At 33.6% G+C, this 115654-nt stretch overlaps 9 protein-coding genes and 2 long non-coding RNA genes across 15 annotated transcripts; 9 read left to right on the top strand and 2 right to left on the bottom strand.

Moving 5' to 3' along the window:
- The first annotated feature begins 8951 nt into the window (after nt 1-8951).
- Nucleotides 8952-12989, top strand: LOC121263100. The gene is made up of 7 exons (XM_041165892.1): nt 8952-9095; nt 9187-9452; nt 9811-9898; nt 10081-10244; nt 12051-12078; nt 12267-12375; nt 12725-12989. The coding sequence occupies exons 1-7, from the start codon at nt 9089-9091 to the stop codon at nt 12804-12806; spliced, it is 744 nt and encodes a 247-aa protein (XP_041021826.1). The 5' UTR covers nt 8952-9088; the 3' UTR covers nt 12807-12989.
- Nucleotides 10273-11485, top strand: LOC121263241. Its single transcript, XR_005940214.1, has 2 exons — nt 10273-10669; nt 10810-11485. It is a non-coding gene; the product is annotated as an uncharacterized LOC121263241 (long non-coding RNA).
- A 430-nt stretch (nt 12990-13419) lies between the features above and the next one.
- On the bottom strand, nt 13420-28599 carry LOC121262803. 3 transcript variants are annotated; one of them, XM_041165411.1, is made up of 25 exons: nt 28547-28599; nt 28167-28233; nt 27959-28076; nt 25500-25578; nt 24690-25298; nt 23465-23655; nt 23253-23324; nt 22851-22985; nt 21181-21299; nt 20791-21096; nt 20396-20483; nt 20189-20294; nt 19996-20112; nt 19286-19449; nt 19033-19153; nt 18601-18825; nt 18327-18517; nt 16216-16383; nt 15994-16099; nt 15604-15741; nt 14966-15127; nt 14684-14884; nt 14364-14558; nt 14192-14263; nt 13420-13959 (listed from the first exon to the last, which is right to left on the bottom strand). In XM_041165411.1, exons 4-25 carry the CDS (start codon nt 25545-25547, stop codon nt 13807-13809), a joined length of 3687 nt encoding a protein of 1228 aa, XP_041021345.1. In that variant the 5' UTR covers nt 25548-25578; nt 27959-28076; nt 28167-28233; nt 28547-28599; the 3' UTR covers nt 13420-13806. The 3 variants fall into 3 exon arrangements, with proteins under 3 accessions (XP_041021345.1, XP_041021344.1, XP_041021346.1); XM_041165410.1 differs by lacking the exons at nt 27959-28076; nt 28167-28233; nt 28547-28599 and adding exons at nt 25724-25788; nt 25823-25997; XM_041165412.1 differs by lacking the exons at nt 27959-28076; nt 28167-28233; nt 28547-28599 and adding exons at nt 25724-25788; nt 25823-25997 and having other exon boundaries at nt 19996-20109.
- A 670-nt stretch (nt 28600-29269) lies between these two features.
- On the bottom strand, nt 29270-32842 carry LOC121263207 (glucose-6-phosphate isomerase 1, chloroplastic-like). The gene is made up of 8 exons (XM_041166041.1): nt 32636-32842; nt 31967-32007; nt 31864-31903; nt 31711-31784; nt 31575-31623; nt 31331-31438; nt 29654-29687; nt 29270-29544 (listed from the first exon to the last, which is right to left on the bottom strand). The coding sequence occupies exons 4-8, from the start codon at nt 31731-31733 to the stop codon at nt 29528-29530; spliced, it is 231 nt and encodes a 76-aa protein (XP_041021975.1). The 5' UTR covers nt 31734-31784; nt 31864-31903; nt 31967-32007; nt 32636-32842; the 3' UTR covers nt 29270-29527.
- A 5376-nt stretch (nt 32843-38218) lies between these two features.
- On the top strand, nt 38219-41247 carry LOC121263093 (14-3-3-like protein B). The gene is made up of 4 exons (XM_041165885.1): nt 38219-38827; nt 39203-39325; nt 40751-40867; nt 41017-41247. The coding sequence occupies exons 1-4, from the start codon at nt 38330-38332 to the stop codon at nt 41035-41037; spliced, it is 759 nt and encodes a 252-aa protein (XP_041021819.1). The 5' UTR covers nt 38219-38329; the 3' UTR covers nt 41038-41247.
- Nucleotides 41248-48540: 7293 nt separating this feature from the next.
- LOC121263015 (cyclin-D3-1-like) lies at nt 48541-51508 on the top strand. 2 transcript variants are annotated; one of them, XM_041165775.1, is made up of 6 exons: nt 48541-49319; nt 49812-49898; nt 49983-50078; nt 50170-50371; nt 50514-50638; nt 50792-51508. In XM_041165775.1, exons 1-6 carry the CDS (start codon nt 49011-49013, stop codon nt 51026-51028), a joined length of 1056 nt encoding a protein of 351 aa, XP_041021709.1. In that variant the 5' UTR covers nt 48541-49010; the 3' UTR covers nt 51029-51508. The 2 variants fall into 2 exon arrangements, with proteins under 2 accessions (XP_041021709.1, XP_041021708.1); XM_041165774.1 differs by having other exon boundaries at nt 48546-49319; nt 49980-50078.
- A 20713-nt stretch (nt 51509-72221) lies between these two features.
- On the top strand, nt 72222-73539 carry LOC121263226. Its single transcript, XR_005940194.1, has 2 exons — nt 72222-72518; nt 73116-73539. It is a non-coding gene; the product is annotated as an uncharacterized LOC121263226 (long non-coding RNA).
- A 432-nt stretch (nt 73540-73971) lies between these two features.
- On the top strand, nt 73972-75878 carry LOC121263007 (transcription factor bHLH143-like). Its single transcript, XM_041165763.1, has 2 exons — nt 73972-74113; nt 74208-75878. The coding sequence occupies exon 2, from the start codon at nt 74221-74223 to the stop codon at nt 75301-75303; it is 1083 nt and encodes a 360-aa protein (XP_041021697.1). The 5' UTR covers nt 73972-74113; nt 74208-74220; the 3' UTR covers nt 75304-75878.
- Nucleotides 75879-82814: 6936 nt separating this feature from the next.
- LOC121262851 (protein ALTERED SEED GERMINATION 2) lies at nt 82815-99311 on the top strand. 2 transcript variants are annotated; one of them, XM_041165509.1, is made up of 20 exons: nt 82815-83053; nt 84597-84665; nt 85199-85276; nt 86513-86647; nt 86743-86844; nt 87007-87135; nt 88003-88118; nt 88210-88327; nt 92314-92419; nt 93585-93730; nt 93884-94054; nt 94141-94251; nt 94929-95040; nt 96447-96793; nt 96983-97073; nt 97486-97581; nt 97686-97756; nt 97832-97959; nt 98373-98478; nt 98845-99311. In XM_041165509.1, exons 1-19 carry the CDS (start codon nt 82982-82984, stop codon nt 98452-98454), a joined length of 2280 nt encoding a protein of 759 aa, XP_041021443.1. In that variant the 5' UTR covers nt 82815-82981; the 3' UTR covers nt 98455-98478; nt 98845-99311. The 2 variants fall into 2 exon arrangements, with proteins under 2 accessions (XP_041021443.1, XP_041021441.1); XM_041165507.1 differs by having other exon boundaries at nt 82816-83053; nt 98897-99311.
- A 3313-nt stretch (nt 99312-102624) lies between these two features.
- On the top strand, nt 102625-103653 carry LOC121263146. Its single transcript, XM_041165955.1, has 2 exons — nt 102625-102839; nt 102995-103653. The coding sequence occupies exons 1-2, from the start codon at nt 102709-102711 to the stop codon at nt 103419-103421; spliced, it is 558 nt and encodes a 185-aa protein (XP_041021889.1). The 5' UTR covers nt 102625-102708; the 3' UTR covers nt 103422-103653.
- Nucleotides 103654-110657: 7004 nt separating this feature from the next.
- Nucleotides 110658-112589, top strand: LOC121262927 (serine/threonine-protein kinase-like protein At1g28390). The gene has a single exon (XM_041165628.1). It carries the CDS (start codon nt 111002-111004, stop codon nt 112451-112453), a length of 1452 nt encoding a protein of 483 aa, XP_041021562.1. The 5' UTR covers nt 110658-111001; the 3' UTR covers nt 112454-112589.
- Nucleotides 112590-115654: the final 3065 nt, after the last annotated feature.

The following is a 115654-nucleotide window of genomic DNA, read 5'->3' as shown; positions in this document are numbered from 1 at the left end:
CCTTTATGTGATTCATGCTATGATGTCCAGACTACCATACACTATCAACAATTTTGGTACATTCTTCAGATAATGCCCAACTGGCTTCAAACCTAAAAGGCTTATGTTTTTTAGTATGGACAATTTGAAGAGTCAACCTCATCAGTAGAGGACAATGATCTGAACTCCTTGCTGGTAACACATTTACCTCAACATCTATATTAAGCAACATACCAATTCTTATTAGCCATCACTCCATTCAATCTTTCTTTAATGAAATTTCCATCATTTCGATTATTATGTCAAGTATACCTTGATCCTTTATAATCAAGACTACTCAAATCACAAAAACCCAAAACTTGTGGAAAAAAATTTCATTTGTAATGGAGATCTCCATGTTGCCCCATACTTTTCAGATTGACATGATATTTCATTAAAATCACCAAACATAACCAAGGTACTAGATCACATGACTTTAGAGCTTTTAGTAATCTCCCATCATTTCTCTCTTTGCCTAACCTTTGGGTATCCATTGAAGCCAATCAATTTCCAAGTGCTATTAACACCAAAATATACAATTTCAACATTGATATAGTGCAGGGAATAACTTTGGATACTTAAACCAATTCCTTCCTTCCAAAATAAAGCCAAACCTCCTTTACTACCAACAATATCCACAACAAAGATCCCGAACATCCCGAACATGTTGAGGAGTCCCGAGTTCTCGACAGTTTCAACTTAAAATATTCATAATGGTCAGAGGGGCTGGCAACCAACCTCTACTATTTCATCAGAAATGATTTTCTTCCTCAGTTTCCCACTGTTATTTATTTCTTCTTTATATTGGTTTCTATCCCTTACCATGTCCACTATCTTCATTTTCGACTGAGTAACAAACCTTGTATCTGAACTAGAATTAGTGGAGTTTAGGGGAGCCTTTCTCTTCCATGAACGTGTGATAGTTGTCCTTGTTTCCACAGCACCCACATCACTCACATTCAGATCTTCTTTTTCCAAATCCAAACTCACTATCTTACTTCCTTATTCCTTAGAAATATGTCCCAAATAAGAATTTGTACAACAGGATTATCTAACAGTTTTTTTATCAGCCTCATCATATTTGTAGTTCTTAACATTCTTCCCAATTTCCTCCAATTCCTGTTGAATACGTCCCAAAACATCTAACAGTTTCCCCCCAGAACTTTCCCCATGGTCAGTTATTTTTTGAATACAAGGATTCAAATTTTGAATATTTTCATCTAACTGTCCCAAGTTTTTAGTAAACAGTGAACTGCCAATAATTGTAATTGCCCTTAACTGTCATACCATCGGTGGCCAACTGCTCACCACCCACCATCTTCAGTCGAAACATGTCATCCTTCGATTGTATCTCAATCTTAAATGAGTGTATCATAGTAGATTGCACAGCCCTAAGCCAAACTTCATATTGCTTGGAAGAATCTGACTTAGAAGAATGTAGAAGAATTGCAGGAACATAACCAGTTGATCCGTGGAGAATTACGCAACAGGAAAAGTAGGTATGAAAGGTGGAGCCTACTTCTTGATGTGGGACCAACTGAGAAAAAATTATATAAAGTTTTCACGTGGACAAATCAGACAATTTAATTTGTAGAAATCTATAAATGTTATATATTTCTTTTGAAAAATAGTGTGGTCCACCATTAATAAATTAAATTTTTTATGTGATTTTCATTTTTATTCAATTTATTTTGAAAAAAATATACGGCGATTGCGTACTGTATAACTTTAAATACCACTTCTCATTTATAAATAGATATGATATATATAATTCTAAATTGTCGTATGAAATAGATATATGAGAATATTGTGCATTGAATTTCTCGTAGTATTTGATTATCGTTTAAAAATTTATATATTTGAATCTCTGCAACTTGAAATATTTAAGTAGAAAAAACAATTAATTATCTTATAAGTTTTAAAAATATATTATAAATAATAAAATATTTTGAATGTACTCTTAGTTCTTTATAGAAAAATGTTAGATTTACAAACATATATTATAAAAATAAATTTATAAATCGAGGTGATTCTATATGAAGTATTATTATATATATTTACAATAAAATGAAATCTTATAATATGAGGTATTATATTAAGTTAAGTCAATTTATAATTTTTTTTTTACATATATCAATATTTTTTATTTTAATACAATATGAAAAAATGAACAAGAATTCTGATAGTTGTGTGACCATCTTGGGGCTGTGACTATGAGTCTATGATCCACGAGTATCAAATAAAGACTAGTAAAAGTTGTAGAACTAAGAAGGAGGTTGCTAGGCAACTTTAGACCGCAAAATAATTGGTGCCGTTAATTGTGGTAGCCGTGACTCCAACTAACTTTGAAGGTCTTTGTGGGGATTGTGAACTCATTGGTGCTCCTTTTTTATTTTAAAAATATCACATATTACCCATTCATTTAATTTATATTTTATTTCGTTGAGTTAACCTTCAATTTAAAAAAAAGAAAAAAAAAATTCAAAGAATGATATATAATACCAATCAACACAAAAAATATAAGGGAAAAATAAAAGAAACCTACGTGAACATATGAAAAAAGTCCTAGACAATCTCTCTCTCTCTCTCTCTCTCTCTCTCACTCAAAAAGCTTCCAGGTCTGAGTTTCCTCCTTCTCCCTGTCTTTTTCCATCTGTCCACTTTGTTTATTAAGGTAGTTCTTTTTTCTTAGTTTTTTGTTGTTTCCTTCAAGGTCGAAAAAATAAATCTACAATTTTCTGTAAACTCTCGAGAGACACGCACAGCACATGAAGACTTTCAGGCTGGAAATCGTTCAGAGCATAGTGGTGGTTTTGCAACCGTGTGTGGTCCTCACGTCTCGCTCACAACAACGAGTGGTCCTCACGTGCCACTCCTTTCGGCAGCTTTTCTTGCCATACGCATCGAATCACCGGAATCGCCACCATCAGATATTTCAAATTTGACTTTTGTGGCTAAAAAGAGACAAGCGTGGTGCCTTTACGCGCAATCACAGATTCTGCATCTATCCGTTCTTTTTCGTATTTATCTTACTAATTTCCTTATTTTTTTCCTTATTGTTTATTAAAAAAAAAGAGTTAGTCTCTTGGACGTTTGTCTGTAGATGTTGAGTCCTCTCTTTCTATGAAGGGTGAGGTTGACTGATGAGTTTCTGTTTATGCAAAGTGTTGTCTCTTGAATGTTTGTCTGTAGAGAATATCAGCAGTAGTGAAAACCAGACCAGTCACAAAATGAAATAGTATACTGGTGAAGCTCCAAATACATTAATTGATTTATGAGATAATGGTTGATATAGGGATATCCCTATATGTATCGGGTCATGGATGTAAGTTTCTCTGATGAATAAATAATGACGGTTTCCCTTAAAAAAAACACAAAAAATAAAAATAAAAAATAAAAAAGGGAGTGCAACATATAATATAATATAATAGAAAAACTTATCCTAATTTTGCTCCGAGATTACTTATTTTGTATAGGAATTTATTATGCATCGGTCACTATTCACTCTCACATTTCATACCTATAACTTTTTCATAGAGTATGAAGGTATTTTTCATAAAATATAAGGTGATAAATAGTGATTGATAATAAGAATTTTTCTTTATAGTAATGATCTGATTCCTCCTTCAAGAGCAAATTGCGTTACCAATTAATAAAGGTTCCCAACAGGAATTCGTCAAAGGCTATCATCGGTATTTGATTGGTCTTTCAATTTGTAGAATCAATGATCTAAAGAAATAATTAAGTTTTTATGTAGAGTTTTTTCTTTTTTTAAAAAAAATAGATAAATATTTTGCCACAAATGAATTTTATAAAAGTAATCTATAAATTGACTTGACTTTGTGTAGTACGTCTTATTATAAAATTATTTTTATTATAAAATTTATCTAATCTATCATATAAAGATATATCAATTTATAAATTTATTTTTATAAAATTTTTTATGGCGATAGAACTTCTATTTTAAATAAACACGCTTTTAGCTCATTACGACAATAGATCGTGGAATTATCTAATGATCTAACCATAAAACCCATCAAATTCAAAATACAAGGGGCATAAAAGCCCAGGCCATAGATATTTACTTTTGTAAATATATATATATATATATATATATATATACACACACATATATACATAAATATAAATTTGGAAAACTTTTAAGAATAATTAAGGACTGGTTTGGATAGTAAGATAAGATGAAATAAGATAGTTTTAGATAAATTGAATAAAATATTATTTTTTAATATTATTATTATTTTGAAATTTAAAAAAATTGAATTGTTTATTATATTTTGTGTTCAAATTTATAAAAATTATAATTATAAGATGAGATAATTTCCTATCTAAACATTATATTCATAGATAATAATTATGATAATTAACTCACCTTTAATTTATTATTGTTTGACCAATCAAACTATTATAAATACGATTTATACATGATTGGAAAAAAATATCAAATAGTAAATAAATAAGAAAATGGAAATGTTAGATGCAAATGCTTTGGGACCAATAATTCTCAAAGCTACGACCTCAAATCCAAAGCGAGTAATGTTAGATGCACGGTTTTCAACTCTCCGAAACATTTGTCGCTTACTACACCCTTCCTTCTCTATGGGTGCTTAGGTATCCAACGTAAGCCTTTTCTTGTTTGAATCTTACCTTAATTTTTAAGGTTATGCCATTCTCAGGTACTGTTAAATGGAAGGATCTTATCAACGTCCATAAATAATAAATCATAGATCAAACTGCTGAATCAAAAAAATTGAATACTATCATATAGTTTTGTATCGGCTAAGTGTACATTCTATAATTATAAATATTGCACACCCAATATTATAAAGTACATGGACGGTAGAATCTACCACTTAATTTCTTTTAAGTTGTTCAAGTAAGTGATTAATATTACGATCTCTTTAATAAATATAACTGTATATATCTTGATTAGGAATATATATATATATATAACTGTATAAATAGGAAGCTGATAGAGTCTATCAAATATATATATATATATATATTTTTTTTTTTACCGAAATGTGTATTTTTTTTATAGTATTCGTGTTTGATTATTTTTTAACAAGAATTGGACCCGTGCTGTTATAGATTTAGGATCTATTTGAAATTGTGTTAGAAGTTTTAAAAAATGTTTAAATAATCTTAAGAGCACTTTAATGAAAAAACTAGGTTATTTGAATGTTTCATATTAAAGTAATTTTTAATCTCAAATAAATTAAAAAGTACGTTTGAAGAAAAATATCATTTTCTTTATACGTGCTTTAATCTGAAATGTAGTTCAAATTTTAAAAAGACTATCAATAGATGAAAATACTTATATAACTTTTAGATAATTACAACTTTTAATCTTTTAAGGGTATGATCATAATTTTTAAAAAAATCAAATGATCGTCATTTCTAACTCAGAAAATATTTTTTTAATTTGTTTCCAAACAAATGTAACATGTTTAAAAGTACTTTAAATATATGATTACTAAACAATAAATAATTTTTTAATAGCAAAACTTATTATTTAAGCTATAGGTTATAAACTATATTTTTCATTGCAGTCCCAAACATACACTTAATCTATGATAAAAAGTAATATCACTGTTAGGCAAGTTGTAACGTTAATTGTGTGCTTGTAAGTCGTAATAGTTAAAGTAATGCTGGGTATAAATTTTAAATAGATAAGTCTCATGTAAGTTATTTTATAAAAAAAAAAGATTAAAATTAATATTTTTTACAAATTAATTTTAATATGGCATTTAAAGAATAGCACACGCACTCTTCTTGTTGCATTCCTCCCCGATCCATTATGCTACTTAGGCATAGACAGCCTTTTCTCCCATAGGGGGGACGGTAGATTTTACCTCGACAGACTTGGTAAGGCTAGTTGATATGAATCTCATCAATTCGCATTAATTTCCAATAAATGAATCATTTTCAAGTCATGGATGAAAGTGAAGGGAAATTCAACCATCAGTGTGCTCAAGTTGATTTATACCTCCGGCTCCAACCCCAGCCAACGGCCAACGTTTACACTTTTAACATTCCACCCATGCATTTGTGGCTATGGGCAGTATGGCACGTGTGAATGCACACACAAAAAAGCAAGAAGGCCGAGGTTGGAAGTGCAAGCCCATGTCTCCACGAAACTTTTCAAACTTTTTTATACGCCGAGTCTGGGCCCATTAGTGGATACTCTTCCATGCGAGTACTGAGCGCATTCGAGTTAGAGGAAAGCCCATTATCTTGTTGAGATAAAAGGGGACCATCTCATCTAGGCCCATCAATAAAACGGCTCTCTCCTCGGACCTCCGGCAAGAGAGAAGAAGGGTGGTGGGACAGTGTTGCTGGACCGATATTTAATCAAAGAAAGTGTACCAATGATTACAAATCTACTTTTTTTATTTATTTTTCTTTTTTAATATATTTTACAAAATTTTAAATATTTTTTTTTAAAAAAAATAACTAATATTTATTTCCTTAATCATTAAATAAAAAAAATTAAAATTTAAAAATTAAAAATTTAATCGATCACTTTTATCGATTCAACTAGCATTTTCCATTATTCTAAATACCTCTCAAATTATCCTTAAAATACTCAATCCTATAACATGACATCAAAATTGTCACTCAATTTTCTCGATAATTTTTTTTATTGAGATACGAATATTAATATATCTATAAAATAGTATATAATATTGTTCTTTATTTAATATTTACTTTTTTAAAATAAAACAGAAGGACGCTGATCTGTACCAAATTCTTTTCCTTTTTGGAGTGGGTCCACATCTGAGTTGGCCATGTGAGCGTCTAGGCGCTATTTCCTCTCTGAACCTTATAAAAGTAGATAAATGATATTGAGTATATAATTATCCTGTACTTTTTTTAAATGAGATTTACATTAAAAAAAAAATTCTAACAACAAATCTAACTTTAAAAAAAAAAATGATTGTGTGATATTTGTAGAACTCGTAATTTAATCTAACATTACTTTATAAAGTATCTAAACCACCATGAAATCCATTATTCATTTGTGTTAATCATGTGGTCTTTTTTTTTTTTTGATAAATAATCATGTGGTCGAGTTAGAAAATGAGGAAAAGATGATGATTAAAATCTATAACGACGACAATGGATAGAACATAAATCTTGTACAGCTAAGTTCAATAAGACCATTTTCTCGTACATTGTGACATGTATTAATAAGCTAAGGATGAGTTTGGAGTTGCATTAAGAGACTTAAAAAGTATTTAAACAGTCTCAAAAATTGTTTAATAGAAAAATTAAGTTGTTTGGATGCTATATATTAAAATACTTTTTAATTCCAAAAAAGTTAAAAGTATATTTGAGTAAAAATAATATTTTGATGATTTTCTTCAAACGTGCTTTTCTTGATAATGCGGAACGTAATTCAAATTTTAAAAAGACTGTTAATAAATAAAAATATTCATACAACTTTCAGATATTTATATTTTTCAAAAATATGATCATAATTTTTAAAATATAAATAATCATTATTTCTATCTCACAAAGTATTTTTTTTAATAGCTCTGCTACGTACAATCGTCCATGGGAAACTACCGGATAATCTGCTGATATGTCAGCCAATATATTAAAAAAAAAAATACACGAAAAATAATAGAAAAAACGTCTAACCTCTAAGCTTGAAGAAACTTCTTTCATGTGTTAAAGAAAAAGAAAACTATTTTTCACTGACGGATCCAATTTAGTAGAGTTTTTTATTATCCCAAGAAAAAAAAATGGATACAATGTCAATTCCGAAATACTTTTCTTCCACTTTATTGGCAACCAAACAAGACCACCAAATCAGTGCTCCTATATATGGGTGCGACGAGTTCAAGATAAATTCTTTTTTTCCCTAAAACAATAAAAAAGAAATTTACTTTCACAAATCTCAAAAAAAGTTTTATGCAAAGAAGTGATAAGAATCCCATAATTTTCTCAACAATTATGTGTAAAACTGAAGGAACAGACAAAAAGACGATAAATGTACATTAATTTGGCCATGTAGGACGTGGTGTCCCGACAGTTTCCCTGACCGATTGTAAATAGATTTTTTCTTTTTCTTTTTTTAATTTATTTTTAAACAAATGTAGCATATTTAAAAATACTTTAAACATATGGTTACCAAATAGTAAATAACATTTTAATAGTATAACTTATTACTAAGCTATAAGTCATAAAACTATAAGTTATACCAATCGCAATTCCGAACGTATATTTTCTTATAAAAAAGTTAAATTTATCTCAATCTACGTCATACATTTTAATCTAAAAAGTTAAATTCATCTCAATCTTAAAAGGTTAACTTCGTCTCAATGTAACCTATAAAATATTATAATTTATATGTCAACTCAACTCATCTCAACATCTAAACACAACTTTAGCATATTCTCTATCCCAAGGATGATTGATAATATTTGTCAAGCGACGTACAATCTGGTCAAATGAACTAATTCTAATTTTATCACAGCACATTTATTTTTATCAAGTTGTAAATTTTAATGGATGATATACGTATTATTATTTTTGTAACTATGTTTTAAATTAAAAATATTGATGTAAAATGATTTTATTTTATAAAGATATATCTAATTTAAAATAGAATTGTGTAAAAGATTGTAAAAATAGTTAGACGTGCATATTATTTTAAAAATAGTAATATTATTTGAAAGTTTTTATACTACATTTTTAATTTTACATTTAAATTTTAAAATTTATATTTCAAATCATAAAAATAATATATAATATAAAAATCTTTAAATAGAATTATTATTTTAAAAATTGATCTTAATACATTGTAACATTAATCAGTGATTTTGTTTTATTAAAATAATTAACCCGACTCCGTCTGTGTAATAGGAGGCAGATTTCAGTTCACGGCACGGCAAGTCGCAACCTAAAACACACGTTTCTAAAGAAGACAAAGGCAGCACGGATAAAAAAAAAAAAGCACATGTTATAAACCGATAATCTTCCATTCTGCAAACCTCCGAACCCCAATCTCCACGACAAGACTATCGACAGGGTTTCTCCATCCATGGATGGTATGGAACTCATAGTTTACGAAGGAAAAAGGCGTATTTAGGGATAAGATCTGGCTTGACTTCGTGCCCTTTGAATTGTGTCTTATTCTAGGGCCTATGGAGATCGATGTGGCAGGATCGATATCTTCGGCCATCGGCAGAATCCGAAGAGAGGATTCGGCGGAGAAAGATAAGCTCCGCGTGAAGAGAGAGACCTTGCAGGCCGTGCTCGAGCAGTGCCAGAGAGCTCTCGAATTGCTTCATACTACTAGCGGTGCCGACGACGACGATATTGATGACGTTGACGGTGCAAATGTCGATGAGGAGCAACGTGGAGAGATTTCGGGATCGCTGCGGGGTAACCGAGAGGCCGATGAGGTATGAAACTTTCCTTATTCGTGTGCGTGCGTGCGTGCTGTCTGTATTTTAATATGATTAAATTTGTTTTACGAGTTGGGTCATAGTTGTACTAGGCTTAATTTAGTTTATCGTTTTGTCGGAGCATTAATTGGGCTCTGTTTTTCTTTCTAAAAGTGTTTCGAACTCTTTGTATGATTGATCATTTATCAGGCCTTTGAATCTGGACTGAATTTCTTTATCATGACATAGCTTTCTATAGATTCATATTGGATGCCTGCATTGCAAAGCAAAATTTTTATTTTCTAGAATTGGTCAATCTATTAAAGGAATCTGTTGTTCCTTTTTTTAACTCTATATCCATTGCATCATGATGCAGTTGTGCGATCTTCTCAAGTCTAGAGTTGAATGCCCCGACTTCCTCGAAAAGCTAGAGTGTGCAAAGGCTTCAGTTCCACAAAATGCTGGTATGCAAAGATAGACCCCCCTCCTTTTGACTACTTACCAAATATACTGCAAATGATTCATTGTTCAGTTTGAAGTTGAGGCCTCACAAAACTTTTGTTGGACTACAAAAAAAGATAGAAATGATTTTTTCGTCTATTTTCTCTTTATGTGTTGGATGCTAAAAGAATTTATTGTTCTGTAGGAGAAGAAGTCAGCTCCTGGGACATGGTTAGTGAAAATGATCTTTGGGAAGGTGAAGATATTGATTCAGAACAAGGAGAGTATGTTCTTGTCAGGCAAGAGGATATTGTAGAGGGTATTGCATGCTTCATGGCCGCATACTTATTGTCCCTAAAACAGACTAAGGTATGCTACATTTCATAAAAAATTGATGCCTTTTTGGATCCAGTTTTCACCATGTAGGTAAATTTGTGTTTTAATTATTTTTTTAAGTATCCAACTCTTTTGGCTTGTGAAAAGAAGGCTAATTAATCACCAGTGATGTGTAGTTTTTTCAGTCGAGCTGCATCTCATGGTTTAAATTCGTACCTATACGCATTGCTACATTAAAAAGGTTGCTTGAATGAGGGTATCTGGCCATTCCTTGTTTCCAAATGCTTTTTGCACACTTCACTTTGGTGCTCACCCTTTGAGCTCATCTTATATCCTTTCTATTTGCTATTGCTTTTGTTTTGATCTAGAGGAGCACAAACACGCTCAAACGTCTGATTTCATGAGGAAATTAGAGACTTCTTGAGTAATGAGTCATTACCGCCATTAGGTATTGGCAAGTTCGATGATCTCCTATACTATTATTATTCAGCTAATCCATCAAAAAGGCTGTATGCATGCACAAACAAATTGAGACACAAAGACACACATGAAGTCATAGAATTGTGGCAGTTTAATTATTAAATTGATTAACCCCTAGGGGTTGGCTCAAGTGGTAAAGACCTTGGTCTTGGTGGTATGCTTCCTCTAGATCTAAGGTTTGAATCCTCTTGAGTGCAAACAATTTCTAGGGGCCATTGAACTGGAGGAACTTCCTCTTGAATTACCCGACCCTCGCTGGAAACTTCTTACCGAGGGCTTGTGCACACCTGGAATTAGTTGGGACTTTGTTCTTGGACACCCAGCAATAAAAAAAAATAGTAAATTGATTAATGACATTTATTGCAGTCTAGAATTACTTTTTGAAGAGAAAGACAGCAAGTTGTTGCATGCAATCGTTGTGTGTGGAAAAGAGGTATAGATTAAGACTGCTATGCATGTGAATGCTGGATTTTTTATGATTATTTTCTCTCTCTGATATATAAATCTTTTCAAGTTACTGACTTCTGGCATCTTGTTGGATTGCATTGATGGCTCTACTGCAGATATTAATTTAGTGTGCAATGTTGGTGCATTGCTAGTGAGGGCATCGCATTGTGCCTGCATATTAGGGTCTCCTCATCGTGTTTTTAAAGAATATCATACATATGATGCCTTTAGCTGCTTGGAATACTAATTGAGATGGATCCGCTTGTTAGTTATGTATGTGCCCACTTTAACATGTTTTTTACTTCCTAATGGGTTTTCTATTTTACTGCTGGGAACAATTTAAGTAGATAATCTTTTTTTATATAGTTAATTTAAGTAGATAAACTTGGAAGGGAAAAACTTCTATGTAACCTGAAAAATATTATTAATTTGCACTTGGTATCTTCCTATCTTGTCAAAGTTAAGACCCTAAAAATTGAATTGTCACTTAGTGAAATGTCATCTCAGAGAATGAGCCTTAAGAATCCGTTCTTGGTTTCATGCTAAAACATTTGCAGTCCTTTCCAAGTAGTATATTAGCGTAGCTATGCATTTTTGAAGATGCAGCCGCGCAATATTGTAGATTAAAAGTTGTGGCATTGTATTTCACCATGCTATGTGATTATATAAATGACTTCCTCAAGTTCAATATGCTTTAAATAGTATGCATTAAACGGTGTTTTTGTGCATTCGTTGTTTAACCCAGATTAATGTTTGTCTTGCTTTTGTCCAGTCTTAACTATCACAATTTGAATAAAAAGGTCTATGCATGTCCACCATGGATTATACAAGGAAGTTTGAAATAAACAATATTATGTCAGTGCTATGTTTAAAGAAAAGAAATATTTTAATCAATTGGTGTTTATTTTGCAGGATTTGACACCTAACCAACTCCAGGATGGTAAGTTTGATTGCCTTCGTTCTTGAGCTGGAACTTTATCTTTCTTACCAACATCCTGTGGAAATTTGAAGAAAAAAAAGTTACTTTAGTTATCGTTCTTCTGTCACTTCAAATAAGTTGGTTGTAACAATTTTTTGTTGTTGGAAATGTGGGAATGGGGTTCTGACATCCTCTGAATTCTCCTTTAGCGCTTAGCAAGACGTTCTCTGTGAAAAAGAAAAAGGGAAAGCTTCAGAAGGCTTGGGATGGAAGCAAAGTCATTTATAATGTGGCATCTTGGGGTGCAACTGCTATAGGGTAGGTTAGGTTAAATCCCATCTAATCCTTATTTCTATATACCCTGCCTCCATTATTTGATGTGTTTTGATTATGGTTTGGACTACTAGCATGAAAGGGATTATGTGTCTAATTCCTTTCCAAGTTTCGAGAATGTATACTCCCCGCATCTTGGTTTGATTGTCAATAACGTGCTACATGTTCATTTTCTGTTGTTTTGAATTTCCTGTGTACTGAGCAAAAAAGAGAATACCTATCTAGCGATCTTCATCTCTCTCTCTCTCTCTCTCTCTCTCTCTCTCTCTCTTTAAATATGTTGTTCATCATCTTTTTGTTTATTTATTTAGTATTTTGGTTTTTTACTCGACAGGATATACCAGAACCCGGTAATTCTCAGGGTTGCAACTAAAGCCTTCTGGACTTCTTGCCATGTAATATCAAAGCTTATATGATTTGCCTGGGCTACATGGAGGAAAGTTCTGGTGCAAGGATTCTCTGTAGTGTTGGTGGTGTGGTAGCCTGGTGTCCTGCGAGCTGTGTGACATTACTGTAACAAATATCGTGACCACTGATTGATTTTAGTCTTGTAAATATTTTATTCAGGATTTCCAGATTGCAATTCAAATTCATTGGAAGAAAAAAAAAAAAAAAATCCATTGTAATGGCTTTAACAGTAAGGCCTTGTTTGGATTCAAAAAGTATTTTATCTCATCTCATTTTATCATTACAACTTTCTCAAATTTCTATACAAAATATAATAAATAATTCAATTTTTTCAAATCTCAAAATAATAATAATATTAACAAATAATATTTAAACAATATTTTTTTTTTAATTTTTATCTAAAACTATCTCATGGCTGAATCCAAATTAGTCCTAAGAGTGCTGTAAGTTGGGTTGATGTCGTTATCAATGGATTTCCATTTTATAACCACTAGAATATGGAAAGAAACACCCTAAACTATTGAATTTTTGTAATCCTGATTAAGATATGCTTTCAAATGAGTGAAAAACAAAGTTGTACAATTGTCACGTGGAACGTGAATGAGACCATAGTAGCATGTGTAAAACTAAAACATAGTTCATCAATATTAAGGAAGAAGAAACCACTATACCATATATGGAGATTACATGTCAAAAAAGAAGGTTGAGGATTTAATATGGAAAAAGTAATTAGACAAAAAGGGAGCCCTCAAAACAGAGCAGACTGATGATTCTGGAGCAGCCAGGTTGCTTGCTCCCTCAAATTAGCAAACTCAGCAGGTGTGAGACTCTATACATATGCATCTAGATGACAAAAACGACTCATCATCCATGTCGTTTTCTGCGGGCCAATTGGGATTATCTACCCAACATCTTGTATCTCCAAGATTACTTGAGCTGTTGAGCCCCTGTGCTTTTTTAATTGATATGTTTCCCTTCTTTGAGTCAGATTTACATACTAACATGGGATTAATAGTAATATGTGTTGTCCTTGTGATTGGGAACATCCTTGCAAAGAATTGAACGGACTTCCATGATAGATCTAGGCGGCTCCAGGTCTTTCTCTTGAACTGTATTTCCAAGTAGCTGCTGCATTTGTGAGGCAAAGGTATCATCCAAAATCTGCAAGGCATTGAAATGCCAAATATGAGAAGGGAAAGTACAGGAAGAATGTAGAATGGAACAAAAAGAAATGGAAAACCTCTGGCTAACCGTCATGACATCACAAACAAACCGAAACTTTTCGCATTCTAGAACCAACTTTTTAATAAACTAAATTACTAGCAAACTCAAGCAGGGACCAGTACTGATGAAGCTAAAATCATTGGTTTAAAGTTGCTATGCTATTACTTACAGTAACTGCAATCCGTGAACCTTTATACCATGACCTGTTCTCTTTCCTGTTCTCCAAGAAACTTAGAACATCCTGTGACACAGGAAATAGAACATAATATGCAGAGAAGATTAGCTTCGAATCTGAATCTGGAATGTAGTCCGTTACTAAGGTACAGGTGCAATGAATTTACCTGCCCCAGCCGGTCCCAGTAACCGCGACAGAGTGAAATGAAAACATGAGTCTCAAAGATGGTATGAAGGTGATTTATTGTATTTGTCAACTGCTCTTTAAGTGGCTGCATTCTACCCCGTACATCAGATTCCACCACAGTCTCCTTTGAATCTTGAAGAATCTTTTTCAGTTTTGTAGCATTCTGTAACTTTGACTAACACAACAAAAAGAAAGAAGCAAATAACTGTTTCATAAGAAATACATTTCATCTCAATTCTACACCATAGCAAATCGCTTAAAATCCAAACAAAAAATGTGGAATTTCTGGATGATACCCACATTCTCTGCAAGTTTCTCCACAACTGCTTGCAGATAATTTCTGAATTTGGCTCTCAGCATTACTGTTACTTCACTAAGACGCTCTCCAGGAACTGAGTTTCCACCATTAGGGATGCAAGAACCCCATGACTTGAACTGAGCTTCTAACTTTGGGCGCAAGATATCGAGCAACCTCTTCATGGAATTCAGTACAATTCCCAGCTGAAAAGCAACACCAGATTCAAACCAAAAGAAATACACTTGGGAAAAGGAATATTACACATTTGAAAAGTTACAACCGACCTCGTCAGGAACAGTATAGGGGCAAACGGAACGTTTGGCAAGTTTCTGAACGTACTTCAGGCCAAATTTCTTGGGTGCCATATGCTCCTTCAACGGTGATAAGACATCTGCATATTGCTTGTCTAAAGCTTCCACTATAGCCTTTTCAACATCGGCAATAGCCTTATGGGGAAAATAGTCCAAAAAACAAAATCCAATAAGTTCAGTGTCTATAATTTTGAGATTTTATTTTTAACATATTGAACGACAATACAATCATGCTTTCAACTTCTACTTCTAGTTCTACAAAAAGGCAACAGGCAATTGGTACCTATACCCCACGCCCCAAAAAAAAAAAAAAAAATAGAGTGAAAGAGTCTATACATGCCCTTAACCTTGTTTTCTTTATATAAGTTGACAATCAAGAAGCAAGGCTGAAGGCTGGTTACTGGTGTTTAGACAATGGTCAGCAAAATATAATACATAAAATTAAATTGAAGTTATAACTCAACCAGATCTTATAATTTAGAGAAAACATCACATTAGATTATACAAAGAAAACTTACCTATAAAAAAAATTATATAAATAAAATGATGGTGATATCAGATACCAAATAAGAAAATAAAGATTGAGAGATGAGAAAGACAACTGGACATACATTCTCCAAGCCAAAAACATATTCTGGCCATCGGCATATGATGATCTCATAGTCACTTAATGTTTCTCTCAGTCGGTCATACATGTCATCAACAAAAGGAGTAGTAGAATGTTGGGTCCTCACTCCCGACCATTTTACCTGCAAGTACATAATTCTCAGTCAGCCGTTACATGTGGAGATTATAACTTGTCATGTGCAATAACATTTAAGATTGAAGAATTTTCCAAAGAAACAACTCTCAAAATAGGCCTCCAACTGACATATTTCCCCTCCGAAGAAGATATATCAAAATTATTCTAGTTCCACGCAATTTAGCAAAAACACCAAAAAAGATTCGGCAAACATACGAAAATAATAGCCTGTAGTAATACCACTGTTTAATATATGTACCTTATCTAATTTGCATGACTCAAGCAATGATAACCGTTTATCTTGTATCCACACCAAAATATACAAGTGGAACAATTCTTTTGCATCAACTCCACCTTTGACAGGGCTGCGAAAAAGCATATAATTGTGTTAGAGCGATGCAAAGTAAGAATTACTCTGAGAATAGAGGTTTCCCCCTACTCTTTCTGTGCCATAATTATAATGCAGAAGAAATAACAATACCTGATGTTCCAGCTGGCGACATCCCTTTGAAAATCTGCTGTAGCAATAACAAGTTCTGCTACAGGAGGCGAAGGGCCCGTGGGGGGGCAAGCAATGAGGAAAGCACGCAATCTGTTGCAAAGCTCTGTGCTGTAGATGGATGAAGACAGATTTGGAAGGTCTATAAAACTGCACAAAAGAAATTCAAAATATTAGGGTTCTATTTGTTTGACATGAGCTTGGCAGACAAACCACTAAGTAAGAACCACAAGTAGATAAGCAACATGAAAATTAAGAACAAGCATGTAATACTATGAACTTAAGGATGATTCCCCAGCCAAGAGGTGTTCCCAAATCATATTAATCAACATATCCTACCACATTCAAAACTCTCTACGACATAAAAATAAAAGAGAGCTTACAGGTCTACCGTATGTATGTATCATATTTGATAAGTAATCGAAATTTTATCAAGAAACGCAAAAATAGCGTAGTGCAAGTACACAAGTAGTATACGAGGGGCCTATATAATACATTAAATGCAATAAAGTGGATAATGTTTATTTTTAACATCAGAAGGTAAGAAATGAGGACAATTTATATGTCAAGTTGTTTGCCCTCTTCAATGGAGGTTTCATGTTGCTGATGATCTCAAAATGTTCTAGTTAGGATTTTCAGAATTTTTAATTTTTACTTCAAACCAAACATCTTTAAATACCAAAGATTTTTCTATTTCTCACTAAAAAATCATCAATTAATTTGCCTAAATCTCCATAAAAAACCTAAATAATTTTCAACACAAAAACCCCAAAAAACCAACTCATAGAAATCTATTCAAATAACTTTTTAATCCTACCTGCCCACTTCCACAAACCACCATACAAAATACGTCTCAATTTTTTCTTATCTAAACAATTTCTCATCCTACCTAGCCAATTTCACAAAACCTAATACAAAATGCGTCTCAAGATTTTTTCAATAATTCTAAAAAATTAAAGAAATTTTCAGTTACCGAACATCACCCTAAAGACAATAAAGGTCAAACTTTCCAACAACTCTAGACAATGAAATATCCCTTTTATTATATTAGCATATGATTGCAAATTAGAGATGTTTCCTTTCAACCATATGCACTCTTTTATTAGCTTAGGAGACAATGGAGAGGTTAAGATGTGGTGGGTCCCATCTAAAAGAAGGAAGTTTGAGGTCATAATTTTTGTTACGCTTACAGGCACTCCCTTAACTTGGAAAGGTTGTTGGGAGAACACATCTCGTTTGAGGGTGGCCTACAACATTGGAGAAAATCCTTACTATAGATAAGTTGAGAAGGAGGGGAATTTTAGTAATGGATTGGTGTTGAATGTGTACGAAAAGTGGGGGAATAAACTGATCTTTTGTTGCTGCATTGCGTTGCTAGGAATTATGGACCTCAAGACTCCATCATTTTGGTGTTGATTGGGTGATCCCTCTGAGGGTTGTAGAGTTGTTACCTTGTTGGCATGTTGAAGTCGTCAAAATGTTGTTCATTACAGCGAGGAAGCTTCATGTATGGTTCCATTATGCCTCATGGAGTTGTGGTGCGTGTGGAATGAACATAATGCTAGGAGTTTTGAAGCTTGTGAGAGAACGGCAGATGATCTTAGGTCTATTAAGGGTGTGTGTGGATGTTGAAGTGAGTTGAGTTGAGTTAAGTTGTGATGATAAAATATTGTTAGAATATTATTTTTTAATATTATTATTATTTTGAAATTTGAAAAAGTTGAATTGTTTATTATATTTTGTATTGGGATTTGAAAAAGTTATAATGATGAGTTGAGATGAGTTGAGGTGAGTTTGGTAACCAAACGCACCCTAAATCTTTTTGTCTGGATGTAGGCTCAGAATTATCCTGGCCTTTCCAGCTATCCCCTTTTTATACACACCTCTTTGTTTCCTCACTTTGTATTCCTAGTTGGGTGCTTTCTTTTGTATACACCCTTTGACTTGGGTTGCACCCCCCTTTGCACATTTGAATAAAATTGACCTTTTTTTTTGCAAAAAAAAAAAAAAAAGATAGAGAACTATAAATTACTGAGTATTTACTTATCAAAAAAATAAATTACTGAGTATTCAGATGACTGCTTGAAACATACCTAGGAAGTATATCTTGATTATGGATCTCAATATCAGTAAAAATCTCATTCCTAATGTTCATGCACAGTGATATCATCTTCCGGTAAGCAGTAGACATGGTAACACTGTCCATCAAACCACCTTCACCGTTGTTGGCAACATATTCATCTGTTTCAGTCAAAAGCCTTCTTGATCTCTTCTTTGCTGCAACCTGGGGAGAAACTAACTTCGATTAAAACAGATACATGTACAACTCAATCAAGCATCAGAACAAAAAATGTTTCACTCTCAGACCTGGAAATAATGGCATAACATTGTTTGAGCCTCAGGAGATAGGATGTCGTGAAGAAGTGTATATAATTTAACAGCTGGTTCCAGCACAGGTGCTGCAAGCCCAGTTGCAGGCTTGAAAACCTCCATGATACCCGAGGGCAAGGATTCATCAAGTGATTTGTAGTTCTCAAAAACTAATGCGAGTATCTGTTCAATTTGGTCCTTAGTTTCTCCTAAGATTCGATTCTGATGAAACAACCAGAATTTATGCAAATTTGTGTTAGAAGATACCAGAATCCAGCAAAGTACTATAAACAAAAAAATACCAGCATAATACAAAAGCAACTAGAAGAAAGTAAAATGTAACCAACGCAATACAATAACAACAAGAACCATATAAGAACATTACGAAACAATTTTTACATTATTCAAGCTGGAAAGTTAGATTTGCACCTCTTGATGACTCAATGTGTTCTTGCTGTGGCCTTTCATAACAACTGGCATTAACAAGTCATGCACCAATGTGAGACAGTCAGCTGTTGGTGTAGCAACATCCATGACATAAGAAAGATACCTGTGGATATTGCAGATTGAAACATCAACCAACATAAACAGCCTAAGAAGAAAAACAGGTTCGATAGCTTATTATATTAGACAACCTAGTGATTTCAGTAGCAAGAAGCAATTAGCATTAGCATCCAATTACCTCAGCTTGGTGTATACATCAGAAACCCCGTAGTATGAGGCAAACTCTGTTGAGAGCCATTTCCATGGACCGTGCAACAATAGGTTTCTTTGTTGAAAATTCTGAACCTTCATAGCAACCTCTAAAACTAGATCATATGCGACTGTTTCTGCAACAGAGCCACACTGGGACCAAAGGAGAAACATATATTATCATTAAGCTATTCATAAGCCATGACATAAAATGAAAAATCCAGGTTCCCACTTCCTTTTTTTTCTTTTTTCTTTAGTACAGGGGGTGGGCAGTATTTTTAATTAAAAGCAATCTTTGAAGTTCTATTTTTTCCAAAAAAAGAAAAAAAATCAACAACTTTTAGCATAACAATCTGTAATAATCTTATAAGAGGGTAACCCATCAGGTTCTCTAGATAAAGACGCGACAGAAAAATTGAGACCAATACTACAGCCCCTTGCTAACGCCCCGAATTGTTGCAATAATAGATCAAAAGGTCATATCTAACTATATAAGTAGGATGTCTCACATCCTGATCTTTCAATCATCTACTATATTGGGAACACAGCGATGATTATAAATTATATAAAAATCATTTAAGAATTTGGGGTGCATCAGATAAACAAATCTCACTATTATTGAAATATGAAACTACTGCTTATAAGTAACTCTTGATGTGGCTAACACATCTGAAGATAATCCAGTATAGAGTCACTAACCTTTGGATGACTATTATCATCTGAACTAGTTGAGTAGTTTATATACAGCTGTATCTTGCCAACAACTTCATGTTCTGGCTCGCAATAAACAGACCACCAGCGTAGCCTGTCAGCCTGCAGTCAACTTTAATATCAGCATTCTACCAGAACAAAATCTATGCTTAAAGCTAATTGAAGGGCGAAGAAATATTACTGGATCATCAGCAATAGTAGCCACTTGAACAAGGACACGGCCAAACTGCTTCCCCTTGGAATCTTGGATTTCAAGTAGTAGGTCATCTCCTATACTATCTGGAAAGCTGTAGGGTTGTGTGTCATTTTCAAGCAATCTTTTGTTTTGATAAGTATATTCTCAAGTAAATTTAGAAATACATAGAATAAATATGGGAAGAGAACATACAAGACATGGGTATCACCGGATCCAGGTTGCATTCGAATTGCATCATCATCAGGTGAACTTTTCAGCCTTAACAGACAAGAGTATGTTTCTGACGACATTTGCAAGTGAAGAGGAAAAACTTTTAAGCTTACGATTGAGAACAAAAAGAACAGAGAATTGACCAGGTAAAATATTGTGTGGTGCTATGAGTATAAGGTCTGAACATCACAGTCATCGCAGTTCCAATCGCTAATGGCTTGCAGCAATTTGGAGATGCAGAGCAAAATTGTCATTGATCTTGTTTAGTCCAGCCAGATGGGGGAAATCAGAGCATGCAATTTTTTGTATGGTCCTATGTTCTTACATTGTGGTTTCTTAACATTGATATGCCAATATGGTTTGCAACTTTTGCGTACCTTGCACAGCTTCATATGACGAGGGGCTGTTGCGTAGGGTAGTTACACCATTTTTGAGGAGTCCAGACACCTGTTTTATATACCGTGTACTGGCATGCACATATGCCAAGCTCTGACGTGAAAATGAGCCATTTGCAGGAAGACGTGGTGCAACACGAATCTTTCTTACAGCATGCCATCCAGAAGTGATTGTTGACTGCAAACTAGAACAGTGACATTGAAGGGACTCCAGTCTGATTGCTGGTGGCCTAAAAGACGAGATACTACAGCCAGTAGGTGGGTCCAAGGCCATTTTCACTTTACGCACTGCACAATCAGTATGATGTTAGGATAGTCCCCTTCCTAAGCACTTGAACAATGAGACTGCCAGAGCTTAGGTTAAAAACCTACCTTGCACCCTCATCTTGCCAATAATTTTCTTAGGCTTTGGAGCAACCCCCTCACTGACAAGCTCTGAAGTGTGCTTCACTAATAGTTCATCTTCTGATTGTAATAGCACTTTCCGTAATCTGCAAATATATTATGTTATAATAAGCATAAAACGTCCAAAAGAACCAACAAAATGTTGTATGTAAGGAGGTATCCACGCATAAAGTTTTCCCGATCTGCAAAACATCAAGGATCTTTCAATGGGAAGGAAAAAACAAATATAGTACTGATGTGTGAGATGCAACAAATATATTTGTTATTGCTTCACCCAATAACATATTTTATTGGGTGAAGCAGCTAAATATTAGCTTTATTGAATTCCCAAAACCTTGAAGTACAAATGCTAACTTCTGTGAGTTATAGTTCTTAATTTGGAAACCTTATCCACCTATTGGCTATAAAATACACAGATTTCTATGGACTATTCCTACATTAATTTACTTCTAGAGTGACTTAAATTTTTAACCTGCTGCTTATCAGAAATAAATCTCAATTGCCAGATAGTTTTCAAATCTGGCTAAAGCAAGACATTAGCTAATTAGAATAGGACAGCACCTTTTGCCTACTTACTTCAATCCAGTGATTTCAAATACGTACGTTCTGAAGGACAGAGTACTGTCTTATAACATAAGAATAATCTAGACAGGCTTCGTTGCATTTCTGAGGAGTAAATAACAAATTCCCAACTATGTTTAGATAGTTAATGCAAAAATTTTATTCAAAGTGCAGAGAGGTGCAACCTAAGTGCATGGGAAGTATTCAAAAGTAATAACTACTCCAGATTAATCATATCTAGTAATGTTTTTGTACTAATGGAATTATGTAAAACTAAAAAAAGCTGGCCCAAGCAAGTAGGGTTAAGATTTTGAGATACGTTAAATTATATTACTAATCCGCCAATAAGAAAATGCAATTAACTTGGTGCAATTAGATGCAAGAAAAACCATGATGCAGAAGACGGCTGGAGCCAATTAACTTCATGCATAAGAATGAATAGAAATTCCAAATATAGTTCCTTATGTGATGAAACTGCAAAGCAAGATTCTTTTTGTTTGCCAGAAACATATAGGATATGGCTTATCACATATAATTAAGATATAATTTTCCATCTCTTCTCTATCACATAAATTCCTCCAGCATCTATGGGTATGTATGGTTATGAAAAATTGAGAATTTTTTTTAGATACATGTTTTTGGGTTTTGGGAAAGAGAGAAAATTTTGACTAATTTTTCTAAAATAATTTTTGTATTGGAGTTTGTGAAAGTGGATAGGTGGAGTTGAAAAGTTGTTTGAAGATAATTTTTTAAAAGAGTATTTTTGTTTTTGAGTTTGTAAAAGTAATTGCATTGATTTTTGTGTTTGGGTATTGGATGAAAATTTGAAATATATATATATATATATTTTTAGATTTTAAGATGTGGTTTGATTTGAAAAAAGAATGGAAAAATTATGTGTAATCAAACAGGGCCTATGCCTTCTGATTTCACAATCTCTCTGTAATTCCCTAAGCGTTACTTCCACTTCCAAAACCACAAGATAGAACAACAACATTAAACAAAAAAAAAAAAAAAAAAGCAGCATGAATCTATAGCATTATAGATGGACAACAGGAAGAAGAGGTTGAACCCACCCAAAAGCATCACGTAATAGAGCACATTCACTTTCCAAGAACATCGGAGCTTCCATGCACTCCATTGCCCATGCATGAAGACAAAGTCGCACACATGCATCATACGCAATCACAGCATGCCATGGTCCTAGAGCACTGGATTTTGATTTACAAATCAAATAAGAACAATAATGAAACAATTGATTTACCACCAAAAGAGTTTTGCTACTTGCAAGCCTAGTCTGTTAATATACTGCTTGTTACGGGACCCATTATAGTTATAAAAAGGTTAAACACCAATACTTTTTTTTTTTATCATCGTGGGACCCACTTAAGTAGCGTGTTAAGTGTGTGAAAAAGCAGGCTTGCAAATAGTTTTTTCCCACCAAAATTATCTATAATTGCAGTGTTGGATAGACATACCTTGCATGAAATGTTGGGAGGCGAGCTGGATATAAACCTGAAGGTGCACCTTCTTCAGAAGTGGCTGTAGTTCTATTGAAACATAACATAAAAAAATGATTATATTTTCCAAATTTATGACAAAAACTCGAGTGTTCATGTGTTAAACAACAGAGAGTGTAATATGCATATGACTTTTGCCAAAAAAATAACCCTATGAGGATCACACAAACCTTACAAATTTCTCAGGATTCCTATTTCCAGAATTGTTCTCCGGCTTAGCACTGGATGTGGTTTTTAATGTATTTCGATCATTTTTGGTTGATACTGGACTTCTCTCAGTACCTTGATTAATTTCTTGAGCAGAACCACAAATAGGTGGTGCACTGGGGACGTCATCATCATCATCGGAGAACTTTTCATTCTGCAGGTTTCTCGATCAAAGACAATAAATAAGATTCACTTGACAGAAAGAATGCATGCCAAACATGCCAAGAACACATATTAACAAGATATTTTCCAAATGTCATAGTAGTGCTAATAAAGGAAACAATTAAACTTCCGAACTTTCTCATCCCAGTTCATGGGAGTAACATTCCAGCATAAATTTATGTCATAATATAGAAAATCTTGGAAATACACGAGTCATTGATAGGTAAATATGGTACAAATATTAATGTAGTAAAAGAGGGTAAATTGCTTTGTGGTCCACCCCGGCATTGCTTGAAAGAGTCACTAGACCTCACTAGACACACTCAACAATCCACCCCCCCCCCCCCCCTCCGGCGGGTGACCAGCAAATCAAATTGGTAGGCATACAGTACCCTAAATTAATATTGCTTGCATGGAAAATCAGCAGGCGTCATCTGACCATTCAGTCCTGGTTATCTTCACTGGTTTACAATAGTCAAAAGGCACAATCCAGGTACACAAAATGTAAGAAAATCAATTTTAAACAATGTCAGAAAATTATTTTTGATCAATGGCGAAAGAGCTCTAGCTCAAATACCAGTCAAATTCCTTGGCCATCCAAAAAAAAACACCCAATTGTAGTACTAGGTGTTTGGAAAACAAGCAGATCATTCGGTAATTTTGAATATGCCTGAAATTATTGTCTATAAATAGAATACGCCTGAAATTACTGAAATTGCTGCAAGCTTATATCTATTTCTACATTAATATTTGATGCTGACAAAGACAACTTATGGGAGAAAAGGTTCCAATTAACTTTTGCAGTTATAGTTCTCAATCCTGAAGTGAAGTCTTGGGTGCCACGATGCCCAGTGAGAGTGCTCAATGTTTCAACACAGATAGGAATGCATTGGGCTCCTATTCTCAGAATTTAGGCAAAATCCACATGTTAGATATAATCCAACGCAAAAGAAAAATAAAATTGATATGTAATTGAAACCAATCGCAAAAGAAAAGGCTGAAAAGTACACTTGAATTGTTACAAACCTTTCTGGTTGCACTTTCCACATTCACCCGTGATGCCACGCTTGAAGCATATCCCTCAGAAACGTAAGCTCTAGTGTGAGGCACAGCACCGTTGACACTTCCCACTTGGGTAGTTGAAAATTCCGAGCTAGCAGCAGAATCCGATGACTCATCCTCTGTATAGCCATACTTCCCAACCAGGTACCTCCCATTTCCTCTCATTCTCTCCGCCACATGCCCATGTCTCCTTACCACTGTTTCCATTGACGAACTGACATCAGAGTACATATAATCACTAGCATAGTGCGGCGGCCTCTGCTCTGGGTTCCCGTTTCTATGAGCAATAGTACCACTGGGAACCCTTTCGTCTTGTGGCGACGATTCAAGGGAATATCGGCTCTCATAAACCTCCTCCTCTGAACCAGTGCTCATATCATGGTCAGAATTAGACTCGCTCCCGTCTACATCACCCAGTATAGCTGTAGACACCGGAATGGCATTTGAGGGCAAATGCCCGCTTCTAAACTTTGCTGGAGGGGGCAGTCCAAATCCCCTGCCGCCACCAATGCGAATGTTGGTAATGGGATCTATCCGAGGTATCAGATTGGAGTTGGAGAATGGGACTTCTTTCTGATGAGAAACAGAGGCCAGAAATTCAAATTTTTTTTTTTAATTGTGACTTTGGAAAAACAAATGATACAACCAACTAAAACATGCCCAGATCACAACACAGAATGAAAACGCAAAACACTTACTAAGAAAACTAAAGAGAAGCATTCACAGAAAAGGGGAAAAAAAAAAAAAAGTTGGAATTGAGTTAGTGAAGCTGACCTCTGTAACCCATCGACGCCCATTTTTATCAAGACCCTCCGTGAACATGATTGCTAAGACTCTGTCTTCGTCACCTCACCTGCGCTCACAATCAAATCTTAACTACCTTTTACACCCAACAAAAGATAAATTTTTATGAAAAAAAAAAAAAAAAAAAAACTAAACAAAGAACTCAGATGCGACAAGTACGAAGATTACAGTCCTCAAAACAAAGAGGAACTCACATAAGAATCGAACTTATCTCGGTCGGAGCTCAACAAAGAGTAATGTCAAGAGAAAGAAAAAGATTTTAGAGAGAGGGAGAGAGATCAAAGTCAAAATATTTAACAAGAGGGTGCGAGATTTGAGAAATCGAAATGGTTTTGTAGCTTGGCCCAAAAGCTTTCCTTGCTCGGCTGTGAGAGAAAGTCACACAAAGCTCTCTGCAAATCTAGGTGGAATGGTGGATTGTGTCTCACTCCATTATAGTTTCTTCGTTTGTTCAGTTTTATTTTTGTAGTACCTGTTTTTTTTTTTTTTTTGGGGTAGATTCCACGTTACCAAATTCAAATTATAATCTCACTAGGATGTCGGACCCAGAAAATTTTCCCATCTAAAACCCCGTCGTATTACCCACGAAATCACTAAAACGTCGCCGTTCGTTCCGAAAAATAAAGAAAAAGAAACGGAAATTCCTAAACAAAGGGCCAGAAAGGGAACATAAAAGCGGCACATGAAGGCAAAAAAAAAAAAAATAACGGGCAGTTGACGTGCAAATAGAAGCTCCGTTCCGTTCTATTCATTTAAAAAATGTTGAAACAAGTCGAACGTTGCAGTGGGGACACCTTTTAACTCTAAATTCCCGCCTACTCGACACTCGAAAATAGAAAAACCTCAACAGTCACATGAGTAGTGGGTCCCACTTGGCCCATACTTTTCTTGCTGGTCGTCGTTTGTATGTTTGTTTGTTTGTTTGTTACACCTATCCTGCCTACATTGCTAAGCTCACTCAGCAGACAGACACGTAATTTTATTTCATGACATGATGACGGCCGACAATCATTTCATATTCTTAATAATTATATATATTATAACAGCAAGGATTTTTTTATTTGAAAACATTTGATTTGAACATTCCATCCACAGCTATTAATTTTCATTTTTTTTTATTATTAATTTTATGTTGCTCCAACATTTTGGTAAAAGATGAAACAATACATGTTTAGAGATCGGTAATAATACACGTATAATTATTTTTATAATATTTTGATAAAAAAAATAGTGTTATTAAAGTCTCGTTTATTTTCACATATGAGATTAGATGATTTAAGAGAAAAGTTGAAAGTTAAATAAAAAATTATTAGAATATATTTTTTTAATATTATTTTTATTTTAAAATTTGAAAAAATTGAATTGTTTATTTTATTTTACGAGAAAATTTAGAAACATTATAATGATTAAATAAGATAAAAAATTTTGTAAATCAAATTATATCACGTAGATAGTGTGTGATATAAAGATTTTTAAATAAAATTATTATTTGATAAAATAATATTATTTTTATAAATTATTTTACAAAAATACCCTTAATTTCGAACAGAGTTGTGTATCATTTTTCTTAGATTAGGGATGATAAATACTTGAATTATGCTAATTCAATATCATAAATATTGAAAGATTATAATTTAGAATCTTTAGATTATAACAAAATATTTGTATAACGTTCACATTTTACTGTTAAAACTTTGATAAGGACAGCGCTCTCTTTTCGAATTGGCCGGCGGACTCGTCGTATGCAGTCAGCCACGGTAACTCAGCTAAGTAATTGTCAAACTATAAAACAAGCAGGGGGAAAGAAACAAATACACAGAGCAGAACAGTAGAGCTAAAGATCGACGGTCACTTCTATCGAAGTGGCTGTGTTCTTCAAATAGAATAATGTTCCGCAATTTGGTCTACTTCTTCAGCATTCTCTGGCTCAAGAGTCCGATATTCTTGGCCCACACAAGAAAATGATAGGCCAGCATAAGCGTGGACTATTGGCCCTGTTACAATGAGTGCAAGAAGTTGAAATCAGCATTCCCACAACTCGAGTCCACTAATGCCAAAATTCTTAGATTTTTAACCAAGCTGGTGTCCATTTAGCTCAGTGTTACATTTCCACTCACAAGGATTCCGGACTTAAAATTTTGCTATGCATCAGTTATTATTTATTTTCACACTTCATAATTGACAGTTTTTTTTTATAAAGTGTGGGATATTTTTTATAGAATGTGAGATGTAGGATAATAAATAATGACTGATGAGAAGAATTATTCCCGGATTTAATATTATTTCTGAATTATTTCAACAAAAATCCCCACTTCCAATAAAGTGGTGCAATACAACAATAACAAAACTACAGTAAAGTTGGGATATTCGAACACAAGTATAATATATTTAACATTGCTTTTCATCCGTGATTTAAGCATACAACCCATCAGCATTGCACTCCCCAAGGAAAACTTTGATGCTCCGCGGCGAACCACAACTGCCTCCAGTGATAAGTGCGCTATCATTTGCAGCCATTTGAGCAATAATCTTGTAGATCATTTCGATCTGAGAAAGATGAACAAAGAAAATGTGTCAGCGAAGCCTTTAGTTGTTTGTGAGACATTTCCTGAAAAGGGAATACAAGGTAGCATTTACATCTTCGGGAGCATGGCAACGTTCAGCTGCTTCATCCAGAGTCAGCGGTTCCACAGGCACTTTGCAACTGAAAACAGAGAAACATGTTGATGGTAATCAGTAACAATTCTCCAAACTATGACACTTTCATCAGTCATATATTCACAAGTCACCAGAGGACTCCAGGGTTTTGATTGTAAGCTTGTAATACTTCAATCTCTTCATAAATGCCCAACATACAGCGAAGTGGTGACTCCATATATACAAGGCTAATAACTGAGTACAGATGTTTAGGATTACATAGGACTTCCTATTTCAATCCTGATATAAAAAAAGATAAGAAGATTAAGAAATGGGAGTAACAATAAAGACCTAGATTGCATGAAGAATTAACATTGTACCTGGCCTCATTGAGTACTGCCAAAACACGCTTCTGAAGAGCTTTTACTTCTCCAAGAAATGGGGATTGCATGTGCAAGCCCTTCATTAAATGAAAGAAAGTACTATTTTAATAAGGATATTATTGCAATTTTAAAAAAATTTAAAGATAAAATTAACTAGACTTGCAATGCAGTCTCCAAATGGAGACTGTACGTAGCATTGCTCTACTTCTCCTTCTGCTTTTTTCCCAGCTTCCACACCTGAGATAACATTTTTTTATATACATAAGAATTTTATTAATATGAATAAAAGACTAGGTGAAACCTGAATATATGGGACGTATACAAGAGTAAGCACGTAGGGCTAAGAAGAAAATACCTGAGATGGCAACTAAAAGCAAGACGATACAAAGAGAGATCAGAAAGAGCAACGCCAAACAGGTTAAGGCCCAGTTTGTATTCGTAAGTCATCTCAACTCATTTCAACTCATCTCACTACTATTCATTATTATTCATCAACTTTAACTCACAAATTTCATTACTATTCACAATCCATCTCAACTCTTCTTAACTCATCTTCAAATCCAAAAGATACCTAAGTGATCAATGTGCATATATTAACTCCCAGATAATATACGTAAGTACCCAAGGCATGACACACCCACAACACAACCTTCCAATGCTCACTTCCAGACTGAAAGCTTCACAGTCATTAGCATACAACGCTGACCTTGTTCCCTATATGAAATTTAATCAGTATGTTCAGTTTAAAAAGACATAAAAGTAACAGCGCTTTATCAGCTAACACAACAAAACTGAACTTCTATCTTTAGACTTGGTGCTATTTGGATCAAACCTGCAGCATACCAAAGAGGTAGTCACACATGTGACGCCATGTTCAAGCTCCCAATCATGACCGCAGGAGAGGGGGGGGGGGGGGGGGGGGGGGTCTATCACGATGCACCTCAATGAACATCACAAAGAAGTTCTGCACACCTTATCTCAGTTGCTGAATATAACTGCAGAAAAGAAGAGGTGCATCGGGATTAAACATAGTCCACATCATGGGGCATATCATATAGACTTAAAACACAAAAACAAAAACTTATGCGTGCTGATAAATGCTACCTTTATTCCCATAGACAGTAGGTCCTTGATTCACCTGTGACATCAAAAATTCAATTTTTCAGTCGCACTACAATTTGAACATCTGAAGCATCTTGATGAAGAGTACATCCAAGAAATTAACTTGGAGAAAAACCATATTCCGATATACAGAGGTCCTCCATGCTCAGTTGCCAACAATGTTGGGACCTTCCAACAATGTGATGGAAGTTGAAACATTGCCTCTATACAAACATGAAACGGCCTATTTCATGAGCTACAGAAGCTTAGGGTTCGTTTGGTAAGTCAACAAGTGCTTTGGAATGTTTAAGCACTATAGCATCTTAAAAAGTGTTTTAAGGCCTTAGGGGTGTTTTTATACCATAGCATTTGGGAGTGTTAGACTGTTAGTGAGTATTCTGTAAATGTTTTTACTAAGGAAAATTGAGGGAAAAAAAAATCTTAGGGAGAATGAGATGAAAAATCATAGAAGATAACAATATATATATTTAAAAAAAAAAAAAGACAAATTGCATATATCTGTGAATAGTCAAAAATGGAGGCTGGGGGATTCTTGCCCACTGCGCATGGTGGCAGAGGGAGATCCCCCTCTACCTCAACTCACGTGGCAGCTGTGCAAGAGGAGGAGGGTGGGGAGCTCACCTCCACCTCAGTGCTCCCACCTCCCAAGTTTTTGTTTTTGTTTTTATATATATGTTTTGATAAGTACTTATACCCACATATATATGTGTGTATATGTATAGGTAGGGTGTGGGGGTTTTCTTAAAGAGTTTTGAAAAAAAAAATATTAAGGCTGCATTTGGATGTTGAGCTGAATTCAGTTCTTTATAAATAGTAGTGAGTTGAGTAGTGGAGGGAATTATGTGGGGCTCATCTAAACTGAGTTTAAAGTGTGTTTAGATGTTAATATGAGTTTAGTACTTTTTATAGAAAGTTGAAAAATGTCGTAAGTCCCACGTATAAAGATGTGTTAAGTTGAAATAGGTTTTGAGTCATATGTGTAAGTAGGTTTTGAGTTGAGACGAGTTTAGTAATTTAAGAGTTGAGTGTTTGGATGTTCGACTGAGCTCAGTTGAGCTCAGCTGAGTCTTGCAACCAAATGCAGTATAACAGATTTTTCTGTTGTTTGTGCTTTGGTAAAAACAATTTTGGAAACCACTCTCAAGAACAGTTTTCAGAAATCACTGCATTCATGAGAATGGTTTCTAAACAGAGCCTTAGGTTCAAGTTTGACCTTATGCACATGCTAATTTAGTTTAGTAACCATATCGAGAAACAAATAGATATATAGGCAACATTTATCTTCAAGGGATTTGACCACTTGGTCCAACATTCAAACTCATGAATTCTCTTCTCAAGTTTATGCTTGGCCCTTTTTTTTTATCGGTAAACAAAATTTTATGGAATGCTTGGCCCAATTATGATAATTATGCTGGTGATTAATTGTAGACAGGGTGATTAAAACGGCTCTTGGAAAACAAGAGTAGGCATACATTAATCTGAATGGAAACTTGCTCAATAGAATCAGATTCACCCGTGGAAGCCCTCACCAAGAAGTAACCAGACCCTTTTCAATCTAAATAACTACTATCGCTAGTGAACTTGAATTGATCTTCAACTTGCACAACCCAGTTAAGTTGCACAAACAAAAGCCAATAATCAAATCTTTGTAGCACATACCTGATTACCATCCAAGTCAAACTCCTTCCCAAGAGATTTCATGACCAGCAGCTGCAAATACCGACTAAACAACAGTAGACTATCCTTGTAAGGAAGAACAGCCATATCCTAGGAAAAAACAATGGTAGACAAGCAAAACCAATATAAGAGAAGCTGAAATTCAACATGGTTCAGATATCATGCAATTCTTAAGGGTATTAAATACCTTTACACCCACGATTATCAAAAAAAGAGTATGAAATTCCTTTGATCCTATCCCGTCAGAAGCCCAATACAAAGCATAAACAACAATGTAGAAAATTCTTTATCCTCGTGAAACAGACAACAGCATTTTCGAGATATGACAATGAGAAAAAAGAAAGACTAGGAAAACTTCTTACCACCATGATTCTGTTCGACTCATCCATTAATGATGCACCAGCATTGCGGCAAGCATTTCTCTTATGTCAATTGCCTGGATTGTAGATTGATTATGAACAACAATAATACATAAAGGATAATTACATTAAGTTCTGAATTGAAGAGCCAGTAACCTCAAGTGCTGCTGGAAGCAGACCAACTGCAGACATTTCGTATGTTCTACTACCCAGCCAGTCAAACACAGGGAATCTAGCTAGCCAGCCCTCAATTTTTGCGGTGTTTTCTAACAATGAATATTCTTGCGTTATGGGAACACCCTGAACAAAACAGTTATTAAGCAAGAAAATCACAATTTTGCAATTAAAATCAATGGGGAAAAAATCTCAGATATGTTAGAACTCCATCTTTCCAACAATTAAACAGGTATTCTGGTATCATTCGTGCCAATCATCTCAAATCCGTAAAGAAACCAGTACCTGGCCAGACACTATAATTAAAAGGCCAGTGGGGAGAAATAAATACGAATCAAATTGCCCTTTTATTTCTATTGAGACATTTTCCAATAAAGAAAATTTCTATCGATAAATTTGATAAGTGGTTCATGCAGTGTGATAGACAAACAACAGGCGTGCAAGTGATTCAAGCATAACTAAAGTCCGAAAATCTACCAACGTTAGGTTAAAAAGAGAGAATCATGGGTATCTCTTTGATCCTCTGCCATATTAGTATAGGCAGCCAACAGGTGAAACTTCCTCATGCATAGCCAAATTGGTCAATGTAAAACAAGATAAATAGAAGTTCACATTGTAATTACCAACATTAGAAGCAAGTGAAGGTATTTCCACTAAAGACTCAATGCAACTCTGGATCTGATTTATCACCAAAAGATCATATTATATTTTTACCGTGAATTAGGGGCTATTAATAAAAAGCAGAAAGAAAAACCTGTTTTGCAAACTCCAGGCCAGCTTCACGAAAAGCTTTCTGTACTTCCATTTCTAGTTTCAGGAGTGCCTCCCCTCTGAAAACAATTTTAATTTTGAGATTATATTAGCAACAATACAACAATACTTGAGAATATAGAAGGCATTTTAAGGAAGGAAATATTTTAATGGCAGTGCGTAGCTAGGTATAAACCAGCTCCTAGTTCTTGTGAGGAATAGAAATCCTCACAAACCATGTAGGCTATATCATATACAAACAGTCGGTTACGGCATTTCTGCATGATGACAGTATTTTTTATATGCAGAAATACTCTCATTTCGATATTATTTTTTACATGATGTGCCAGCTATTAGTACGTTAAAGATTATTAAATATGTTAATATATTTATTTAAGTAATCATATATACAATCATTTTTACGTATTCTTTATATATTTTATTGATATAATTGATCAACATAATTATTTTATATTAAAAAAATAATACAATCAATCACATTAATAGAATATACAAAAGAGTACACAAAAATGGCAGCACATAAAATTTTTATATTTTTATAAATTTTATACATACATGTATTAATAATTATGATGTCGTTTTAGATAATAAATTGAGATAAGATTAGTTGAGATCGAAGTTAAAAGTTGAATAAAATATTATTAAAATATTATTATTATTTTAGGAATTGATAAAGTTATATTGTTCATTATATTTTGTATAAAAATTTTAAAAAGTTATAATTATGAGACAAGATGAGATGAAATATTTTTACTATTTAAACGAGGCATATATTCTTATTATGAGTAGAGAGATGATACTATAAGGTTGCGTTTGGATGTTAAACTGAGTTGAAATGATAAAATATTGTTATAATATTATTTTTTAATATTATTATTATTTTAAAATTAAAAAAAATTAAATTATTTATTATATTTTATATTAAAATTTAAAAAAAAATTAATAATAAATTAAAATAAGTTATAATTTAATAACCAAACGTAACCTCAAACTTAGTAGATGCGAAGCCATTCGTGTTCGTGTGAATTGTACCGTTTAATAATCGATCATAATTTTATATTTGCTCGCGATTTATTTAATAGAGAGAGTAATTGAGCCGAACTCAAATTGAAGCATCATCTCGAGTAGCTTTGTTTACTTACAACCCTTACTTTTTTCAGATTTTTTCGACTTTCAATATCATACTGTTAAAAAAATATTGTAATCCAGTCAAATTGTATTAAGTATTAAAAAGAATGTTATATATTAATCATTATTTACTTTCATATCCTATATTTATAATTTTTTTATAGAATGTGAGAAGTTTTTCATTAAGTATAAGATGTGGAATGGTAAATAGTAACTGATAAAAATAATTTTTTTAAATATTAAATGATCAATTTGTACTTTAGTTTTTTATTAATTGAAAAAGTACCATTTTATGATAAAATTATATTTTACGTTTTATGACTAAATGGTCTATTATTTGGAAAAAAAAAAAAAAAATTTGTTCACAAATTATTTATTTAATTTTATGGTTTTCCTAAATGAAATAATAATCTCAAGATTATAACTAACTTGTAAACTATTAAATGAACCGTATGCGGATACAGTTGATCAATAATATAAACATAATTATCTTAAGAGTGTATCCTTAGGTTATAAATCTAATTTTTTTTTTTTTGTAAAAATTCGATTTATTAATGAAATTAACTAAATGTGAATCATTTGATACATTTTTAAGATATGGAGAAGATGATAATAAAAAAATGAGACAATATTTTTTTTTTAAGTTTATACGAATCAAGTTGAAACTTCTAATCACAACTCAACTTATTTGAAACTTAAAGGAAAAATAGTTTTGATATTAACGGAGAAAAACATACTCATTCAGTTAATTAAAGATAATCTTGGTGTCTCAACTTAGGATATAACCGATCTGATTTTAGACAAATTTTGAAATTAAATCGATATACACTAGCTTTAGAAATGTAATAATCAATATGAATCAATTTATTACCGAAATTAAAACTTTCAATTTTTTCAATTTCAGTCTAGTCTAATCCGGTCTAATTTTTCAGTATACCATTACACGTATAGCACTATATAAGTCGAGACTTGAGAGCCGATTCTTCTAATGTTTGTTCTCCTCAAGAGAACTTATATTTTATATTATAAGATTAATAGATACGAATAATAAGATTAAAATTTTTATATTATATTAATTAACAATTTAGCGTATAATATATATAATTTAATATATATATATATATATATATATATATATATATATACTGCTCCGATTTTGTTCAAACATATTTTTGAAAAATGAAAACCGCTACCAAACCCGTTTCAATTTAAGAATAGGTACAGGACTAAACCTACCGATTCGATACGATTTGATTGGATCAACCGATTTTTCAATTTTCTTTTACACATGGGGGCAGGGGAAAATGTATCCCCCAACACTACTCTTTTTTTAATTATCATGACAACTCATGTCTTCTTTTTTTTTTTTTTTTTTCTTTCTTTTTCCTAAAACAGTGTTGATTTACAATAGAGACAACCAACACAGACAACTGGCACGTAAATAACACGAGTTTTCTAGCTCGTTATTTTATTTGAAACATTGGAATTATGTGTGTTGATCTCGAATAAAATATACGCGAGTTAGTGCTTGAATTAGTGCCTAAAATCTTAGCTGAGTTCGAAATAGACATGTGCCGCATGGCTAATACAATATTATGGGCATCTACACCTTGCATCCAATCATTCAAACACAAGGTCGGCAATTCGATCCACTAATTATACCATATATGTTGCTGAGTAGTACTATCTTAAAACACAACACAAACAATAAAAACACCGTGAATTCTTCTCATGGGCTTATGCATGGCGTCGGAAAACATAAAAAGAGAAATACTAGAAGTCTGTTGGGTTGTTTTGGAAAGGGATTTCATCTCGTATCAAAATCTCTCATAGTTGCTGTTTGGCCAGTGAGTTGAGATGAGATGAAGGTTAGAAGTTGAATAAAATATCGTTAGAATATTATTTTTTAATATTATTATTATTTTGAGATATAAAAAAGTAGAATTATTTATTATATTTTGTGTGAAAATTTAAAAAAATTGTAATAATGAGATGAAATGAAATGAAACATTTTTCTTATCCAAGCGAAATTTTAATTTTCTTCTCAAATATCACTCAAATACAAACACTTTTTTATTTTTAACTTTTTCATCTAATCATTACCTAATTATTTCAAATTGTTCTGGCTCTAAAAAATACAAAAAATAATAATATTTTTTCAAATTTTAAACTAAAAATAATATTAAATTTTTTATTATAATAATATTTTAGCTTTATAATATATTTATTCAATTTTTTTTTTCTCATTTCTCAAAACTTAAGAAAAATCTTAACTCAAATCATTTAACTAGCATTCGTAAATAATTTTACTATTATTTATTGATTTCTTATTTCATCTGATTTCTCAAGCATTCTCTAAGTTTTCTTTACCATTTTATATTTGTATTTTTAACTTTTTTAATAAGTTACATGCACATCAACACAGCAAAATAAGTTATAACTCAGGTGGTATAATAGTGTTTATTTAAAATTTATGTGTGAGCATTATTATTGGCTTTATCAAAGTCATTTTTAAAATTTGATAAAAAAATATATATTTTTTATAAATCTAAAACCTCTCTATAACCCTACATTAGATTAGTTAAAATAATAATATAATATTATTTTTTTAATAATAATATTTTTAATTTTTTTTTATATTTTACAATTACACTAACTATATGTTAATTAATAATAATATTTATTCATTCACATATAATTTCAAAATTGAATAGAAAAATAAAAAGAAAAGGGAGTTTAGAGGAAGTAAAAATTGTGAAAAATAAAAATTGAAAAGTAAAGTAGTTGTGATAATTTTTATAATAAAATATTATTTTTAAAGATAAATAGTATATCTTTAAATTTAAAGATATAATTAAAATTACTATAACTCTTTAAGCTTTTACTTTTTAAATAAGTTAATATAAATTATTTTACCTATATTTTTTCAAATTTTAAAATGCATTGGAATTTGAGTTGAGCATTAACATTGGCTTTTGCCAATGCTCGAAATGACATACTACAGTGTCACGTTACCATTGACCAATATGGAGGCAGGCTGCCACATAAGCTCATAAGCCCATACACTTTGTTCGTGCACAAGCCATATTGATAATGAAAAATGTTACTTGTAATTATGGGCGTGCAAACGCGTATTCATTTTAGAAAAAGTAAATATATATGAGATTTATATAAAAAAAATTTAATAATAAATTTTATTTTTTTAAAAAATAATTATATGATATTTATATATTCTACGATTGTATATAGCATTATTCTATAAATAATAATCATTTTCACAATTGATGTAGTGACTATTACATGGGAGGGTATTTGCACCTCTCCATTTGACCTCGTTTATTTTTAGAAAATATCTCATTTCATCTCATTTAATCATTACAATTTTTCAATTTTCAATACAAAATGAAATAAATAATGTAATATTTTTAAATTTCAAAATAAAAATAATATTAAAAAATATATTTTAACAATATTTTATTCAATTTTTTAATTTTAATTTTAATCTTAACTCATCTCATTTCATCTGAAAAACAAAGGAGCCGAACAAGTTTTTTTCCATCTCAATATAATGGCATTTATATAATATTCTTACAATTAGTTAATGTGATAATACAGTTAAAAATATTAAATATTTTATTTAAATTTTATATAATTATTTTCTATAAAATTGTAAAGAATAATTACACGTGTTTCATTACCAGCAGATGATAGTTTTGTTAGACAAAGTGTTATTCAAACTTTATTTCTTAAGATTTATTATTCAACTTTTACATTTTTTTTCACTCCATCTTCATACAAAGAGACATACTATTTATCATTTCTATACTATATATTAATATATAATTTTATTTTATTTTATTTAGATACACATAATTACATATCAATATGTGTGTTTAAATAAAAATATATTAATATGTGATGTAGAAAATGATAAATATAATTTTTTTAATAAAAAAAATTGAGGGTGAAAATAAGAGTGTCTGTATTTTCCAAAGCACTATTCAGATAAGTGGGATATTGTTTACGAATTATTGAATTAATATTTGTTTAAAATAATCAACAATAAGAAATTAATTAGACATTATGAAAATGGAATGATTGGGTACAATTTAATATTATTTATTTAGAAAATAAAGGCAGATAGATAAAAGTAAAAGGTTAGTGATAGGTTTACTACTTATTTATTATTTAAGTATATTTGAATTTTTTTATTATTTTATAATTTTCTTTTAAATATTTTTTTAACATCTTTAATTATTAAAACAAAATTAAAAAAAATATAATTTTATTAATATTTACTTTTTTAATCATTAAATAAAATAAAAAATTAAATAAAAATAATAATAAATAGAATATAATAGGACAGTAAGCCTATCCTTAATTGAAAATCGGAAATCGTGCAATATTCACGCAACACAGATTTCAATCGTGGTCAAAAGATATCGAACGGAATTCAGACCCGCCTCCCTCTCTCTTCTCTATAATTTCACACCCCCCCACCCACCCCCCTCTCCCCTCTGCGATTCTCTCTTTCCCTCTCTCTCCGACAATGGGATCGACGATTCCCGAAAACCTTACGCGAGACCAGTACGTGTTTCTGGCGAAGCTGTCCGAGCAAGCCGAGCGTTATGAGGAAATGGTCCAGTTCATGCAGAAGCTGGTGCTCGGCTCGACACCGGCATCGGAGCTCTCCGTTGAAGAGCGGAACCTGCTCTCCGTGGCCTACAAGAACGTCATCGGCTCTCTCCGAGCCGCGTGGCGTATCGTCTCCTCGATAGAACAGAAAGAGGAGGGGCGGAAGAACGAGGAACACGTTACCCTAGTCAAAGACTATAGATCCAAGGTTGAGTCCGAGCTCTCCCAGGTCTGCGACAGCATTCTCGGGCTCCTCGACTCCAATCTCGTGCCCTCGGCCTCCGCCAGCGAGTCCAAGGTCTTCTATTTGAAGATGAAGGGGGATTACCATCGCTACTTGGCCGAGTTCAAGTCCGGGGATGAGAGGAAAGCCGCTGCTGAGGATACCATGCTCTCGTACAAGGCTGCTCAGGTACTCTTGCAGCTTTTCTCAGTGTTTGGTTGCTCAGATGGTGAGGGAAAAACGAAACGGAAGTAGAAATTTTTGCGGATTTAGTAAAAAGCGCTCTGGACTTGAATCGAGATCCAAACTATCAAGGATCTGAAATAACTAAAATATAACTAGACAGGGCGCTTGAGAAATTGAAACATTGGGAACTCTCTTTCACTTATTTTCCTTAAAAACAGATTCAAGAATGATTGGAAATTGGGAATATTGATCCATTTTCAAGGCACGGCGGTTATGGTTAGATTCAGTAGGGTTGGCATGTGGGGTTTCCATTTTTACGGGTTTTTGAATTGGATTTTCTCATATCGTGCTTGTTGGTGCTTGTGTGTGCTTGTTAAGGATGTTGCGGCCGCGGATCTTGCTCCAACGCATCCGATCAGGTTGGGTCTAGCGCTCAATTTCTCTGTTTTCTACTTCGAGATTCTCAATCAGTCAGATAAAGCGTGTAACATGGCTAAACAGGTATGCTTCATATCCCATTACCCTTGAAATGTCTCAAAAAATAATTTCTCTTTGTCAAGTCCTTTTCTGGATTTTGAGTTAAATGATTCGGCGGAGCTAAGCTAATTATGGTATTTGGTTCAGTGGAGCTGGGTCGAAGTTGTTTGAAGATTCCAATACCATTGGTTTTAGTACTTTTTGTCAGCTATAGACATAGAAGATTAATGTGAGCATATATTTGGCTCACGGCTTTCATATATTTGGATTTAGAAAGTCGTTATCTGTACACGTAGACCCTCGATGAAAAATAGCAGTGGCCCCACAAATGTTATGACATATATGACCCTAGTTTAACTAATAGCTATATTTATTGACAAAAATCCAACCCCCCCTCCCAAAAAGGTTAATGAACTTGAACTCTGCGCTCATTACAATCACAGTTATAATTTTGTATAATCAAGGTTAGTTTTTTACCAAATTAATGTGAGGTTTGGTTACCACTCACAAAAAAAAAAAAAAAAAAAAGGAAGTAGAAAGAAAAAAGAAAAAAGAACAAAACAATCAATTACTAAATCCACGCTTCTCTCTGCGTGTTGTGCATGCCTGTGTGCACGTGTGAAAAAAAAATTATGAAGCCAAAAATGCCGAGTATCATTCAGATGGTTATGATAGTTGAAGGAATTGATTGGTTCACATGTCTTAATTTGGAGTACATTAGCTTGCAGCTTGTAGTTTGTAGTCCATTTTGATCGGGTCAATAGTCCTTTTTAAACTATCCAAAAGCTTTTATCCTTTTGCTGCAAAGAGTGATTAAATTCATATGGAAAACTTACGGGGTGGTGATGATGCTAGGCCATGGGTAGAAAATACACTAATAAGATGCACAGATACATCCACTCTATTCCTTTGTGTCTCTGAGAGGGTGGCTAGTTTTCTGTTTTCTTTTCCATTGCTTGATATTTTGCATGATTCACAAAATTGTTGGATCCCATGGTGATGTTGAAGCCCCTACTTGTTAGCAACATAGTTGTCAGTGAATTGCTAATTTCACCATGTGCTTCATCTTGGGTGAGATGAAGGACAAATCACATATATGAAAGTATACATTGTATGCTTGATCTACTGTACTCTAGTTACAGATCATGTTCGCTGAGTATATTGCTACTATTCTGCAAGAAATAAGCTGCACTAGATGTAACTAGTCATACACATAAAGCCTAAATACATATTGCCATGGTAGCTCTCCTATTTTAATGATCCAAACATTTATTTATGTACAGCATAAATAAATATATACAACATTGTGGCTTTAGCTGCATTAATTACATTGTTATCCTTTTGCACTTGCGATTCTTCATGTTCTGCGTTTTCATGGGGAAAAATGCCATCCTTGTTTTCCATCCATAAATGTTAAAAATTCTTTGAATTGTTTTGCCTTTTTTTAAGGCATTCGAGGAAGCCATTGCTGAGCTAGACACTTTGGGAGAAGAATCATACAAGGACAGCACTCTCATTATGCAACTTTTAAGGGACAACCTAACACTTTGGACTTCTGATGCACAGGTCAGTGTCCCCAAACCCCCCCCCCCCCCCCCCCCCCCCCCCCCCCCCCCCCCCCCCCCCCCCAAAGGAAAAATACCATGAGCTTCAAAGACTGGATTAAATCACTTGATCAGGATTTAACATGTGGTTATGTGTTTGCCTTTCTGCAGGACCAGTTAGACGAGCCATAGAACAAGGAATTGTAAGGTTGATGGTTGATGGTCCTATTCTTCTTCTGGAGGAGGTGGTTGCTTGGAATGTCATTTGTGTGCTGATTAAAAAATGTGTAATATATGGAAGACTCTGGGTATCAACCCATATCATGTGTCTTAAACATTCAAAACCTAAACTTGTTCTTAAGATTTTTGCAATTGGTATGGAAAGGGTAGATTTCAAGAGTACGTGCTAGCTATGTATTATCAAAACTTCTGGTTTTATCCTTTTTAAGTGGGAAATAGAGTTGAAGCAAAGAAAGTGTGCGTTATGAAGAGCCCTGTTTCGCTATGTTTTTTGCCTTGCATGAATTAAGGTACGGTTTGGATAGTGAGATGATATGAGATAGTTTTAGATAAAAGTTAAAGTTAAATAAAATATTATTTTTTAATATTATTATTGTTTTGAGATTTAAAAAAGTTGAATTATTTATAATATTTTGTATGAGAATTTGTAATGGTGAGATAAAATGAAACACTTTCAATATCTAAGGCCTCGTTTGTTTTCAGAAAACATCTCATCTTATTTTATTTCATCTCATTTCATCATTACAACTTTCTCAAATTCTTATACAAAATAAAATAAATAATTTAACTTTTTCAAATTTCAAAATAAAAATAATATTAAAAAATATATTTTAATAATATTTTATTCAACTTTTTAATTTTAATCTCATTTTATCTCATCTCATCTCTGAAAATAAATGAGTCCTAAATGCTGCCTAAATTTTAAAATATTCCTATCTAATGCATATATAATCTAATCATTTCCTCGCTGTGTGCCTTCCTTGAGGCTTGCCTATAGTTTAGAAATCACAACTGCTGCCGCATGCATATAGGTTTCGAGGAAATAGCTGGAAATTTCATTGTTGTTGTGGCGTCTAGATAAGCTTCAGCCTGGATGGAGCTAGGGCTGACCATGCAAGCAACTAACTTATCGGATGCTTTTTTACCCCGAAACAGCCTCAGTGATGATGTCATATATTCTCAAGTTTTTAGTGGTGTATGGGTTTGAGCGTACTGGTTCTAGGCCCATTGCGGCCCATATAAACTGAGAGCCTGGAGGACAGAATTTGGATTTTGCTGAAGAATGCAGAAACCAAACTATGTTATAATAGGGCTGCAAATAGCTCTGGTTGAAATTCTTCCTTCCTTCTTTCAAAGTATCTGACATTAAATTATAATACAAGCTAATCTCGTAGGATAGAGTTGTAAATAATTATAAAAATATTATAAATTAATCTCTTCCAAATCTTGAGACCTTCTCTAGGTATAAGGATTGAACTGATTTTGGACCTTATGGAATACCATATAAATGCTGTCAACTGTATATATGAATTAATAAGGTTACATGTCCATTTCAATTTCAATTCTATCAACTACAGAACATTTGTATTTCAATTTTCCAACAACTAGTTCATGATGATACTGTATCATCAAATTTTCAGTTTTTGGCATCCCTTTCTATTATTTCTTAGCAACCAAACACTGCAATAACTTGAAGACACAAATCCACAGAGAACAAAGCTGATCATCAACAAAGCATGCATGACAAACTCAATAGAGAAACATGATCGAGTGAAGACAAATCAAGCAAATATATATATATATATATATATATATAATTTGAAATCTTGTTTATGAACGTGAATAATATATTTGGTCAAGGAAGCAGAAGAAGTACTTTATGCCAGTTTGGTTAAGATGATGACATTATCTTATGGCTGTTTAGCATCTCCATGGTGATCAGAGTGCATTTGACTAACAGTAATTAAGAAACATCAACCAAAATTAACATTTTAATAAGCCCTTGGTCTAAGAAACAGCAACCCACCCACTTTTCCCAAGCATGTACTGCCCCAAACACCAAAACTCGGAAACCCACAAAGCATACATTACCCAACAATGCCTTTTTCTTACATTTTTTTTTTTTCCCTGTTTTTTGAGAACTTTGATAAAGACAGAAGTTGAGCCAAGACAGATGACTTTGCCAGCTCAAACTGGTTTATCAAATATATTACTAATCTTAGAATGTTGTGACAAATGAGAATTCAGCCCTAAAGAACATGACCATATATTTTTTTTTCTTTTTCTTGTTCAACGTGTAGATTTTATTTATTTATTTTGATGTTTATTTATAATTTTATGTTTATTTTTATTTTTTGTTAATATAGAGATTGGGTTAAGGTTTGCCGTGGAGACACAGAAGAGTGGCGGATGTTCTGGAAGCTGCTTTTGATGGCGGACAACAGAGTTGTTTTGGTTGCACTACTGTTTCACATGAAACTCAATGCATAAAGAGAGAGAGAGAGAGAGAGAGAGAGAGAGAGACTCTTTTTTTTTTAATCTAATTTTATTTTGCTGCATTTTTCATTTATATTTTTGTTTATTTGACTCACTCCCGATCTGTAAAATAAGTAAACGCTGCTGATTTTTCTTTATATATATATATATATATATATATATATATATGTGAGGGTGAGTTAGTTTATATCAGTGGTGAATCTCAAGGAGACTTGTTTAAATATATATCAAGAATTATTAATTAATGACAATCTTAATTATCCAAACTTGGCCAGTTCCTTAAAGCCAGATTCAGCTAGCTAGCTAGGGATCTGGATTAATGGCTGTCTCTTATTGAGTGGTCCTTAATTTCTCCGGAGATAGGAAGAAAGGTCAAAGGAAAAATACCAGACCTTGGAATAATATCCTAATTAATTCCTAGCTAGGGTTTATATAATATTGATATGATCATGTGTTACTCAAAATATTCCAGTATTGTTAGAGAGGTTGCTAAGTAAGGATAGAGTGCAATGGTTTGATTATGATAGTTGTCCTTGATCAGTAAAAGGATATATAATGCTTATTTGAAGTTTTCACCAACTTTAATAACTAATAGCATGTGAAATTAGAGGTCACGCTCGCATGTAAGTGCAACCCAATAGCCATAAAACAGCACATCATATACACACTATTGTATTCCGAATGGGGATATTCAACGTTGAGCTTGCGAGAATTATATATTCTAAGACTGTATCTAACATTATTTTTTCATAAAACCAAAGGCATTGTTAATGCTATGATATAAATTTTCCAATATATTCAAGAACATCTTTAATTCCCTAAAAAAAATATTGATCATATTATGACTGTCTTTAATTTGGAAGACATGATTATTGATTTAATATATGTGTAAACACAAGGGTACTATGGAATCAGAGAAAAATATACGTAGTTTATATGACTATCAAGTGTATTAAGTTTAAACCCATTAAATGGTATCAAAACTTCAAAACCGAGAGCATAAGGGATCAAAATTTGATCAGGAATCACTAATATTTTATTATCTTGAATGCAAGAAGAAGGGTTTTAAAAGAAAGGGTGGCCCCAAGGCTAGCTACAACGTACTGATAACATATGAACAGACCTTGGCCGGCTTGTAGCAGTGAATTAAGGAATTAAAAAAAAAAAAAAACCAAATGGATGAGTTAAAAAAATATGCAGTGGCTAGGTGTGAATGACACTCTGTTAAGCTCGGATCTCAAACATACAGTACTTCAGGAAGACTCTTTTTTTGTTTTTTTGGTTAAGTAGGAAGACTCTCTTTTAGAGTTAGAAAATGAGGAAAAGTCTGAGGGAGGAAGGAGGAAGGAGGGACCAGCTCACTCGTGTTTCTCAGTCTGCTTAAAATAATGGTGGAAGGGAATATGGTCTTTGAAATTTGCACAGACTGACATGAACCATATGATATGAGCAAAGTTCTTGGTCGCTTTGGTACTGTCCCTAGCTGCGAGCAAACTTTTGAGGGTGAAACGGCAAAAGCAGATCAAAAAGGGTGGATTCCAAAGAGTGTAGAGAAAAGAGCATTTCAAAGAATGCAGGAAAAAAAATATATATATATAAAGGAGGGAGAGGAGGAGTTTGAAATTTGTGTCACAAAAGTCTCTTTAGAAATCCCATTTTTTTAGCACCTCCCAGTGAATCCAAGAACAAGCATCCTAAGTTAAATGTAGTTACCTTTGTCTGTGGTCCAATTCAGTCCAAGTTTTACCCTAGTTATCAGTAATTATGGTCATTATAAATCACCCATGTGCTCAAATTTTTTTTTTTGATGTACGGCCTACAAATTCCTATGCTCTAAACTCTTGCAAAGTTCCAATTTTTTTTTTTTTTTTTTTTTTTTTTTATAGTATTGTTGTTCTTCTTGAATTTTGCCATCTCTAACTTGAGTTTTCGTTTAAATTGACTTAGTATTATTTAAAGGGATTTATTATGCATCAGTTACTATTCACTCTCACATCTCATTCCTATAGTTTTTTCATAAAGTTTCGAGGTGTTTTTCGTAAGATATGAGAGTATTTTTCATAGAATGTAGAGTGGTAAGTAGTAGCCGATGAGAATAATTTTTCTTATTTAAAGCATTTCATATCAACCGGTGCAACTAAAAATGCAAAACTCTAAGAGTAAAGAGTGGCATTGTTATTTTGATATCTGTCTTACCAGTGAAGAGAAAAAACAGAACTCGTACGACCCTACAAATCTATGAGAGTATGAGGTGCAAATTACAATCATTGAACGATCTAGGACGTGCCAATATTGCTGGTCAGATTGAATTATTCTTGCACACACAAAGAGGAGGGAGGGGGTGGAAAGAGGAACTTCAAAACTGCAAATAATTAGTCAATTTGAGAAAACACATAGTCGAGGGGCATCTGGAGAAGGATATTGAACATTTGAAACCCAACAAATTGGACCAACTGAGAATGTGTTTCAATCTCAAAACTTGCCATCTTCTTTTGAAGTTTCCATGATTCAGCTCTCCCCCACCTCCACAAAAGACATGAGAAACGGTAACCAAGGTGTAAAAAGATAATTAATGAATCCTCCAGTCAACTTGAAAGAAAATGTCTTAAGATTTATCAGAACAAGAGACTCCTGATCTCAGTAATCTCTTAATCTCAAATTACCACTTGCTTTACTTCTTACTAAACCACGTGATTATCTCCTTAATTAGTAATTAATCCCACCTTCCTAATCAAGCAGTCGTTGCTGAATGTTAGAGAAAGCATGTGATCCCACATTTTTCACAGCCGAGAAGGGAACGCTCCTAAAAGTTGAAAAAGCAGCTAAAGTACATATGATCTTTTGGAATTCCTTGGCCTGTGTAGAGACAATCCTTTAATTTTCTCCAACTACATTTTGGCTGATTTGGACAAGATTTCCTCCTTTCATCATTGAGTTCTAGCTTTGCCGGTCACTGAAAATGACACATGCAGGTCCAAGTTTGATGTGCTAGCTGGTTGGTTCACTAAATACAATACAAGCTTTATGCCTTTTTTTTATTATTATATTCAAATCCAGATCATTTTCTTTAGTAAGTATGGTTAGTTAACGACAGTTTAGTTGAAAAACTTCACATTATTAGATGGAAATATACAGTGAGAGTCGATCCAACTGTCTGTACTAAGAATTAGTATTAAAAAAATTATACTTGTAAACTATTACAACACTAACATGATAAGATTTGATTTCACCGACTTGCAAGTAGAATACATTTCATAGTAACCTAGCAACTTGGGCACAAAGTATCATACAATGTTTAGAAACTAATATTCCTTTCCATCAGTACTCTATGTCTATATATATGTATTTATATGTTGAGAAAGAGTGGATCAGAGAAGTGAAGAAATTTATAGGCCTAACTTATCTCATAAAACCGGTTCAATAAGAGAGGATTACTCATTCCTTATAAGCATGTTCAAGACCTTGTTTATAGGTAATGTGAGATTATTCCTCAACACCATCCCTCACGTGCAGGTCAGTATTTTTTTCTAGTTCTTGTCATAGGGTAAGTAGTGTGGGCCCCAATTCGTCATGTGACAGACTCTAATACCATGAAGAAATTCATGGGCCTAACTTATCTCATGAAACTGGTTCGTCAAGAGATAATTGCTCATTCTTTATAAACATAAATAAGACCTTATCCACATGCAATGTAAAATTATTCCTAAACAAGAAGTAGTGTGGCACATGAAGGCTGTGGTATTGAAAAAGAAAACAAAGAATGAAAAAACTGACAGGTATGTAGCAACACAAACTAAAAGTTGAATGAAGTCATGAGGAGCAGAATATATATATTTTGGGTTTATGCCTTTGTGGCTCTTGATCATAACCAGACGTAACCAAAAATATTTCTTTAACACAAGAATACGACCGGTTGGACTCACTCTTATCTCTTCTAATGTCCACATTGTAACATAATTTATTCATAGCTATATCTGTCTATGGATGTTCATGCTGAGTCTATCTCTTATTTCTTTTTAAGTGGTTGGTGTGTTCATCTCATGGAGAGCTTATATCATTGGTATAAGAAATTCACCATATCATTAGGTTTAATACTTGGGATATTTCATGACGCGACAACATCTTGATATTGAAAGCTGATGACTCAATTGATTTCGTAGTTTTACAAGACGACGAGAGGACATGATTCCAATTGCTTTCCAAGTAGGAAATCCTCTTATGATTAAGTACTCAGCATATGAGAGGTATGAAGATTGAAAGCAATTGCTTTAGAAAAATAAAGTCCCGAACGAGAGTGTAATATCGTTAAAAAATTTATGGGCCTAACTTATCTTATAAAATCGGTTCAACAAGAGAGGATTGCTCATATCTTATGAACATACCCAAAACTTTGTCCAAAGATAATGTGAAATTATTTCTCAACAGTCAACACCCTCCCTCACGTGCAGGCCAATAATTTTTTTAGTCCTTATTATGAGTTTGTTGTATACTTCTTTTGATTCATATGTAACGATGACATAGACTCAAAGGCATGTTCTTCCGACTTTTAATTTCTGATGATTTTGACCAAAATAATTATGTTATTTATCTTTTAGTCGTACATTTGTAATACTAATTTAGACCGAACATAGAAATGCGAGGAATTAAAATTTAGATTATTTGAGAAAAATAACTTCTTGTACTACATAAAATTTCAAGAGACTCCAAGTATAATTTTGACTACTCATTTAGAAGTTCAGTGACATTTGACCCAAGATTTTTCACAGAGGAATCCGGGTTCAAATTCCTTTGTCCCATTGCTTAGAAAAAAAGAAGAAGACTAATTTAGTAAATTGATCTCCTAAAATTGGATATTAGAATTTCAACTTTGAAGAAAAGTGAGGCATGGCATATGATACGAAAGTCAATTTATCACAAAAAAGGATAAATCAGTAGGAAAGTATATCATCCATACATTTTTAAGCTATAAAGTCCAACGCCAAATTAAAGATACAAATGATATATATAAATATATATGTATGTATGTATTCATATTTAATCAATAGATTCACATAGCTTAATGCATGGGATTTAAAAGCACCGCATAGTGACAGAAGAAAGAGAATTTGAATCGATTTTCTTATCGTGGGATTTCATTGGTGGCCTAAGGACATCTCACTTTCCAGTTTCCAGACAAGACACACACAGCCCTCTCTCTCTCTCTCTCTCCCTTTTTGACCTTATCGATTTGTATATTTTTCACGCCAAATCCTGCTGATTCTCATCCCTCTTCTTCCCTCCCTCTCTCTTTCTCTCCATTCTAAAAAGAGGCACGCATTTCCTTCATAAGCGCCTCTCAAGCTGTAGTCTTTTCAGCCCAACTTTGAGAGGAAGAGATAGGGGGCGAGATAGAGAGAGAGAGAGAGAGAGAGAGAGATAGAGAGAGGAGGGCTGCTTCACTTCATAGTATTTTCTGCATATTTTCCTCGCTCTTTTTCTAGCGTTCACCGTTTTTCCAAAATTCTTTTACGAAAAACCTCTACTTCTGCATCTACGATATCTGAAGACTGAAATCCATCTGTACTCAAAACCCAAGTTTTTGCTTCCATTTCTCATTTGATGGAACTCTTTGTTTAGAGAAAGAGAGAGAGTGCTTTTAGGCCTTGAAAATGGCACCCAGTTTTGACTCTGCAGTTTCAAGCCTTCTTTGTTCGGAAGACAACAGTTTTTTCGATGATAACGATTATGGTGCCGCGGAGGAGTGTGAGGCCACGTGGCGCCATCGGAATAATCGAAACCATAATCAAGACCGGGGCTTTGTTGATCGCGATGGATTGCCGCTGCAGAGTGATGAGTGTTTGGCTTCGATGCTTGAAAAGGAATGCCAGCATTTGCCTGCTGCCGATTACTTGAAGAGGCTTCGAAGCGGGGATTTGGACTTGGGGGCAAGAAGACGGACCGTTGATTGGATTTTTAAGGTAAGTTGATGGCTCGTTATAATGGATTTCTTGTGTTCGCGGTTCGATCTCTTTTTGCTTGCGTGAAATGAATGGATTATACGTCCATGATATTCTGACATGGGTATACTGTTTCCTCTCATTATTACCTCTATCTTTTGCTTTTTCGTTGATAAGATGTGGTGGGAACTTGGTATACGCAGAGAAATTGTGCCGTCTTTACAATATAATTTTTCCTTTTATTGTGTTTGTAATTTGTGGTGATTTTATTCGTAAGTCTGTGGTATTTTGATGAAGTTTTTGGTTATTTGGCCTCATCCAAATAGCCGTACAAAAGCTGGAGTTGTATCTGTGCATCCCTGTTTGTCGTATATATGAGTTTCTCTTGCATGCTTTGTTTTGCTTTCCTTCCCTCCCCTTCTTTAGCAACCCGCCGGGAAAGGAGAACTGTTTGATTCTTTTGTTTCCTATTTGTTGAGGATCAAGGCTAATGGTTATATACTGCTGTTACAGGTTCATGCCCATTTCGGTTTTGGACCTCTGTGTGCATATTTATCCATAAACTACTTGGATCGTTTCCTTTCTGCTTATGAATTTCCTGTAAGTTGAGAAATGAACAGGCTATTCTTTTGGTACCAATCTCGCATACAGCATGTTCTAAACTCTGCATGCATATTGCAGCAGAGCAAACCTTGGACAGTGCAATTGTTGGCCGTGGCATGTTTATCTCTTGCAGCCAAAGTGGAGGAGACCGACGTTCCTCTAGCTCTAGACTTGCAGGTTAAACTCAAATCTTAATTAACATCTTGGCAAGCTCTTCAGGTTTTCTTTTCATTCGTTTGTGTCCAAAGGATCATAATCCTCTTAACAGGTGGGCGAAGCAAAATTTGTGTTTGAAGCTAGAACAATTCAAAGGATGGAACTTCTGGTTTTGAGTACCTTGAGGTGGAGAATGCAAGCGGTTACCCCTTTCTCATTCATAGACTACTTCCTTTGCAAGATCAATGGCGATCAAACCCAACTTCAAACATCAATCTCGAGATCAATCGAACTCATATTAAGCACAATAAAAGGTGACAGACGGAATGTGGAGCTATAACTTTGCTTACATACTTGTCAAAAAAAAAAAAAAAAAATTGCTTATATGGCAACAATTATGACAGACAAAAATGAGAAGAGGGTTTTAATGTTTTGGTGGGTGGGAATTCAATGCAGGGATTGATTTCGTGGAGTTCAGGCCTTCAGAGGTTGCAGCAGCAGTGGCAATAGCTCTTGCAGAAGAAATCCAAACAGTAGACAATGAGGCAGCAACTTCTCTTCTCAGTCAACATGTAGAGAAGGTATATAGTCGGGGGGGTCCACGAACCAAAATGGGATATTCATATGATGATTTCCCTTTTGCTCTTACTATATTCTTAACTCATTTCTTGCAAATTTCATTTAACTGAGACAATAATTGATGTTGATTCCCCACCTAATTATGGTTGTTGCAGGAGAAAGTGCTCGAGTGTGTTAAGATGATTCGTGATTTCTCATTAATTGATGGATCTGTTAAGGACACGACTACTTCTATCCTCTCTGTACCCCATAGCCCAAGTGGGGTGTTGGATGCTGCACGCTTGAGCTATAAAAGTGATGAGGTTGCAGTTGGTTCATGTGCAAATTCTTCACACAATAGCCCAGATGCTAAAAGGAGGAAGCTAAACAGAACCTTTGAAGTGGAGCTATGAAGTCATGAGAATGTGGGGATTTCACTTTGCACCCTGAACAAATGTCTGATGTCATTACTTTGGAACTTTGGTTTGTTTATGAAGGTGCCCGTTCAAAGATACCAAAAAAGAATACAGATAAAGAGAGGGATTGGAAAGAAAAAGGCGAGTTGAAGAAGTGCTTGTGTTATAAGAGGGCTTGAATAAGTTGAGTCATGGATAGAGGATGGAGGATGAGGAACGAATCAGTATATTTCATGCCCTTAGCATGAAGAACAGTCACCAGCTGTTAATTATTAGACCTCTTAACGGCTAGAGACGAGCAAGAGAGAATGAGAGGGAGAGGACCAAAACATAATATTCGTCATGTTTGAGTAGATTTGGAGTTTTCATTTATTAGAAAAAGAAAAAATATTTTTTTTTTTTCAAAGAAAGTAAAGATCCTGAGATATATTTGTTTGAGAGAATTGTTTAAATTACTTGTTCTTGTGTTGTTGATTATTTGTTACTCTATGAATAGTTTACTGTTTACCAACCAGGGTCACCGAATTGATCATTTTCTTTATTCAGTCAGCAGCTCTTTGTTTGACCGTGTCTGATGCCTAATTACCCTTTGAAGTATTGAAATTGAAGAGAGAGCTAGCTTTGGTTTAGGGTTCTTTGTTTATTTTGTTCAATGTGGGTGAGGCAAAAATGACTCAAATTTGATGATTCAACACAAAAGATAAAACGTTAATATTCATGTGGGATTCATAGTGTTCGAAAATCTTGCTCAAGTAATGTTTAGAATCTAGATGAGATGAGATGAGATGATTTTAGATGAGTTGAATAAAATATTGTTATAATATTATTATTGTTTTGGAATTTAAAAAAATTGATTTGTTTATTATATTTTGTTTAAAATATTGATAAAGTTATAATGATTAGATTAAATGAGATGAGTTGAAATGATTTCTGTATCCAAACGAGTCATGTAGAATTCACTTGATATGTCTACTTTTCTTTCAAAAGTCTGGTCTATCTCATCTATCTGATCTAGTTAAGCAATTAAAACAATCTCAGATTCAGGCAAAGGGGCATTGTTGGTTGGTTCTACACCCTCCAATTGATCTCATAGGACAAGGTGATTAGGGCCTATCATTATTCACTAATATTCTTTCATGAGTTGCATAGCACCGATCTGTTTATTCCAAAGACGAAAGAAACAAAGAGGCATTCCACGCCCAAAGTACGAAAGACCCTGACCCACTTTCAGACACGTTTTCGTGATCTCTTAAAAGATGGGATAAGAAGTATTAAAATAGACTACCAATAGCAGTGCATATCATGAATTTAACGTATTAATTTTAGTAGTAAAAGCGTATTAACTCCACTCTGCATGTGAAGCAGTCAATGTCTGACGGACAAGCTGGATTAAACAAAAGGAAGTAATTTTTTTTTCTTTCTTTTCTTTTTTTGAGAATACAAAAGGAAGTAATTCATGGGTGCCTAGTGTCTCCTTATCATCATCTGGCTAATAGAGGCATATTCCAGAGGCCATGATTAATATTAAACAGCCAATCTTGCCATAACTGCTAGCAGAGACTTTATATTTAATTATCAGAAATACATTAATTATTGTCGTCAAGTTTTTTCTTTCTGTTTTTTGTTTCCCATAAAATTCACTCTATTTAGGTTTTCAACATGGAATTTATGTTGTTGATAATATAGCATACCCAAACTATAATCTCATCCAAAGAATCATTTGAAATATGTACTATAAATGGTGTGGTCCAACAGGATATTCATGTTACTCATCCTCGATTAATGGGTATACGAGCAATGATACCATAAAAACTGACATTAGTTTACAATTAAGTATGGTCAAATCTACTATATTTTAGAGTAATGTTATATACAGTCGTGAAATATTTAAAAAATTAATTTATTTTCATGTGAATTTTTTATTTTTTTTATTTTTTTTAAATAATTATATGATATTTATATATTTATAATTATAATTATTATTTCTTTATATTTTTATCTAAACAAACCTTCAAAATCATCTCAGTGGAGAGCATCACAGTAAATAGTACAGAAGACAGGCAAATAAATGGAAACAGAAAGACGAGTCTCGAAACTGTAAAATAGCCCATGCCATGCATTCCAAGTTCAGAATGTCAGTTAGAACATGTAAAAGATACTGCATCAGAAAAAGATCAAACACAAATCATCCATGAAACAGTGGCCAACAGCATGTTATTGGTTATGGATTTTTATAAATTTTTCTGTACTTAGCCAACTCAGCTCTGTCCAACTATTAGGTACCAAAAAGTAAAAACTTTTCTCTCCTCCTCAATTATTCTACCAAAACTGCACGAAGATGTTGATATTCAAAGTTCAAGATGGTCAAAGGCTTATGATCTAATTGGCATAATACTTAATTTTTAAAATAAAGATATGGAGTTTGAAACCCCATTCTCCCAACTCAAAAAATAAAAAAAAGTTCAAGATGGTATGAAAATAATATGCATAAATATCCTTGAATTCGTGACATAAATGAGAACCAAGCTTATCATACTTAAATGTGAACTTCCTCTGTGATCAGAGTGCCAATTTGGGCTCCAATTTCCGTCTAGTCCACCAAAATCATTTCCTGCAGACACGCAGTGTTGTGGGCGTGCATCTATAAAAGCAGCATTAAATCAAGGAAATCTTTTTATTAATAATTCTTTACTTATTAGGGAAGTAATACCGAGGTAATAAAATTGGACACTTTACAGATACAAATAATAAAAAAAAAAAAGTCCAAAAATCAAGGAAACCTCGTTTGAATACAGTTTCAGGAAATGGATTAAGGTAGCTAACAACCTATGTGACAAACAACGATGTATAGATACAATGTAACGGTACTTTTATGGGCATGGCCCTACGGTTTGGTGAATCATAACAGCTCATTTGCCGTACCATTTTATGACCCTGAGGTGAACAATATATATATATATATATATATATATATATATATATACACATATGATGCAAGAGCAAGGCTATTTTACCGCTCAGTATTTATCGTTAAGCGTGTTTTATTTTATTTTTTATATTTTTTTATATTTTTAAAAAATAAAAAGAAATACTTCAATATATTTAAAATTATTTTCTTAATTATTAAGTAAAAAAAAAATTTTGACTAACAATCTGTTAAGACGGTCAAACTAAATGGGCAAAAAAGCTTAATAGACAGGTCGGGAAAACATGTCAGTCGAAGGCGAAGGCAATTTCAAATGAATGGCAGGGGCTTGCTGCTGTTACTCTCGTTCCACTCCTATCCTATTGATTCAAAGGGTATTTATTCGGGGCCCATGTTGTAGTGAATCGGGCCTATCGTCTTTTTAGGCCCGAAGTCTCGTGCTGTCCGTTATATGGCATTCAATTTCAAACTTGCTTTGTAGACTCTCAGTCTTTTGATAGTTTGGAATGGACGGCATGATTGGAGAGGACAAAGTTGGCTTATAATCCATCAATCACGCCTGTCGCGGTACACTGCTACTGCTACTTCGGAAGGAAGACCCATCTCTCCATCCATGCGCAAAGAGAAATGCTTTGGGTCTTCTTCGGGCCACTTTTTCGATGGCTGCAGGCTGCAGCGTCACTCATGCGCAAAACGACCTTTTCTTTTAGGCGGGATTTGGCCGATGAGAAGAGTTGAGATAGTTATTATAAATTAATTAAAATATTATTTTTTAATAATATAATTATTTTAGTATTTAAAAGAGTTAAATTGATTATTATATTTTATATGAAAATTTAAAAAATTGTAATGATAAAATGAAATAAAATGAGATAAAGTGATTCTTGAATCTAAATCGGGCCAATTAATTTATTTTTATATTAAACATCATAAATATTTTTTAATACGATATTTCTTTATATTTTTAATTATATTTAATATTTATTACTTAAAATGAGGGTTTAATGTGAACTTTGTAGTCTACATAAATACACCCATATTTGTGCTGTTGGTTGATCAATGATTTATTTGAGATGGCTGCGCCACCTAAGAGCATCTTCATTGGTTTGATCAAATTTATCTTTAAAATTTAGTAAATATTACACTTTTTTATATTTACCTATTTCATTTAAATTCAATCCTCATATTAGATTATTCATTCACTCTCTATATAATAATAAAATATTATTAATTTAATAATTTTTATATTCAATTTATTTTTATCACATTTTGTAGCTCTACCAATTAAATGTTAATAATAATTATATTCTAATTAGATTAATATTAAAAAATCATATTTTCAAAAGTCCTTTAATGCTAATAAAAAAAATATTTGATTAAACTCATATAAAATTCTATCTAAATTTCTTAATTACAAACCAAATAATATTTTTACTTGGAGTGAGAAACTAATATTTTAATGTTTGCTTGAAGTGATAAATTAGTATTTTAATGTTTGGTGAATCAATTATAATTTTTTATCTTTAACCAACCACTATAGTAAAAATTTAAATTATTTTAAATTTGTCTAATTTAATATTTAATATTTTTTATATCAATTATATAAATTTTAACCAATATTCTTTCTCATTTGGCAAAGCCAATGAGATACTCTTACAAGAATCTCAAACTATGAGCGGCTGTAGTGGCTATACTCATAGCCACTCACCTCACGTATGACCACATGCAAGGAGTGGGGAATGCTAATACGTGGTAAATTTAATGATAAACGATATTTACAATCGTAAATGTATAAGTATTGTGTAATCATTTTAAAAAAATAAATAAATATAAAATTTATATAAAAATAAAATTAATTTTTTAATAGTGAATTTTATTTATTTTTAAAACGACTGTATAGATATTAAAATTTTAATAAATATTTGAAAAATCTATGTTCTTTCTTTTTGTGTAAATTAAATTGGAAAATTATACTCCTGGATTTGTCATCTCAGTTTAACCACTCGAATATTTTATTTTTAATTATTTTCTTAATGATTAAAGAAATAATTATTAATGAATTTATATATTTTTTTTTTTACAAATGTTTACGATAAACACTGAACGGCATAGTAGTATCCAATTAAATTTCATTAAAAAAAAAAGTTTCAAGTACAATAAAAAGGGGCATACCCCATATAAAACTGTACAATGTTATAAAAAAAAGTTAAACCAATAAATCATATGAACCAATAACCTATAGCGACTCTAGCAATGCTCTTTTGCTTGACGGTGTGGTTGGAGGGAGGGCGGGTTGGGAACAATTTCCTTCATTATATAGTATTAAAGAAGTATTTTTTAATTATATTGTCTTATCAACCATTCTCGTGCCACACCGCTCCGTGTCTAATTTCAAAAGGCGAGCGAGCAGCAGAGGCGTGAAGTGAGAGACCTTTTTCTCCCATAAAGCCTGCCTGTCCTTATTCACTGTACAGGAAGATTTGGTTGTCGGAATTTGGATTTTCTTTCCTTTTCAATATTTTATTTTATTTTTTTGTTTCTTAATCATCCGATTAACCCGTCCCATGCCCTTTTTTTCATTTCATTATTGCGGCTACCATCCGAAAATAATTAACACACAATATCTTTTATAATATCTTATAAAAAATATTTTTATAAAATATCTTCTAAAAATAACATAATTTTATAAAAATATCTTATTTTATAATATTATTATATAATATATTATACAATATATTATATGTATATCATTACTCTTTTTTTTATTAATTAGAATGGTAATTTAGAATTACAGACTTTCATTTTAAAAATTAAGAATTATGTCACTTACCGCTACTAGCCTTTAGTTTAATAAATTATGAATTTATTTCGTGATATAAATAATGTGATCTCGTCTTATTACATGATCTCATATCAGGGGTGATACTCGCCCCCATAGGACGGGAACACCCCTTCCTCGTCCCCCGCCCCCGTATATGCGGGGGTGAGGAATTTTTTCCCGTACCCCGCCACTGCATGGGCGGGAGCAGGGTCCCCTGCCTGCTGGCTAGGGTGCAGGGGTGGACCCCACCGGTCCGCACCCCCAGCATCCCCTTACTGGGCCTTTGGCCCAGTACATTTTTCTGGGCCCTAAATGGCCCAGAATCGATTTTTGGGTCACTTTGGGCTACTTTGAGCCCATTATTTAGATTAAAAAATATATAGATTTAAAAACAGAAAAAAATAATATATATATATAGAATCATAGATTGAACTATTAAGTAGGTATTAAGTTTCAACTATTAACTAATTAAGTAATAATCATTACTAAGGCAGTAAGGCACTATGCTAAAATAAATAGTTTACAATTATACAAATTAAGAGAACTAATAAACTATTACATTATTACAAACTCCTCTAAAAAAATAAATATTACAAATTGTAGAATTAACTATTGTAGTAACATTACAATTAATTGTAAATTAACAAAATCATAATTTTTCAATTTGATTTTGGGATGGAGCCGTAGCGGTGAGTTCACTGAGTGATGAGTTATGTCGATTGCTATGAGACTGAAAATCAAGATCATAAAAGTTAATAAGCTATAAAACCTGAAATATTAATAAGTTAAAAATAAAACAAATTAGAATTAAAAAGTTATAAAGATGAAACAAAATTTTAAATGCAAAAAACAATTAAGGGAGAAATTGTGCAAACCATGGCAATGGTGGGTCCAATACAAAGTCATACTGCATCAGAGGTAACCGTAGACGCCGTCTCATGTATCACTATAAGTATTAAATTTGAAATCAAATTAATGAATATCAATTAAATTAAAATAAATAAATTAAAATAAGAAATTAGAAATTGAAATTGAAATTGAAATTAAAATAAATACCAAATCCAGATTGATCATCACCCTCATCCTCGACGTCGGTCTCCTCATACTCAAGAATATCCGGAACATGAATTGGAGTTCCCATGATCCAATTCTGCGTGCAAATCAAAACTTCCACAGTGGTAGGAGCTAATGAACTCCGAAATGAATCTAATACATACCCTCCGGTGCTAAAGGCCGACTCTGAGGCTACTGTGCTAACAGGGATGGCCAAAAGTGTGTGGGCAATCTCTCCAAGGATGGGATACTTCACGGCATTCACCTTCTACCAACTTAATATATCAAAATCTCGTGAAAATGGTAGAATCTTTGCTGGTAAGTATCTGTCTATCTCTGACTGAGCCTCTACAGAACTCCGGAGGAAGGGGGTCTGCTCATATCTCTCACCTCACTCCAATCTACGTCTTTTTCCAACCTCGACTTTAGGAAACTGTGAGCCTGAGGCTGAGGGAGTAGGTGTAGGTGCCGCAATATTACCATCCCGCAGGGTGGAAAACTCATCAAATAATTTAGTAAGGGTTTCTCGAACCCTTGTTGCAATAAGCTCTGCCCATACTTGCCTGTACGTAAGGCTCAATCCAAATATCATGCCATCCAATTTATACCTCGGGTAAAAAACGACAGCTACATATAACAAAATATTAGCCCCAGTTAAATCTCTCCAACACTTGTCGTACTTTGTCCTCATAATCAATGTTATCTCCCGCAGCCTAATGTGACCACTCGCAACCATGTCATCTAATTCTTCTTTTACTCTACATATTTGCTGACATACAACATTGGATGTAGGGTACAAAGTTCCAGATAGCCTCGTGGTGACATTGTAAAAAAATCTCGAAAACTCTATAAAAATAGTTACAATTTCCCAATCATCATCTACGGCTTTCCCCAATCCCCTGTAATCATCAAAATATTTAACATATCGGATGTCTTCGTCACCCAATAATGCAAATGCCAGCTTATATTCTTGGGCCACCTCCAACATCAGAAATGTTGAGTTCCATCGTGTAGGCATATCAGTACAAAGGCCCTTCTTAGATGTTAGGCTTGCAGATCTCGCAGCAACCTTGAATTTCTCCAACCTCAAAGGAGAAGATCTCACCCATCTCACAGCAGTCCTAACCCGAGTAATCGAGTCATGAAGATCCCTCAAACCATCAGTGACAATCAGATTCAGAATATGTGCCACACATCTCACATGCAGACACTTATCACCCATGAGTGTCTTATTTGCCTCTCTAAAATAGGTTTTCAGATGTCTCAATGCAACATTGTTAAATGAGGCATTATCGACTGTGACTGTAACAACTCGGGTCAACCCCTACTCTTTTATTGCGGCCTCCAAGGTCTTCCCAATTGTCTCACCCTTATGATCGGTGATTTTAAAAAATTTTATAATTTTCTTTTGCAATGTCTAATGACAATCAATAAAATGCACAGTCAAAGACATATAATTAAAATTTTGGATCGATATCCAATTGTCAGTGGTGAGACAAACAAATTGACCCATCAACTTCTCATTTTCAATGTAAAAATATTTTTTTACATTCTTTACCACCGTGTGACGAGAATGAATATTAAACCTTGCTTCCAAGTAGCGAGAATATGTTTGGAACCCTTTCCCGTCAACAATTTGAAAATGTAGCTCGTTCATTATGACCATACGAGCTAGGTGTCTTCTACACTTATCGGGATCATACTTAGTATACCCCCTCAAAGTTGCACCCCCCACTAGTCTCATCCGCCATTTTTTGAAATCTAATTTCTAGTCTAGATTGGCTTTTCTCTTGTAATGATCTTAATATTAGACTTTTTTCGCATTGCTCTTTTAAGTGCACCTTTAATTGTGAGGTGTCATGTTTCCTATAGTGACATTCATAAATTTTACCACAATGGTTACACTTGGCTTGGGAGTTACTTGAGTCACCACCCTCTAGTTTGGTGAAATGACTCCAAACTATTAAAGTAGGTTTCTTGCTGGGCTTGGGGGCGGGGCAAGGTGCCGTAGGGCTCGGGGTAGGGGTATGGGTATGAGTAGGAGGGGTAGGTGTAGGTGTAGGTGTAGGGGTAGGGGTGCCCTCGGCTTGGAAATGAGAGCTCGCACTAAAATCTGTTGGCATATCCATGAATTCAAGCAAACAAGAAATCTGAAATTATAGAAAATATAGCAACTATATAATGAACATAAAAAAAAGTATTACTTAACATTCATATATATATATATATTCAGAACTACTACGAAAACACGATAAAAAAATAAAAAATATTGAGTACTTTGGTTATAAATGTAGTAAAGTATATTAAAAATATAGTTTCTTAAACTTGAAAGACTATAAGCATAGCAACTATATAATGAACATAAAAAAAAGTATCACTTGACATTCATATATGTATATAAATATATATATTTAGAACTACTGCGAAAACACGATAAAAAAAATAAAAAATATCGAGTACTTTGGTTATATATGTAGTAAAGTATATTAACAATATAGTTTCTTAGACTTGAAAGACTATAAGCATAGAAACTATATAATGAACATAAAAAAAAAAAGTAGAATAAAAAAAAGTATTACTTGACATTCATATATATATATAAATATATATATTTCATCTTAATTCATTATATTGAATTTCGAAATACCCCTAGTGCATTCCTTTTTTTTTTTTTTCAATTTGGTAGGAAACATGAAATTCTGTTTTTAAACCCCTAAATTAATTTTTTAAACCCCAAGTGCATAGCAATTTTAAAGATTAAACCCTTAAATTAATTTAGGGTTTCGGATCCCCTAAATTAATTTAGGGCTCCAATCTGAAACCCTAAATTAATTTAGGGCTCCAATCCGATTAATTAGATACAAATAATATTGTAAATTAAGTGATTCACACACATTTATAATGCAAACAAAAAGAAAAAACTAAAACAAACGGACGAGAGTCATTCAAAATTCAAACCACATGCACAATCTAAGTTCCACAGCACACAATTCACAAAATCTCATCCTCTATCTCCAATAAACCACATCCTTCCTCCAATCTCCATTAAATATGTAAATCACAAAAAAAATAAATTTTGAATTTGGGTTTCTTACCTTTGGACCTTCGGTGACGGAGATGAAGAGAGAGGTATCGGGTGCGAGTTGTGTGACGGTAACGGTGACAATGACGATGACGGGGACGGCAATGCATAGAGAGGGACCGGGTGCGAGAAGTAACTCACAGAGAGAGAGATACATTGAGAGGCAAGGCCGCGAGAGCGATGGAGAAGTGAGGCACTGAGGAAGAAGGTTCAGGAATCGCCGACTCGGGAGAAAGAAATGGGGGCTGGGGTGTTTTGATATTTGTAAACCTAGGCATGAAACGACGTCGTTTCATGCTTGATTTTTTTTTTTTAATATATATGTAAATAATGTAATTATATATATATATGTATATACTGGGCGGGGGTCACCCCATCTTGCCCCTGCCCTCGGATGTTGACCCAGATGCGGGCGGGCGGCCCCCGCATCTGCTGGACGGGGTGATCCACCCCACTGCACGAAGGCGGGGCGGGCCCCCGCTGCCCACTCCTATCTCATATTATTAAAATTCTTAGATGCTATCAAATTGTCACGATAAGATAATAACAATATTATGTGTTTGTATTTTAGGATAATCTTGTAAGGACGTTGGTATGGTGCCACTGCATTTGTCTCTGTTGTGGCCTTGCCATGTGGCGGCCATGTCAACCACTATTAAAAATAAAAATCTGAATATGTGTGATATTCAGGTAAAAGGAAATTAAAGAGTATGATAAGTTATTTTGGGGGTGAAATGAGAATTTTGTGTTTTATTTGAGAGTTTAAAATATTATATTTTAATATTATTATTGTTTTAGAATTTGAAAAAAAGTGAATTAGGATTTGAAAAAGTTTAATTATTTATTATATTTTATATGAGAATTTGAAAAAAAATGTAATGATAAGATGAGATGAGATAAAATGAGAATTTTATATCTCATTCCACCCCAACCCTATCTCTAGAGGGAGAGCTTTTTATTTCTTAAATTTCTCACCATCCAAACAGGGAGAGTAAGGGATAAGAGGACAAGAATGAAAAATTTTAGCACCTCTTGGATGATTTTGTGTTTTTCATTTTTATTTTTTAATAATGACTTACGCGGGTGCCACATGGCACGTCAGGGGCATCGTAGGGGGCCACCCAAGCATTTTCCATCTTATAATGACTTGGGAAATCTTGCTTTTGTTTTTCTATATAAAACCTATATTGCTAAAAAAAAAAAAAAAAAAAAAAAAAAAAGAAGAGTACAGTTGAAAAGTATTAAGTTCATAAATAGATCCTATAAATTAAAATTGATAAATTGATATACTAGATGTGATACGTTATATCAAATTTATAATAAAAAGAGTTTTTCAATTTGATATATTATATTAAGTCAAATTAATTTCTAGGTTTATTTTTATAATAAATAATTCTATTTTAAAATCCTTATACCATACACTATTTATGTGGCATAATTTGATTTAAACACTTATTCATTACCATGGCATAATTCTTTGCATCATGCACCATCCATGTGGTATAAGCAGCTTGTTCATTACCGTATTTCATTCAATAACTACTATTCTACGACTGAGCATATACGGAGTATTCTTAATACATTTTTCTTTTGTAGAAGAGTATTTTAAAAAATATTCTCTATCTTTAAGAATAATACTAGATACAATACATCTCTCGTTCTCATGATTATTTTTTTTGAAAGGAAACCAGTAGTATTATTCGTAATAGCAATCAAATATAAAGTTTATCATTTGAAACCAACCCTGAAACAACTTCAGGAACATCTTCAATCCAAACAGATTCAAACGAATATCATAGCTTTGCAAGCTGATGATGGGCTATACAATTCTCAGCTCTAGGGATAAAAACAACGTTCCAATCAGTTCGGCTCGTCGGTAAAGATTTGATGTCTTCAATGACTTAGCCATATCAGCTCCAGCTTTCTATATCACCGTTGACAGCTTTAACAAGCATCTTCCTCAAATATAACATTTCTTATGCGTTCTCAGGATTATTAATACGAGCAGTGCTATTTACAATCCTCATTTAGAGATTATAATATAAGTTTAAGTAATTTTATCTTTAAAATTTTTTAAAATTATAAAAATATTCATCCTAAAATTATATTTTTTCTTATTTAATAAAAGATCTATACATATAGTCTTTAAGTAAAGATTGCAAATAAAATTTTTCTATTAATATACTGTATGAAACCTAATAATGATAAGAATGCACTAAAGTTCTAAAGGCATGAAGTCATAAACTCCCGTGGAAACGGGGAATAGCGTGATTGATCTTTTGAGTCCACTTGATAATTGCATCACAGTTTCTGGTGGATCATCTTGACTTATCATTAATGAAAGTTAAAAGAATAATAATAATAATAATAATAAGAGTACTGGTAGGATGTCGTCCAGCAATGACAGCTAGGTGGGATTAAATTTCAAATTTTTTATATTTTTTTAAATATTTTAAAAAAATAAAAAAATATCAATATACTAAAAATTACTTTTTTAATTATTAAAAAAAATTAAATATATAAGCGATCAAAATGAATGAACAAAATGAAAGGTATCTAATAAAAAATTATTCAATGTGATAAATTTATCATATCTTATATAATAAGATAAAAATAAGACGAGAATATGAAATATAATATTATAAAATATTTTATATAATAAAATGAGATTAAAATGATAGTACGAGATATAAAATTTTTCATAATAAAAAGGTCTTGCCCTCGATCGGTCTGTTAGGAACGTTAACCGTCTCTCTTTTTAATGCTTTTAAAATAGAATATTATTAAACGTTGAACAAAAAAGCCAAAACCCCATTATGTCCCCTACTCTCTTTTTAATGCTTTTTAAAATGGAATATTAATTAATGTGGAAGCATGAATCATGATCGTCGCTAAAATTAAGTTGGTGGCTCGCACATAACTAATCACTAACTGTAAGATTCGTCGTCGTCGTGATAAAAATAAAAATTTTAATTTATTTTATATAATTTGACCTGAAAGGTTTTTATATCGTAAATATATACGATTAATTAATTAATTAATTATAAAAAAAATAAATATTTGTGATGAATTATTTATAACAATAACGATTATTTACGATAAAAATAAATTCATTTTGACAGGAAATAATCTTTTTTATTAAAAATAACTGGTCACAAATAAATAATTTTTTTATAATACGTATTGTATATAACAATAAATACACTTGTGATCTTTTGAATTTCCAACTATACAAACAAGCGAACAACCACAAGAAATACATCAAAATTGCTTGAAATGTCCAATACAATCGGTTTTTTTCTTTAAACGAGCTGCATATATATCAACTATATTGTTGAGTTTGACTTGCCACCAAACGATCAAAGGGTACTCATGCGTTCATATTCATTAAAATATATTGGCTGAAATTAATGATTAACACCAGCTCCTAAGCTTCATGCATCGCGTCAAAAACCACATTATTCTGTTAAAAAAGCAACCATATTTCAATGCTTCAATCACGATGGGCGGAAGGGAAGGGAAATAATTAAATAAATTAAAGAAACTAGAAATTAATTAGTGGGTGGTTAATCACCTTCAACATCACATCTATATAAGAATTTTTTTTTTCTTTTTTCTACTCGATTGGCATCACATCTATAAGATATCATGATGCGAAGGTTCGTGTTTTCTTGCCATCGAGGGGACACGAATGTGCACAAAAGTCACCAACCGATCTTGAGCTATCACTTCATCTACTTGCTTCTAGTTCTAGCCATTGCTTAATTTGTCTCGTGCTAGGTAAGATTCATAATAAAAATATGTATCATTTGTTGCAAAAACTTAAATAATAATAGCAAAAATAAAGAGATCCATACAAATATTTTACAACCATCCAATCACTTTGTTTGTAGTTTTTTTCTCCAATATTGAAAATGCGGATCTATATCTTTTCAATATGTAATTCGCTTTTTCTCATGTATCTTTAATTTCTATTACGTTTTTTGTTTTAGAAAAAAACACATCATCTCTTGGACTGTTGTCCATAAAGTGTGTTCTCTACTTTGTCTTAGACAAAGAATGGAATTTGTTAACTCTATTTGGACAGAGTTGTACTGTATCTCAGGTGGTTTGAGAGAGGTTTGCAGCATAGATTAGACCATGTCAGTTACAGTTGTATACTGGACAGCCATTAATGTTGTATTTGACTTGTAATAAATGTTTCAGGTCAAAGTTGTGATGCCCTTTATTAATTAATGCAATTTGTTTTATAAAAAAAACACCAATCGTGCACTTAGTGGTGGAACCACATTGATGGATGGGGAGGGGGAGGGAATTCCTCCTAAATATTTTTCATAATTTTATATATAAGAAAATCGCGTTCTCAACAAATTTATAATTCCCATATGCTGTCTAAGATTTTTTAAAAATTATATATACACATAAATGCCTTTCCAATTTTTATTCTTATAGCCCCAAAATTTTGTATAATTTTTATATATTATCTATTTTCTATTATATGGTCCCTCCAAAATTAAATTAAAGTTAGGTTTATGATAAATAATAAACTTATTAATTTGTATCCTAAAGTCTTTTATTATACAATATTAAGCTTTTTAATATGAAACCCAAAGTGAAATAAATTCAAGAAAATTATTTGATCTATAAGAAAAATAATTGGGAAATTTTATCCCCTAGACTTCATCAAGCAAGAAAATATTTATTTAAGATTTCAATTGTAATATTAATTATATGCTTATTATGACACCAAATTAATATCTAAATTTTACATTAAACTTGATAAATTAGCTTATATACTAGAATGAAATATAAGTCTCTAAAAGATCACCTCATAGTTTTTATGAAGAAAATAAATTCTAAATATTTTATTGCAAAAGTAATAATAGATGAATATATTATATATATATATATATATATATATCCATGAAACATTATCTTTAGAAATTTGAAAAAGATAATGTATATAGCAAATTATATCCCTGCATGTATATAGCAAACTATCGAGATCTGATTTTTATATATAGTTATGTTTTTATGTTTCTTCATGAAATTAAGATTAAGATTTATCTCTTTTTATTTTTATATAGACATATCATATTCTAAAAAAATTGGCCTCCTAAAAAACATTTTCTGGTTACGCCACTTCGTATAAAATATTAAAGTCTTGTTACATAACTACTGTCTTTTATTAAAATCAAGTTGTAAAAAGTGTTGTATATATAAATTGATCTATAGACAATAAAAGGAAGAAAACAAAAAAAATAAAAAATAAATCCTTAGTTTGATCTGTTGATGTTGTGTTTCGTGGGCCTGGGCAACTTCACACCCTCGACATCCAAGCGCTAGCCTGCACAGTTACAATGGAAGGGACCTCGGGGTCCGTTGATCCTCCGATGCTAAAATCAGTATATTGACAAAGATAATAAACGGAAGCAAAAAAAAAAAAAAAACAATAATGTGTATGAAGGATAATAGTATTTTTCATTACCTCATTTGCTGCTTGGTTGACTCTTATTTATAGTTACCGACTAGAGTTTTCCCGTAGTGGGGTGTTGCATAGCATGAGACAATACACTCCGTGCAATTGATTCACAAAGTAGCTTCCATGATGGCCCCAGGCCTTCTCTATGCACTACTCGGGTCTTGGGCTGCATTCAATGCAACACACTCTACGCTCTAGGGCGCATTGAATGCGGCATGGCCTCTATTCTGGGCCGCATTAAATGCGATGTGACCTTTGTTCTAGGCCGCATTAAAAGCAGCGTGTTTCCTGTCTCACATCCCTTCCATCCGGTGATGTATGTCACGTCCTCTTCCCCTCTTTTCCCAATCGTCACCCAAATCTCCTACCTCGTTGCCAAAGCCCGACTCGAGTTCCCTATCCCTACTCTGATTTGGGTATTTACCTCTCCTGCCCAGACTTAGGTGACAGGGTTAGGTCTTACTTTCGGCCTAACTCCCTATTCTTCCTGCAATCCTGGGCCTTAATGTAGCGGATTTTCTCCCATCACATGATCATTGTGGCATCTGCTCAGGAAAAAAAGGAAAAAAAAAAAAGGAAAAGCATCATCATGGTTATGATATAGTCATGGAACTTAATTATAAGCGTGCCCATCGCACGTGTTTGGTGATGGAAATCTCAAGATAAACCAAGACTTGCTTATAGAATATGGACCCGAGAGAGAGAGAGGAGGTTTGACACTTTGTAATACACCTTTTTCATTTGATAAAATAAAAAAACATAAATATAAAAGAATAGTGGGATAAAAGTCTAAGAAAGTGGGTGATATGTAGGATATAATATTGGGGCAAGCTAGGGGAATGGATTCCCCCTCCTTTTGCTCTATGTATTGGAGTGGGTTATTATATCTTAAAAGGCAAAACATATGATAGTTAAGTGCGGTGAAGAGGTGCTTTATTTATTTATTTCTTTATTAAAATTATGGCTTTCCAAGCGTGATGTTTTTGTTGGAGAGTCCACGACCAAATAGCTCCCTCTAGGGTCTCTTGGCCCCCACCAAACTCAATTACATGTTAATTGCCACTCCAAAAAAGAAAAACTCCTCAAACCCACATACTCCCAAACCTCAAAGGATGTAACAAAATTTCTCGAAATTTAACTCTTAAAGTTGCATTTAGGCAGTGAAGTATTTTGAAATATTCTGTAAATAATAATAAAAAAGTAATGATAGAATAATGAATAGTAGTAAAAAATATATAAATAATAATAATAAAATAATAAATAGTAGTGAAGTATTCTCAGTATCCAAATTATACCTAAAAAATGACCAATCAATTTGAAACTTTTTAAAAAACACTTACAAAGTTTAATTTATTTAAGAAATAGTCAATGTGAAACTTGTCATCCATTATTACTTTCATACTTTAAAAAAACATAGAAAACCTTTTTTAAAAAAACACAAGGTGTATGTATGGAGGATATTTTTTTATTCTTTTATGGGAGAGAGTTTGAATGTTGGGTGAGCAAATGAATCATTGCATTGCACCTCATTTTGTAGGTGAGCGAGAACTTAAAAAAAAAAAAAAAAAAATGGAAAAAAAGAAGTTATTGTTCCCTCCACTCAAAACATTAATATGGCGTGAGAAGTATGCTTATCACAGTCAGTATAATATGCTCTGATCTATAAATAATTGACTGCAACCGATCTTCTCATGGCCTGTGCCCAAGATCCTTTTCAGGTGATCAAAATCATGTGTCTTCCTTTTTGTTGATATATTTTTGGGGATGATAAAGATTCTATATATAGTCCTTTTTTAGTATTTTTTACGCATTCTCTTATTTAATGTGATTGGTTACATCACTTTTTAAATATAAAATAATTAATTTAGTTAAAATAGAGTATACAAAAAATACGTAAAAATAACTATATATAGTAAAACTCTGAAACCATAACGTTCTCGCCACCCTATGCTTTATTGCTGCTTCTCTCTCTGTCTCATTATTCAAAGATGGTGAAGAAAAGAAGGATATCACAATAATGTGGCAAGTGTTATGAGTAAACCATATAATAGTGTTTTATGAGTTAAAACTAAAGTGGCCCTCGTAATTGAGATGAATAATGAAGCTTAATCAATAATACCAGTCCCTGATCTCGTCTGGGCCCAACTCCTCATGGCTACCTTGATGGTTTAGACATCTCTATAAAATCAAAACACGAAAAATATACTCTACGGATAAATATATTTTACGAGATACTCGGAATATATTCCCATCTTAAATTTATAAATTGACATTATTTGATATGATTATAAGATCTTCTATTTTAGAGTCAATATGATATGTCACACTAAGACGCATTAATCTATAAGCTAATTTTATTAAAAAAAAAATTGTAAACTTAACACTAAGAGAGATATAATACTAGGTAGGTGAAATGCGAGTGTAAATACCAATTGCTGATCGGTGGGCCGCTTTACTTGAAGTTTATTATGATTCATGGTTTGAACGGTCAAGATATAGATCGTTGGTTGGTGTTGGTATTCAAACTTTGGATACCAACCCTTTCCATCTATCCTAAGTCCGTGTTAATTCCATCCTTCCGATTTTCGACTTTTGCCTCGTGGCCTAACTATCCGAATTGAAATGAGATGAGTTCAAAATGATTTATAAATAAAAATGAGATATTTGAATTAAGATGAGATATATTATAAATTATTTGAGTTAAAATATTTTAATCTTATAAAATTTATATATTATGTCTATCTCTTTTAAATAATTAATTAAAAATATTCATATACTCTAAATACATCATACCCAACCAATCTCAATTTCTCATTCTTGTATGCATCCGTCACGAGAGAGAAAAAAATAATAATTAAGAATATTAATTTCAAACTTTTGGTCAACAGTTGGTTATATGACTTGAAAAGTATGCATGCAAATGGAGAAATCACGCAATTGTAAACCTAGAAAATAAATAAGTATATAAAAAATTAAATAAGACATAAGTTTTCGTGATTCGCATTAAGACCTAAGCTTACAAGCTCTAATATAACTTTATCTCTATTTAGAATATTATTGCTATACATTTATATTAGAATATTATATCCATACATGTTATTTGTTTGTCATTGAAAAGGGAGTAATATTGCAAATTGCTCTATCATCCTATAATATCGTAAATAGCTATTTACGATATTAAATTTGACATTTTTAAAAGATAAATTTAAGATTTGATAAATAATGTGAATGCATAGGATGGAAGGAGGAGGAGAATGATAAAAGAAAATATATATGAATTTAGGATAAGAGGATTTATGCCTTTTTAACAAATTCATAAAACCAAATATAGTTTTAGTCCTTCGTTGTTGTTCGAATCAGACAACTTCATAATTTATAGTCCAAAAGAAATAAAGTAAATGTTTTTTTAAGAGAGTTTGTTACTTATAAGTAGGGCTGAGCAGTGGGGGACTGCCCCCCGCCACTCTGCCATCCACAACCTTGGCCCTGTCTGGGTGGCGCGGGCAACCCTGCCGCAAGCCACACACATAGTGGGGGTGGGGGTGGTTTAGGCCCAAGCTTGCCCCTTATCTCACCCCGCACCATCCATACCAATCTAGTCCAAAATTATATATATATATATATATATATATATATAAAAATTGTTGATAAAATGACATCATTTTATCCTCTCCCCATAGCTCTCTTTCCCCTCTCTATTTCCTTTTTGGTTTCTCTCAAAGTCTCTCCCTCCCTCTTGTTGTGTCCTCTTATTCTCATCTTTTTTCTTAGCTCCTTTTATACTTTTTCTTCTCATCCTTATTGAAGCACTTGACGCTTATGGTCGTGTCACCGTAGAAACCCATGGCTACGAATGATGGTGGGTTTGCGAAGGGAACCACAACCACGAGCGAGTGGACGCCATTGTGGTTTAGAGCTTTTTTGTTTGGTTAGATCTCTTTTACTAGTTTTCTAGAATTTGTTTTGTTGTTTTCAAAGTTTTGTGTATTTTATTGTGGATTTGTTGATGATTTATATTTTGTCATTTGTTATGGATTTTATTTTTTTTTGGGTTTATTTTTTTTTATTTTTTTGTGTTTTCTGTTTTTTTACGTTGTAGGTAGGCGATGAATGGCGGATGGACGAGATACCCCACCTCTGAGATGTAGTGGCGGATTCGGAGGGCAAAACCCATCCGTCGATACGGGTAACACCCCTACATATAAGCTAGTAATACACCACTTATAGTAAGATTTATTTTAACTTTTAAAAAAATTAAAACACCAATAATTTATTAACATAATTGATGTAAAAAATTCTTTTACATCGCGAGGAACGCAATACAACCCGAGGAACGAAAACATATAACAAAAAAGACAAAACATGATTCTAGGCGTCATCTGAGATCCGCAAATATGGTAAAACAGTAGGGCTATATTGGGAATCTGACCATGTAAATAAAATAGTCCTGGTACGAGTAATATTATTCGCGGGACAAGACGAAGGTGACTTGCAAAAAGACGAAGGTGAATTGGTCCCGTCCCATGCCATGTAAAAACCAGAAGGCCGGTGTTCTTGAGAAACGACAACAGGTCAACCCGACAACTCCCGTGGGCCACCGGAGGTGGCCGCAGCAGGCCAGCCACCATGGGCGGCCCTTGGCCTCCCCAATATATATATATATATATATATATATATATATATTTAATTTAAACAATAATTTTTTTTAAAAAAGATTTCATTAATTTATTATTTAAGCATATTTTTAAGGTGTGACTCATAACTATATTAAAATTTATAAGATTTTCACCTCAACTTATTTTTTCAATATTCATTATGGTGCCATTTGGATAGAAAGTTAGATGAGATGAAAGTTAAAATTAAATAAATTGTTGTTTGAATATTTTTTTTAATATTATTATTATTTTGAAATTTAAAAAAGTTGAATTGTTTATTATATTTTGTGTCGAAATTTAAAAAAATTATAACGATGAGATGAGATGCAATTAAACACTTATTATATCTAAAGTGGCCTAAAACTTGTTATTCATTAAAATAGTTCTGAGTTTACAATCAAAACACTATTTTAGCCACTATCACGATTAAAACATATTCTTAATCCCAAATTATTTCTTTATTATTCATTAAAAACTTTATAATCTTTTCGATCGAAACATTTTTTTTATAAGTAACTATTACGATTGAGACATCCTCTTAATGTCAACTTATAATTTATTTATTACTATTCATTAATAACTTCTCAATTTTTATCATCAGAACATTCTCTTAAGTTTGGCAAGTGGGATAAGATAAAGTTTTCATCTCATTTCATCTTATTATTATAATTTTTTAAATTTTCACGTAAAATATAATAAATAATTCAATTTTTTCGAATCACATCTCAATTTTTTTAAATCTCAAAATAATAATAATATTAAAAACTAATATTTTAAACGTTCATCTAAAATAAAAAATTCACATCTCCCACTAACCCTTTGTCACGATTAATACAACATTTTAATGTCAACTCAAAACCCGCTCTCAACATCACCATAGTTTTTTATGGACGTAAATGGTGTTATTGTTGGATTAAAGTTGCTTTAAGTTAGAATTCAATATTATTTTACAATTTTTACATAATTCTGAAATGATATATTAATTTTGTATCTATTTATATTTTTTAGGTAAGCAAAATGAAAGGTGTAACACGGGAGTATTCGAGAAGACGACCTTCGAACCATATCGTAAAAGGGAAAGAAAAGAAAAGAAAAAATAATAATAATAATAATAGAAACCACTAATTATTAAACACCAATGCCTTGCGAATGCGTGCGCTATTCGCGCACGTATAAAAAATTATTATTATTATTATTTTTAATTAAAAATAATATTGTTGGTTATGATTCCCAGACGAATAGGGATATGCATGTCACTTTCGATTCTTTATGATCTTATCACCCCCGTGCTCTCTCGCCAAGTTTCGACTTTGACTTTACACACACACTCTCTCTCTCTCTCTCTCGCTTTTTTTAAAGTGTTGGTTGTTCGATCTGGTTCTCAGGTGCAGCTTTGGGGCTTGAGAAAACTTTGGGATCTTTGTGTTTTCTTGTTCTGCTCTTATCTGAACTCACTGGGTTATCAGCGGTATGTTGTCTTGGTGTCTGATATTCTCTGTAATGATATTCTGATTGTGTGCGGTGCTTTGTTTGTTTGGGTTCACTTCCTCTGCTTTTCTTGGTCCATTTTGAAGTGTTTTAATTTTTTTGGGCTTTTGGCTTGTCTATTTCTTCCTCTGCTTTTCTTGTTTTCGTTTTTATTTCTTTCATATGTTCTTCCCTATGTTCTTAATTCAACCTCTTTGTGTAAGTCCGCCTAAACGCAGTTTATGGTTGATTTTCTCTTTACTGGCGTTTTCTCTCTCCCTCTCTCTCTATGCCTTTTCCTGATATTTGGAAATTTGATTTCATTCAACTAGCTACGGATGGCCACTTTATTTAGTTTGTTTCGCTTTGCTTAGATTAGTCCATTTTCTATGTAAATTTTTGACGTGTTTCCCTCTGCTTGGTCCCTGAGAAAACTAACGAGTCAAATTCCTGAGCTTAAATAAAAAGAAGAAAAAAAGAAAATTGTAACAAGTATTTGTTTGTATGAATTGTTCTTGAATCATATTTTTTTCATGGGTGTTAAAAGCGTCTTGAAGTTAACGTTTGTGGGAGATTTGTGTCGGACAATTTGTTGCAGGTAGCTTGGAATAGCGAAACGGTCGTGGGATCCTTTTTTGGAGAATTATAGAACAGCATGCGGTGGTCGCTGAGTCTCTCCGTTGACGTCTTCCGCAAAGTCATCTCTCTGAACCTTTATTGCCGTGTAATTCTGTAGTTCCCTCCAACTATTCAGAACCCCTCAAGTTTTGTCCTCCTCGTTTTCTATATCTGTCTCTAAATTTTCCATGGGATCCAACTTCCTCATCGTTGTTCCTTGTTATGTCCGCCAGATTAGCTGAACATTACTGGACCTTGTTCGCGTAGTAGTTTCATTTGAAACTTGTTTTCATCAAGTACGGTAGACATTCTATTAGTCGTTATATTCTGTTTGTCCATTTCAGTTCCCATTCAATTGTATTGGGCATCTGTTTCTTGGTGATAAAGATTCACTTTTCTGTTGAGTTGATCTCTCCCTAGTTTTAAGTTACTGAGTTTTGAAGTCTTTGTCCTCCGGAAAAGTTGGGTTTTTTAATTCCTCGCAGTGAAGTGTTGGAAAGTAGTTATGGTGTGCCAAGCAGCGAGCCAAACAAGATTTCGGGCAATGAAACACGAAAATGGGATTGCAGGGAGTGCCACTATAATTGTTAGAGTCATAGCTTGCTTTCAACCTCTCCAGGACTGCCAGGTTTGTAGATGATGATTGGATCCCTATAATTTAATACCTACAAATAGAAATGGGATGAGCATGTGGTAACATTTCTCAGTTGTTTTACTGTCTTCATCGATCCCAAAGATTTGTTCTTCTTTTTCATTCTTGATAATGCTTGAGAGCTAATGTGATGCCCACTAATAGTATTTCTTGTGTTTTTTTTTTTTTTTTTCAGGCTGAATATTTCCGTCATTTGCTCAAACCTGTAACGTAGAATAGTTTTGCATTATCGTGTTGAGTTAAGCTGGAGTTTTTAGTTAGTTTCCTAGTTCGTAATTTAAAGAGAAAATAATCAGCTATTTCAACTACGCAAAAGCATCTTTCTGGTACGTTTTACATTTTGGTTCATGGATTCTTTTTAGACTATAATGGCATCAATTGGTTGTAAAGTTTTCTGGTGTTTTCCCTTGTGATCTCTAGGTGTATTGGTTGGATGGGAGGAGACGATAGAAGGCTTCCCCACCTGCAGTTTAATTGGCAATCACCCAATTTGAATCCCCTGGGTGCTCCCCTTGACATAGGGCAGCAAAATCCCATCTCTGCAGGTATATATCCTGGCACTAACATGACTCCAATGAGTGGGACGTTGCCAGTTTATGCATCTTCTAAACTACCTCATTCTTGGGTAGGCCAAGCAAATGAACCTCATGGTTGGTTTTATTGTTTGCCTCGTTTCCGGCAATCCTTCACCCCTGCCCTTAAGCAGTCAATTGCTGAAGGAAAACTGCCTACTAACCCTTATGAAAGCTGCAGGGAGTCCATTTCACTCAATGCAGGGTCTGGATGTGTCCAGAAGAAGTTTACTGTTGTTGATAAATTGAGGGATCAAACCACTTTGATCTTTAGTTCTGGGATTGGGACTCCCATCCAATGCCTTACTTCTTGGGGTCCAAAACCTTCAAAGTTAGATGGGGAAGATATTGGAATCAATGGAGGTTTGAATTATTTCTCAGGACCAATTCTAACAGATGAAATTAATGAAAATCTTGGAACCGATGTTCAAAGCGAGATGCATGAAGATACTGAAGAAATTAATGCCTTGCTTTACTCAGACGACAGTAGTGAATATACTGAAGACGGTGAAGTTACTAGCACTGGTCATTCACCTTGTACAATGACAGCACATGATAAGAAAGATTGGCTCGAAGGAAGTATTGAAGAAGTTGCTAGTTCTGCTGGGCCAACTAAGAAGCGGAAACAGTTGGATACCGTTTATGATGATGCACCATCACTGATGGACACTGCAAGTTCAATGAATCGCAACAGACCCTTTGAATGTGAAGATGATGCGGAATCTAGTTGTGCCAGTGGCAACAATGCAGGGTCAAGAGAAATGTGTTCCTTATCAGGCGCCAAGAGGATGAAGAAGGAGAGAATTCGTGAGACTGTGAACATTCTCCAAAGTATAATTCCCGGTGCCAGCGGCAAGGATGCAATTGTAGTCCTCGACGAAACTATACATTACTTAAAATCTTTGAAGCACAGAGCCATGGCTTTAGGACTCGATGCTCTCTAAGTTGGAGGGTGTTTTCCTGTTAGTATCTTTAGTAGTAAGTAGCATTATCGGTTCATGTCTATTTGAAGTTCTAAATGTAATGTCTGGGGTGTGAATTTGGATAGCAGGAGTACAAAGCCAGGTAAAATGTGAGACAGTGGACAGAAAAGCTCGAATAGCCCTCAAGTTTATCCAGTGGTTAAAAGTTGGTAATCGGCAGAGCTTTGGCTTGCTAAAAGTTGGATGAGGTGCGGTGTATTATGTCCCAATAAAGTGTCGTGGAGTGTGGATGAGAAGACTTCACTTCATTCTGCAACATGTTTCTTGGGCCCTCCATTCTCCAGTTCCACGCATCCTTAATCCCAGAAAGCCAGCTTGCTTTTATGTGTTTTATTTATGTACCAACTCTGTGTGGTATTGGACCTTTACCCTTTTAATGCTTACTGCTACTGTAATTTGGTTGTGGGAAAGACTGATATGTTTGGTTGGTGTTATTTATCATGGATTTAGTAGTAGTTGCTGTGTGCTGGTTTGGTTGGTGGGAGATGATTTCTTCTATCTTGGTTGGGAGTAATTTATAGTATTGTTTGGTTTTATTGTTGTCGTTTTGCCTCTGTACTGACATCACATTCAAGCATTTATGATAAGAGACAGCGATGTTGTTTTGGGATTCCTTCGGTTGTTTTTGATGTGTCGTGAAAACTTGTGTGCTGGAGATGATGGTGCGTGTGAGGGAACGGACCCTACACGGCTGCATTATTAGGGAGAGGAAGCATGTGTGCATGGGGTCCAGTGATAGGTGTCTATTATTTTTATTTTTAATTTTTTTAAGCAAGTTTCATTAGCATAAAACATAATCTGAGAGTTTTATACAATAATAGTGAGATCTTTACCGCTGTGAAAATCTAAAACACATTGAGGAATCCAATTTAGGAGTATGCTTCCATACACTTGGTTAGAAACTGTCCATTGTGCCAAGTTGTGCGCACATCGATTCTGTAATCGATGGATTTTTTTTGCAGTCCATTGATCAAAGTTGCTAAACAGGTGTTGAATGTCTCTAGTGATTGTCTGCATTGTCCAATGATAGGTGTTTATTAGTGGCCCTTGTTAGATTTTTCAAATTAAAAACGCATTTATTTTCCTCATTTTATCTATTTATTCTCTATTAAGAAATGCTTGGGATCCCGAAAATGAGTTCCAAACATTTCTCTCGAAATTTTTTTTTTACTTAATGATTAAGGAAGTGTTTTTAATGATATTGTGAATTTTTTATTTTTTTTTAAATATTTATGATGATTAAAAAATACATAAAAAAAAGAAAAAAAAATAAATGCACTATTCGGGACATCATTCGGAACAATTTTTCGATCACTGTAGCACTACACTTCTCTATTTTAGAATTTCGAATTTACTTTTGTGGGTATTAGAAGTTTCACTGAAGTCAATGGAATCATTTTTAGAAATAAATAAAAAAAAAAAAACTTTAAAATTGTTAATTTGAAATGCTGATTGGGTTACAAATATTTGTAACCCAAAATGCCTTGAAAAATTGAGTAGGTGACGTCGAGGGTTTCTCATAAGAAAAAGAGAAATACTCTTACATGATTATATAAAAGTAATCTCATAAACTGATATGCCTTGTCAGATTATAAAATTATTTTTATTGTAAAATAAATTTGATAAATCACATGAAACTACGTCAATTTGTATGATTATTTTTGTGTAATTCATTTATGGCAGTAGCACTCCTCATGAAAAATACTCTTATACCCTATAAAAAATATCCACACTCTATGAAAAAGCTATAGGTATGAGATGTGAGAGTGAATAGTGGCTATAAACCTCTTCTCATAAATTTACAAATTGACTTGCTTTCATATCATTTGTCAGATTTACTTTATATTAAGAAAATTTTATAATTTATTTATTTTATATTTATAATTTTTATAATTTAAATATTTTATAATTTTCTTGATAGATCTAGCATTTCTAACCTGAAAAAAAAAGGAAGAAAGCATGTAACGTATGTAATAATGTTTTGACAATATAATTGCTTTTTCATCAAGGTTTAGTTTTAGATCATAAAGTTTAAAAAACTAGTGCAAGTAAGATTTCTAAGCATCACTGACGGATATGGTCAATGTCTTAAAACAAGGAGACTACGTGTTTAATTGGTTAATCAAGATAAATAGTTTATATATCCTTATCATTGTTAATAATAAAAAAGAAAAAATCAAAATTTGATACGGTCTATTATATAACATCCATAAATTTCACTCGTAATAATTTTATTCAAATAAAATATATTTAAAATATTATATATTACATTTTTATCTATTTTTATTTTATTGAGTTGATGTGATATTATTATCAACTCTCAAAATCTATTATTTTAGAAATAATAGTTAATCTAATGATCGATGGCTATATCATGCTAATAAAATGTGATGAAATTTGTCACCTTTGTTCCATTTATTTTTCTTTCTATTTTAATCTCTAATGAACACATTCAACTATTACAATTATTTTTTTTTTTAAATTTCTGTGAGGTCTTAAAATATTAAGTGCGAAGTACATTGTCCAAAAGCTAATTAATTGTAGATGTTTATTCACAATAATTACGACCCAAAAAAATATGTTGAAGAAGATCACTTCGAAGTCGATTGATTTGGAACGATGACATTTTATGGATCGGGATCGTATGTCGGATCAATTTTATGCACTAAACTGTCTAATCACGAAAATATAGTTATAAGTTGGTTCCAGTTAAAGTCTCATTTAGATAATAAAACGAGATGAAATGAATTGAAATAATTTGTAAATAATAATAAAATTATTAGTTAAAATGAGATGAGATCTCACTTAAAAAAGTACCTTAAGGGGTTTTTTTTTTTTTTTTTTTACTCAAACTTAGGTTAGAAAAAGAAAACGTGTTAAGAGATAAAAATACCATTTTATGTATAAATTTATCCATGCATATATGCATTTGGTGGATAGTCGTTTAGATCTACTTCTTAGAGTTCTAGTATATTCATATATTATCACTCTTGTAATTCTTAAATTTATGAATGTACCTCATTAATTCATGTATCATCTATTTATATTTTTTATCCTCCTATGCTTTTAAAAGGATGTCTTGATTATCGTTTGTAACACAAGAAATTGTGAATGAAAATGATCTCTCTAATTTTGTATTGCTATTTTTTTTTAATTCTCTTACTATTTCTCTTTAATTTTACAACAATCCAAGATTTTCAAAATAAGAATATCAAACCTTTTTTTTATAATACTTTATTTTTAAAGGAAATTGATATTTACAATCATAGAGTATACAAGTTTCACGTACTCATTTAAAAAAAATAGATAAATTTAGAATTCACATAAACAAAAAATCATTTTCACATCCTAAGACTGGCATTACTCATTTTCAAATAATATTACAAAATCGGAAAAGAGAGTAAATTCTCTCTAATTTATATTTAAACTTCAAGAATTGAATTATCCCTGTCGTCTGCAACGACTCTTTCGGTGATCAATCACTTGACCCCTCTTTTGGAAAAAAGAAAAATAAACACTATTTTTTTTTTCAAAATTCAGCACTTAAATTTTTTTTTTTGGTCAAAATCATAATTAATTATTCGGTTATACACGCCACACCATCCATTCATAGTAGAAATAATAATGCTAATTATTCAAATTAAATCAGGATATATTTACAAATGAAATACCTATTTTTGAAAACTATACTTGCAGCATTTGTGATTAAATTTTAAAATCCTTGCTTAATAATGAAATATGGAAATAAAATGAAAAATAAATGAGGGGTATTTTCGGAAGCAATTATATGCATGCACATGTTATACCATTTTCTCAACGGAACACCCGTATTAGATGCCTCATGAAGTACGAAACCCAGTTATTACATGGTGAAACGAATAAAATTTCTCAATTTTAGAGGGTCTTAAATTTGAATAATTCTCAAAAAAAAAAAAAAAAAAAAAAAAAACGTCGAGTACTCATTTATCATATGAAAAACCTAACTTGAAAACGAGATATATGAATAACCTAAGCTCTGCATTTATTAAATATAGTCTATGTTTAAACTACTGTCAAATTAAGAATATTTGGCATTCACTTTCTATTTATAAAATATGAAATGGAAAAATAAAGAGAAATGATTTGTACAGTCATACAGTATGTAAGTCTTGCATATTCTATTTGAAAAAGTGGACAAATCTAAGATATATATAAAAAAAAAAACTTACTTTTAATAGTGTCTATTCTTTTTAAAGGGAGTATGCGATATTTGTGTACTCTAATACTGCATTTAGCATTACTTACCAATGAAAAGAGGCTAATATAATTTATATTCTGATATTTATTAAGGAATGGACAAAATGAAAACAAAAATAAGTTTGTGGCATTTGATTTACAATTGAAATCATATAACGACTGTGTACTATGTGATATCTACATATGAACACATACAGGTTCCCTGTCTATTTATTGTTTTTTTTTTTTTTTCATCTTTTTCGAATGATAAGTGTGAATCAATCTTGTGTTTAAATTGGAAATGTAAGTAATATTGCTGCAGGCACTCCCCTCTGAATCAGATAGATGTAGGATAAGATACACAATCGCACCAAATCATTGCCTTTTTAGTACACAAAACAGCATCAGTGTTGTGGGTTTTTTTTTTTTTTAAAGGAAAACTATCATCATTCATTAATCAGAAAAACTTACATCCATGACCAGATATATGTAAAAATATCCCTATATCAACCACTACCTCATAAACCAATTAATGCATTTAGAGCTCCACCAATATATCATTTCCTTTTGTGACTGGTCAAGTCTTCACTACTATTGATAATCTCTATATGCAAACGTCCAAGAGACAATACTCTACCTAAATAGAGACTCAACCTCACCCTTTATAGAAAAAGATGACTCAATCTCTACAAATAAATATCCAAGAGATAAACTTTTTTTTTTTAATATTAAAGAATAAGGAAAACAATAAGATAGATGCGAATAAGGATGAATTGCAATTTGGACCAACTTTGGAATCTGTGACGGCACTTGAATGCAACACGCTTGTCTGTTTTTAGCCACAAAAGTCAGACCTGAAAAGATCTGATGGTGGAGATTCCGATAATCTGGTGCGTGTGGCGAGAAAAGCTGCTGACAGGGGTGGGACATGAGGACCACAAGCAGTTGTGAGCGGCTTGTGAGGACTATGCACGGTGATTTTCGCAAAACCACCATTATCCACCGAATGAATTGTGGCCTGAGAGTCTTCTTGTTCTGTGCGTCTTTCGAGAGTTATCGCAAAATTGTAAATCTGTCTTTTTCGACCTTGAATAAAACAAAATAAATGAAAAAAAACGAACTATCTTGATAAACAAAGTGGATTGACAGAAAACAAAGGAAGGAGAGGGAGAAGGAGGATGAGCATCCTCCTTTGATAAAAATCAGATCTGGAGGCTTTTTTGAGAGAGAGAGAGAGAGATTGCCTTTTTACCGCAGCACTGTTGTGGTTTGAAAGCGGGTTTTCCCATAGTTTCTATTGGACCTGCAAGTTTTAGGAGTGATTTGGATTCAGATATGAGTTGAGATGGTTTGTGAATAGTATAATAAAAGTTAAATTATTTATTATATTTTATGTAAGAATTTGGAAAAGTTATTTTGGGACTTGAAAAAATTGAATTGTTTATTATATTTTATGTGAAAAATTAGAAAAGTTGTAATGATGAGATGTGATGAGTTGATGTAGGTTTTGAATACACTAAAATGTTTACTTATAAAAAATGATGAAAATTTCATTATATATATATTTTGATAAAAGGGGGATGGGGTTCCAAACCCAAATTTTTATTTGAAAAACCGGGCCATATACCATCAGACCATCCGCTCTTGATTACAATGGTGTTGATTACATTTTCATATGTTATATTTTGATTACAATGGTGTTGGGACTTCTGCTTCATGGACGATACTATCTACCCCATAATGAACTACCTCTTGGTTGTTTCACTTTCCTGCTGCATGTTTGGAATGATTTGCATCCAGTATTATTTCCAATGATTGTGAGTTTTGCAAGGCAAGTTAAAATAAAATAGTTTCCCTTTTGACATGTCGATATTAAACTTGTTTGTTTATGGAGTATTTTTCTCCTTTTCAAAGCAAAACAATTGACCACCATTCCATAGATGTAATTTTTAACATTGATGAAAAATCTTGTTGTTGAGGGATAACTGTTTTTTATTTTATTTTAAATGTGTAGGTCCATCTTTTATTTTGCCAAAAACTAGATGTAGACTTTTCTTTTTAGGCTAATAGTTAAAAATACTAACTTGTTTATAATAATTTAATGAAAAATATTCCTTTCTTCACTCAATTTACTCCCTCAATTTGACACCTCATGTATTTCAATTTTTATTTTTTATTTTTTTCTTTATTTAATAGTTAAAGAAGTAATTATTAGTATATTGATATATATTTTTATATTTTTTAAAAATGTTTTAAAATAATAATAAAATGAATAAAAAAATTGAAAAAAAATAAAAATGAAATTTTGAATTAGCGGTAAGATAAAACGGTAAAGTACTATGAGCGGTAGAGTAGCACCTCTTTGATTTTATTCACTAATTTTGCATTGCGTCAGCATAAGGTTCAAAGACTTGTGATAAAAAATTGTCAATCACATAAATTCAAGTTCTGATTTTATATAAGTTGGCCATACCTCAATATATTTATTTAAATAATTCATGTCTAGAACTCTTACCTATTAATTCATTTTGAGTTTGGAAGTTTTATAAAAAAAGTTATTGTGATACTCTGTACATACTGATAAGTGTATACTCTAATACTGATTAGTGTATACTTTGTATATACTTTAAGAGAGAAATTTTTGTTTCTTTTTTTTAAAAATAATGATTTCAATAAAGTTACAATTACATTATTGATTAGTTATATGAGAATTGTGTTTCTTTTAGTTCGTTATAAATAGTATTAGAGTATATCCAATTTAGAGTGCGAAACTTAAGCCATATCACCTACGATAAAATAGCCCGACGTGGTTGAAAATTTAATGAAATATTGTGATACTCATATTGATTGATGAGTGACTAATTATTTTGAAATATAAACCCTTGGTGACGTTGGCATCCCCTAAAACGTTACAATTATCAACCTTGAATATGAGTAGATGTGGATAAACATTCATTAAAATGTTTGTTTAGTGAGAAAGATAAAGAGGAAAGTATAGTGAGATCCACTGCATTATTAGCATATATTGCAAAATAATATTACTTTAGTTCATCTCATCATTATAATTTTTTTAAATTTTTATATAAAATATAATAAATAATTAAATTTTTTTAAATCTCAAAATAATAATAATAATATTTAAAAATAATATTTTTATAATATTTTATTTAATTTATCTAAAATCATCTCATCTTATTTTACTTAGACCAATTCCGTGTGTACTACGACAGACTAATGAGCTATAAAATGGTGTTTCATAGTTTATTAGGAATTTAGGATGCCCGGAAAATAAGTAAAGAAAAGAAAAAGAAAAGAAAATACGTATACACATACCTGTAAAAGGTTCGGAACCGCCTTCTTCTCCAGGAGCTGATTACAGCGGTTGTCGGACTCGATTCCGTTAGGGTTTTCCAGTGCTACTTCAATGGAGTCGTTCGGTTTTCGCGACAGAAACATCTCCGAATTGCTTGAGACTCGTCGCTTTGACGCTCGCCAAGTACTTTTTTTTCTCATATAATTTTACCAAATCGTTGATTTTTTTTTTTTTTTCCGTCGATCGAATTCGATTTTGACTTTTTGCTTTTGAATCTTCGTACCAATTAGCGCTGCGTGGGGTTTGATATAGTTTTGTTGTGAAAAAGACTGAAGGGTTTAGTTTCTCATGGGCCGAAGAAGTGATTGAATTTGAAAAACTTGTTCATCTGTGATGGGATTTTTTAAAGATTTTCATTGCGTTGTAAGGTGCTTATGGATCCTTCCAGTTCTTCATCTGTTTGGAAGTGTTTTACACAATTAAGATGAATTTCCGGGACAATAGATTAGTCATCAATCATCATATTTAAGGGAGCAACTCGCATCTTTTTAAACGACGTGTTTGAAACACCAGTCCTTTTGCGACCTCGTAATGTGGGTATGGTCATGATTGAGTGCTAGAAAAAAATTTGGTACCCGTTTTAATAAACACAAGTCTTTTTTTTTTTTTTTACTTACAGTATCTTTATATATATATATATATATATATATATATATATATATTCGGTACTCGTTTTAACAATCCAAAGATGAGAGATTTTCCACTTTTAGTACCTCTAGTGGTGCTTGAAATGCCCCTGCTGAATTTTACCGGTCAGAGAGAATTTTACTTCTTGCAAAAATTCGAAACAAGATGAGGGAAAAACATACTAGTGCTGTTCATTTTGCACTAAAGTTATCGTTTCTAGGGCAGCTATACTCCTCTTAAGACCATCTAGAATACGATGGTGCAACCAATTTCGTGTGTTTTGGGTTGAGAGTTGGTCACTGATGTGTTTTACGCTGGTGAAGGTTTGAACACACTTTATTGTATTGCCTAACGTGATATTTTCCTTATATTTTGTTAGAACATAAATCAAATGATTAAATTCACCAATTCTCATTAACTTAATTTTTTGAGACAATTAGTGATTTAACATGATCTCAAAGCAAAACTCCTGAGTTTGAACCTTGACTCCACACTTTATCCCCCATTTCAATTAAATATTCTATGTACTGGGACAATTTAATAATATAGAGTTTGACCCACAAGTGAAGGGAATTAGTATATACATTTAATCATTTAATTAATCTCTTCCCATCAACTTAAGCTTTTGCGACATTTGGTGTTAAACATATTTGATCAGACTTTTTAGAAGATAAAGAAAGGAAGAAAGGATTTTTATACATAAATTAATCTCTTAATGGTTTTTCCAATAAATTCTAGTGATGAAATCCATATCAATGCGTCTTTAGATTTATCACAAAAATTTATTTTAGAGAGATAAATTTGTGGACTTTTTTTTATTTTTTCTGTGTAATGATCTCTGGCTTTTATGCTTTTGTATGTACTATCTTCCTTGACTTGCCATCTTTTTTAAATTTAAGGAATATCAAAGAAAGTTCATGATTTATGCCATATTTCCACTTTGGGCATTTATTTTAATTAAGATTGGTTTGCAATTATTATTTGATAAAGGGTTTCCGCTTTTCTGAAGGTCTAAGAGAATATTTTGGTCTCTATATAGGTTGTTAATCACAGTTTACAGATGCACTCATCATTTATACGGAGGCTCTCCCTTGAAAAAGTAATGGAGGTTAGTAAGATATTTAGTATGTAATGTTTTCATTGAGTGATGCAGTGATCATGGTTTATACAGCCTTATTCACATCGTTTCTTTTGTATTTTTTTCCTTGTCATCTATTAATTTGAACCTGAATTTCTTACTTTTCTTTATGATCCTTGCAAAGTATGCAATAGATTCTAAAGGTCCCACATCCAAATTCTTGGCAATTGAGTCCCATTGTTCAAACACAATGTAGGGCCAGAGCCATAACAATGTGAAAGTTTAAGGCAGCTTAAAATATTACTTTATATTGAAACACCAAAATTAGGCCAACTCCAAATCATTTTCTTCTTAAGGATTCCAGTAGATTTTTCATGTGAAAGCCCTTGCTAATTTATGAATTCTCAGACCCTAGGATAGCGATTACCAACATAGTGAGTCATGCTAAGGATCCATGACACTTTTATTATTCTGTGTTATCTAGTGTTTGGAGTCTTTGTTTCTACCAAATATTAAATAATAACTAGTTGTCACCTCTTCCTTCCTTTCTGTCTGTCTCATAGGGGCATCAAGGTTGTGTTAATGCTGTGGCTTGGAATGCCAAGGGTTCACTTTTGATATCGGGATCAGATGACACAAGGGTATGATGCTTTTATATTTGTAATTTGAAACTTACTCTATTGGTTGATAATAGGTAAAATTGTGTTTCTCTTAGGCTACATTACACTATGTTAATATTTTTAATAATCTTGATGTGAGTAGCATGTGTTGAGATGTGCTATGCATGAGAATATTTCATTTTCAAGAGTGTGATCTTATTCCATGTGTAATTATGGTTCCTAAATTTCTACATTGTTGTATTGATACTTTGTCAGGATGTCTTCCTCTGCGTGTGTGCCTGTGCTTGCTTGCACATGTGTTTGTTTGTGTTCCCCTCCTTTCTAGCCACCAATGGGCTCACACCTACGATTGATAAAAATAAGTTTGCTACAATCTTTGTTCCATGATGTTATTGTTGCTAAGACTATTTCTCAATTGACAAGTAAAACAGTCAGTCGATATTACGTTGGACTATGTGCAATTAGATGTACTTTTAGTCTACCCTACAAAATTTTAGGGCAATCAGTGCCTTGGTATTTATAATTTTTTTTAATGTCCAACACTTTCCCCTGGGGAGTTTTCATTCCTCTTAAGTATGCCTTTTTATCTTCTCTCTTCCTGCTCTGTGACTTATCTGGCTGGTGAAGTGAATTTCTAGAGTTCTAATATTTTATTATCTACTTTGGCCAGAATAAATGGTATGCCCAGTGTTAATTCACCTTCTAAGTATGGCATGGAATATGGGCTATGCCTAATTATGAGGATCAATAAATTTTATTAATCATCAAAAAAAGTATGGCATGGAATACATTTGGAACTGTTTTTGAGATGTAACCTGCGATGGAGACACACACTCGCACGTGTCAAAATTTTAATGCTTGTCCTTGTTCTACATACTACTTTAATAGTATCCTCTTGCTCCTTGGGTTCTTTTCTTTTGTTTGAAGTTTAGCAGATTCAAGAGGTCAGCTGAGAAAGACTGAAAGAACAGAGTGGCTTGGGGTGGGTAGAGGAGAGCCCTTATGTTATTATTGCATTGCTGTAAACTCTAGTGGATACGAGGGAGGGTGAGGAAAATGCGAGTTTTATGACTTGCGTGACCTTATCTTTGAACTTAAAACTATGAATTTATGGGTGTTTTTGTTCAAATAAATTAAAGAGTGATAATGAGCTGATCGACTCATCAGCTGGGGATGCCAGTTTTTCTACACCCTTTCTCCAATGCTTGTGTACACATAATTTTTTCATGAAATTATTGATGCTCTGTTTCCATGCAGCTTAATATTTGGAGCAATTCCAGTCGGAGTCTTTTGCATTCTATAGAGACTGGGCATTCTGCAAACATATTCTGTACAAAGTTTGTGCCTGAAACCTCTGATGAGCTTGTGGCCTCTGGAGCTGGTGATGCAGAAGTAATTTTCAAATCATTTTATATGTTTATAGGCGGGTTCTGTTTGTGTGCTGTCAGATTTTGCTGGTGAATTGCACTTACTGATTTTTTTTGCAGGTGCGGTTATTTAATTTGTCTCGCTTAAGTGGGAGAGGACCTGATGATGTTTCTCCAACTGCAACATATCAGTGTCACACAAAAAGAGTTAAAAAATTAGCTGTAAGATATTTGTTGGAAATCATTGTAAAGAGAGTTTTTTTGAAGCGGTTGCGATTTTTATAGTGGTGAATGTTTTTTTACAAGTATTTATAGTGGTGAATATTAACAGTGAGTTGCTTTCCTTTGCTTCTAATAACTTCTGCCAGCCTTTTTTGGTTGAAGGTTGAGGCTGGAAACCCCAACGTGATATGGAGTGCTAGTGAAGATGGGACTTTGAGGCAGCATGACTTTCGAGAGGGCACATCTTGTCCTCCGGCCGGATCTTCTCGTCAAGAATGTCGCAATATTCTAGTATGTGACCTATACAGTTATGTTTGCACATTCATCTTTTATTACAGAAAACATCATGACATCTCCAATTGCCTTTGTTGAGAACTGAGTTTCACAAATGTCACTTAAAAGATTTCATAGTAGCCTATTGTAGCAAGGGGTGTTCATCTGACTAACTGAACCCTCGACATTTCTGGTTATTGCTTCATGCTTGATATAGAGCTTACTTTCCATATTGCAAGTGTTGGCTCTATCCTATTATCTTGTGGAACTGTTGCTTTTAGTTATGTGTATACCTTTCATTCTTGCCCATATTAATACTCTGGTTGGAATAAATATTACATAGTTGTTGACATGTTGTCGGCCATTTGAGTAGGATTTTTCTCTTGATCGTGACCTAAATGCACTTTGGCTTTTGTGAAATTGTGCTATTGCTAAGAAATCTGGATCCCTATGAAGTTCTGCTTTCTGAAGTTCAAGTGATTACACAGCCCCCTCTTGTTTACTTCTATCACGGTACTCTGAAATGAACTTCAAATATTGCAGAGTTATTTTATTGTGCAAGTTTTCATGAAACCAAGAATGGGAGGGATCTTCTTGGGAACCAATTTGAGAGACCTTGCTTAGTATTCCCATGGCCACCAACTTGATCCTTGATACAATAGGCATTTATCCACGTTGCAGTTGCCTTTATTTTTGATGGGCAGCTACCTTTATTTTTGGCTTGTGTGAGTAGGTGTACACATTGGCACCAAAAATATGCTTCTGGTTTTGTCAACTTACAAATCTTTTTCATTCATGACTTTGAGGTGCTTTCTGTATGGACTTGGTGTCCCCCAATTTAATGCCTAGCAAATCATTGCTTTTCCCATTTAAACTTGATGGCAGCTTGACTTGCGGTGTGGAGCAAAAAGGTCATTGTCCGATCCTCCTAAACAAGTCTTATCTCTAAAATCTTGTGATATCAGTTCCACTAGGCCTCATTTGCTCCTTGTTGGTGGGAGGTATTTATTGTTGCTGAATTCTAATTTGCATGTTAAAATTTTCCCACGATTCCTCTTCTAACAGATTTCTGATTGCTATGTGTTTTTGCAGTGATGCATTTGCACGTTTATATGATAGAAGGATGCTGCCTCCACTGACCTCCTGTCGGAAAAGGATGTCACCTCCTCCTTGTGTTAACTACTTCTGCCCAATGCATCTCTCTGACTATGTGAGTTTAAGAGTTCTTTCTGATTAGTCTTGCATCATATTGTTTTTTTTTATAAGTAAACAAGGTATATTACTCCAAGAATAGGCCTAGCCCAGTATATACAAAAGCAACCCTGACTAGGAGGGTGCAAGGGAAACAAGAAAATCATGAAGGGCCATGCCATTGAAATCAACAGCATAGGACCAAGTATATAATGTGGTATAACATATAGCTATAAGTTCCTCTAGCAATCTCTCCCTATCCTTAAACGTCCGTGCATTATGTTCCTACCATAGACACCACATGATACACATAGGAATCGTCTTCCAGACTGCTAAAATCTGATGTACCCCTCCAATACTTGCATCATATTGTTCCTGGTGCTAAAAATAATTGCGGCATTGGTGTTTGCTACTAGTTGATAAAAGGATGCTGCCACCTCCTTGTTGCAACTATTTCTGCACTATTATCCATAAGAAAAGTAATCTAGGATGCTTTAAGATTTTCATTTTGCACTTTTATTCTCTTTGTGATAACGATTCTTTTACAAAAACGTTTTGCCAAATAGATTTCTTCATTAGATGTTGATTCATGTAGATGTTTCAGTGTTTAGTGGAGATGTTAATTAGCTCTCTCTCTTTTTTGAGTTGGGGTTTTTTTCTTCTTCGGGCTTGTAGATGAGAACAAAAAGCATTTTGATGAAAAAATTGAATGTTTATTACCACATATGGGTTGGGCTTGTTTAGTGGATTTTGTTTTGGTATTAGTTAGTCAATCTTTACATACTTTGTTAGAATCCTTATTTTTTTTTTTATAGGTAATTAAAGATTTTGTATTCATAGAAATAGGCAAATCCCAGGTACACAGGAAGTATACATGAAAAAAAAGGCCTAGTTAGAGGTTACAATAGAAAGAAGAAAGTCATGAACACTAAGACCATTACAAACTATAGCCCCCGCCCATAAGAACAATGACTTAAAGAGGAAAACTTTAAGCTCATCCAATGTTCTCTCTTTATCATCGAAACATCGAGCATTTCTCTCCCCCCAAATATACCAACACAAGCATATTGAGACCAATCTCCAAATTGCCACTACCTGAGAATCGCCGTATAGTCCTCTCTAGCTTGCGAGGAAATCCACCAATCTACAAAGCATAACCCAAGACAATCTGACTCTTGAGAAAAAATCATCCCATATAATCTTGGCCACCTCGTAGTGTAAAAGCAGATGATCAACTGAATCCCCATGCTTCTTACACATGCAACACCAATCTAGGACAATAACCTATCGTTTCCTCAAATTATCTGTAGTGAGAATCTTGTCCAGACAAAGAAAGCTGCTTTTGAGGGAACTTTCGTCTTCTATATGCTCTTCCACGGGAACATAGACAATCTGGAGTTCGTGTGCTTTTGATAAAAGGAATTGACAGAGAAAATACCTTTCTTAGAATGATTCCAAAGCATCTTGTCTTTGGTGCCCCCTGGAATACTTGCGGAATATAATGTCGCAAAGAACTCTGTAATAGACTCCAACTCTCAATCATGGGCTGCCCTAATGAAGTCAATATTCCATTGAGGGGTGCCATTTGAAATGACCAGAAGTTCGGCAATCGATGCCTCCTTTACTCTAGTAAGTGCAAAGATGGCAGAGAAGGTATCTCGTAGACAAAAGTTACCACACTATATATCAAACCAAAAAGGGACACGCGAACCATCACCTATAATAAAATGTTCATGTCCTAGGAAGGTCCCCCAAAGGCTTATAATATTTTTCCACAAACCCACTCCATGAGTGCCTCGTACCTCATTCGAGCACCATCCTCTGCAAGCTTCCCAAAACTGTGAGTCTATAACATACTTCCATAAGATCTCTTTTTCATTTTGGTACCTCCACAACCACTTACCCAAAAGAGTTTGATTGAATTTCATCAAGTGGCGAATCCCTAACCCTCACCCAGAAGTTGGGGTACAAACTGTTGACCAATTAACTAGGTGGAATTTGAACTTATCCCTCAATCCACTCCATAAGAAATCTCTTTGTAGCTTCTCAATGCGGTTAGCCACCTTAGTGGGAAGCGGGAACAAAGAAAGAAAATAAGTGGGTAAGTTTGAAAGAGTGCTTTTAATCAAAGTCAACCTACCGCCTTTCGACAAGTAAAGTCTCTTCCAAGCTGCCAACCTGCGTCCCACCCTTTCGACTACATCATTCCAAATCCTTTCAGATTTAAATGAAGCACCCAACGGTAAGCCAAGATACTTCATAGGAAGCGAAGATATCTTGCATCTCAAGGTAGTAGCTAAAATCTCCACATCGGGGACAACCCCCACTGGCACTATTTTCGACTTTGCAAGGTTGATGCTCAAACCTGACACAATAGCAAAACAAAGGAGAACCGTCCTCAAGGCTTGGACTTGTCCAAGGTGTGCACCACAAAAGATAAGCTTGTCATCAGCAAATAACAAGTGAGAAATGTTGAGACCGCCATTCCCCACCAAAAAACCATGGAGTAACCCACCGCCCACCAGGCCCTCAATTATCTTGCTAAGAGCTTCCATGACAAATAAGAAAAGAAGAGGAGAAAGCGGATCTCCCTGTCTCAGGCCACGAGAAGAGTTGAAGAAACCCACCGGTGATCCATTTACCAAGATAGAGAAACGAGCTGAAGAGATGCAAAATTCTACCAATTTCTGCCGTTTGCCCCCAAAACCACGTCTTCCAAGAAGGTAAAGAAGGAAACTCCAGTTGACACGATCATATGCTTTCTCCATGTCTAACTTGCAAAGTAGCCCGGGTTCTCTAGAATTCAATCTACCATTCAAGACTTCATTTGCGATAAGTACCGAGTCAATGATTTGTCTACTTTTGACAAAAACATTTGCGGCTTCGAGATTAGTTTTTCTACCACCGAGCTTAATCTATTTGCTAACACTTTGGAAAGAATCTTGTACATCTCATTCACAAGACTAATGGGGCGATAGTCTCTCATATCCCCAGACCCCACCTTTTTAGGAATGAGGGCTAAAAAGGTGGCATTGAGACTCTTTTCAAATCTAGCATTAGAATGAAATTCATGAAAGACTTGCATGATATCTTCCTTGACCACCTCCCAACAAACTTGATCGAAACCCAAAGTAAACCCATCCGGACCGGAGCCTTATCACTTGCTATACCTCTGATAACATTGCCCACTTCCTCTTCTATAAATGGCCTTTCTAACCATTTGCACTCTGCTGGTCTAATGTTGAAAAAGACAAACCATCCACTCTCGGTCTCCAATTGTGCTCTTCAGTTAAAAGTTGTTGATAGTACTGTTCAATGTGGTTTTTGATTACTATCTGATCCGAAGAAACTATCCCATCTACCATCAGTAGATCAATAGCATTGTTCCTCCTGTGAGAGTTAGCCATTCTATGGAAGAATTTCGTGCATTTGTCCCCCTCCTTAAGCCAAAGTGCCATTGATTTGTCTCCAGGAAATCTCCTCCATCAAAGTAACCATTTCAAGATCAGCAACTACTTGATTCTTGTGAATTTTATCAAGTTCTGAAAGGGTTCTGACCTCCTCCTCCTCGCCTTCCAGACCCTGTAGTTCCTCCATAAAGGAGCGCTTCTGCTGAAACACATTGCCAAAAACTTGTTCATTCCATTGCTTCAGGTCCTGTTTCAGCGCTTTCAACTTTTTTGCTATAATGAAGCTTGGAGAGCCTTGGAAACTATAGGAAGTCCACCATTGTCTGACCCTGTCTACAAAACCATTAGTTTTAAGCCACATAAGCTTGGAGAGCCTTCAGAGCCTTGCTAGAATCCTATTATACTCACTTTTTAATCTACTTAATTTTATCTTCTTCTTTTCTTTTCTTAATTTAAAAATATATTTTCTGTACATTTTTTTTGCTTTGTTTCATAAATAAGCCATCATATAAGACTCAGAGCTACTTTTATTTAGTATACCATTATAGTTAGCATAGTTTTGTTTTGTAAATTACTTTTTTCCCATTTTTTCCAGGGATTTCCAAGCTTGCACCTCACTCATGTTACGTTTAGTCCAAATGGAGAAGAGGTTCTCCTTAGTTACAGTGGAGAGCATGTGTACCTGATGGATGTAAATAATGGTATGCTTCGTCTTAAAATGCTTAGCTCCTATGCCATTGAATCGTTTGATTAAGTGATATTTATCGTTTACTGCCTTTTATTGTGGGAAGCCTCCCCCCATCCCCTTGCCCCAAACAACGTTCAATTATGTTATTTAGGTATCCACAAAAAAATGCAGGGACAGAAACAGTGTGCCTGAAACGTAAACATGCTTAATCTTGCACCTTATTGTTGTACTGATAATCATATATTGTGATAAATTCTTAAGATATGTCTTTGATCATTAATACATAAAAAAGGCAGTTATGTCTAAGAGCTTGAAATCTTCAACTTGGTCTTGTTTGGTTTGAAAAGGTACTGTAAGTACTTATAAAAAAAATAGGGTACTGTAATAAATAAAATTGTGGAAGTGTTCAAGAACCTTGCTTTTCACTTTTTAAATATTTCTTTTTATACAAGAACATATCATTTTGCCAATTCATGAATTACATTTGTATATTGCTTTTTATTTTTATTTTTTATTTTTTTTTATAGGTAATCAAGAAGTATTATTCATAGAAATAGGAAAAGCCCAAGTACACAAGGAGTATGCATGAGAAGCACCTAGTTAGCATTTTCTATTTTGCTTTCCTGACTCAACATCCTTGTGTATTTATTTGTTTATGCTCAAGGGAGTGTGGGATATTTATATTATTTGAAGATTAATTTTAACACACGTCTTGTGCTTTGAGCTTTCTTCTTTTTAGAAACTTACTGTTATTTTTGAAAGAAAAAGTGGGTATATAGGTATACTTTTTTATGTTTGTAAACCTTTTTGCATGGATACAGTTTTAGGCATTGGAATCTGAAACTTACTGGCTTCAATCCTTTCATTACTGGCCGTTTTGAATTTCCTGAAAGATTTTAAAGTTTTGGACCGAAAACCCAAACGATAGCACCTGCTTCACATGAGTGTTACCCTAAATGTGACTCAGCACTTATCTGTTGATGTAAAATGGGCGTCGGTTTGGTCGACTAAGTGCAATCCTAAGTTGTGGTCTAGGATTTGAATGTGTTGTAGTTTATATGTGCATAATGATGTATTCATAGTTGTAACATCATTGTTTTTAGTATTCTTTTTCTCCTGTAGTTTTTAATGTCAAGTTAGCAAAGTTTAAAGGTTATATGTTATTTTTGAATTCACAGCTGGCAGGAGTGCTATGCAATATACTTCAGGAGATGTTTCGAAGCTGATGAGTTTCACTCCAATCCTCAATGGGGTAGAATTGCGGCCAGCAGTATCCAATGTCTTCTCAAGCTGTCTTCACAGAAAAAGCAATTTTGCTGCATTGGTCTGTGTTTTTACTTATTTTTTAGTTATTTGAATATTGTGTTACTGCTCTTTGTATATATATATGTCTTTCAATTTAGTAATGGAGAAAAAAGAAAAGAAAAGTGTCTATTGTGCTGATTATGTTTTAGCTTGTCTGACATGGTTGTTTCAGCTTGACAAGTGCAGGAAACTAATTCAAATTGCAGAAAAAACATTAGAGGAGGCGACAAATTATTTCTATGGAATTGAGGCATGCAATGAGGTTTTGGATGGATATGGTCATAACATTGGGCCCAAGCTAAAGCATGAATGTCTTTGTTTACGTGCTGCTCTATTGCTCAAGGTTATTTAATATGTTACTTGGTTGGAAGTTCAGTCACATTCATTTCATAAATACCTGTATATCATCTGTTTTTTCTCCTTCTCCAGCGGAAGTGGAAAAATGATGCTCATATGGCTATAAGAGATTGCTACAATGCTCGGAGGATCGATAATTCCTCTTTTCAAGCACTTTATCATATGTCTGAAGCTTTATCACAGGTAATTTTAAGTACTTGCTGCAACTGACTGTATGATCAAAGCATATTGTTCTAGGTGCCCAAGCAATTCCTTTGACCTGAATGCTTGCCTATTTGTTGCTCCAGATTGGCCACAGTTCATTAAATCCCATCTGTTTGTCTTTCGATGCTATATTTTCCAATATATATCACAAATCATTACATTTAAAAGTAGGTGTTTTCAGTTACCAGAGCAGCATGAGTCAAAATTATTTGTAGTGAAGATCTTGCAAAGCTAGGTCATTGCATATAAATTGTATGCAAGCTTTTGAATGCTATTTGCAGCTCGAGGGTTTAAAATTTCACACTGTTAATTATAGTCTTAGTTTTCATAAGAATCATTGATATTTATAGTATAGAGCATCCAAATTCATAGCATTCTTTTGGTCTAGGTAAGCCATAAATGAAATTTTGGTTTTGAGTTTTATGGTGGACTGTGGTCCTGAGAGAATACACCTTGTCTTCTAGGCATGTGATTTTTTTATATTTTTATATTTTTATATTTTATTTATTTTTATTTTTATATAAGTAAAACTTTATAGATTGTAAATGGCATAGCCCAAGTACACAGGAAGTATACACAGAATGTGAAATGACTGAATCTGCCTCTTTAGTTGTTTAGGGAATTATTTTTACTTCCTAACTCTTAGTTTCTTGCAGTTAGGCAAACATAAAGATGCTCTTGACTTCGCAAAGGCAGCTCAATTTTTGGCCCCATTAGATTCTGAAGTGGCAGAAAGAGTGGAGAATGTCAAAAGGGATCTTGCCTCAGGTTTCTTCCATGCTATGTCTTCTACATTTATTATTAGTAGTTCGTGCATCACATTAGTCACCGTTAAAAATGTATTGAAACACATTTTTTTTATTACTTATATAAAAAAAATGTGTTTCAATACATTTTTACTAGTATTACCATAGCATAAAAAACTTAATTTCATTTTATCCTTGTCTAACACTTTATGCCTATTGTCCTGCAAATAGGGTAATAGTCTTTTTTTGGTAGTGTACTGATAATGCAAGTTAAAACTGATTATAAGATAGTTATTGGGTATAGACATGTGGTACTTCTATCATATCATAGTATAGTATGCCATGTCCTTAAAATATATATATATATATATATATATATTTATTGGCACTAGGTGTCCGAGAACAGCGTCCCGACTAATCCTGGGGGGTGCACAGGCCCTCGTGCAAAGCAAGGATAGAATATGTTGTAGCAATTGCATATAACAAATTGAACTGTTTTCTTTTGATAAGAATAGGACCAATAAATTCTGACATCTCGGTTTCGTTTCCCATATATTGAACTTTTTTTTATCAGTTTTGAAATCTTTTTGATCAGTATGCACTAATATTTTTTTTTTCTCAAAGCAATCCCCTCATCTTGATAAAAGCACTATCTTTTTTCTCCCTGGCTACTTAAAGCGAGGTAACTTTCCAGCTTTAAGCAAACTTGAAGATTTTTAGCATTACAGTGCATTTTAACTTGTACCGATGTGCTTAGGAAATTATTACAATATAACAAGTCCCTAGTGCACAGAAAAAACTGATCGTGCCAAGTTGGCAGTGAAACGAAACCATGCAATATCCATATAAACCCCTATCCAAAAACCTTTCAATCAAATTTAAAACTACTGACAGGATTTGTATATATATCCTTTGGTGAGGTTTCTGATCATCAAAACTAGTAATTTTCTTTGTAAGTTTTAATAAACATGGGAAGCACGTGTCATGAATATGCAATATGATAGTCCAGAGACTTCCTCCCCACATGTTAGTTTTTGTATATACAAGAACCTGAGCTCAATGCAGCTCTTGGAAAGTGTTTCAAAGATGACATGCCCCTTTTCTTTTTAAGTTCAGATCATCATGTAAGGACAGGTTGCTTTATGTCTGCTAACTCATGACTAAAGTTGCTTGTACGTCTATCGTGGTTCTATGGAGGCCATTGATGTTAATTTTATTACAAGGATAATTAACCCAAGCTCAACCATCATGTGTGATAATACGTAAACACTACTACAATAAAGACGTTTCCTTTTAGGTTCTTCTGTTGTTGGTAAGATGTTGAGCATATTTTTTGTTTGACTTGAATTATATAAGTACCATTGAGGGATATTTTTAGAATAAAGTTTCATGGTTTACGTAAATCTAACTGCATGATTACATAACTAGTTGAAGCTGAAAAAAATAAGGCAAATGAGGGAATGCCAAGGTCTGAATCACGAGGTGGAAGAATACTCTCGTTAAGTGATATACTCTACCGATCAGAGGTTAATAGTGATGTTTCTCAAGATGGTCCAGGATCTGAAAGAGAAGATTCTGATTACGATGAGGAATTGGAGTTGGACTTCGAAACTTCAATATCGGGTGATGAAGGACATGATGTTGAATCAAACTTTCTTCATGGGAGCGTAAATGTGAGATTTCATCGAAGAGGTGATTCATCTAGAGAAAGTGCTGGTGCAAATGGTATATGTGGATCACCTTCATCATCACAAAATGACGGGATACCTTATCAGGTTCGCCATTTCACTTGCCAACTAATACACAGACACAGGTTCATTAAATGAGCTGGCCTTTTTTTTTTAATTGGTTGCACCAAAATTTTTAAAGTCCTATGTTCTCTTTGTTGTCATATGCTACATAATTATTATTTTTTTATTCATCTTGCTTTGGCCATTTAGTTCATGTTTTTGTTTATACTGCAGCCTGAGGCAGCAATTGATATGAAGCAGAGATATGTTGGCCACTGCAATGTCGGAACTGACATAAAACAGGCCAGTTTTCTTGGCCAGAAAGGTACTTTTCTTCTGCTGTGGTCATTATCATCAGTTAATACCATGCAAGTTAAGTTTGAAATGTTAATAGTGGGACAAAGTCCTTATTGACAGTCACACTTTGATACCATGGTGATGTTAAGTAAATAATGTTTCATTGGTGAAAAGCCTAACCCCCCCTCTCCCTCTCCACACCCTCTCCGTTAATGAAATTGCTTGTCTACTTACTGAACTGCATAACTTTTAATATTCAATGTTAATGTTGATATCTCCACCGGTTATTTCCATGTCCTTCTTGAACCTATATATGACAGAAGATTTTGTTTCTTGTTTAGTGTAAATTATTGGTTATCTTGTATGCTGTGATTCATGCATCTTCATGTTCAAACTCGTATAGTTTTTCTCCCCTTTTAACTGTTTCTATTGATTTACAGGTGAGTATATTGCTAGTGGAAGTGATGATGGTAGATGGTTTATCTGGGAAAAGCAAACCGGTAGACTGATAAAAATGCTTCTTGGAGATGATGCTGGTAATGCTTTCCCTCACTCCAAGATGAATGGAGTTAGTTACCGACTATAGTAGTCTCTTTAATTAATTAAGTTGTCTGATTTTTTTTTTCATGTCTTCCCATAGTTGTGAACTGTGTCCAGTGCCACCCATTTGATTCTGTTGTGGCAACTAGTGGGATTGACAACACAATAAAGGTAAATGTGATCAGTAGTAGTATTTTGGGTGGAGTAGACAGATTATTTCTGAATTTTGGTGGTTCATTGTTCTAGATATGGACTCCAAGTGCTCCAGTCCCATCTATTGTAGCAGGTGGAGCAGAAAGACCAGAAACTGCTGATGTGCTGGTTGCCATGGAAAACAATCAACGCAAATTATGCCGCAATCGTGAAACTCTCCTGTAAGGCTCTAGAATCCTTCTAGTTGAAAAAGTATTAACATGTTTTTTTGTTTTTGCAATACCATTTTATTCTTCCTGAACACTTGCGCATGCCACCATGTTATTTTGGATTGAGTTCAAGTGCATTTCACACATTCGTGGTATAGCAAGATCTGGGGTTAATATGTCACTTCATCTTCCTATGCGTATATGTAGGATGTGGTTTCAGTATGTGTTTATCATTAAGAGAGAGGAAAGAGGGGGGGGGGGGGGGGGTGGTGTTAGGTTTGAAGATGCAGACCACAAAAGCCTGTGTTGAGCATATGATATCATACAATATTACCCTGAAAAGACTATCTTATGTTGATTTCATTCTTCTTCGCACGACTTACTATGGTTATATTTACCTGGAAGAATTACATTTTAATGTGCAGGCCTTTTGAACTTCTTCAGCGGTTCCGGAGGCATGAGTTTACCGAAGGAACATTTCATCCATTTGAGTGTACTCAGAGCTAATCAGGTTCCTTTTGAAGCATGCTTGTAAGTAATCCATTTTCTCTGTTTGTTTGTACGTGTTTGTTGTATGCTTGTTTCTTAGTACTTTTATCTAAAACTTTACAGTAGAAATTATCTGTACATTCTCCGGAGGAGAAGTTATTTACTTGTGACGAGTAAATTAGAATTTGAAATTTGAACCGCCAAAATATGGTGCTTTTATGCTACACATATATGTTCTATAACTTAAAACTGATAGTTCATGTGCGAAATCATGATACAAAAGCAACGGGTTGATGTACAAGATATCCATATTGTGGACCCTGGAGAGCTTTGGATTGGTTTATAGAATTGTCAACGAAGATGTTAAATTCCAGACCATTATTGATTTCTACTTTTATTTCATGGCAGATACTCTTTTTAAGTGTATATTAAATGATGGTGTTTCTGCATTGTGTATAAGGTTGTGAAGCGTGAGATATAAGCAAGCCATTGTTGGTAATAGGACATCATCCTGCAAAAATAAATTGAAATTGACTGAGCCGCCTTGATCCCTGGTTAGCTTCGAGCTTTTTTGTTCCTTTGTCATAAATTACTGCTGTTGTTTGCTCTCTCTCTCTCTCTCTCTCTCTCAAATCTTTACCCTTCTATTTGGTAACATATATTTGAAATTTTCTTGTATAGTTGTATTTTCTTTTTCTTTTTTGTTTGTACAGAATAAGAGCACAAAAATCGTCATTTGTGTTTTATTGTTAATATATTCTCTAGAACATGGTGCAGTTGCCACCTGCAATGAGTTTATCATTTACAGCGCAACGGTGTTCCTACGTAGTATGTTTAATACTCATATTTCACTTCTATATTCAGAATTTCGTGACTACCAAAGTTGAATAAGTTGGTATGTTTGAATTACCTACTCTCTTTCATGTGTGCTTCTATGCTGGCACAACAAAACATGTAGCACAGCATAGTTGAAGAGATCTTTTTGGAGTCTACTACTTCAACTATAACTATTGATAGGTAATGGCTGAAAATTTCCTTGTAATAATAAGCCCCATTGGAAGCTGAATCAGTAAAAATGCCAGCGGTGCTATGCTACGGAAGTAAAAAAGAGAGTGAGTAGAGAGTTTGGTGCAAAAATAGTCAAAGAACCCGGGGTTGGCTCAAGTGGTAAAAACCTTAGTCTTGGTGGTATGCTCCATCCAAGGTTCAAGGTTTGAATCTCACTGGGTGTAAACAATCTTTAGGGATAATAGGACTGGAATTTTCTCCTCAAATTATCCGAGGTGTACTTGTAAAAAATTTTTTGCCGAGGACCTGTGCGTTCTCGGGATTAGGCAAGATACTATTCTGGACAACCGGTACTAATAAAAAAAAAAAGTCAAGGATAATAAGATGATAATGTAGGTGAAGTCATTATTCTGATGGTCTATTAGGAGTTTATGCGTGTTGTTCAAAGTCTCAAGCCCTCTCACATCAATTACGCCAAGTTCACAGCCCAAAATACCGGCAATATTCTGGCGTGGGTTTGCTGCCCCTTTTTCTGGATCCTCATTCCTCACTTCGTACACATTTTCACGGGTGCTTGCTTATTGTCGTTTTTGTGCTTGACTTTTTATTCTCTTGGTCTTAGGTCTATATAGAATTAAAAAAATTATTCTATAAATTGGTGTGGCTTTAATTGGTACGATTAGATTTATTTTATAATAAAAATAATTTTATGATTTGACATATCAATTTCTAATGTAATTTTTTTTTTTAACATTTCCTTTATCTTATATAACTGCATGGAAGTACATCGCCTAATGCACATCAATAGCTTAGGTCGTGCTATTAGATTAGAGAACTGCCAATAGGGACTGGAGAGTCTTGGCTGCACGATTCTGACCAGAAGTGGTCGTTGAGTGTTAACTTAAACAAACATATAATCAATCATTCAAGTGTAAAAGCAACTTGTCGGCCAATGTATTGGTCAGCTCTGATCCATGCATGCATGATAGATACATACATGCATACATACATAAATATGAGTATTGATGCAATTGAATTTGGGTGGATTTGGTATAACGGTATTACCTGATCATTAATTTGCAATGAATCTGGGATCCGAGTAGAGGTATAAATAAATGGCTGTGAGAGTTTCTGTCGGTCGACTCCAATTTATTGTTGAGAACAGAGAGATTGAAATTGAGTAACAACCAGTGATCTTACATCAACTATCCCTTGGGATAAAAAGTGAAGGCAAATCTGACAACTGTGAATCAACTTTCTTTAGTCCCTAATTCACTCTTTCATATACAGTGACCGACGGACGAGCATTTTTAGAATTACTAAGGCCTAATTTGTTTTCGTAGTTATTCTCATCTCATTTCATTTAATTATTATAATTTTTTTAAATTTTTACACAAAATAAAATAAATAATTTAATTTTTTCAAATCTCAAAACAAAAATAATATTAAAAAAATATATTCTCACAATATTTTATTTCACTTTTAATTTTTATTTCAATTCATCTCATCTTATCTTATCTTCACTTCTGTGGAATAGCAGCGTTGAGATGATTTGATTGTCCATATTTGAAGCGGCGTTGAGAGAGAGAGATGATTTCGAAGCCTAAATTTACAGCGTTGAGAGAGAGATGGTAAATTGTGATATTGGATTATCCCAAAATGACTTGGGTTTCAACGATGTTGGAGCAATTTCTCAACTCTCAGGAGCATTTACATCAAAGTGAAACCAATGCAGTCAATGTTCCTGAAATTGAAAACTGGTGCTTATCATGTCAAAAACCGGAAAAACTATATATATATATATATATATATAGGGAGTAGTTATCAATTATATATATTTCCCTTGCACACGACACGGTAAACTTTGATTAGCCAACTATCCCGATTACGCAATATACACGCCACAAGTCATTTTCTTCAGATACAGACCGATCAAAAATTAGTTGTTTAATCTATTCAGATACAGAGAAGTTAGCCGACAACTGAAGTAACACAATTTAAAAATTAAATAGAATAAATATATAGAGAGAGTCAGATGAGGGATATCTTGACCATAAATCCAACGTGCATGTACTGGCAATATTATTAAGAGCTTGCGTTCAAGCAAAGTTGTACACGAAGGATATTGAATGATAAAATGGCTACTCATTTTCATTCAAAACAAGCCCCCCATCGTTTTGTGTCATATTTTTCCTTAAGGCCAGTCGACGTACGTACGTGGCATCAAAGATGTTACCATCACACCTCATGAAGTACTTGGTTAATATATAATATAAGCTGCATGCTACATATATGTATATATTAATGCAACGCGTTTTGTTTCCTTCCTTTGACTCGGAGGCATCATCAGCTAGCTAATTGGGTTTCTTTTTTGAGGAAAAAAATAGGGTAAGAGACAAGTTCAGAGGTGGCTGGCAACCATCCATATGATCTATATTGTACAGTCGTATTAGGTTTTCAATTGTGAATCTGAATCATTAGTACCTCGTATTCACAGAAGGCAATGCATGCTACTTTCTTGCCAACTATTTTTTGCTTACGGCCATCACTATTTGGTTAAAAAAATAATAAAAATCACAAGAAATGTAGACAAAAGTAATAAAAAAATTATAAAAATCACAAAGAGATTACACAAAAGTAAACTCACAAACTGATGTGACTTCATGTGATCTGTTTAATCTATTTTATTATAAAAGTAACTTTACAATTTAATCTATCACAATCAAACTACGTCACTTTGGATGTTTAGTACTTTTGTATAATCTCTTAATTTGTAGCTTAAGTATTTCGGTCGCTTTGTTTTATATATAGGCAAAATTAATTACATTTTTTTATTGGAAATTTACATGGTGGTTGCGGGGGCAAATTAGGCTTATTTTATTTTATGATATATGTTTTTTTAACGAGTATCAAACGTACGTAATCTAACATTCTGTGACCATCATTTTTATTTAAAACATTTTTACTGGGCCATCTAATTTTATAGAGACGAGACTTGGGAAGAATGTTTTTATCTGACTCTCAACCACAAATATTATGGATTCTTCTTCTATTTGGCAACAAGTTATATATATATTGGAAATTATAATACTACTTTTGACACGTGACGGCGACGCCGAAATTGATACCAAAATATTCAATTTCACGCTATCTTAATATATAAAACACCGTCGAGGCTTTTTGTTGTATGGTCGTCTGCCTTTAGCCACCCCATAATCTCTCTCTCTCTCTCTGAGCACTCTCGATCGATGAAAGAGTGATATTATGACAACAAACAAAGACACTACTAACGTTGATGAGTCGAAGCCTGGCCTCGAGTGTTGCATGTGTGGGGATTATGGTTTCTCCCACGATCTTTTCCAGTGCAAAGTTTGCGAATTCAGATCGCAGCACAGGTACCCTACCAAAAACTAATTACTTTTGGTTTTGCCTTTTGGATCTTAATATGTTTTTACTATATATTGGATTTCATTTACGTGGCCTCGCTGTCTTTATTTCTGATTGTTCATAACAAGTTAAGTGTTTCTTCTTAACAATTCAATCTTTACAGGTACTGTAGCAATCTCTATCCGAAGGCCGACGAGTCTTATCGGATTTGCAATTGGTGTCTGAGTCAAAAGCAGGACCCCAAAGAAAAGTCACAGAACTCCTCCAACTCTTCATCATCGAACAAGAACCAAGGGGAAGATGAGGGCAAGAACAACAAAGAGAATGGAAACGTTGACAGTCTTGCAATTCTGAAGGGTCAAAGAAGCACTTCGCAGTTAAAACTCAATGGCCCCATCAAGAAACAGAGATCCCCGGGAGGACCGCCGTCGCCATCGGCACGAAAGAGGATCATCACCAATCCTCGTATGGAGGAGAAGCTCAGGAGAAGGAAGTCAGAGGAGCTATCAAACAGTATTGGAGTCACCACCAGGCCTTTGTTCAGGAATAAGGTGAGAAGGTATAAGCTTTTGGAGGAGGTTTCAAGCTAATTACTGACTTATATTGTGGTCCTTTTCTTTAAAAATAAATAAATAAATAAATGTTTTGGTTTGGTTTACCCTCCATATATATAAAAACCAGATAAAAAAGAGTAGTAGGGTTAGCAGGATCCTGATCTCGGATTCCTTTCTACTCCTTAATTTCTCTCTGAACTATTTTGTATATAATGTCAGTACTGTAATTAATTTGCTTGGTTTAATAAATAATCAGTGATGGAAATTAATATCCCAAGCTATTTTCTGCAAAATTATTGGCGTTCGCTTTTTGGCCTCTGCCCTAATCATTTTAAGAATGTCATGTAGTACGAGTTTTTGGCAATTTTCTCTTTACATTATCGTCATAATATCCAACAGTACTAGTAGTACTAGCGGTATACCAAAAAAATCTTCGTCGTTTTCCTCGTTGTCTGAACCATCAGTCATCGTCGTCGTCGTCCCAACACATTATTCATTGAGTCCTCATGTTTACCGCTTTTGTGTTTTGTGTTTTTTTTTTTTTTTTTTTCATTTTTCTTTTCACAATTTTTTTAATATATTTAAATACTTTAAAAAAATAAAAAAAATTTCAATATACTTAAAATCACTCTTTAATCACTAAGTAAAAAAAAAAAAAAAAAATTTACCAAGCGATCAAATAGAGCGGTATAAATGAAAAGACAAAGGTAATGTTTTCCTTTTTCATTCTTCGGAGCCAATCACACGTTAACTGTTGCATGCTAATGATCCTTCTATGGGCATGTTTTTGTCTGTTAGTTAGAAGTTTCAAGGTAGTTTACTGATTCCATTTTAGGTTTATATATATTTTGATCCCAATTGGATACAGAAACTATCTCACATCATTTCATCATTATAATTTTCTTAAATTTTCATATAAAATATAATAAATAATTTAATTTTTTCAAATTCTAAAATAATAATAATATTAAAAAATAATATTATAACAATATTTTATTTAACTCATATAAAACCGTTTTATCTCATCTCATCTCACCTTATCTCACTATTCAAACGAACCAGATGGACCAAAAAGCACACCAAATGAAAAATCGTAGATTTTTCTTCAAGATTTCCAGCTGAGATCTGGCTTTCGAATTGGATATTGGAATAGATATTCCCTAAATAACAATAAATTACATTAATTTATTAGAGCACGCACCACAATGATCGAGATCGATGTCAACTAATTCCTACCTTTGTTTCACAATCACACATAGTGATCAGATATTTACATATATTCTAAAATTGCTATGCTACGAGAATATGTACGTCCAACTTTTTGGCCGGAGAGATTGCAAAACGACTTGGATTCCCCAGGAAAAATAAAAAAAAAAAGAAAATCAAATCAGAAAGCTACGTGAATATATAATATTGTACCCAGAAACACAAGAATAAGTTGATCAATGGGTAAGAAGCATTAATGTGGACGGCATATTATATATATATAGGCCAAAGCTCAATATATATCCTAGCTAGTTGATCTGCATGTCCATAATAATAAATAATTAATAAATCTCTATTTTCTTAGTTCCTGCTACTTGAATAGATCGAAGTGGTGTGCCACGGGCAAAACAATATTCAATTCAGCACTAAGTACATATATATATATATATATATATCAGCTTCAAGCATGATCTGGACACTTCTATTTAACCTTTATTGTTAAACAAATCGACGATAAATAAATAAATAATATTGAATAATATAAACACTGAATGGATCACCTCAAAAATGAATATATATTCTGCCACTATTAAAAAAAATATATATTTTTTTCTAAATTGAAGTGGGGCATCTTTGTGATTAGGTTACAGGTGAACTGTGAATAAGATACATGCTGCATGTTTCATATCATTGTTACTTTCCATATAAATGAGCTGTTATATGATGATGACTACCTATACATGATCAATACCCACCTTCATATCCTTTTTGATGATGAGTAATGGACCCCTTTAACCGTGAAATAAAATTTTAGGGATTAAGGAAAATAAAAAAGAAAATAAATCAATAAGAGAATAATAGCTAGCTCTTGGTACCCAAGAACAAAATTCCGATCAATTTCGGAGTGTACAAGCCGCTTTTGATAAAGAGTTTCTCGTAAGAGCACAACGAATAATTAATTTAAAAAAAAGTTTTTCAATCCAATGATTGTTAAAAATTATTTACACTCGAGAGGATTCGAACTCTAATATGGAAGGAGTATACAACCAAAACCAACACATTTATTATTTGAGCCATCTCTTATAAATTATATATAGCTAACCTAGCTATTTAAGGTAACACCACCCGAATTAAAATGATTAAAAACAGTAATATATGCTTCAGAATATATGGGCAAGTGAGCTCTAATAATTTGGCCTTATCATACGCATTATAATCTGATCAGTGTACTTCAGTCATAGGACAATTAATGCAGCATCTATTCTAATTGAGTTAAAAGAATAATAATTATAATAATTTAATAATAATAAGACATGAGAAAGGTCCACACGCACTGTCAAATATGCGAAGAATTTTTTGCCAAATAATACTGTTGGATGATAGAGAGATTGGAAATTTTCATGAGCGCGTGGACCCACATATAATGTACTTCTTTCACATCAAGTTTAGTAATATATTATTGATACCGCTATTAATTTGTCCCGACATGCATAAAATAACTCTAATTAGAAGGAAAAATATATAAGAGAATTTTTTTTTTTTTTTTTAAACGTTGGAAACCTCTCCAAGGCACTTTGCAGAGTAAATTATATCTCATTTATTTTATTTTTAAAAGTTTGTTTATACTAAACTAGTTAAATAGTTAATTTTTTATAAATAAATATAACTTTAAAAAATTGTTTGAATCTATAAAATATTAAACCTTAAATTTTGAAGAGAATAATATTTTAAAATTAAAATTTTCACCACTTAGACCAATCGCTTGAGTTAAAAATATATAAGAGAACTTACCATATAAGAGAACTTACCTTTTTCTAGAAATATTATATATAAGTTTTTTAAACGCTATATCACATAATTATAAGATTTTTTTTTTTTTTTTTGTTAATTATTTAAAATCACGTATGAAAGAATTAAGACCCCTGGGCAATAAATTAGGTAGACTAGGCCTGCAAGCTGCTTGATAGTCTTCTTGCGTTGCTTTCCGGGTATGGCCTTTGGGTTTTTGGTGTTTTTTTCCAGGTGTTTTTCCTTCTGTAGGCCTACCTTTAAGGCTAGTAGACCCCACGAATTGATGCTTTTGCTCAGCATGGAATTTTAATTTTAATACTAATTTTAACTTAATTTTATATTCTGACGTGATTTAAAATAATATGTTATATTTATTTTTAAAAAAGATTTTTATAATTTGATAGATTACATTAAATTACATTAGTATATAATATAATTTATTAGATTATAACTTTTTTTAAATAAAATTTATTTGTAGACCAAATATTTTTCTTTAGAAAAATGAGATGAAAAGTTTTGCGGCACAAATACAATTCTGGCTTGAATGGTTTGCAATCTTACAGTCAAACAATCAATTTCAGGGAAATCAAAAGGTGGTATTTTTATAAAGCACCGAATGCAAAGGAAAAATTGTTCGATGTTTAACTTCACAAGAAATTGCAACTCAAATTGTGGAGAGGCACTAGCGGCCTTCATGGGAATCCGTTTGGCAGAATGGAAGAGCATTATTATTGAATGCGACTCCCAGGTAGTGATTTCAGCTCTGAAAAATTCATGCCAAAATTCAGACTGGATCATAGAAGACTTTATAAGCGATTCAAGAATACTACTTAGCAACTTTGAAAGTTGGAAAACAGTTAAAATTCATCAGGCTTAGAACCGATGTGCGCACTTTATTGCGCAATGGATATCCTCAAACTCAGTATTTAGAGATATACCTAGAATCAAAATACCACAATGGTTATTGAATTTCTACAGTGGGAAGGACCCACCCCAGTTACTATGTATATTAGTTAGATTACTGCTTTTAATTAAATTTCATTTTGTATGTTTCTTCTTGTTCTATGGATCCTTTGTAAATTTGGAAGGGAAAAAAAAAAAGAAAAAAAGAAAAAAAGAAGAAGCACCGAATGCTGTATCATGCACGGCTAGCTGCATCCAATCCTGAATAAAGAGCAATCATCAAACAAATTCTAAGTTCTCTAGAAGCATGCAATGGTTATAATTAAGAGCAATGATATCCACACAATATATTTAATAATATATTTTACAATACATATTTTAAAGTGATGATATTTTTGTAAAGTGATATTACTTTTATAAACTATTTTACTAAACTTCCAATCATTTTAAAACATGGTTGTATAATGTGTTGTGAAAAGTGATGTGTGTTTATCACTTTTTTATAATTAATAGGTCTTTTTCTGCAAATTAATCGGTGAAAATTGCATGCATCGGCCTTCTTTGCCAGTAAAGTTTTCTGCTTTTGGGGTCTGGAAATCCCATCCAGTCAGACATTAATATTAAATGACTTCTATTAAATACAGTCATTTTTGCGTATTTTATTGATATGATTAGTTAAAATAATTATTTTATATTAAAAAAATAATGCAATGAATCGCATTAGTAAAATGGGCAAAGAGTACGCAAAAGTAATTACACATAAAATTTTTGATATTTTAAATTGAAGAACAAGATGGAGATGTCAAAAGTTAAAAACAAGGAAACTAACGTTAGAGTTTCAAACTTAAACAGCTAGAACTGATAGGGACAAAACCAACAAAGGAGGGATTCTCATTGAGCCACATAAACTTGAATTACAGGTCATATTTTTCAGTGTTGTCGAATTCAAAGAAGAAAGAACGTCATATATAAATATATATATATATATATATATAATATGTATATAAGAAATATTTGTGCACAAAGAAATCACATAAAAATAATTCATACATATTGATGACATTTGATGTGATACGTTAAATTATAAAATTATTTTTATTATAAAGTATATCTAACAGATCATATAAAAATATGTCAATTTATAAATTTATTTTTATAAGATCATTTTATGACGGTAGCACTTATATTATATATATATATATATATATCATCTCAGTTTATCTTTAAGATTATGATTTTTTTCTGGTTCCCAAAATAGATAAAGGAGGGAGACCAACCAACCTATCTTCAAATTAATAAAAGAATAATAAAAAAACTGAATTAAAAAGCATTGACTGTCCATCTCTCACAGAAGCATGCAGGTATTAAACCTTAAATGGACAGGCAACCAAATTGGGCACATTTTGAAACCATATGGATCCCATGCCCATTGTAGTGCATGGCTGTGTGCTAACTTTTTCAATGTCTTCTGAAAGAGTTTTTAAGTTAGAGATATATTATTAAATTCATAAAAAAAAATTATAAATATAAATTCATAAATTAATATAATTTCATATGATATATTAGATCTACTTTACAATAAAAATAATTTTACAATCTGACATACCACATCAAATTATATAAATTTTAAGTATAGGTCCAGTATATATATCCACTCTTTTATATTAAATTATTGAATTAAAGTACATGCATGCCAGCTCCCAGCAGATCATATGGCTGTATATATGTAAATTTTAATTTTTTTAACCTGCAGCTGCATGTAACGTCCTATATATAAGCAATCATTAATCTACAATCAACGTACATCCCATTTTTCAAATTTATCTGAAGAATAACGCCACTATTTTTTTAATCACTTAATCTCTAGAAGAAGAGAGAAACTAGATCCGACAAAGTCATTATTGAATGTATACAAATATCTGAACGGAAGCAACCCTAATTTTGCAGAAACGAATCATTCAATTTTTAGCAAGCAATCGGCTGAATGGTTTTATTTTTATTTTTATGATAAATGATTGGTACAAATTTTAAATAAATAAATCTTGCACGTATATTTATAAAAAAAAATAGACCTCACATTTAAAAGTGAAAAATAAAAAACCAATTCTTTTTTTAGTGAAGTCCGCTTGTTTGCAAAAGGCCTACGCATAATTTATTTATTTGAGATTTGTAACTAGTATTATTTAGGGGATGTTTAGAAAAAATTTTCATCTCATTCTATCTCATCTTATCTCATTTCTAAGCATCATTCAAATATAAATATTTTCAAACTAATTATTACAAATTTACCAAACTTTCAAATCAAAAATAAAAATAATTCAATTTTTCAAATCTTAAAATAAAAATTATATTACAAAATTATATTATAACAATATTTTAATTTTATTATATTTTTTATTTAATTTTTTTCTCTTATTTTCTAAAATTTAATAATATTTAACTTAACTTATTTATTATTTACAGACCATTTTATTATTATTTATAAAATTTTTATCTTATTTTCCAAAAATCCCTTATTTTTTTGTTTGTTTATTTATTGTAGCTTGTCCTAATACTTTTCGCCCCACATGAATGCAAATCTACTGTCACGTTACTAGGTTGGTTGAAAACGGAAGTCAAATCAACCTAACTTCTTGGGAGCATTTGCTGGATCACGTTGTCTGGGTTCGAGTTAGTCACAGAGAGAGAGAGAGAGAGAGAGAGAGAGATTAGTCCAAGTTACCGTTATTGAGATGTGATCCAAATAGCTTCCGAGTCAAAAATTTAGAAAGCTGCACTCTTTACTTAATTTGGATTGAATTGATATTAATTCATTCTAATTTTAAATTAAATTTAATATTTAAATACTCAATTATTAAATTATTAAATCTATTTTAATTCAAAATTTTTTTTACACATAAAATCTATAATATTTTTTAACTTAACATCATTTTACACGCGAGATCAATATCTTTTTTTTGACTTCTCATAAATATATATAAATTTATCGTAACATAATAACATTTAAATGTATATAAACTCATCTTAAGTGAGTTTTACAATACTCACTCTATTATCTCAATTTATTACTATTCATAAAAAATTTAACCCATGTCAAATCAACTCAACAACAAATTAATCCATTAATCATTGTCTCCATTTTATTTTCTTTATCTTTAGATAATAAAGATAAAGCAATACTTCTCTTTAGACCAACCCAAGCCCGAAAAAAGAGAAAAAGGCCTTTGGGAAATTCCTGCACGAAGTTAAAATATTGGCAAACGCACTGCTATTTCACGTTAAATGAGATTTCACACTTATCATTTACACGCACATCATATATCATATCTACTTTTATTAATTATTCATACGAAATATATTTGAAAAGAAAAAAAAATTATATATAGCATATGATATGAAGATGATTAACAGAAATTTTCATAATAATAACAGTGGTTCGAGCGTTGGTTGTTTGATTTTCACGTCTCGTTGAAGCCGTAAATATGAACTACGACTGGCTTTTTAGAGACCGCCACACGACACTTCTCCACCCACCTTTTATGTTTGCAGTAATGGCTTTTGCCGCTCTCGTTTTCCATCGCCTTCTTCTTGATTATCTCCCCCACTACCACTTCTGTTTCAACCTCTCGTTCATCATCAGTTTGCCTGTCAAAGCCTCCCCCTTTGTCTCTGGGTCTGGAGTTGGAGACCCCACAGCTAATTATTAGTTAAGAATCATGGGCTACTTCTCGTGCAATGCAGAATCCGCCATCGCCACCTGCGACCCCCATTACTGGGATCTCAAGAAGAAAGGAAGAAGAACCCGACCTCGCACACCCAATCGAGCCCTGAAAGTCAGAGAATTTTCGTATGTCGAGCTCGTCGCTGCCACCAATAGTTTTTCAGCGGAGAGCTTCTTGGGAAAAGGCAGCCATGGCAGTGTCTACAAAGCCGTGCTCGAGGATGGAAAGCTCGTCGCCGCCGTTAAGAAAACAAAGCTTTTTAGCCCATCAACAGCAAGCTTCCAACGCCATCAGTACCACAACAATAACTGCACCAACTGTAGCAACAGTACCAGCCCCGCCGAGAATGAGATTGAGATACTCTCCAGGGTACAACACCCTCGGCTCGTCAACCTCTTGGGAGTCTGTTCGGACTCCAAGAACGATAAACTGCTTGTCGTCGAGTACATGCCTAACGGCTCCCTCTACGATCTCTTGCACTCGAGCTCCAGATCAGCCCCGGGTTGGAGCCGGAGGATCCGGTTCGCCGTCCAAATAGCGAAAGCGGTCCAAGCACTTCACTCGTCCAACCCGCCGGTGATTCACAGGGACATAAAGTCCTCCAACGTCTTAATCGACGAAAACTGGAACGCCAGGCTGGGGGATTTCGGATTGGCCCTGAGGGGACATGTGGAAGACGTACGGATAAAGTGCACGCCTCCGGCGGGGACGTTGGGGTACCTAGACCCGGGATATCTTGCTCCTGGGGATCTGAGCACCAAGAGCGACGTGTTCAGCTTTGGGATCTTGCTGTTGGAGATCATTAGCGGCAGGCAAGCCATAGATGTCAATTACAGTCCCCCCTCGGTGGTCGACTGGGCCGTGCCGTTGATTAAGCACCGCGAGTTCACTGGGATCTGCGACGACCGCGTCTGTTCTCCGACCGATCCCGGTGTGATCAGGCATCTGGCAGTGCTCGCGGCCAGGTGCGTCCAATCCAACTCGAAGAAACGACCGGAGATGGCGGAGGTGGTGGAGTGCTTAAAAAACTCAGCCGAAATGGTCCACGCGCCGCCGATCTGGAACAACTTGAGGCGGCGAGTGAGGTGCATTGAAAATCCGCGGCCCTTGATGAAGTTTGAACTGCAATACATGAGTACTGAAGAGGTTTCGAAGGTCACGAAACTCGGAAGTCGACGAAACAGGAAAGTATCTGGCGCCGTTCCTCCGGCTCCTGGTGATCATCGTATGGTTAGGTCGAAATCGGTGGGTTATGTCAGCGAAACAAAAATGGGGTCCGGTTCAAATGTGTGCGGCAATCGGTCTCTGTCGGCGAGAAGGAAGCCGGTAGCCGGGGTGGTGTTGAAAATGCCAGTGGTGAAGCTGAGTAAGTCAAGGTCCATGGGCGTGTTGCAAAGTCCACGCCTTGTACATTACAACAAGAGTAGAGTTTTTGTTTTTGAATAATATGGAGGGAAGAATTATCGCTCTTCCACAGAACTCGATGCATCCAAGTGGGTGTTTGGTTTGAAGAAGATGCCCGACAAACCATTGGTTTCCGTTTAATTCCAAAACTTGGACCCATTTACTGGAAGATTGTTCAGATCAATTTGCCAGCGCATTAAGATCCACTAAATTATTTTCTTATCCCAAATTTAAAATTGGATACTGATTGATAAAGAAAGTAGACTCTAATATCACCTCTTTTTTTTTTTTTTTTTTTTAATCGCTCTTCAAATTGCTCTAAAATGTAGATTGAAAATCGATGGGATTGGCACAGTTTCTGTGCCAAACTGACTCCACAAAGCTTATACCACAAGTCTCGCTTCCCTTTGCTTCACAGATTACTTGCAACACGATAACTACTTTAAAAGCATTTCAAACAGAATGAATCATAAATGAAGTACACGAATTATAGTGACCATGGGAATAAAATTTATACTTACAGTGCTGCCACATGTTCCCAGCCTTCTTGGTGGCCTCAGCTGCCTTCTTCCCGACTTTCCCAACCGCATCTTTCACCGTGTCCATTTTATCTGACCATCATTAATCATATCAAAGAAATTCCAGTGTCACTTAAACAAATTGATCGAACAATACGAGTAAGGTCAGTACTCACTCTTGACGAATGACGATGGTGGTGGCACCGACGCCGGAGAGATGTAGGGACTAGACACCTACGACATCATGGTGGCAGCATCCACGGAGATCGTAACCTTGGAAACATTGTGTAAAGGATATATTTCATACCACCAATCACACAGTTGAGCTGCAACGAATAAAGGGGCAGCACTGGTTGCCCTAGGGATACTCTGATGCTAAAGTCAGTATAGCAATACAAGAGTAAGTGTATAAAGTAACCAATAAAGTAAGAGAAGAATTTGTTACCTCCTGTAGGCTATTTATAGATGTTATTTTCTTGGAGTGATAGAGTCCAATTTGGCTTGTAAAGTATTTTCTTTTTAGGTTTCTGAGTCTATATCTTATTATGAATTTGAGTTATCTCCCTCTTAGGAGTTTGAGTCCCTTCTTGACTTTGTCACTTAGTTAAAATTGTGGGAGTTCAAATATTCATTTCAGTTACCCTGCTAATTTTCTTTGCGTTGGCATATGGGAAATTAAATACTTTATATTCTCTGTACCTGCCTTTGACCCCATTGGCTTGTGGGCGCCTGCTTGCTTTTGTTTTCCCCTACCCCACCGACGATCCATGCTAGTTAGTGCATGTGGGTGTCTTCACTTCCTTTTGGTTAGCTAACAGTTGGTTGTACAGTGAACGAGGCTCGACCTTTTGGTTGTCTTGGGAATCTTCAAGTCAATAATCTGTAAAATAAATTTAGAAAATTGGTCACTGGTTTTCCATTCGGTCCTTGGTTTTTTGTTTGTTTTGTGCTAAGTGGTGGAGGGCTCAGCTTGGAGAGATATGCCGAAGATGTACTCGACCACATTAGGTATGAGCGCAAAGCTCAATTTTGAGTTTTTTTTTGTGTGAATGTTTACCTGAGAGATTGTTTATTGTTGGTGAAGAGTGCATATTTCCATAATTGATTTTTTATGTGTATATTTTTTATTTGGTTGGTAGTAATAGATTTTCTACCTCCTTGGTGTGAATTGTTGTTGCTATTCTACATTCTGTTGTTTGTTGGTGTAAATTTCTACTGGTATTCTCATTTTGTTGTTTGTTTGTAGTAACCCACGCTTAAGTGGTCAATGTGCCCGTCGACACCCTAGATCCATCTTAGGCGGTTGCTGAGCCCGTCGGCCCATTCCCGAAGGTAACTCACTCGAGGAGGTTATAGAACTTGGTTGCTTGTTCCCGAATGTAACCCGCTCGAGGCGGTTGTAAAGCCTGGTGGCTCAAGCATGGAGGTCGACAGAGGGAGTGAAAAATTTTTCCTTTTCTATAGAACATGAACGAGATGATTAGTTACAAATGAAAATTTCAAAAGTCGAGCAAATCATGTTACACATGAAGAGTATCCTCCAGAATATATATATATATATACACACACACCAAAATTAACGAAATAAAATAAAAATAATAGATTAGTACATAAAATTCTTATTTGTTTGTTTGTTTTTTCTTTGGAGATGGTCTCACGAGTTAAAGAACCTGGACTTTTGTAGATGATTGCGATTTGCATGTAATCTTGTGATAGTTGACGTGTGAAAATCAAGTTGAAGTCTACAAAGGATCCCATAGATGACATCACTGTAAAGGACGTGTTTCACACCACCAACTACATGATTGATCTGCAACGAATAAAGGGGCGGCAATGGTTGCCCTGGGGACACTTCGATGCCAAAGTCAATATAGCAATATGAGCGTAAGTGCATAAAGTAGTTAATAAATCAAGTGAAGAATTTGTTACCTCCTGTAGGCAATTTATAGAGGTTATTTATTTAGAGTGATAAAGTCCAATTTGACTTGTGAAGTATTTTCCTTTTAGGAGTCTAAGTCTATCTCTTATTAGGAATTTGAGTCATCTCCCTCTAAAGAGTTTGAGTCATTTCTTAACTTTATCTCTTAGCTAAAATTGTGGAGGCTCAAATATCCCTTCCACACTGTGAACAAGATTCTCCAACGGTGCTTGCATTTGTTGTTGCGGTTGCGTTGAGGGTCCATCAGGACGTCGTCCCATTTATCAATCAGAGGGGGAGAAACGTCATCAAGGCCAAGCTTAGGGTAGAAAGCATACTCAGCGGAATGTGGGGGATTGGGCCTGGGATCGAAATTAAGCTGTGTCGCCAAACGTGTTTGATCGACGCTCATCTTCTAGTTCTGTTAGGGAAATTCTTCAAGATCCTCCAGACTCCAATATTGATAAAATATACTAAGACGGAAATTCGGAAGAAACGAATGGAGAACCATGTGCGCCTAAATGGTTTGAATTTAGTGAAAAGCGTCAAATCGTCAATGCCTAGACAACCTCCGACCTGCTGATATATCACCGTCAGTTGAGTAATACTACTTATCATTCTAATTTTTATTATCTTTTCATCATTTCATGATGTAGCAATATATGGTTGAAGACTATTTATTATATTTCAATTGTGAACCTATCATCTAATGTCAATCCATGGGATAATGAGAAAATTGAAGATGAATAGATTTACTCCCATCATTAATTTGAAACGGTTGTAGACTCAAAATCAAACGCCGAAAGT

The sequence above is a fragment of the Juglans microcarpa x Juglans regia genome, chromosome 4S (genome assembly GCF_004785595.1).
Source record: "Juglans microcarpa x Juglans regia isolate MS1-56 chromosome 4S, Jm3101_v1.0, whole genome shotgun sequence".
In the NCBI taxonomy this organism is placed as follows: Eukaryota; Viridiplantae; Streptophyta; class Magnoliopsida; order Fagales; family Juglandaceae; genus Juglans; species Juglans microcarpa x Juglans regia.
Note: the sequence above shows the minus strand (reverse complement) of the source record. Positions and strands in the feature narration are given on the sequence as shown.

Bases quoted from the DNA above. Each gene is read 5' to 3' on its own strand.
- LOC121263100 (XM_041165892.1), top strand. The intron at 9,899-10,080 runs GTATGCAAAGAT...ATTGTTCTGTAG, and splicing joins TTCAGTTCCACAAAATGCTG to GAGAAGAAGTCAGCTCCTGG. The intron at 12,376-12,724 runs GTAGGTTAGGTT...TTTACTCGACAG, and splicing joins TGGGGTGCAACTGCTATAGG to GATATACCAGAACCCGGTAA.
- LOC121262803 (XM_041165411.1), bottom strand. From the start codon at position 25,547: ATGTTCACGGAGGGTCTTGATAAAAATGGGCGTCGATGGGTTACAGAG. The intron at 14,885-14,965 runs GTCGGTTGTAAC...GTTGCTTTTCAG, and splicing joins CCTATACTGTTCCTGACGAG to CTGGGAATTGTACTGAATTC. The intron at 13,960-14,191 runs GTAAGTAATAGC...AATGCCTTGCAG, and splicing joins GTTCACGGATTGCAGTTACT to ATTTTGGATGATACCTTTGC.
- LOC121263207 (XM_041166041.1), bottom strand. From the start codon at position 31,733: ATGAGTCGAACAGAATCATGGTG. The intron at 31,439-31,574 runs GAATTTCATACT...GTTTTTTCCTAG, and splicing joins CTGACGGGATAGGATCAAAG to GATATGGCTGTTCTTCCTTA. The intron at 29,688-31,330 runs GTATGTGCTACA...TTGATGTCACAG, and splicing joins TTGACTTGGATGGTAATCAG to GTGAATCAAGGACCTACTGT.
- LOC121263093 (XM_041165885.1), top strand. From the start codon at position 38,330: ATGGGATCGACGATTCCCGAAAACCTTACGCGAGACCAGTACGTGTTT. The intron at 39,326-40,750 runs GTATGCTTCATA...CCTTTTTTTAAG, and splicing joins CGTGTAACATGGCTAAACAG to GCATTCGAGGAAGCCATTGC. The intron at 40,868-41,016 runs GTCAGTGTCCCC...GCCTTTCTGCAG, and splicing joins TTTGGACTTCTGATGCACAG to GACCAGTTAGACGAGCCATA.
- LOC121263015 (XM_041165774.1), top strand. From the start codon at position 49,011: ATGGCACCCAGTTTTGACTCTGCAGTTTCAAGCCTTCTTTGTTCGGAA. The intron at 50,079-50,169 runs GTTAAACTCAAA...TCCTCTTAACAG, and splicing joins CTCTAGCTCTAGACTTGCAG to GTGGGCGAAGCAAAATTTGT. The intron at 50,372-50,513 runs GTGACAGACGGA...AATTCAATGCAG, and splicing joins CATATTAAGCACAATAAAAG to GGATTGATTTCGTGGAGTTC.
- LOC121263007 (XM_041165763.1), top strand. From the start codon at position 74,221: ATGGGAGGAGACGATAGAAGGCTTCCCCACCTGCAGTTTAATTGGCAA.
- LOC121262851 (XM_041165509.1), top strand. From the start codon at position 82,982: ATGGAGTCGTTCGGTTTTCGCGACAGAAACATCTCCGAATTGCTTGAG. The intron at 84,666-85,198 runs GTTAGTAAGATA...TCTGTCTCATAG, and splicing joins CCCTTGAAAAAGTAATGGAG to GGGCATCAAGGTTGTGTTAA. The intron at 97,582-97,685 runs GTAATGCTTTCC...GTCTTCCCATAG, and splicing joins GCTTCTTGGAGATGATGCTG to TTGTGAACTGTGTCCAGTGC.
- LOC121263146 (XM_041165955.1), top strand. From the start codon at position 102,709: ATGACAACAAACAAAGACACTACTAACGTTGATGAGTCGAAGCCTGGC. The intron at 102,840-102,994 runs GTACCCTACCAA...CAATCTTTACAG, and splicing joins GAATTCAGATCGCAGCACAG to GTACTGTAGCAATCTCTATC.
- LOC121262927 (XM_041165628.1), top strand. From the start codon at position 111,002: ATGGGCTACTTCTCGTGCAATGCAGAATCCGCCATCGCCACCTGCGAC.